Source organism: Alosa alosa, chromosome 11 (assembly GCF_017589495.1).
Source record: "Alosa alosa isolate M-15738 ecotype Scorff River chromosome 11, AALO_Geno_1.1, whole genome shotgun sequence".
NCBI lineage: Eukaryota > Metazoa > Chordata > Actinopteri > Clupeiformes > Clupeidae > Alosa > Alosa alosa.
Window position 1 is genome coordinate 2,225,922 of NC_063199.1, and position 144,179 is coordinate 2,370,100.

The 144,179-nt window shown below is 39.6% G+C and overlaps 4 protein-coding genes and 3 long non-coding RNA genes across 22 annotated transcripts in view; 3 read left to right on the forward strand and 4 right to left on the reverse strand.

Moving 5' to 3' along the window:
• Positions 1-12,154: 12,154 nt before the first annotated feature.
• slc25a18 (solute carrier family 25 member 18) lies at positions 12,155-41,045 on the reverse strand. Of its 9 annotated transcripts, none has more exons than XM_048257614.1 (13): positions 40,844-41,044; positions 40,525-40,709; positions 40,169-40,245; positions 39,839-39,872; positions 39,592-39,740; positions 39,332-39,454; positions 19,522-19,577; positions 19,309-19,399; positions 18,476-18,591; positions 18,126-18,306; positions 17,624-17,796; positions 13,771-13,846; positions 12,155-12,345 (listed from the first exon to the last, which is right to left on the reverse strand). In XM_048257614.1, exons 5-13 carry the CDS (start codon positions 39,609-39,611, stop codon positions 12,204-12,206), a joined length of 978 nt encoding a protein of 325 aa, XP_048113571.1. In that variant the 5' UTR covers positions 39,612-39,740; positions 39,839-39,872; positions 40,169-40,245; positions 40,525-40,709; positions 40,844-41,044; the 3' UTR covers positions 12,155-12,203. The 9 variants fall into 9 exon arrangements, with proteins under 9 accessions (XP_048113571.1, XP_048113573.1, XP_048113570.1 ...); XM_048257616.1 differs by having other exon boundaries at positions 39,839-39,896; XM_048257613.1 differs by having other exon boundaries at positions 39,839-39,899.
• A 1,276-nt stretch (positions 41,046-42,321) lies between these two features.
• On the forward strand, positions 42,322-44,083 carry LOC125303812. Its single transcript, XR_007195113.1, has 2 exons — positions 42,322-42,903; positions 43,441-44,083. It is a non-coding gene; the product is annotated as an uncharacterized LOC125303812 (long non-coding RNA).
• An 11,394-nt stretch (positions 44,084-55,477) lies between these two features.
• On the forward strand, positions 55,478-74,645 carry ndufa9a (NADH:ubiquinone oxidoreductase subunit A9a). 3 transcript variants are annotated; one of them, XM_048257508.1, is made up of 11 exons: positions 55,478-55,582; positions 58,140-58,310; positions 58,596-58,693; positions 61,024-61,115; positions 62,408-62,549; positions 68,397-68,499; positions 71,991-72,061; positions 72,836-72,912; positions 72,994-73,089; positions 74,170-74,236; positions 74,370-74,645. In XM_048257508.1, exons 1-11 carry the CDS (start codon positions 55,549-55,551, stop codon positions 74,538-74,540), a joined length of 1,122 nt encoding a protein of 373 aa, XP_048113465.1. In that variant the 5' UTR covers positions 55,478-55,548; the 3' UTR covers positions 74,541-74,645. The 3 variants fall into 3 exon arrangements, with proteins under 3 accessions (XP_048113465.1, XP_048113466.1, XP_048113464.1); XM_048257509.1 differs by lacking the exon at positions 55,478-55,582 and adding an exon at positions 55,638-55,734; XM_048257507.1 differs by lacking the exon at positions 55,478-55,582 and adding an exon at positions 57,353-57,573.
• A 2,747-nt stretch (positions 74,646-77,392) lies between these two features.
• LOC125303424 lies at positions 77,393-79,366 on the forward strand. Its single transcript, XR_007195055.1, has 4 exons — positions 77,393-77,500; positions 78,027-78,092; positions 78,679-79,104; positions 79,273-79,366. It is a non-coding gene; the product is annotated as an uncharacterized LOC125303424 (long non-coding RNA).
• Positions 79,367-83,753: 4,387 nt separating this feature from the next.
• On the reverse strand, positions 83,754-84,176 carry LOC125303997. Its single transcript, XR_007195154.1, has 2 exons — positions 84,078-84,176; positions 83,754-83,909 (listed from the first exon to the last, which is right to left on the reverse strand). It is a non-coding gene; the product is annotated as an uncharacterized LOC125303997 (long non-coding RNA).
• Positions 84,177-95,868: 11,692 nt separating this feature from the next.
• ada2a (adenosine deaminase 2a) lies at positions 95,869-107,799 on the reverse strand. 2 transcript variants are annotated; one of them, XM_048258080.1, is made up of 11 exons: positions 107,664-107,799; positions 106,995-107,330; positions 106,672-106,891; positions 106,350-106,560; positions 106,129-106,256; positions 104,544-104,634; positions 103,635-103,743; positions 101,680-101,837; positions 101,306-101,508; positions 98,876-98,949; positions 96,039-96,117 (listed from the first exon to the last, which is right to left on the reverse strand). In XM_048258080.1, the coding sequence occupies exons 2-10, from the start codon at positions 107,305-107,307 to the stop codon at positions 98,898-98,900; spliced, it is 1,485 nt and encodes a 494-aa protein (XP_048114037.1). In that variant the 5' UTR covers positions 107,308-107,330; positions 107,664-107,799; the 3' UTR covers positions 96,039-96,117; positions 98,876-98,897. The 2 variants fall into 2 exon arrangements, with proteins under 2 accessions (XP_048114035.1, XP_048114037.1); XM_048258078.1 differs by lacking the exon at positions 98,876-98,949 and having other exon boundaries at positions 95,869-96,117.
• Positions 107,800-117,256: 9,457 nt separating this feature from the next.
• The window catches only part of LOC125303171 (cat eye syndrome critical region protein 2 homolog), a 58,990-nt gene continuing 32,067 nt past the window's right edge, over positions 117,257-144,179 (reverse strand). For 2 of the 5 annotated variants that reach the window (XM_048256727.1, XM_048256731.1), the window contains exons 10-17: positions 139,343-139,472; positions 139,218-139,255; positions 139,037-139,128; positions 138,798-138,924; positions 135,506-135,876; positions 134,886-135,014; positions 127,118-127,883; positions 117,257-121,781 (exon numbers count right to left, since the gene is read on the reverse strand). In XM_048256727.1, coding sequence (XP_048112684.1) covers positions 119,854-121,781; positions 127,118-127,883; positions 134,886-135,014; positions 135,506-135,876; positions 138,798-138,924; positions 139,037-139,128; positions 139,218-139,255; positions 139,343-139,472 — 3,581 coding nt within the window. In that variant the 3' untranslated portion in view covers positions 117,257-119,853. The remainder of the gene's footprint in view (positions 121,782-127,117; positions 127,884-134,885; positions 135,015-135,505; positions 135,877-138,797; positions 138,925-139,036; positions 139,129-139,217; positions 139,256-139,342; positions 139,473-144,179) is intronic. The other 3 variants (XM_048256728.1, XM_048256730.1, XM_048256729.1) reach the window with 3 other exon arrangements.

Below are 144,179 nucleotides of genomic sequence, written 5' to 3' on the forward strand. Positions count from 1 at the left end.
AACCTTGTTACTCTTTGATACAGTGAAATAAACCTATTAAGTGTACCAGTTAATTACTTACATGTACATATGACATGTATGTTATGTCTTCGATGTCTTGGAACAGGTCTACTAATTCACTACATAGTACATATATCAACTGTGTTGGTACACACTTATTGCTCTTTGATACAGTGGCATAAACCCATTAAAATGAAGTGTACCAGTTAAGTACTTACAATTACATATTACATGTATGCTGTGTCATTGGTGTCTAGGAACATGTCTGCCATTACCCTACATACTGTAGTACATGTATCAACTGTGTTGGTACACATTTATTACTCTTTTGATACAGTGGAATAAACCCATTCAAATAAAGTGTACCAGTTAAGTACTTACATCTACATATATACATCCTGTCAATGATGTTATGCATCCTGTAATTGATGTGTTGAAACGTGTCTGCTGTTACACCACACAGTACATGTGAATTAGTAGACCTGTTCCAAGACAAGACCTGTTCCAGTTTATTCCACTGTATCAAAGAGTAACAAGGTTGTAGCAGCACAGCTGTTACATGTACACTGACAATGAGGCCTTGACTGGAGCTAAGCATGCTTTGTATATCCCATCCAGCAGGTCTCAGGTCAGCTCTTTGCCTCTGATGAAAATGTAGGCAAATTGGCAAAGTTTTGTAAAAGCACTCAGTATTACAATGTAACAACTATATGTAGGTACCCACAAATACATTATGCAAGTACAATGATAGTACCTGATAGTACATGTTGTTACACAGGTTGTAACACTGTACCTAATTAGGTAAGTACACTGTAACAGCGACACATTAAAATAAAGTGTTACTGTAATTTGCATGAGTAAGCAATATGTACAGGTTGAATTTAAGTTATAGGCCCCCTAAAGAATTGATTTACATTATAATAACGTTTCCAAAATCATTTTGATGGCACATAAAGTCTTAACAGGCCGAACAGCATTTTTGCCGCGCTCTGAGCAGGTCGCATTGCTTCAAATATAGACTGTGTCTCAAATCGCGTACTTCTGCACTTACAATACCTAATTTGAGTGCATGAGGGTGTTCACACTGAAAATTACAACAACACGAAGGGTGCTGCAAGTCCCCAGATGGTGCACTCATAACGGCAAAAAGCTGAGTGTGGAACGCTGAACACTTTTCGCCCTCAACGGACGCCATCTTGGCCAAATAGCGGAAGGGGAGGGAGCGTGGTAATCGTGGTTGAGAAAGCTGAAGCAGCAGCTGTGGAAAACACACTTTACAGAGGTACAAGCAAGTTATAACATAAACGGTTCATGTTTTGACACAGTATGACCATATCACTGTCGAATTGAGGGCACCAACAAAGTTATTTAAATGTTGTGTTCGTCATTTCCGTGAAGTGCACGGAGTTAGTGTTTGATATGAGACAATACTATCAAAGATCCTTGATTACTCCGCTTTAACCCTCCACTGTTAAAATTTGTGCACTCCGCCAGTAAACACACAGTGCACATAAGGTGCTACACGAAAGTGTACTCACGAAAGTACACCAATTGAGACAGAGTTAGACTTAAGTTGCTGTGCCGGGTTGGCCTGTGCCGATAGCTAGCATGCTAGTTAACCTTCGGGTGCTTGCAAATAGGATGACTGCCAAACCACAACAACTGTGTGATCGTGAACAGTGTTGGGGTCATTACTCAAAAAAAAAATAATGAATTACACATTACTCTCTAGGCTACTGTAAAAAAAAATGTAATCCCTTACATTACTTTACTCTCTATGGAAAGTAACATGTTACATTACTTTTTAATGTATTAATTAAAGAATAAAAATTTTTATTGTTAATATAACCATCAGGGAACATTCCAAAAGGTTCCCTAGTGGCACAAAACTATACCTTTGGGGAACGTTAGTTAAAGGATTAAAAAATGTATCCTTAATATGGGGCGTGCCACGATTAAATGAGTCCAGTTCGACAAAAAAAAAAAAACAAATGGGTTTATTGGATATTCATAATTCACAGACCTTAGGTTTTAATTTGTTCAATTCCGTATAGCCAACCCAGAGATATTGGCCAAAATGTGAAAGCTATCTTTATCTCAAAAAAAAAAACAAGTTTTGAGAAAATCAGCTTTAAAGTTTGTGAAGTGTAAATGTGCATATTATGTATATTTCCTTTCAACCAATCACCACAAGACTATGCATCCTGATGAAGTTCCCTTTGCCTTTGGAATTAAAATAGCCGCAGTGCTGTCGCTGTCAATCTCTGTTGTACATTCTCCAAAGAAATCCGTAGCCAAAGGTCGAATTGATTCAGAATCCGAAAACATCCGAACACACAATCCGAAACTTGTGAGACATTCGTAGTTAACTAACTTGCTTGAATGAAGCCGAGTTCAATGCCTAGCCAGCACCAGTTGTTAAGGTCATGTAAAAAAGATGGGACAGCGCTTCGCATCTTTTTTTTAAACCCAATCCATGTTTATACAGGTCATGTAAAAAAAAGGTGAGATTACTTGACAGCAGCATTTAAGCCCAACCATGTCAACCAATGTTTATAGCTGTATAACGTAACATTATGAAATCTGCATTTACTCAGACATCATATACTTCTAATCAGCACCAGTGACAGAAGTCAAGTCATGTACAGGTCACAGTCATCATAACCTACAATAAGCTAGTCAATTCAATGTCCTGCCACCATCTGTGGAGCTTACAGACAACATTAATTAACATTGGGTTCTGTATGCTATCCCTTTAACTACCTGCTCAACCGTTTGGTAGAGCACACTTTAAGACACCATATCTTACCAAAAAATCCAACTGTTTTGAGTTTAAACATATGGAGCCATATCTACCACTTGAGTACTACATGTTAGGCTCAGTACCTCTGTAATGTCGAAGGCCACACCTTCTCATCATACGCGATTTAAGAAATTAATTTACGCGATTCCGGTCATATTTTGTGGAGTCACATCTACCAAGTTTTTAAAAGTAAAACTTATTTTTCTTCATTATTATGTTAAAATGAAGTGGAATAACACATGTATTAACTTACATTAAAATATATACATATTTTCATGGTCAAATAACATGCTCAACCAAACGGTTGATAAGTCAGTTTAAGGTAAAAGTCAGGGGCCGGTTCCCCAAAACGTTCTTATCGCTAAGTAGTTCTTAACCTATTCCTTAACCTCTCTCTTAACGTTATGGCACGATTCCCGACACGTTCGTATGCTAAGTATATCTTCTGTAAGTCACACGAAGGTTGCTCTGGACCATTCGTAAGCTTCTCTTAGCGTTGTTTGAGCTCAAGACGCTAGTCGTCGCCACTGTGCAGTCTTTAGAAATCAGCGCAGCGCAGTACAAGTCGAACTATGGTAGGCTATGTTGACAATGTTGTGGCTCAACGATGATTTTATGTTATGGAAATTTTAAGACTAATAATAAAATATGTTCACAATGAATATAGGCCTATTTATGAAGTTTACTTTATTTGGTATCAGAACTAATATGGTGGTGATTCATAATGTCATTAAAGCGTTCAAATTGGCAATCACTTTTGATAATTAAAAGCTGGCAAACACTTTGGCTCTAAATGGCTAAGATCTATAAATGGGTAAGCATGGTGGTGTCCAGTAAGCGACCAACTATGGCAGCGATTCAACGTGTTGAATCAAAGACGGCGCCGGCCGGGGAGCAGTTTAGTCCATGTCAATTTTTTTATTTGCCACAACTTCAGCCCTTTTGATATTATGCCTGACGTGGCTATATTAAAAAAATGTCGCCTCCCAAGACAACTCATTATGGAGCAGCTGGACCTTTTCAGACCTGCGCTTGCCAGGCTAACACGGTGGAATTTTGCTTTAAGCCCTGAAGTCCAGCTACTTGCAGCGATAAGGTTTTTTGCTAGGTTTGTTTTTTTTAGGTAGTTTCATCGAGGTTGTGGGAGAGGGCTACGGCCTAAGCAAGACCTCAGTGTGGAGGTGCGTCCACACTGTCACCAACGCCCTTCTGCGCCATGCCGGGGATTACATCCGGCTGCCGGCAACACGTCAGGAAGTCTAGGAGGTGCACCAGGGCTGTCATGCCATTGCTGGCATCCCCAGAGTCTTGGGCCTGGTGGATGGCACACTCATCCCTATCGCCAATCCATCAGTGATTGACCAGGCGTATATATCGCAAAAGGGATACGCGGCCATAAACGTGCAGGTTATAGTGGACCATAGGGGTGTGATCTCCGATGTGGTGGCAAGGTGGCCAAGCAGCACCCACGACAGTTTTGTCTGGGCCAATTCTGCCGTGGGTGAACAAGCAGAAAGAGAGGGATTTGGTCAGAGCCTGTTCCTCGGGGATAGTGGATACCCTCTGAGAACATACCTATTCACACCGCTGAGCAACCCACAGACTCAGGCTGAAAGAGCCTACAATGTTGCACACGTTCGCACACGCAACGTTGTCGAGCGTGCAATTGGCATCTGGAAGCTGCGCTTTCGGTGCCTGCACAAGTCGGCAGGAGGACTGCGCATGAAGCCTCACAGCTGTTGTGCAGTTACGGTGGCAACGGCCATACTCCATAACATGGCTGTGCGCGGTGGCGCACCTATTCCGGAGGAGGAGGAGGTGGAATCGGATGAGGAGGAAGATGGAGAGGTAGAAGTTGAGGTCCTCTATCCTCCACAGAGGGCTGCCCTGCACGCTGCCGGGGCTGAGGCAAGGCAGCTTTTGATTGCAAATGTTTTTGGTTGAGTTACATTTTCTTTTTGGATTAACTTGCTGAGCTATCATTAGCCATCATCCATAATTGAATGGACTTTTTTTTGATTGGTATTATGATGGAATTTTTAGTTTTCTGAAAAATAAACGGGAGTTCCAAACCTTGCATCCATTAAATGTTCTGTGTGTGATTCTAATCCTTTAAACCTTTACTTTATCATGCCATTGTGTCCATTCCATAAGTGCTCTATGCCAGTGGTTTTCAAAGTGGGGGCCGCGAGGGGGTGCCAGAGGGGCCTCAGCAAGTTGGAAGGAAAAATAAAAGGAACAAATAAATACATTTGACATTTTTTAAATATACCTATTACTATGAGGGTTGTTATACAATGCCATTATAATAATGTCTCGCATATCTGATACATTATATATACATTATATTTTCCATGATAATGACTGAGAATAATAGTAGAGTGATAGCTCTCATATAGCAGAAAGCCCCAAATGCAGTTTTTTCACACTGTATGTTCCATTGCGAAGTGCTTGTGGCTAAAATAATTATTAGGATTAGCTTAATGTGTTTTTGCCGTAGTGTTGTCGATGGGTTTAATAACACATCAAGGGGGTCCTTGGCCAGAACCTAGTGGTATTTGGGGGGCCTTGTCATGGAAAAGTTGGGGAACCCCTGCTCTATGCAACGCCAATCATTGACATGCGTCACTTAAGGTTGGCGAAGGAGCCTACACGTTAGAATTTCTGAGTCAAAAGTTGACATATGCCCAAACACATTGCTGATACATCTTCATTCATTTGTTGGCCATTGAACGCAAGTCACATGGTTGTCAGAGGATTCCCTTTCCGCTGCTTTGCCTCACACATAGCCTTATGCGTCGTCAAACACACAGATAATGTCCATCACAAACTAATGTCTTTACGCAGCCTCTTCAAACGAGCCTTTATATTTGAATGTGCACTTAGATTGACACTGCTTAATTTCCTTGTGGATAAATAAGGTATCTCATAGATAGAACAAGATTTTACGGTAGGTTTCCAATGGCAATAGAGAATTAGTTGTTGACTAATTAAGGATGACAGAATGACATACAATCTTGTTGTATTTTTAGAGGCCGTTTACACGACACCGCCGGGTGGATTTTCTCTTACCGCTTTCACACCTTTAACGACTCCGGCAAGAAAAAACCTTGCGTGTACACACAGAGGTGTAACCGGCTAAATGTGCTGTAGTGCATATGCCAGACCAGTCATGGCGCCGCTGTGCAGAAGCTTCACAATAATTTAAAATGTGAATCGCGCGTGAAGAAAACATTGTTAAAACAGTTTGTTAAGCCAGAGAATGTCTAATAAGTGCTCTGGTTAAGCAGTCGCATGAAATAAGGAGACTACAGACAATTCGGTTTTCAATTCAACTGTTAAATTAAAAAAGTTTATTTTCAAGGTATGTGACTGCTATGTGAAATTTCAAATGCTTAGCCTATGCATTGCATTAGGTCTGAGCACCACTGGAGAAAACACTAACATGCAGTAAGCTAATGTTTAACTAAGTTAAGCTAGCGTGTGCTTCTAACTTAGCCACTAAAGGCTGATAGGCTACATTGTGCACATAAATCATGACAGGGGAAAGAAAAACATTTTAATATAATAAATAAATGGTTTGGTTTGTTTTGACAAGCAACATGTCAGGTCGAGTGCCGTGGCTGAGTTGAGAGGTGGGGCTATGTCGTCATAAAGTTGCCGGCTTCGCACCTACAGGCGTCTACACGGCGAAAGTTAGCCGGCGGTTTCAAAAGTTCCCACTTCGGAAGCCGGTTTCAAAAGCTATCGGTTTCAGTCTCCTAAACTCAGTGGTGGAGGAAGTACTGAACCTCAGTACTTAAGTAAAAGTACAAATACACAGAGAAATATTTACTTTAGTAAAAGTAAAAGTACCACAATGACAACCCTACTTAAGTAAAAGTAAAAAGTACCTGCTTTTAAATGTACTTTAAGTATTAAAAGTAAAAGTATTTGCATAATGATTTATTCTCTTAATATCTATATTCTAAAAGGAAAAATCAGTATGGGCTGTGGCATTTTAATTAAGCTAGTTTTAGGTTATACTCGACTAGATAGTTTTAAGTTAATGCAATTGTGCTTACCATCTGTGGCCCAGTTTACATTCTGACCTACAATTCTAGAGACTGTAATTCTGGTTATCTACTAGGGTGATCTGCTGAGTAATATCATTCAGCAAAAACACGAGAGCCTGAAGTTTAACGGGGTAGACAAAGGGAAACGTCGGGTGGATCGTAATGCCAATTATGCTGATTGAACAGAAAAGTTGCTGAGAAAGGTGTCTTTATGATTAAGTTCAGTTTCACTTGCGCAGGCATAGACATTGAATGAGTGCTCACGTTACTACCCCCAATTGTAGGCTATGCATCTTTATTTAATCACACACAATTAAGGAATATTTCCTAATCTGGAAAATGTTACGTTTTTGGTTCATTAATAGTCTACCATTCATTTGTGCCGCAAATGATCAGGCGTGTGACAGAAGCATGGGCATAGCCTGTAACCCGCTGATCCATGGATAGCAATCTCATCGGAGAGGAGGCCCTAACGCTGCAGATAACAGACAGAGAAAGGCACAGAACACAGTTGCATGTACAGTGTAGCCATGGGTCTGGTGAATATAGCCTACCGAATGCAGATGGCTACAAGCTCACGCTTTGCCTGGTCTAGACTAGAAGCTTATGTTTCTAAGAATGCACGTAGCGCTCCAGAATCTTTGGTAGCAACCCCGGTAAAACAAACGTGTTTGTCAGAGAGAAAAAAAAAACTGATCATAAAATGTATCGTAAAAAGGAACGATGGTGTTGTAGAAATGTAGCGGAGTAAAAGTACAGATAATTGCTGTAAAATGTAACGAAGTAAAAGTCAAAAGTATGCACTATAAATTTTACTTAAGTAAAGTACAAATACGTGGAAAATTTACTTAAGTACAGTAACGAAGTATTTGTACTTCGTTACATTCCACCACTGCCTAAACTGCCGGCGTCGTGTACATGCAAGGCGTAACCGTTAACAAAACCTCACCGGTTTCACAAAAACCGACGTCGTGTGCACGGCCCCTTAATGAAGATGCGCATACACACACAGACACGGTCACTGGTGTGATTGTTGCTCAGCATCTATAAAGACAAAGACATACCAAAATCAGATTATGAACTGTGAGGAAAGGAACATCAAAATCTATAAACCAAGAACAACTGGCTTACCTTCAGCTGGCAGCAAGATTGGTACTGAGATTGAGGGCCTGTTGAATTGCGCCTCTGCTAGGCATGCTGCTGCTTGACCAGTTCCAGCTTGGCTCTCTTCAGCTCCAGAGACTGGCGAGCGAGCTCATTTGCTTCGGTCAACTGGCGCTGAATGTCCTGCAACACGACCAACTTCTCCTTTTCAATGTTCACCAACTCTTCACTACACCGACATGGTGAGATTGTGGAGCGACGTCGGGATGTCGTGTAGCTAAGTCCTGGCGAAGACGTGCGTGCGGGAGGTGGCGTAGTGCACCCTTCCGGCTCGGTGCTGGCAGGTGAGGAGAGTGCTGCAGGTGGCTCGGTGTCTGGAGAGCATGGCACATTGGGGGGGTGGCGATGACCTGGAACATGAGGCCTGTTCAGCGTCACCTCATCTTATGTCAATCCCCCCAGGGATTCCATGTGAGACTGTGTCTCCCATGATCGCCTTCTCCTCAAGTGCTGTTAAGGGTTGTACCAAACTGGTCCCCGCACCTGTCCTCGCCCGTTCTCTACGGACAGCAGAACCTCTCACCTTAACCTGGCTTGAAAAATCATTTTTTCCTTACGTCCTGCCAGGACCTTGGTGTGCCTGATCCGGAGGCAGCCATCTTCCGTGCTATGTCGCTCCATAGCTCTTTTTTGTTGCTGTTGCACAAGTTATTCCGAAAAGCTGGAAAACAGTGTCACCTTGTGCAAGCTCACCTCGTCCAGCAAAACTTCAAGTTCCTCTGACGAGAGGCTTGGTGCCCTTTTTTTAGGTTGCTTCCCCACCATATTCTGTATCTAACTCTCTCTCTCTCTCTCTCTCTGTTCATTGTAGATAGGTTGCTTTTTTATTGAAAACATTAACCAATGACAATCAATACCGCATTAACAGAAGTAACTGCAGCTGCTTGCCAATCAATTGTAAAGTGCCTTACCATTAATATAAAAGTGTATTACATAATTTTTAGAAATTGTTAAACCCATTTCAAGAAGCGTCACAAGTGGCACAATGGGATAAGGAGGGTGGATGGTTAGCGAAGGTTACCCGGTTTGTCTACCTGTCACAACATATCGTGTGAACATATTACTGACAATTTGATCATTTAATTAATAGTCTATATTTTACTGATAACTTAAACTATGTTAAAATAAAAGTTACTGGAATAATTTGAGGAATGTTTCATTTGCATAGAACATGTGTCTTTCTTAACGCCGTCATGCACCTTCTCGTGAAGTGGAAAATCGATTCCTGAGCAATCGATGCCAACTAATTCAGCACCTTCACTTGGGACAGCGATGAGTTGGGCTCGAACCAGCAGCCTTCCGGTTGCTGGACGATAGGTGGAACTGTTTTAAAAGAGTGGTATTATAGAACTATAGAATTATAGTGCAGTTTTAGAAAACAGACTGAGATTTGAAAAATGATTTGTTTTATTGTTTGCATTTGCCTAAGAAACACATTTTGCAAATAATTTTATACACAAAACCAACAGTATGAGTTGAATGAGCTGAGCTAGAATTACTGAAAAACATTACAAAATTAGAAATGTCATGGAGATACCTTTCAATGTCTATAGATGTTAGGGTGGCAGTGGTAAGGCTTTAATGCATTATTTTTATTGTGCGCAGTATAACAATTTAACTGACAAACCACAGATTGTACAACAACCCCAGCCACCGAACAACTGGACAACAGAAAGAGAAGGCCATACACTGTAACCCATCTGTCTGCCTAGAAGGAAATCAATCTGAAATTGATGGGATTACAAGCAGATCATACACTGTCAGGTCATGAAGTCTATAGGTGCCTCTCCACTACAGGAACCTTGACATGGTCAAATCATTTTCCTATTTGCAACGTCAATTTCAAGAACGACAAAATAATATTTATTTTGCAGCACCACCAACATTAGACCACTAAAACAGAGAATTCCAGATAATACTACAATTATCCCCACAGTTGAGTCAACAGTTAAGTGCTACACATTTGCTAACACTCAATTACATGGCTTCATTGCACCATAATTACTTGATGAATGAAAATATCAGTTCTACTGTTGAAGTCTATATCAGCATCAGTTGATGCTTTCCTTATGTTCATTCAGTGATAGGATAACCTCAACATGATAACTCCTTAAGCAATCATTCCATTCAAATCTGTTAAAAAATATACTTGATTGTTTTACAAATAGCGCCTGTTTTCCACACACATCACTACAAGTCTCACTTGTTTCAGAGCCACACAGAAGTACCTACCAGTAGGTACTTATTTCTCACCTGAAGATGGCCCTGAAAGGGTTCTGTCCTACAGGCGCAGTTCCTGCAGGGCAGACACAGCTAATGGGATGGAATCTCTATAATGAAAGTTTAAAGCAACACTATGTACTTCCTTTACCTAGAAATAATGGCGTCATATTTAAAAATGGCTTTAAAAATTTAGATGACACAGAGTATAGCAAGAATAGCATCTTTGATATTACTGTTATGCGCCCTGAATGCCTGGTATTGTACAATGTAACCTTGTTGTACCGGACCATGACTTTTTTATATCAGTTTTAAGCACACTGGATACTGCCTTAGTTATATTGGTACTCAGCAAATATCCATTCTTACATCATGTACATTAAATTTGCTTATTACACGGCTCTTCAGAGTGCTGCAGAAAGTTCCATTCACATGAATGGGCCTTCCCAACGTTCAGAGGTCTGTTAAATCTATATAATCACCGACAAAGTATATAATCACCGCTGTCAATGGCAACGGGTTTTGTGCTTCTGATTAACGTCTTTCATATCACTCCGCAGCAATGGAATTTAATTGAAAGTGAAAGTCAGCTAGTAATACGTTGCCACACAACACCTGCAAATGTCAAGTTCTATCTGTGTGGCGAACTATTTATATTGTCAGCGGAAGCCACGAAACAGTAGCAAAATCATTTTTAAAGACCAATTGTGTTAAGTTTATTTTCTCGTTTTGGCAAGTAGCCGTATAATAAGCGGGAAATGTATTGTCCGCCGGTAATTATCAGAAAATAAGTCCCTTCAGGTCGAAGCAAAACCTCTCCGCTGCGCGTTGGGGTTCTGTTCTCCCTGTCGGGACTTATTTTCTGATAATTACTGGCAGACAATACATTATCCCTTACTTATTACATGACTCTTCAGAATGCTAGTAGAACGCTCCATTGACTTGAATGGGATTTCCCAACGTTCTACGGTAAAATATATTTATGTACTGTAATTACCGCTGAAACTTATAATTACCGCTGTCAATGGCAACGGGTTTTGTGCTTCTGATTTACGTCTTTCATATCACTCCGCAAGTAGTCCGGTCACTTCTTGCATTGGAGCTTCATTCAAAAGTGAAAGCAGATGGTTGATCAGCTGTGTTCTAAAGAATGTTTGATTCAAGTTCAGCGTGTGTTGCGAGCTATTTGTTTCTCAGCAAAAGCCACAACAAAACAGTCGGTAACAATTAAATGTAAAGGTCATATCATGTGGAGTTTATTTTTGCGTTTTGGCAAGTAGTCGTGTAATGTGATAATGTGTAAAATGCCGGTCTTTATCAGAAAATAAGTTCTTTCAGGACGAAGCAAGACCCCTCCGCTGGCTCATCGGGGTCCTGTTCGCCCTGTCGAGACTTATTTACCGATAATGACCGGCGTTCTATACATTATCCCTTACATAGTATTTACTGTCTTTGTAATGGCTATATATTTTCAGTATTGATGTTGAGGGCTTATAGTTCTACCAATTTTTTAGTATTTGGCTAGTTCTGTCCGTTCTCCCCATTTGACTGGAAATGAATAGTGAGAGTATCAGCACAACCAGCTGTTCTATCATCCAGGATTAGTGATATTTATATCATTGACCTGCGATATATGTAAAGCGCTTTGAGTGTCAAGAAAAGCACTACAAAAGTGAAGTGTCATTCATTCAGACATTCATTCAGTCTTGTAAATGTATATATTTGCCTTAATATAAAATGCTCCCATCTCAGGCAGGAGGCTATCTGATTGGAGCATTTGAAACATACACAACCCTTACCTATTATCAAAACCTGTTTACAGATTTAAAAAAACCAACAACTACACAATGAGTTTGTTGGTACTGAAAATATGTTAGCATTTAGTTAAAATCCTCTCCATACTTTGCCCCCAAATGCATGAAGAAACTGTATATTTTCATGGTTGGAAAGTGTTCCTCTTGCTATCCCAGTAGGCTGAGCAACTCTTCACCTACACCCAAAAAGTAGACACCTTGTGCAATGCCAAAGAGAGGGGCAATGACCAGTGCACGACACGTAGCTCCCTTCAGGAAAGCTGTAGGCCCTTCTCGAGTCAGGACACGTCTGTAAAGATATAGATGGCAAACTGATACAAATGTGTTGAATTTGTAGTTACTGTCACCTATTTTTGAAATGAAAACTAAATTGAAATATTCAAATTATTAAACATCTACAACATTGTTTTCTCTCTTTTGACCTGGGTTGCAGCAAAAGTACAGTACTTAACAGAGGCCACATATACAGTGCTGCTTGAAAGAGAACCCTCAGACATGGTCAGTTGTTTTTTTTTACCAAAAAATCTAAATATATGTGAGCCCCTGTAGTTCATTTCTTGTGGCACCTCCTTTTGCAACCACTACTTCAACCAAACCTCTTTTGTACCCATTAATCAGTGGCTCACATCTAGTTCTGGGGATTTTTGCCTACTCCTCCTTGCTGAACTAAGCCAGTTAAGAGAGGTTGGAGGGTCAATTGGCATGTACTGTCCACTTCAGATCTAGCCAAAACATTTTCTATTGAATTGAGGTCTGGACTTTGACTAGGCCAATCCAGAGTATGCATTTTCTTCATCTTAAGCCATTCCTTGGTCATGGTTATATGGTCTTTGTCTTGTTGTAAAATCTATTACCAGAGAATGGACTTCCAGAAGGCCTCTGAAAGTTGAATCGGTCAGTTTTGTTCTTTCTTGAGAGCCGAGGCTTCCTTCTAGCAACCCTCCCATGAACATTGTGTCTTTTCCAGTTTCGTCTGATTGTAGATGCATGTAGATTTATTCCAGATGCTGCCATTGTGGTCTGTAACTCTTTAGAGGTGATGTGTGGGTTGGCTCTTACCCAATTTATCATCTTTCTGGTGCATCTTGGTCATACTTTTGATAGGCATCCACTTCTAGGAAATGTTGCTGTGATGTTGAATGCCCTCCATTTGCAAATACATTGGATAAATGGTGCTGGGATCTTTTATAGAGGGTCTTGTAGCTTTCCCCAGACTGATGGGCTGTCACTACTCTCTTCCTTATGTCCTCCTCTCCTCTTGGCATTGTTGATCCCTGTGGGTGCCTTGGCACTACAGTGGTTTTAGTGGGTTTTCCTCTCTCTTTTAATCATGGCTGCTCAAACCCTCTCCACAGGAAGTCTGTTTGATTAGTATGCTTAATTGATTATTTCAGCACCCAATTATGTTTTACATTAATCGATTACCTACTTGACTTTATCAATGCAGCTGGGGGTTCAACTTACATTTTGTACATACATTAATTCCATGATTTTTTGGTTTCTCACGCAAACTGTGTCTAAACATCTAAACAAGTCTATGCATTTGATACCACACCTGACAGTTCATATTTAAAAACTGGTGGTGATAAAATAAGAAAATCATCATGAAACAACAGACAACTCCAAACTGTTCAAGGGGTTCACATACATTCAAGCAGCACTGTATGATTTAGAATGTAAAAATGGGGAAAAAGGAGACAAATGGAAGGCTTACCGTATGCAGTCTAGAATGCCACGGTAAGAGTCCTCTCCTTCACCCTTTTGCAAGGTCTGTAGACGAGTTTTAATAACTGTTGATACAAACAAACTATGCATCAGTAAACCCCTTTCAATGTTCCATGCTCTTCCTTAGAGTCCCTTGAGTTGTCTGAAGGACTTATTGTAAAATCTATACAGAGAGATGTGATTACATCTTTTTTTTCTATCTTCTTCATTGGAATTCTTGTGAATGAAAAAACTTCAGGGATTAATTGTTGTTGTCAAGTAAAATAAAATTAAATATAAAATGAAATTTTTTCCAGGGTTGGGAAGAGCATGAATTTAGACAGCACACTCCATACTCCATGAGACGCTAGTTTGCTTTTTCATCTGATTGCATTTAGTAGCCCACGGCTCTGGGGCCTATGGCTGAGAATGAGGCACAGAGCTTGAATTCAAGTTCTTTCTGGATTAAACAGTGGATCCCTTTGTTTTTGTTTTTTGTTTTGTTTTTTGTTGGAATTTATTAAGGGATCTCATCTTATCTTTTAATATTGAACTGTGGACTAACTAGGAGCTTGGGCTGTCAGACGGAGTGGTGTCAGAGCTTGGGTTGGCTACGTTCAAAGTAAGCTGGTGTCTCCTGGTTCATTCATTCCAACAACATTAACTTCACGGTCCGTATCCATTATTGCAGCACGTAGACGCTTGCAGACGCCTAGACCTCCCTCCCGTCGCCGCTTGTGGGCGTGTATAGGCTAAAGTGTATGGTGTAACGTTTTATTTTATCTAATTACACAATGCCAGCTAACGTAGGCTACTAAAGTGGAGGTAGCCTACTACTGTTAACGTATTTTATTGAAACACTCACAAATATCACTGATATGTTCCTCCAAAGCACCTTCTGTCTTGGTTCAAGTCGCCAAAAAGTTCTTTTTGATAGGGTGCAGTGGCGAACTTGTTCTAAATTTAATGGCTTCGCCACTATATAGCTCAATATATTTTCATGAAACCAACACGATTATCAGGCGGAACAAATATTTCTGGCAGGCTATTGTTCCGGACCGGAAGACTAGAGCAAAGGAGAGAACTTGTTTACTGAAGATGTACTTTCATTGGCTAACTGCCTCGCGTTAACCGCTCTCATTTGCATAAAGTTCAGCAGAGCCCAACTTCTTGACGCGCTGCCTCTGTTCGAATAGCCGCGCTGCAAGGTGCATTGCGGAAGTGTAAACCACACCTTGCCGCTCTCTATAGGAAATCAATGGGCTATGTGCGGCACGGTGGGCTTTGACGCGAAAATGGACACGAGCCGTTACACACACAAACTTTCACTTCTTTCAATACACTACAGGTTTGGGACTCACGGGTTACCCAGAATTCAGATGCAAGTATAGTTTAACTGTGTTGTATTGTGAGCGTTTAACAAAAGGTATGAGAATGTTTATACAAGGGGATTATTACTAATCAATATTGCAAATAATAGGGGATTACAGGGCTGGGTGGTATATTTAAGCAATATGACACGGTGGTAGTGGTGTTGATAAAGGTTATTGCCACGGCTATAATTTGACTGTAGAAAACCGAAGGCTGAATCAGTTATATCAGTATAGTTAAACTTATTACAGTGCATGAAAATGCACTGTTCTTTTCAGAAGTCTTCTTCTTCTTTCTATTACAATGCACGGAAATGCACTGTTCTGTTTTCCGAAATCGTATTATTATTATTATTCTATTAACCAAAATTTCTGCATCCAATTCAACTTCAACCGTTTAACGTAGAAACTTCGTTCAAACTTTGTAACATAGGTCTTGAATTTTTTTTTAAATATTAACAAAAATCAAGCTTATTTTTCCCCATAGACTTTGCATTGGCACTATGACATCACAATGGGCTAATTAAATTGATTTGCACCTGTATCAACTGTCAGCTGCTCAACTAGGCCCCCTCAAAGAGTCAATTAAGCTGACTGCACCTGTATTAACTGCTTTCTGCTCAACTAGACCAACTGTCTCTGTGCCTCTCCATTCTATATATATTCGATATAAGGCATATTCCATCCAACTTTTTATCCATCCATCTTCTTCAAACCATTCACTCATCCACTCATTAAACTATCTATCAACATCCATTAAACAATCTGCCTATCAAAATCCCATGCACTATCTACATTCAACTTTTAAACTATCTACTCTGTCTCAAGCATACAATCTGGCTCTCTTAAGACTACAGATCCTCAACTGTTTCCTCTGCCCACAACAGTTTCAAAATAAAAGTCCTCACTACAATAATTCAGTATTAAATAATTTAACTATTTAAACTACACAACTATTTAACTGTTCAGCCATTCCAACTGTCAGTTCAATTATGACTCCCGCCAACTGTTTCCTCTCCCCACAACTGTTTCAAAATAAAAGTCCTCACTACAATAATTCCCTATTAAGTAATTTAACTATTTAAACTACACAACTATTTAACTGCTCAGCCATTCCAACTGTCAGTTCGATTACGACTCCCGCCAACTGTTTACTCTGCCCACGACTGTTTCAAAATAAAAGTCCTCACTACAATAATTCACTATTACATAATTTAACTATGTTTAAATAATGTTGTAGATGACAACTGACAGTTGGAATGGCTGAACAGTTAAATAGTTGGATAGTTTAAATTATACAACTATCCAACTGTTCAGTGTGTCATCACCTATGACTCCTGCCAACTGTTTCCTCTTTTCCTGCATTTTCATGCACTGGTAATTCCTCGGAATTACATTATCTAGTTTTGTTTGAAATATGTGATCATTTTAATACACATGGACTTGTAATAATCCATTTTAATTCAGTCTTAAGTACTCTTAATTCATTTAGGGGCTTCAATATTTCCAACAATTGGCAGGGTTCAGTATGTTATTGAAAAGCATTCAGAAGCTTATTTTTAATAAGCTATTTGGTTTATGTAGTTTTGAATTACATGCTTTACATTTACATACTTGTCTTTGCATGTTATTTTGATCACAGTTAACCATTTCATAGAAAATACCTGTTTAAATCGCATATCGTCATTTAGCCTACAAATACCAGGATATTAATTTTGGTCCATATTACCCAGCCCTAGGGGAGTATTAGATTAAATATACAATACAGACACTATTGTATCATGTCAGTTGGACAAAAGTACAATTGACCTGTGTGATACTGGACTGAATTACATATGCCATTACACTTTTATTGTAATGGGATAGTTCTCCCAAAAATGAAAATGCTGTCATTTGCTTAACCTTCAATTTGCTATTAGTCACCATTACAAAGTTGGCTATGCTATCCACAATAAAAAAAAACAACAACATTAATCTGTTGATGGACATACAATGTTTGCCAGGTAGCAAATAAATTATAATAGCTCTGTGCATAAAGCATGAAATGGTGGAAAGAAAGAGGAAAGCTTTACCCTACTACATGCCAGAGGGAGATACATCTAGATGATGATGGCAAAATGATATATATTATCTCTATTCTTAAGATTGATGGATAGGGAAGGACTTGACAGACAGAAGGATAGTGATCATGATTTTCATCATGTTCAATGTGGACAGATAGAGCACAATAGCAATATGTAATTTGAAGAGCATTAATATTGCAAAATGAAAGAAGCACTGAAATACTGGCCTACCATATACACATTTGATGGAGTTCTGAAGTAAAAGTGACAGTAAGTGAAAACCTTTCAGGATGGAACAACGATTATTTTCAACTCAAGTTATGGAAACTAAGGAACTGTCAAAGACAATGACAAAAAACATATTCCTATAGTGTTTCCTTCATATTTCTTAGGAAGATTGTTAGCACACATGGCTCTTCTATCCTCCCACCATCTAATGGCGTGACTGCCACAGCTGCGACTGATCCAGCGATGCAGCCTGACATGAAGGAGTGCAGGAAGGGGGCTCGCTTTAGTTCATCTCCCGGGCAACCTGGATCACTTCGGCCCAGCGTATTTAGGTTGGCAAACAGTGGAAAGTAGATCATTGAGAAGGGGACATCCCTAAGAACAGAACGAGAACACAGCAAGATAGGGCCTCAGTGTCCAAACAGAATTATGTTTGTACTATCTGTGCATAATTAGCTGCAAACCAGTTAAAGGAACAGACCAACTTTTTTGGAAAATAAGCTTATTTGCTGTCTACCCCTAAGTTAGATAAGAGGATACATACCCTTCTCTTCTCTGGGCATGCAATAACCCGGTCTAGCTTAGCATAATTCACTGGAAGTAGGTTAGACCAGTTAGCCGACAGCTCAAGTTTACTATGTGTTGAGATACCAGAAGCAATATTATGCTCCTGTAAGAACAATTGTAAAAGTGAGAGACTAAACCTGAGTAGAGTGGCCCCCGCTCCTCTGTAAAGCCCAGCCAAGCCTCGAGTCCTCAGAAGCTCCAGGGTGATGTTAGTGGCAGAGGGCCGTGGCCTAGGGGTAGACTGGGATGCCTGTGGTGCCACTAGTGATGGAGCTGGCTCTGGAGTAGCAGTAGGTGTTGTGGCTGACTTCTGTGCAGCTGACACAAATATAACCATCACTGCTACACACATTCCATGCCGATCTGATCACTACATAAACATTGCCTGCTGGATATTTCAAAGCTGAGTACAGAATATTTCACTATGGGTAATACTGCCACACAAACTATTACGAAAAGCCCATAGCAAAATGCCTTTAAGACTCACCCAACCTGCCTGCATCTTGCAACTGGATCTTCAGCATCTCCATTGGTGTTGTCACCACCACCTGGCAGGTTCCTGCCCCACATCCAGCCAGAATTTCTCCCCAAAGAGGCAGCTTTCTGTAAATCAAACATGGGGAAAATTCTCTAGACTCAATCAGAAAAGTAAGATTTGGAAACTTCACAATCAAGATTAATCCTGGTGTTGTTCATGATCCAGATTGGAATTTTGTGAAAACTGTTAGATGTTTTGTTGTTTTATTCTCTACCTTTCAACAAATGTATAGACATTCATATGTTCTGCTTGTAAAGAAATTGGGTTTTAGCTTTAAAGGTACACTATGCAAGATATAACCTGTGCGAAGCCAATTTGATGGTAAACAAAGTTAAGGGTAATTGTATATCTGGGAATCGTTGAATCGTCGAATGTGTACAGGGAGAACAAGCCACAAGAAATAGGCTATTTACAATGGCAGAGTAAAATATAAATATATCGCAACTCTAAGGGGTGCTCTACAGTTGCCAAAAATACCTGAAACTGCATAGTATACCTTTAAGTGAGGAGTCTAAAAATAGCAGACCAATTTAACCAAACCAAACCAGCGAAATTACAATTTAAAGATGGTGGTAAAACTACTTGCCTATAAAAAATATACCTCAAAAACATAACCAATTGTTGCATAGTGCTTTTTTAATATGAGTACATCGTAATGATGATCATATATTAAACAGCACTATGCAATAATCAACTGTAGAAACATGACTGGAATACTTAATTACTGTAGATTGATTTGTAAAAATGTGTAGGCCTACTGTCAAAACTGTTAGCAAAATTACCCATCTTTAGAAAGCTTCTGCCTGAAGATGTCATTTGCAGCAAGTTTGATGGCCTTCTCTGGAGTTACAAGGGTGAGATTCACTGCTGCACCTAAGAGTATTTTAATATGGAAGTGTGCATTGAAGATACTTAATAAATCTGCATAGTTTTACTGTATGTGTAAATGAAAAGTGTAAATTAAATGATTATATTATTTCATGTCCACAAGTTACCTCGATACATCCCAAAGTAACCCTCTGTTCTAACAGTCTTCACCAAACAGTCCAGCCTAAAAACAGAAAATTTCAGATTTTTATTTTCAAACACTCATTGCTCCCAACTGTTTTCTGATACGTAATATCACTAAAGTAGGTCACTAAAGTACATGCGTACTACTAAGACAGACAGGTAAGGGGGTGGTGGGATGATTCTTTACAGGATAGGAATAGCCTCCCCTGAGTAAATTATATATATATATATATATATATATATATATATATATATATATATATATATATATATATATAGAGGCTATATATATATATATAAATATGTGTGTATATATATGTATATGTATATTTAGCGAAAAAACGTTTTTTTTTTTTTTTTCAAAATTAGTTATTTTCGGTTTTTGCAGAATGTGCAAGTTGAAGTCCTAAAGAAGCAATTCCATGTTTTAGATAACAGCATTGGTTGCTTTAAAAGTGTATATTTTGTTTGAAAATGGTTAAGTTTCAGGAAGTAAACCAGCGTTTGAATTGTGCGTGACTATTAGTGCTCTTTTGTTTTGTCGGCCAATCAGCTGTAGGCTATGCTAGAAGTAACTGGAGTGCGGATCGGGCCGCAAATTTCTGTCCGAACCCGGCCCGCGTCCGACAGAGTTGCGTCCGAACCCGACAGGCATTTTCATTTTTATGTCCGAACCCGACCTGAGCCCGACGCATATGATGCCTCAGTTATTCCTATGCTAGTGATTAAACGTTCACGTTAGCCCATTAAACGGAACACACAACAAATTGTCTACAGAATCAGATTAGCGTGCACGCACGCAGGTCACACACAGCGCACATTAACACAAGAGGTCCAAGCAAGCATAGCCTATTGAAATAGAATTCTTGTCATTGACGAAAAGTCTTGAAATGAACTGCAACAGTCTTTGAAACTACAGTGCCTCTCTATGCAGCATCGTTAATTGGGGCAACTCGAGGAAATCATCATCCAGTTGAACGAGACGACCTTATAGCCTACGTCTTTACCACAGTATGCAACGCAAATAATCTTAAAATCTCCTGATAGGCTAACAACTTTTTTTTAACGTCATACACCCAAGACTGTGCTTATGTGCGAAATGTGCATACACATTTGTGTATGTAGTCGTGACAACGCGTGTGCATTTCAGGCGGCATATGCCTGAAATGCGTTGTCACGATAAACAAATCTTGCACACAGGAAGAAAGCTATTAGTATTTTTTACATTTTTATTCTCAAAAAACAAACGTTTGCATCATGTAAAGCAGACCTGTTGGATACCCAACATAATAAGGACTTTTAAATGTAAAGCTTCCAATGCATATCGCCCCCATGTGTCCGAACCAACCCGAACCGAACCCGACTATAATTTCTAAATATTTGTCCGAACCGCCACTCTAGAAGTAACCTCATGGCTACTTACTGAACCAGCATGCTGTTTGTTTACAATTGGAATGGAGATGGACAAAGCAAAGCGGATTGCAGATGACCTGAATCTGATGATGAAGGCGACTTCATTACATTGGAGAACATCCCTAATCTAGAGCTGACCTTAGCCGAAGATAATTACAGCGAGGAAGAATCTCTCGGTCTGGCGGCCATCGTAAGATAGGCCTATCAGATGCTATTTCCACAGTTAGGCTACATTTGACGGGGATAAAGTTTGTGTGTTAGAAACTTTATCCATTGCTACTAGCTAACGTAGGCTTACTGTCGTTAGCTATTGGCACCATAGGCTACTAGCCAAAACCCATTACAGATAGTTTCGGTGGGCAATTAATTTGAATAATGCGAGAATGTCTTGTTTTGACTGATGACAGGGTGCCTTGCATCATGTGTGCATTCAAATTAACAGGGTTTGCAAACGTTTATTTAGTTCGCGTTTTAGACTATTTTATCCATTGCTAAACCTGCTAAATCCATTGCCAACCTGGTGCCTTGCACTGGGTGTTCATTCAAAATAACATGGTTTGCAAAAGTGATCTCATGTTTGTTTTAGACTACTTTATCCATTGCTACTAGCTGGTTCTGTAACCCATTACAGATAGTTTCGATGGGTCATTAGCACTGCAGGCTGACAGATCAGTGACCGTGACAGGGGAGGGTTGATCTTAATGTCATGTAAATGAGGACCATTGTGTTCCCCTCCCATGGATTGAGGGAGAAAGTAGTCCAATTGAAAAGCCTGATTTCTCTGATTTTCACATTCAGATGTGTATACTTTAAAATGGCTACAACTTATTCAAATATTATCAGATCTCCATGAGTGAGACATCATTGGATAGCTTTGAAACTACACTTTCAGAATATGTGAATAACTCAACATGTCTCTGGGGAGACATGTGCCTGGTCATTGCCTGGTTTATTTTAGCAAGGGTTTCCTCCGTAAAAGAGACCTGCATGTAACATCACAGCATGTAGTTAAAATCCTTAAATTCACGGATGTATCTTGGCTTTATATCCTGGATTTTTTTCCCTCACTATTTCACCTGACAGGAAATCAGTGTTATGTGGCTAAGCAGATGCCTAGTAGGTAAAACACGTTGAAACGGCTATAACCTACATTTAATAACAATTTATGAGGTAGAAACGATGCCACATGTCTTCACACGTCACACTTCGATACTCTTATTTATCTTTTCTTTGAGGAGTCAAAACATACATTTTTTGGCTGGTTGTCAAGCAGAATTCTAGAACTCTCTCTCTTCCTCTCTCTTTCTCTTCATATGGCCAAACTTTTAAGGATATTTTCAAAAGTATCTTATCAAAACTAGTGAAATTCACTGAATATCCTAATTTAATATAGTTACAATTGAATATGCAATCGTTTGTCAAAACATACCCAATAGATGCCAATGGAACTCTCAAAATTTGAGTTAGATGGACATGGTGCGCTGTGTGTATGCTGCTGTAAACTGTAAGGTAAACAAGTGCTGTGCTGTCCCATTCCTCGCTTAGGCTGACCCCCTACCAACTAAAAGAATGAAGGGAGAATCTCTCTCACTCAGAGAAATACACACGCACAACCCAAACCAACCCCCCACACACACACACACATCACCACCACCAAACACACATTCTCTGTCCTTCTCTGTCCATCTAATGAGTTTTTGTTGTTAATACAATTCTTGGCGCATACACAATTTCTATCTGAAACGACATAGTTCTGTGTGTAGTTTGTGATGCTATTAAACAGTTGTGTCACAAATGAACACTCATTAATTTGGTGATTTATCTTGTATTTCATATGTCCTTTAAGAATCTTTAGTCTTTAGGAGGGGAATATTTCATCTAGATAATGTAGATAAATGAATCTAATAATCTAGATTAATTCATTTCAAAATATGAGATTCATTCGTTTGTTTAATAGTTTGACAGCCCTAACCAACATCCATTAAACTATCTGTCTATCAACATCCACCTCTATCCATGTCCACTTGAATTCCTACCTAGCAACCTCCATAGCAACCAACATAATTAGCCTAGCAACCAGCATAGCAAACACTTTATTCAGCCTAGCAATAACCATATCTACCCTAGCATCTCAATTACCCTAGCAACAACCTAGCAACCACAACCATAATGTCAACCTAGCAAATACAATAACAACCAAATGGATGACCCTAGCAATAAGCCTAGCAACCACTTTTTTAGCATAGCAACCACTATATCTACCCTAGCAACACCCCAGCAACCATCTCAATTGCCTATGCAACAACCTAGCAACCAACATGATTACCCTAGCAACCAGCATAGTAACCACTTTATTTAGGTTGCTAACTATGCTAACTAGCATGCTAACTATGCTAACCATGTGACTTAGCTAATCATTTTTAACAGTTTTGCTAAAAATGCTAACAATGCTAGCATCCGGTCCGCAAGGAATTACAACATCGTCAAACTAAAACCTCCGCAATTTCCCCTATTCATTCTCTATGGCGAGTCTTAACAGTGCACATGTAATACTCTTTTTTGTCCACCGGTGGTTGTTTTGGCGCTGTTTTGCGTTTGCCATCGAAAACGGAATGAAACGTAGGCCTATACCTGCAAACAATGTAAGAGGCCTATGCTGACTGCATCAGTGCTCAAAGTATTTTAAACGTTTATCAATTAATTGTTAATAACTAACTAACTTCTATTCAAGTCATATTTCTGGGACTGGGTCTTGGATAATTATTTCTATTTTTTATTCACTCGTTCAAATGTTCATACAAAGAGTTCACAAAGTTCTCATCAGATGACTGAAAGTTAGAATGGTGGTCATTTCAGACCACTTCAGCACTTCATAAAATTCTCATAGTTTGAGAACTTTAAATTACTTGTAGGATATTCACAACTTGAGCTGTGTATGCAAAGACACAGAATTCAGAGTTCACACATTTTTAATAAAATATACTCTTGGGACTCCCTGCTAATACTTTTGGGAATGCAAACGTTTTTTTTTTTTTTATTAGTATTATTTAATTTTACACTGATATGGCATGATGACAATATAAACACAGCCAACAATGGTATTAAATTGCAATAGCCTATGATTAAATGTAATAGAATATTCAACTAAGGTAGACTGCTGTTGTTCACAGCACTAAGCTATTTATGGTTACTGATATAGAACTACTCCGAGTCTCTGGCCCTCTCTTGGACCCAGATAGCAGACTTTCTGGCAGCACTTTGGCATACATCTGGCGATTTTGGGCTTTATTTTGGCAGACCAAAACTTTTGGCTTCAATTTGGCATGATTATGGGCAGCCATAACAGATAAGAAGGCCAGTAGTGTATGGCTGAATTATGGCATATTTCTGGCCAACCGTGAAGTTAGATTAAGAGCGGGACAGCATCTGATGACGATACGGGCTGTTTGGCATGTTTATGGACAGCCAGAAGATGGGCTTAAGAGCGGGACAGAGTTTTGGCATGTTTCTGGCTAACCAAAAGACTCAGCAAAGACCGAATTTTCAAACTTTCTACTCGGACAAGACCCAGCCTAGCCCCCAGTTCGACCAGCGATCGCCAGTTGAGGTATGTATTATGTCTCCATTCATCTTTTTAACTTTTAAATTCAGGAAAATGTATTCAATAACCTTGGTCAAGCAACTGTACAGCCTACTTTTTAAACATGTTAAACACATTTACATGTTATTAATTTACTCGTAGTAACATTGGATTTGCTGTTATTATAGTGAGACAGTTAGAAGCTAACGTTAGCCGTTCCCATGATACTGTTAACGTTAGATGTTCCCACAACGATATTACTGCAGCTCTTGTAGCCTGTTATGGTTAATAAGGATTAGATAATTAGAACAAGAAATAGCAAATACCTGCCTATTACGAAAACAAGATTGTGGTTTAGAGAGGTAATTGAGCCGATAGCCAGGGTTAGCGGGAGCTCCCAGTTAGCTATATTGCCAGTTTTGTGGGCCTCTTACAGACACAAAATGCAATTGAAATTTCGGTGCAACATGAACAACAAGATGCATTTAACGTTGAGCCCCTAGGGATCAATAAAGTATCTATCTATCTATCTATACTGTATATCTATCTATCTATTTTTATCTCATACATTGCTAAAGAAATCGTTTAAATTCAAAGTTTGTACTGTCACCGACCTATGTTCCTATGGTTTCTTCGCAATGTATTCATTGAGTTAAATGTTTCTTCGCAATGTATTCATGAGTTAAAAATGCATCTTGTTGTCACGTAAGGCCCTGTTCATGTTGCACCTCTGTTAAGAAGCACAAAGACACTCCAGATCATGCCCCTAAAACGTCGTTTTTGTACCCCCCTTTCACTGCAGTTAAACTAATCATGGTTTCCGGTTGTTTTCTGTTTTGTTCTTAGTGCAGTCAGCACCCAGCCCCCCAGCTACCCAGCCATCCAGCACCCAGCTACCCAGCCATCCAGCCGCCCAGCACCCAGTTTCACAGCTACCCAGCCATCCAGCACCCCAGCCGCCCAACTGTCCAGCCACAGGCACCAGCCATCCAGCACCCAGATACCTAGCCAGCCACCCAGCTACCCAGCTGTCCAGCCACAGGCACCCAGCCATCCAGCACCCCAGCTACCCAGCCATCCAGCACCAGCTACCCAGCCATCCAGCACCCTACCAAAACATATAATAAAGCATAATGAAATGTATTTAATTTTCCTGTGTTTTTTTAACAGATACATAATGCATATATAATGTACAACATAATTTAAGTATATAGTGAACCTAGACTAACCATTACATTATCAGCAATTAAGTCACAATTACCAGCAATAAAGTCATACAGACAGCTGAATAAATTAAAATAAATAATGCAAATAAATAATAATAAAAAAATAATAATAAATACATAATTTCTATGTAAAAGCAAACATGTGGCACAATTATGGTATCATTTAGGGTCAGTTATGGCTACATTTTGGCTGGATTATGGGATTTAGGATTCTTTTTGGGACATTTAAGGCTATAGTTTGGAAATCCAAAATTGGTTTTGGGTGAGCTTTGGCCTACTTTTGGTTGATTTTGGCATGCCAAATTTGGGCCATTTAGGGCCCATACATCCACCCAGAGCTTTACCAAAATGGCAAGCCAGTTTTGGGCCAAATCTGAGCCATAATAATTTTGCTATCTGGGGAGCCAGGCATAGTGAGCTGGCCCTCGGAAGAAAAAGTTTGGGGACCACTGGGTTAAATTGTTTTACAGTGAAATATTGTAGTGAGGACTTTTATTTTGAAACAGTTTTTGGCAGAGGAAGCAGTTGAACAGGATGTGTAGTCTTAATAGGGCCAGTTTGGCTGTGAGGCTGCAGGTGGCCTGAACACCTGCCATAGGATTCTAATTGCTTAACGGCCGTATTATGATGTCACAATCGGCAATGTTAAGTCTATGGGGATTTTTAAAAAGTTTTTCTTTAATAGTTTAAAAAGTATAAAAGTTGAAAAGACACAGCAGCTTGGTCCGTTTGAAGACCTACGTTACAAAGTTTGAACGAAGTTTCTAAGTTAAACTGTTCAAGAGAAATTGCGTACGGAAAAAGTGGTAAGCGGAATAATAATAAGAAGTTGTTGATGTTGTTGCCTTGGAAGAACAGTACAGTGCATTTTCATGCACTGTAATGATAAAATGCACCACTTCTTTCCCCCCAAAATGTCCCTCACCTTCTGTATGCTATATTGCACAATACTGAATGCTCAGGTAAATAGTAAGTAGTGAACAAACTGTGTAAATCATTACTAATAAATGGCAGAAACAAACCAAATGCATGTAGCGGTAGACTGGCCTTTTGCTGTAGAGATTTTCCATTTACTACATACAGTAGGCACTCTGATTCCATGTATGGGGCACATATATATTATTCAGATGACACACAAACACAAGTAGACAAGACCTGTTTAGTTCAAAAGCTCATTTGCCACGGCAAGGCACAGATCAGGAGTGAGATGACGAGACAAGACAAGAGACAATGTTAGTATTTTTTTTTTTTTTTGTTGTTTTTTGTTGATGTTTTTTTGTTTTTTTTCTTAGCTGACAAAGACACACACATCACAAGGACATGAACACACAAAAAGGAACACATAGTGTTTGTCCTAAATGATCAGGGAAATAGATAGCTAATCAACAGTGTAAAACATTACTAATACTAAAATTAATATTTTTTTTTATGTAGCAGGCCTTTTGCTGTAGAGATAATGACTCCCTATCCCTATCCATACAGGGCCGGCATTACCATCATCTTGTAATAGACTATGCATGACCTAATGGCTCCCCTGCCCCGTGTCACCACCTCCACCATGCGAGCAGCATGGCCAGATCTACCTCGCGCGAGCCGAGTGGAGAGAATTTGCACAGCTCGGATTAGGCCTACTGTCATTCTCATTGCGACTCCCCACACTGCCTCTACGTTCCCCCCTAACTGTCCTATGAGCACTTTGACCTCGTCTAACATACCCAGTGGCATTAGACAAAGGCTCCACCACGTTACTGTCGCCGCGATTGCGGAGAGGCACACGGTCAGAAGACAGAAGCTAGCGCTACATGGACATTACCTCCAGCCTCGTTAAGCCACACCACTAACACCCTGCTAACTTCCCAATGAACACTCCGACCCCGTGAAACATTATTCCCACCACTGACATTGGGCAAACAATTCAACGTTTGTGCTTGGTGTAAGCTAAACTCTCACTTTGTCCAGCTGCATCATTGCAAGGCAGGGACGCATCTGAAGCCTCACTAAACGAATCACCGTCATTTTCTGAAGGCAGATATTCCACTTCAGAATCAGGGTCAGCGAATAGAAGACCCAACACTTCATTTCGGGTAAACTTTTTTTGATGCCATTAGGCGATAATCTAATGCAAATACTGCGCTGACGTTGACAATATCGCTCTCTGATAAACTGGCTCACACACACACTAGCTCGGTATTGCACGCGCACTGATTCAATGCGCTGTAGCTCAAAAGTTTTGTTTAAAGCATGACCTTTTTCGGACTCGGGGATGACGTATGACATGTCTGCCATCTAGTGGAGTGGAGGTCGAACGAAATATGACACCCTATTTGACTAAATAGGCCGTTTTATTCAGTACCGCATCTTGTCGAGTAAACTCGACCGTGGCGCCTAGAGGGTTAAGGCACTTAAATCGGTGCTATACTATGCTATGCAATGCAATGAGTTTTCATCTTATTTTCGACGTTTGGCTTTGTTGCCCATATCAGGCTCGGGCCGTGCAGCGATAAAATGTGACAAATCTGTACAATTTAAGTTAGCTATCGGAACGTCACATAATACTCTCACGTATGTCCAACCTCTAACGTGTATCTGTCACTTAATATTAATTTCTATACAAACCAAGGCGGCGGATTCCTAAAGAAACGCAACCACCCACACCATAAGTTTATCTAAATTAGCTATACCAAAAAATACATTTTACCGTGACTCGAAGAGCTGTAAACAGTGTTGTAAGGCTGCGTGTACAAATCCGCTTGGAGCTCAAGCTCAGATCGGCTGGCGGCACTGTTGCTAAATTACGTTATGAAGTTTGGCACAATACATTCTCACTCAGGATAGGGATCAATAATACTTTCCACTATCCCAAAGATTTAGTATACATCTCTTCTATGATTTATTTCGATTTTATAATGTTGACAATTACATAATCATTGAAAAAAAACATAGATAGTTCTAACATGAAATAAACGTTTTTCCTTCTTTTTTGAATCAACCTTCCGCGCCTCCCCTCAAATTATTTGGCGCGCCTCACAGTTTGGGAACCTCTGACTTACACCATAGTAACTATCTTTGCATTGTCTGCTTTAACTACATATGATATTTAACATTGCATAATTAGCATTTTCATGCACTGGTAATTCTTTGGAATTGCATTTCTAGTCATTATTACCACATGTTTGCCCTGCAGTGCACACATGATAGTTCGATATACCAGGGCCATGTCACTGGAGGAGGGGCCGCTCATTTACTCCCCTAAATTATTTCACTTTGCATAAATTATTAAGTGTGCTTGCAAAGCAGCACACTTATTGTTCTTCTTAAGTTTTATTTGTCCCGTCTCCCTAATTTTTTGTCAGCTCTAGCGCCAAGGCCCTTTGAGACAGAGACACCGTTCCAACTTTAAAACGTCCGATCAGTACCGGTGTAAGTTGGTCGCGAAGATGACATCAGGTGGGCGTGTCGTACGTCCGCCATATCGGATTGAACAGAAAGCGAAACTAAATTTTCACAGGTCACAAATTTGGTCCGAGCATACCAACTGAAACTTGACGTACATTATCCTTGGACCAAGCCTCACAAAAGTTACCAGAAGGATTTTTTGATTTTCGAAAGCGTTTGCCCGTCACAGAAAACGAAATCGGGCGGAAGCTCGAAACAGGAAGTCGATCCATATCTCAGGAACACTGTCACATATCGATACCAAATTTTGTATTTGAACTCGGGACTCCAATGTGAGGGTGCATAAAGAAAACATTCCAAAAGTTTCCAGCATTTGGCAAACCACCCACCCGTATTTGGTAACTATCACCTTCCACATTTGCAGTTGTACTGGTACATCTATCACAATGCCTTCCAAGTATGCACAATGTCTCTGGGCAGCCACAATGTCTCCGGGCAACCTTGCCCAATCATGAAATCCTTGCTCTGCCATGGGATAGTATGGACTTACGAACTGAAATGGTATGGAGAACATTAGCTATTTATTGCTGACGTAGTACAGTTATTTTCACATTGATGGTATTCAAATTAAAATTTTCATTATTGTTAAAAATCATGATGGGAGAGTTTTTATTAAAAATGTTACAAGTATGCAAATGCATATGTTTACGGGCATTTAGGTTTTACTGTGTTGTTTTGTTGTAAAGACATGCAAGGCATTCTGGGCCGTAATGAACAGTGGTCGGCAGCACTCCATAGGCTACGTATTAATATGAATAGGTGTTTCTGTAAACCTAGGGACAATAAACAGCTATCTCTGTTACAAAAACGAGCTCGTAATCGCTCATTGAAGAGGGAACTATGATAAAAAGATTGTTTTCCTAAAAGCATGGAGTTGACGAAAGAATAAGCAAGCAATGTCACGTTAATGTTAAATAGCCTACATCTGAACGCTAGGTGGCAACGTTGTATTACATTTCACTAGTGTACTTGAAATACGTGTGAGCTTCACAAGTAAGGAAGGTGCAAATATTATGTAATTTATCATGGGAAATTATTGGAAATGTTATTTCTTGTTTATTCTAATTGCAAACCACACATTCAGCCATTCGTAATCACACGTACACTTTTAATACCTTGAAAAGACTCTCATTTCGTTTATTTGATGTTGCCTAGCAACACAGCGTTCAGAGCAAAGATTCTAGAACAGAGCTTCAGAGAGACACGTTATGAGTTTGTGGCCAAGTACCTAAAATATCGGTTTCCATGTGTATGTGCTGGATGGTGTGCTTCCTTTATGAAAGTAAGTGTTTTATAGAGTTACAGACATAATGAGTCATGTTGTAGTGGTCCACATAAATGTGCCCCTTCTGTTATTAGAATGCTAAGCAGAGATTTAACATCATTCATTTCTTGTGTGGCTAGAAGCTAGCTAGCTATGTCATAGGGAGGAGATGTTGCTGTAACGTTATGGGATTTATGTTGCTTAGCGTAATGCCATGGTCATTTGATATGAGATGCTTGTACTCGTAACTTCGTCACTCGTAACTATAGGACTCCTATTTTGTTTTACTAAGAGTAATTCAGGAAGCATTTTAGCCCTAAAAGTAGCGCCTGAGTCTGTGACAGCTTAAGCGAGGACTCCTAATAAGACCGATTCACAAACAATGTTTTGTGGTGGCATTTCACGTCACGATGTTTTGAAATGCGTCTAACAATCACAAGGGAACAATTTTGCATTGTAGGCAGGGTAGGAATTTCACGGCGGCTACGACGGCCCTTGCGTTGGCCGTGAGGCCCCTTTGAAAATCAGAGGTTTACAGGCCACGGTGGCCTTGGTGCCCCCTTCTTTCAATATTCTGCTTTGCGTCCTACTAATAGCGTAAGTAGTACCTACTAATAAAATCATTTTTATTTAGCCTGTGGCCTGTCAAAATAATCTTAGCATTCACAGCGCAAATTAATTTAGTCATTTACGCAGTGGAGAAAGTGGCAGCGCAAGAAAGAAAGTGCGTCCAAATTCACCCATTCTCAGTTGAACTACTACTTTCATGAAGTAGCCTATTCATCACACAGACATCACACATATCACATGAAAGAGCTTTTTCTCAGCTTTTAAACGATGTTAGCCGATAATTGCTGTGTTGAACGGTTCGCGAGAAAAGTAAATAATATAATTCAATTTAATCATACATTCTACTGAAGGTTCTATTGCGTCCCATGATCTCCATACCCATTCATTTTGGTGTAATACTTTACGAACCCTTCTTTTAACACATGACAACCCAGATATCAGAATAAACAGGAGACCTTACCGAACACAAAGGTGTAAAGCAGTCCCCTGTACAGTTAGCCGTTCCAGAGTAATCCAGTTTTGAATTTGCAGTAAAGTTCGACATACATGGATGTCTCCAAATTTGGGCTTTAAGTTTTAAATTTGTTTAAATTGTTCCACATGATTTCATAACGGGCCAAATACAAAATAAATGTTACAAATATCGCCTATATATTGGTAAATCAGAGGACAGCTGACTAAGAGTTTGTAAAAGTAGCCTTAATGATCACAAAATGCTAAGCATGCATCTAGACTATTTGAGTTTCTTAAAGCTGAGCTGTGCTTAAATTGTTCAATACATGATTTCATAACAGGCCAAATATAAAATAAATGTTATATATAGCCTAGATATCTGTAAATATTAGATAGTCAGATGATTTACAGTTCTATGTAATATGTCATGTTTTCATTTCATGTTTTTGTAATGTTTCATACAGTGATGCAGGTCTACTGCAGTGAATAGGCTAAATACAACTTTGATAATTTTTATAGCCTACTACTAATAGTTAACTTTGGCCTTGGTGCCCTGACATGTGGCCTTTGTGCCCCCCACCAAATATGCCCAACTGAAGGCCAAGTGGCCTTGCCCCCAGAATGGTGAAATTCCAAGCCTGATTTGTAGGCATAACTAAGGGATGCAGTAACACCACCAACAACAACCAAAACTAGCCTACTCATTCATTGTGAATCAAATTACTTTCCAGTAGGCTTTAATGTCACGCAAAAAGTACAACCAAAGCTGAGCTTGATCAACTAGAACGTCTAAAGAACCAGAACTTGAATGTAGTTTTTTGCTGGGTCCCAGGCCATGTTGGTCTGAGGGGAAATGAGAAAGCGGACAGTGCTGCTAAGCAAGCCCTCAATGAAGAAGTCACAGAATGTCAAATCCCTGCCCCAGACCTTAAACCTATACTGAACTCTTACATCTCAGATAAGTGGCAATCTGGGATTAATGTACCAACAACAAGCAAGGAATGTGAATTTTGGCACATTTTCATGATCCACTGGGTTGTTATGGGCCACACAAAATACAGTGTTGCTAAAATTACTCCTATTGTGGCTATTAGAGACATGCGTTCATGAGTATCCAGCTACATTCAATGAGTTAAGTAAAATACATTCACACACACAAAAAAACCATCACTAATGTTGTGGATACATCAATAGGCTCTCAAAACAATCCCAAACAGACATAAGGTTATTTGTCAAATAAACCAGTAAAACAGAATTAGGGGATGGAATATATAACATTCACACTCATAGCTCATATTTTTAAAATAAATCAGTGATTTTGTGAATGCTACTTATATTTAGTTCATATTTGAGAGTGAGGGGCTGCAACCACATAGCCCAGGCTGCCGATGTGTTGCGAAGGTGCAGCAAATGAACTTCAAAAACAATATGCTACAAATAAGGAAATTTCAGACATGGCTGAACTGCATCTGTGTCCACCCCTCGCAGGCCAGGCACAAGCAGCTGACCATGAATGAACAATGTTGGAGAGTGCTGCATGTCCTTTTGGCACTCCCTGAACTCAGCGAGCACCCTGGGATGGGTGACCCCTCAGGAAGATGGTTTCCACAGACGCCTCATGGATGGAATGCTGTGTTCAAGGGTCACACAGGATCAGTGATCTGTTATCACTCCATGGCATTTATTTGCCTAGTGCGCAGAACATTGGTTCAGACTTAGTGCGAGGCCACCTATGCCAGTCGGAGTGGGGGTTGATTTTGTGTTCAGTAAACCATATTTGGTTTGATCTGGACGTTTGTTTTTGTTCATTGACCTGATGAATGATCCAATCGTGACCATCAGTGTCTTGGCAGAGATTGACAGATTTCTTTTGAAAATGTTCATGTTTTTCTTGATGTTCATGATACCATACACCTTAATTAGATGCCCAAGGCCTTTGGGAATAAAAGCAGCCCCACAATAGCACAGCCCCTCCTCCATAATTCTCATTAGGTATGGGGTTCTTTGCAGTATAGTCATTCTTCTATACACCAAACAAACCTAAAGTGTTTCTGGCCAAAGAGCACAATTTTCACTTCATCTGAAGATTTTTTGGGGGACTTTGTCATCCCAAGATGATACTTTTGTCTGTAACTCTCCAATAGTGGTTCTTAAGGATATTTTGCTATCTTACCATCCTCCATACTGTACGTGGGGGCAAGATAACCATGGGTCTTTGTCCAGTATAAGTATGAGTACTCTTTTGATCCTGTGAGGGAAATTTGGTCTCTGCATTTATCCCAATCCGTGAATTAGTGAAACACACTCAGCACACAGTGAGCACGCAGTGAGCTGCCTGCAACAACAGCGGCGCTCGGGAGCAGTGAGGGGTTAGGTACCTTGCTGTCCAAAGCACTAACCAGTAGGCCACGGCTGCCCCCTCCAAGCATGTTTGTCACATTTCCAGACGATTAGAACCTTTTAATAATTGTTTGAACTGTATATAGGCATTTTAACAAAGTACATAGTTGTCATAGACATTCTCTGACTTACAAATGTCAAAACACTTTCTTTTCATTTAAATGTAATGTAGTTCTCTTGTCTTTCCGATGTTGAAATGACTAGAGGATGTAGCCTCTGTGACTTTATTTTCATACCATAGTGAAAAAGAAAGTCATGAACTACTTTTGAAAGTTCACAGACACTCTGATTAACTTAAAGGTTGTATCAGCGACTGCAGGCCCCAAAAAGGCCCAAATATAAATGATCACATTCATCTAATCTAAACGATCCCCTAGCTGTCTGCCCCATAAGCAGGCCGTCAAAAAATGCGTCTCTGTAGGCAGCCTAGGCTCCGAGATCAGTACACAAAAACAATTGCTACCAACAAGGTTTGGCAACCCACTCAAAGGCAAAATAAAATGTTTCAACCAATAACCGACGAGATGCGCGTTTAAGAGAGTTTTAATTGCACAGGAGGAAGGTGGAGTACTAATGGGTGGAGATGTTGTATGTCCAATGTTCATTTTCTCGTGAACCGTTTATCACAGCACCTTCCCTCTTTCTTGTGACAGCTGTGTGATTTATTTGAGATAAGTATTCCATGAGCAACTCAACAGAGAATAATGAATGTGAATCTAGATGCATATTATTACTATACTGTATATTTTTAGGGGGGCTTTTGATCATCTCAAAATAGGCCTAAAAACGTCCCTGCTAGAGCAGTTTTTTGAAGCTAACGGAATTGATGACGGAGAGAAGCAGAGAGCTATACTCATCAGCATGGTGGGAGCAGCCACATACAAGCTCATAAGGAACCTGGTGAGTCCAGATAAGCCCAGCTCGAAAACATACAGTCAATTAAAAACTTTAATGAAAGAGCACTTCAACCCGAAATCGTACAAAGATATAAATTTGACTCGCACTCCCACGAGCCTACGGAGACCGTCAGTGCATACGTAGCAGAATTGAGATGATTAGCACATGATTGTAACTACGGTACTACACTGGAACATATGTTAAGAGCCCGACTTGTGTGCGGTATTAATGAGTCAGATTTGACTTTTGAGAAAGCGTTCAAAATTGCAGTAGCTGCAGAAGCTGCTAGCAAAAATGTTCAAGACACAGTTAGCATAAGGCACCGTTAGCATGCAACAGCATGAAGACGGAGGGAACACTGAAAAAGGAGGGAGAATGGAAAAAGAGAGATAAAGAATGCTAGCCGAGTGCAAATGTAAGGAGGCAAAGTGTCACTGTTGCGGGAAAGTATAGCTAAGGCTCGCCAAAATAGAAATAAAGAAGGTGCATGGCCCAGTGAAAAAAAAGCATACAGAGCAGAGCGGCGTTCACGTCTACATCGATCACATAATGTAGACTGTGAAAGGCAGGATGGTGATAGATCTGAAGAGGAAGCATTCACATTAGCCTGCACGAAAATGGAGACATCAATTCAGAGAATAAAACTGTTTGAAGTGACTATGGAAGTGAATAAGAAGACAGTACATTTTGAAATTGATACAGGATGTAGTGTAAGCATAATGAATGAGATGAAGTTCAAGGAGATGTGAAATGAAAAGCAATGCCCTCAAATAAAACAAACTAAATTTTTACTTAAGTCATACACAGGGGAGAAATAGTAGTGGGGGTAGCCAAAGTGGAAGTCAACTATGAGCGGCAGGTGAAGACATTGCCCCTAGTGGTGGTTAAAGGCACAGGACCTAGGGGGGCGCTGTGGCACAACAGGCTACAGCGTTCCAACCATATACGGGTCCAAGTGCTCACTGGGACCCAGGTTCGAATCCGACCTGCGATCTTGTCCCGGTCCCACCCCATCTCTCTCTCCCACTAACTTCCTGTCTCACTCTTCACTGTCCTATACAAATAAAGGCAAAAAGCCCAAAAATATACTTAAAAAAAAAAGGTACAGGACCTAGCTTGTTAAGAAGAGGATGGCTAGAGGCTCTAAAGCTGAAGTGGGAAGAAATAAAAAATGTGAGAACAGAGGTACAGAGTCTACAGAAAATGCTCATGAGAAATGAGGATGTTTTCAAGCAGGAGTTAGGCATGTTGAAAGGCATGAAAGCAACCATTCGAGTGTCTGCTGAAGCACATCCTAAATTCTATTGGCCCCACTCAGTTCCTTAAGCCATGAGGGCAAAAGTAGAAGAGGAGATAGATAGGCTGCTGAAGGAGGACATTATGGCTCCCGTTAAATATGCTGAGTGGGCCGCACCCATAGTTCCTGTCTTAAAGCCAAATGGTTCGATCAGAATATGCTGAGATTACAAACTAACAGTTAACAGTGCCTCGTCACTAGAGCAATACCCTTTTCCCCGTGTCAAAGACCTGTTTAATACTCTGTCAGGAGGGAAACAGTTTTCCAAGCTCAATTTAAGCCACGCCTATCAACAGATTGTAATGGATGATGCTTCAAAGAAATACCTAACAATAAACACACACCGAGGTCTGTTCACCTACAATAGCCTACCTCGGAGTTTCATCAGCTCCCGCCATTTTCCTGAGAACGATGGAAAACCCATTACAAGGCCTTCCAAGAGTAGCTGTGTACTTAGACGACATTATTCTGACTGGGAGAGATGAAGCCGAACATCTGAGCACGCTGGATGAGGTACTTAGGCGACTGAAAGACACTGGTCTGCGACTTAACAGAAGCAAATGCGCATTTCTGCAAAATGAGGTTGAATACCTAGGTCATGAAGTGCATACCGCATATCTGGGTCTGTTGAATTACTATAAGTTCCTCCCTAGTCTCGCTTAGCCCCGTTACACAAGCTCCTGAGGAAAGATGTTTCTTGGGCCTGAAACAATGAGAAGGAAGAAGCTTTTCAGAACTCAAAACAGTTGCTGAAGTCAGCTAAAGCCTTTAGGCTTCATGTCATGCATGCTAGCACCAGCAGAGAAGCGCTACTCACAGCTCAATAAGGATGGGTTAGCTATCATTTTCGGGATCAAAAGTATTCACAAATACATCTACCGATGAACATTCACAATCAGCACTGACCACAAACCACTGATATCACTCTTTCACAAGAAAAAGCCAGTGCCACAGATGGGGTCACCGAGAGTGCTGAGGTGGGCAACACTCTTGAGAGCTTATGAGTACAAAATCATATACAAATCTAGGAAGGAACATGCAAATGCAGACGCACTGAGCAGGTTGCCACTGCCACAAACAGGGGAAGAGGACGACACAGACCAGGTCCTCATGTTGGAGGTCATGGAGGACCCGCCAATCACGACAACACAGGTTAGACAGTGGACAGCTAAGGACAAAACACTCTCCCAAGTGCAAGTCTAGGTGTCTGAAAGGATAGCCAAGAGAGGTGGATACAATGTACAAACCCTACAGTCAGAGAAGACTGGAGCTGAGTGTGAAAGATGGGTGTGTGCTCTGGGGGGCGAGAGTGGTCATTCCGCAGAGGGGTAGGAAAGCCATTTTAAAACAGTTACACCACACACACCCAGGTATATCTAGAATGAAGGGCTTAGCACGTTCATACGTTTAGTGGTCAGGGATGGACTCCGAAATTGAGAAGGAAGTACAGTCCTGCCATACATGTCAGGAAAGCAGAAATCCTCCAGCAGGAGCGCCGCTACACCCATGGGAGTGGCCGGAGACACCCTGGAGCAGACTGCAGGAGCGGAGCCTACCAGTCTTCAGGTTCCAGAACCAGTATTGGAGGCCCTGGCTGCAGACTCTGCCGTCACTACTTCGGTCAGAGAGAGAATGGCTGCTCCTGAGACAGCCCAAGCACACCCTTCAGCCGTTGAACAGCCAGATGCAGGAGTAGATCCACTACCTGTGCTGCGCCGTTTACCTGAAAGACTACCTCAAGTCAGAGCAAGAATGCGCTCTGGGACTCACTGGAAGGATTGCAGTCTACCCACCTTCCTAGTTAGTTTTTTTTAACTCTGTTCAAGGAGTAAAATTAAAAATAGAAAAAAAAGAGAAACATGTGAGAGTTGCCAGAATGTGTATGTGTTGACTGTTCAACACTGAGATCAGACAGTCTAGGAATGTTTACTGTTGATTTAGTTTTTTTTCTGTGTTAACAGGATTAAATACAATGTCACCCTTACAGTACAATTGAGAGTAGTTTGGGAAACACATGATGTTTAATCACTGGAGTAGTTTTTATCTTAACTCATTGAATGCCAAGCTGTTTTCGGAAGCTTTGTCCTAGAGTGCCAGCAATCTAGACCATTGTTGATGATTTTTGTACAGCCACAGCATATTCTGTGTTATAGCTATGAACACATACAATAGCTCTCAGTGGGTGCAAACTGTGTATTTCTACACGCCTCTGTTCCTGAGAAATTCCAAGCTAAACTTTGGCTAGTTTTCATCAAAATTGCTGTCTTTTTCTAGAAATGGAGATGTAACGTCTTTCATGAAATATGAAGTGTTGCCTGTAAACTTTCCGGGAAGTGATCAGCGAGACCTGGCGAGACTGCCACCTAGTGATAGACCCACGAAAATGGCCTGGTTTTGACCTGACGTGCATGCGTCACTGATTCGACCCAAAGCGGCAACTGAGTTATGATAAAATGTCCAGATTGTGCGTTTTCATGAGTTTTCGATCGTCATATATTTCATTTCCATTCATCACAGAGTTCCCAAAATCACATATAAGGTGTGTTAGAGTGTCTAGTTTCGTAATTTAAAAAAAGGCTAAAAACGTAATATTACATTTTTGGCACTAAATGAGTTAAGGGGGGTGGGATGTGGTATCCTGATATTTATGTTAAACTTACCTGCAGTACCACCCCACACCACAAGATGTGCAGTTGACCTTCAGGGTCATTTGGTATAATGAGTTAACGAAAACACTAGATAGAGAAAGTGATAACCTGCTGTATGGATGCTCTGTTACGTCCGTAATGAAATAAATAACAAGTAAGATTATTGTGAGTGATTCAGTCCCCTCCCCCACACACACACACACCTGTCACCTTCAGAGACGTGTTAGTGACAGATGCTGGCACCAATGAGTTTTAGCCTCCTTGCTAGCACGCCTGCCTCCCAGTCCAAGGTGCAATAAGTTGACGGATTCAAGCCCAGGTAAGTTACTATGAGCACTCTTTATAGCCCTTCTGTCAATCTGCAAGTTTCATTTTTGTGTTATCACTGTGCCTGAACCTATCTTTGTGAAGTATACAATTACAACTTTTCATCAGGTCTCCAACCTCAAGGTTCACTAACACACAGACTCTAGCAACTGGCTACTAATAGCCAAATAAACTACATACACAAATTGAAACTCAACATGGCAGAAATCCCTCATTTGTCTCTCCTCCATCAAAGAGGAATATGCAGTGGAAGTGATACTCACATCCCACTATAGATACGGGCCCCCTGCTGGTTTTGGAGGCGAGTCTTGGCAAGATCAATAGGAAAAACACAGGTCACGCCCACTAGACCTGCCACTCCCCCATTAATCAGCTTAGCAGGAAGGCTGAAAGACACAGCAAACACAAGCACATGGACACGCACATCCAGTCATTTAATGGGTCACACCAACATATATGCAAGCATGCACAAGTGGATGTATTCACAGATACAACAATAAAACATTGATGCAAGGAGAGTTACCTGACTTTATGGTCAGTCATTTTCACAAAGAGTATCCAGTGGTCTCTTCTTTTGCTTTTGGATTCACAATTGCAATTTTCTCAACCCAGTATTCCTCACACAGACGTTTAATTCAAAGTGTCACCACCTAGGCCCACTTGCCCCTAGAACTGGCAAAATAACAACAAAACTTAATAACCAGACCCAAAAGGTACACTTTGTCAAAATCAACCAGCTACCTCTTTGATGACAGTCAAACAGCACAAACCTGGAGCATTGTCTGGTCTGTGTGCTGCATTATACTGTAAATTAGAGTAAAGGTCATACTGCTATGGATAAGAAAATTAAAAGTCACACACAAGGAATGGTCTCTCATCTGTGGGTCCCATATTTTAAAATATACTATATTATGTTAATGCATGATAAAAATGTATGTACATGTATAAAATCACATAATTGACTAAGAAATAAAATTCAGAACTGTTTGTTTCCCCTTAAGTGTTGTTGGAAGTGTGATTTGTCTCTAACAGAGAGGACATCTCAACCTTTAAAGACTCTCTAATCTGGTAGCTAAAAGGGTTAAGACCTCTTCAATTACCTTGAAGGAGCAAGCTGAAAGATGAGGGGCTTATCAGCTCCCATTCACTGCCTTTGACATCCACCATCAAAACATGTCTGTAAAAGTATTCCATTATTTGTTAAATAATTAATAACACATACAATGGTTTACAATAATTTATCATCTAGTATTTCTGAAAGTTTTAATGTTATTTGATGGAAGTATATCTTACAGTCAACACTATCTGCTTTGAGTTGAGTGTTTATTATGTTGCTTTTGAATTTCCTTTTGATTATCTTCTCCACTTTTCTCAATTTCTAAGCACTCAGCCTATATTTACCATCTGTCTATTTTTATCTCTGGTAAACCATTGCAATCATTTTGATATTGCTCACCATTTTCTTGTCTTAATGTATGTACCTCAACCTCTTTTCCTCTTCTGCATCCTCTTCTATTTCGCTAATCCTCTCTCCACTCCTCTCACTCTTTCTTTCTGGTGCCCAGTCACATTCTGCACATGCCTTTCACTGAGCCTCTCTTTGAAATCTTCTTTCAGCTCTGCTCCATTCACAGCCATCCACTGCCAAAACACAGACAATGCTGTCTATCCTACTCCATCTACTAATTTGTAACTTCTCAAATTACATGAGAGGATTCATGTAGCATAGTTCACATGCTAACAATGTCAATGTAAAAAGCACATCATCTACTTACCCTTTTGTATAGCTCACAAAATGGATGTAGCTGTCCACTTTCCCTTCATTTCAACAATGTGTGCAGCAACCGTAGTCAAGCGAAAGCAATCTGCGAGAGCCAGCCGCCACTCAGGGGCCATTGCATAAACACCAGTATTGTCCTTCTGCTAAGTCCCTCCCTCTTGTGGTGACTCCTAGTGACACAGCTACAGCAACAGAGCTTTACACTAACCAAACGTTATATCCACACACTGCCCACATTATTGTCGTTTGCTGCTCTTATGAAAAACATACAAAATGTATTGTGTGTTATCAGTAGCATGTGGAAGGAAAGTTTCTTCAAAACTCCAGAACCAGAAGAGATCTCAACTAATTCAAAGTATATGCAAAACAGGATGAAATGTGTGATGCAAAGAATAAGATGTACAAACATTTCATCCTAAACTTTTGCATACACTTTCTTGGCTACTGTTTTATGACACAAACTACTTTGTATTAAAATGTTGAAGATGCTTTGTTGGAAGTTTTGTCCAAAGCGACACACAATAATAGCAATAAACATTTACATTGAAAATTAACAGTTAAAAGTAGTCACAGAGCTTACAAAAATACTACTAATAGTAATAGTAAAAGTTTTTTGTACCTTAAAATAATGTTTCCAAAATTGTTTCCGTGGTTCATCAACTCGTAACAGGGTGAACGGCACTTCTGCATTCGCTTTGCGGCCCTCTATCGGCTATAACTGCACTATGTAAGTTTGCCAGATCGGGTAGCGGATCTGTAGTTCGATGGAATGAAACATAAGAAACTACAAATTTGACTTGCATGATGTCGCAATACATGCAATTTCATAAAATCTTGCAACATATTCTACCTTGTCTATGGACATTGTTATTTGCAAAGCCGTTGCAGGATAAACAAATAGCGTGCGTGCGACAGAGGAAAAGTTCTTTGGTGTTGCTTTAATAGAATAATAAGAATAGCAAATCATCATAATAACCATAAACATATACAATCCATGACTCTGTAATCTATAATAATATTAATAAACATAATAATAATAACTAGAAATGCAATTCCAAGGAATTACCAGTGCATGAAAATGCAAAAGTTGTGATATAAAATATCATGTATAGTTAAAATAGATGGTTACTACGGTGATGCTAGGATAGACATGGTGGTTGCATAGCTTAATAAAAGTTGATAGTTTAAAAGTAGACCGTTTAAAAGTTGAATGTAGATAGTTTAAAAGTTGTTGATAGACAGCTAGTTTAATAGATAAATGGTTTAATGGTAGTTTAAAAGTAGACTGTTTAAAAGTTGAATGTATAGTTTAAAAGTTGTTGATAGACAGCTAGTTTAATAGATAGATAGTTTAATGATAGTTTACAAGTAGACCGTTTAAAAGTTGATTGTAGATAGTTTAAGAGTAGACTGTTTAAAAGTTGAATGTAAATAGTTTAAAAGTTGTTGACAGACTGAAAGTTTAATGAATGTTGATATTCAAATAGTTTAAAGGCACAATGTGTCTTTTTTGTGAACTTTTGAAGTGTAATGCATTCAAAAATCAACTATACATATCAATAGAATGTGAAGAAATAACACTACTGACATTTTCGAATCGAAGAATATGTATAGCATTGCAGAGATCTCCTCCAGAATTAGCGTGCTAACCGACTAGCCCCGGGTCGTCCAGTCTTGCAATACCAGTTCATGTCTGAGGTGGCGACAGGGAGTAACATACCGGCCAAACCGTCTTCAGTGCAGCCCAGAGCAGTCGAGAAAGAGACAACGCAATTACGCACGCTCTGCTCCCACCCCCTCCTGCTCCTCCCCTCCCCCACGGAGTTCAAGTTCTACAGTGAAGTGTACTGCAAGAATGGCCGAAAGTTCTAGGAAGAGACCGAAGAGACCTCCATCACCTCCAGCTAAAAAAAACTCAAACTGAGGCGAAAAGAATATCAGATGGGAAGCAAGCAAATACACGTTAATCTAGGGAGTGCTTTCCACCGATGGAGACAGCTTGGATAGCAAGGAGATGCAGTTCAATTCTGAACTTGCGACATTTCTTCTTGACTAGTAAGTAAACATCTGTTAAACATAATTCATAATTTTGATTAAGCAAAGGTGATATTGTAGAATTAGCTCTCGAGCCACTAGGTAATGTTTGTCAGCTGTAGATCGCGGTAAATTGACTTCGTTCGACCGCCATTGCTAACGTTACCAACCTAGCGATAGCGTCCTTGCTGCATATGCTAAGCAGTTTGCCAAATACTATTATTTGTACGTGACCAAGTTTTGTGTCCTACACAATACATAGAGTGTAATGTTCCAATATGCAATAAATACATTTTGATATTGGTAAATTTTCACTGGCTTGTGGTCTCGCTAACGAATTATGTTGGCAGCATAAGATACTAAAATTACAACTAATGCTAGCTCTACACGATTAGGATAACTTTCGGCTACGTTAGAATACTATCCTCTATCTCCGGTAACGTTATAAGTTGCTTAGATTGTGTCGGGCCTGTTGCAAAATAGCATCACCATTTTCCTTTGAAGCTCTTAAAACATGTCACAATATACCCATGTGTGTGTTTGTATCTGTTTTCACAGGATCAGAATTCCAGTCCAGTCCTCCCCTATGAAGGTGTAACGATTACAATGTAATATCATCTAATTTCAGTAATGTGGCAAAATGCTTAGCTAATGCCCAGGTAGTAATTTGTTTCCTGCTGCAGAAGTTCCTAAAAAGTTGGTCAAGCAAACCCTGCTCCCCAGACAGATACCAGTGTTGCTGTTTCATAAGCTGTTTGTAATATTTAGAGGAATCTAGTCTTTGTAAGTAGGCTTTAAAAAACAGTAGAAACAGTGACTAGTGACAGAGTAGCTTTATGTTTAAGAACTAATTCCAGCAGTTTTCACAATCACAATGGGGTCCCAACCCCCAGATTAAGAGGTCCTGTCCTGCTCTGATTTGTTCATGTTCTTTCATTCAGATTGGTGTGTCAACAGGTTGAATTTCCTGCTGCAGATCACCTCTTCATTTCCTGTGGCTCATCAACATGAAGCCTGACTCGTTAGCCCAACTTCTTGCTGTTGAAGACTACTAAGGACTGTCCATGTGCCCAGCTGCTTCCCTCCTGTCTCATATAGTCCAAAAGTTACATTTCTATTCATGTTGTTGCACTTGGTAGATGTAAAGTTTATTCCTGTCTTGTAGTTTTATAATAAATACCAAGAATCAGGATTGGTGAAACATTGGTTGTGCCTGAAAGTGTTTTTTGATCAAGATTGGTATACTAACATCATGCTTTTCTCTCCTGTTCCTGACTTCTTAGAATCTATTTGTTGTTAAAGAGTTGTTTAAACTAATATGTAATTTCAAGTGGTAGCTTTGGCTCTTGACATTTGTCCCATAGTTTTAAATATGAACTCATAGCCTAAAGGTGCAAAGGAAAAGATGAACATACCATTTTAGTAATTAATTCAGATATTCTTTATGTTACATGAAATGTAGCCACTGTGCTCTTAGAATGGGAAGTTTTATTGTTAGTTGTAGAGGATGATTGTGTAAGGAATAACGTTCTGTAAGGCAGTCATTATCGTGGCATATCTCCCGACAGTGATGCAGCGCTGGCCGTGGCCTGCCGAGTTTCACTTTCCTTGACATTCTCTGGTTATACTTAGCAACGGTCCGGTTTTAAAAATTATCAGACCGTAGGACATGGGAAGTCGGAGTGAATGGAGCATTCTACAGCATTATAAAGAGCCGTGTAATAAATGGTAATAATGATGACCTCTAATAGTAAACAGAACTAACCACTGACTACATGGAGCATTTTAGTTACTGGCTACGTAGCAAGAACACCTGTGTTGCTGCCAGACTCTCACGGTGACTGTTCTCCAAACGCCTCTGCTGGTCAGCGCACTCTCTGGCTGCTCTGACAGCTCGAGCCGTCCCTGTAGCCTACTGTTCTCTCCAGGTCTGGGACTGACACTAGACACCCAGGCCTTTTCTTCTTTGCCTGGCCCTTACGTTTGCCCACTCTTGTCTGACTCGATGCAGGGGGGATGTAATCTTCGTCGTCAGTCTCCACCCGAAAAAATACCTTATTACTATTTTCAGTTTTATCCATCCATACAATCGCTACTACACGCAGGCTAGGCCTAGCCTTTGCTAAGACTCGCTTGCCAAATGCCGCTAGCAAATTTGTATTTATTTCTCAAATGTCTCATTACCAACAATACCAGTGTGAAAAGCAAAACGTTAATAAAAACTGTTATATGTAGTGATCGGGTAAGGGAAAGCCGCTTGAAGAAGACATTTTCCGAATTTAGGAGTTTTTTTTTTCTTAGGCGGCGACCATAGACACAGAGACATTCTCTGATAGACACATAGGGATAGACAGTAGCGAAAACGGAGACGGGGGAGGGAGGAGGAGACATGGGCAATGTGCGTTTCGTCGTTTCTACGACTAGCAAATCATTGTTTTCCTACATGCTGCCCCCAACTGGATTGGCGTGTGGAGTGTGAATAAAATAAATCGACATCCTGAAGGATTGTGCCTTTAATGGCTGTGTATAGGTAGATATTTGACGATAACTAAAAGTTGGAATGGCTCTAATGTTTGCTATTGTTATGCTAACAATTTTAACTATGGTAACAATGTTAACCATATTAATTAGCTAATGTTTTCTATAAGTTTTGCTAACTATGCTAACGTGCTAACCATGCTACTTAGATAACTTAGCTAATGTTTTCTATGAGTTTTATTAAAAATGCTAACTATGTTAGCAATGCTTACATGCTAACTATGCTAACATGTTACTTAGCTAATGTTTTCTAGCAGTTTTGCTAAAAATGCTAACTATGCTAATATGCTAACAATGCTAACTAGCTACAGTGGGTAGGAGTCATAGTTGATGACAAGTGTTGACATAGTTGATGACAAGTTAAAAGTTGTTGATAGACAGCTAGTTTAATAGATAGATAGTTTAATGATAGTTTAAAAGTAGACTGTTTAAAAGTTGAATGTATATAGTTTAAAAGTTGAATGTAGATAGTTTAAAAGTTGTTGATAGACAGCTAGTTTAATAGATAGCTAGTTTAATGATAGTTTAAAAGTAGACCGTTTAAAAGTTGAATGTAAAAAGTTCAGTAGTTTAATGGGTTAAATTGTTTAACAGTGGATTATTGTAGTGAGGACTTGTATTTTGAAACAGTTTTGGGCAGAGGAAACAGTTGAATAGAATGTGTAGTCTTAACTGACCCAGATTGTATGCTTAAAGCCTGAGGCTGCAGGTGGCCTGAACACCTGGCATAGGATTCTAATTGCTTAATGGCCGTATTATGATGTCACAATCGGCAATGTTAAGTCTATGGGGATTTTTAAAAAGTTTTTCTTTACTAGTTTAAAAAGTATAAAAGTTGAAAAGACATAGCAACCTGATCTGTTTGAAGCCCTACGTTACAAAGTTTGAATGAAGTTTCCTTATTTTTTTTAAAAACAATTTTCACAGAAAACACAACAACAAGAACACAAATGTGTGCACAAGCTCCATGCGCTTTTTAGTGTAGAACAGTTGGGGGAAGGAGAAATTATGCCAGGGTTAGGTTTTCTGCACAGCTAATGAATACAGACCATGTTTTATCAAATCTTTTATATGAACCACCCAGATCCGATCTTAACTTCTCTATTTGAAGGGCCATCATAACATCATGTACCCACTGCACAAATGAGGATGAGTAGCCCTCCATCTAAAAAGAATTAGCCTGCGGGCTAGAAGTGAGGAGAATGCAATAGCATTTGATTGGTATTTGTTAAGCTTATATTCTTCTGGAGTAACTCCAAATATTGCTATGTATGCCAATTGTTTTTTGCCAGATTTCTGTATATACCTCAAATATCGATGTCCAAAAGTTGTTTAGTGAGTTACATGACCAGAACATATGCCCCATAGTTGCTGGGGACTGATGACATCTACTGCAGCTAGAATCAGATGTGTGAAATATTTTTGCTGAATGAAGTTTCTAAGTTAAACTATTCAAGAGAAATTGCGTACGGAAAAAGTGGTAAGCGGAATAATAATAAGAAGAAGTTGCCTAGGAAGAACAGTACAGTGCATTTTCATGCACTGTAATAAGTTGTTACCTAGGAAGAACAGTACAGTGCATTTTCATGCACTGTAATAATAAACATAATAATAACAATAAATATAGCTGCAAGCAGCAATGAGGGGGCCAAGCAGATAGGCCGGAGTAACCATGGCAACGAAATGCTGCAATCAGACGTATGGCCATAAGCTGTCAAAGCAAGTTTCATGTCTAGCATTTCAAAAGTTACAAGGCAAAATGCATTTTTGCTAATTGCAGTGACCCTAGAGGTCAAAGGTCACAAAATTTATTCGGCATTCAACTGATGGGGTCATGAGTCCATGTACCAAGTTTGGTTTTGATACATGCAACGATTGCTGAGATATGAGCTCACTTCCTGTTTGGCGGCTTCGCCACAAATTTCGATTGGATGTGACGGGCGAACGCTTCTATCAATTGTTACAGAAATAAATGAAGTGACAAGGCATGGTCTGAAGATGGTCTGTGCCAATTTTGGTGAAGATCAGATGAAATTTGTGACCTGTCTTGAATTGTTGGTGTTTTGATCAAATCAAATATGGTAGGCTGAATAAATTATATTGATGTGACAAGTTGCCCTCAGTTGACCTAAGGACCTTTCACAGTATTACCAGACACCACTAGTACAATTTAATTCTAAGCACAGCAGCAGCTACAGGCCAAAAGGCATGTTTGTGAATTACAGCGCCCCCTAAAGGTCAAAGGTGAAATTTCTTGAGGGTCCTCCTGATGGGGTCATGAGTCAATGTACCAAGTTTGGTTTTGATATATGCAAGGGTTGCTGAGATATGAGCTCACTTCTTGTTTGGCGGCTTCGCCGCAAATTTTGATTGGCTTTTACGGGCGAACGGTAATACTTCCGAAGACAAAAAGTGATAACTTTTGTGAGGCTTGGTCTGAAGATGATCTGTGTCAAATGACGTCATAGGGTGCGTTGAACTCGGCTTGGTCCAAGGATTCCAACAAAACCTGACTTTTGAAAATCGGACCAACAGGTCAAAAGTTACGTGCATGAACGCACGTCCAACTTTGGCCTGTTGGTGGCGCTAGAGGGTTCGAGTTGCCGACATGAAACTTGGTGACATGAATCATGGGACCGTCCCCAACCAGTGTGCCAAATTTCCTAACTTTTTACCATACGGTTCTATGGTAACTCCCATTGCATATAATAATAATAATATTAAGCTGCTTAATATAGAAGCTTCGCTGCTTGGCCCACAATAATAGGAAAACGTAGAAACACAATGAGGTCCTCGCAGCTTCGCTGCTTGGCCCCCAACAAGTGGTGATTATCGGGGTCCAAACACATTGTAAAAAGTGCCCTGAAATGAAAATTTTCTCAATAAAACTTTTGTTGGGGAAGTAAATGTACTTAGTTACTGTCAACCCCTGTATTTTTACAATTACTCGCACATATGCAACTTGAAAATTTGCCAACTTTTTTTTTTTTTTTTTTTATCAAAGAGGGAGCAAAGGGTCCGGGAGTGATTAGTCCAGCGTTTCTCAACCAGAAAGCCTTAAAGTTTAGTAGCATAACTCTTTACCGCTGGTTTTCATGTGCCACCACTATGCTTATTTCAGTCTTGCACGGCAGACAGCGAAAATATAAACCTATTGAGATTTGTAGATCTGTGGTAAATCAACGCAGTCTTATAGCCTCATGTGAAGCTCTCTGTTTAATTTTATTTAACTAACACATGCAAGTAAGTAACTGCAGTAGGGGTTAAGTCTTTCAGAGGTGAGAGACGAACAAGAGATGAGTTCAGGAAGTGATGTCAAATGCATCATACCGGAAGTGCTCAATCTGTCGGCATGGGAATACTTTTGCTGTCTATGAGGATTACAGTTTTATGGAAAAAAACTACTCATTAGGTATCACCTTTTCAGCATAACTGTCAACATTGAGCATTGAAAATAAGGGAGATTTCCTGGGTTTCTCACCCAAAATACGGGAAAACATTTGTTTTTTGCTTCTATCCCTCTGCTGACAGAGGGATTCAGACTTAGACAAAATGTGACACTAACTAAACGAGGTGTGAGGCTAGGTCTAATGTAACTTTCTAATGTTACATTTGCTGACAGGGCTAGTCTAGCAACTCTCCGTTGGCTTGTGAGCTCGAAAAATTAAACTTCTATCAGGCCAATCAAATCGTGTATAGAGTCGTTAGGCGGGCTTAACATAATGATTGATGGCAGAGTTGCAACGGTTTGGCTTGAATTCCCTGCTACTTGAAAACAAAGAAGATGGATGTTGCTGTTGGCCAACAGTGTGACACGAGTTAAGCTTGTTTTAAATTGGCAAAAGTTTGAACTAGTCAACTAGCTCCGCTGGTGGGAAAACGCATGGGACTCAGCGCTGTCCTATTGCGTGCAGAGGGAATTTGAAAGACAACCGATTATCCCTTCCCTCGGACTGAGCAATGCAAACAGTGAGTGCCCAGACCCTACATTTTAATGTGGGTCTGGCTCGTCAGGCTAGGGGAATACCTAATTAGTTTACTCCTCCTACCTTTTAACACGAAACTCCCACTTTCCCCTGACCCTCCTCTGAATGCATATGCATGACACAGGAAAACTTAATTTGCCATTTTCAGCTCCTGCAACAGGCTGTTTTACCAAGTTTGGCCTGTTTGTAAATAGCTCGCATCGGTTAAGTCAGGCTTTTGCGAACAATTAACGCCTGGAAACAGGCGCAAACGGCTTGATAAATCTAGCCCTCAGTGTCAGAGTGAAGATGTAAGGAGCAGAATATTATCATCATTTTGCTAATTTAAAAAAAGCTTAACTCAAGTCGCGATTCAGAGACCGCTGTTCGCCCGCAGCAGTATCCATCTTCCTTGTTTTCAAGTAGCAGGAAATTCAGGCGGAAATTCACCGTCGCCGACTCTATACACGATGTGATTGTCCGGATAGAAGTTTCATTTTTCCAGCTCGCAAGCCAACGGAGAGGTGCTAGACTACCCTGGCTGCAAATTACATTTGCTGCCATTAGGGTGCGTCTAGATTTCTAGGCTAGGAAACTTGTCGTTCTCTGTGTAACTCCCTCTCCTCTCCAAGCCTGCTTACTGTCATAGACAGTAAAAGAAATGGACACAGCGACCCCATAGACTTCGACAGACAAGTGAAGTCAATTAGAACCACTTTTCCAGTGATGGTTTATTATACTCTGCAGCCTCAAACTGAGTTTAACGACGTAGATGGGACGTGAGCAACTAGCTGTCTGAAAATTGCAACTCTTCTGGTAGCTACGCCGAGAGAAATCTGAATCAAGCGCAGATCTGTAAATAAACTAGAAAATGTAATTCCGAGGAATTACCAGTGCATGAAAATGCAAAACATATTAACATAAAATGGAAAACCTCGAGCTCTCCCGGATACAGCGTGTGACGTCATCCACACCACAATCGCAAGGCTTCAAACCCAACACACTGACGCCTTTTTTGTGATCTCTGGCGACTTCAATCACATAACACTGGATTCCACACTCACAAATTTTTACCAGTATGTTGACTGCCCTACAAGGAAAAACAGGACAATAGACCTCATGTATGCAAACGTGAGGGATGCATACAGTGCAAACCCCCTCCCTCCACTGAGAAAGTCAGACCACAACCTCATTCATCTCCAGCCAATGTACAAGCCCAAAGTACAGAGGCTACCAGTTGCCACACGCACCTTCAGGAAGTGGACACCCGAAGTGGATGAGGCTCTGAGAGACTGCTTCGAGTGTACTGACTGGAGTGTGTTACAGAATGGAGAGGACTTAGAGGAGGTCACACAGTGCACAACTGACTACCTGAACTTCTGCATGGACATTGTTGTTCCCACCAGAACTGTACGCTGCTTTCCCAACAACAAGCCTTGGATAACCAGCAATGTCAAGACCCTTCTTAACAGGAAAAAAGATGGCGCTCAGAGAGGGGACATGGCAGAGCTGAGGCGCAAGGGGAACTCAAATTCAAGCTGAAGGAAGCTAAGGAGGATTACAGAAAGAAGGTGGAACAGAAGCTGCAGGAAAACAACTTGAAGGAGACATGGGACTGCATGAAGGTTATCACTGGCCTGAAGAAGAACAGCAGCTCTGTGGAGGGGGACCTGGACAGGGCGAACCAGTTGAACCACTTCTACAACAGGTTTGACTGCCCTGCTCCAGCTCCAATGGCGGTGGTCTGTCCACCATACTGTTGTTGCCAGCGTCCTCTTCTATGCAGTAGTATGTTGGGGAGGAAGCACAAGGAAGAAGGATGTGGGGTGAATTGACAGGCTGGTAAGGAAAGCTGGCTCTGTAGTTGGAGCTGAACTGGAGTGCATCACTTCACTATCTGACAAAAGGACCCTGAACAAACTGATCAACATCTTGGACAATGAGTGTCACCCACTCCACAGCACTATTGTTAAGCAGAAGAGCCTGATCAGCTGGAGACTTCGCTCACTGCCTTGCACAACTGACAGACTGAGAAAGTCATTTGTCCCCAGGGCCATTGAACTGTTCAATGCCTCACTTAAGGGAAGAGGAGAGATAGACTTCTCTGCATAGTCTGTCTGCCTCTTTCACCCCTCCATGTTTGGATACTGTCTGTCCACTAGCCACTTTTACCACTGTCTTTATGCCTCACTGTTTTGGCGTTATATATTAGCACATTAGCACATATGCATAACTCCCCTCTCCATGCCACAAGCCGGACTGTGGCCACACTTATACATTTTCTTTAAATAGTTAAATATATAGATAAATAGACTTTACTTTACTTTTATTTCTGCATTGTTGCACTGTTGGACTTACTCATTTGCACTATCACCATGACCACTATCACCATTGCACTACCACCACTCATTCACACAGAGCACCTTAGAGCACCTTTACCATACCTTACTATGCACAGAGAATCACAGGCTCAGTCCCTGCCTCAGTCATTGCAAGCGCTCTGATTGATTAATCACCACTATGTGGATACTGTTTTAGAATTGATTTAGATTAAGTGTTAGTTAGTATAATTTGTATTTTAGTATATTTAGCATATTCTTTATCTTCTACTGTCCTTATTGCTTAGTTGTGTTTTTATATTATATACTTTAATTACTCTTTCTGCTGTTAAAGAATGTGTTTGTGTTGTCTGTATGCTGCTGAGACCTTGAATTTCCCCTGGGGATCAATAAAGTATCTATCTATCTATCTATCTATCTATCTAAAACAAACTTTTATTTGGAAATAGTTGTGGGCAGAGGAAACAGTTGGCAGGAGTCAAAGTTGATGACAACTGACAGTTGGAATGGCTGAACAGTTAAATAGTTGAATAGTTTAAATAGTTAAATTATTTAAAAGGGAATTATTGTAGTGAGGACTTTTATTTTGAAAAGGTGTGGGGAAGAGGAAACAGTTGACGGGAGTCACAGTTGATGACAACTGACAGTTGGAATGGGTGAACAGTTAAATAGTTTAAATAGTGAGGACTTTTATTTTGTAATTTTTATTTTGTTAATTTGTATTTTGTTATTTTTATTAACTTCTTTAGAAATAAAGAGTTTTTAAACGCTTCAGATGTAGGGTTATTTGCTGTCAAAGTGACGCTAAAATGAATGGGGGTCAACGGATAGCTGCAGGTGAAGGCTTATTAGCCTCAGAGCTTCCCATAGGGGGTACGCTTTCCTGGTTTTCACTTACCCCTGTCAGTATGCGTGAGGCAGCCGTGGCCCACGGGTTAGCACTCTGGACTTGTAACCGGAGGGTTGCCGGTTCGAGCCCCGACCAGTGGGACGCAGCTGAAGTGCCCTTGAGCAAGGCACTAAACCCCTCACTGCTCCCCGAGCGCCGCCGTTGAAGCAGGCAGCTCACTGCGCCACGATTAGTGTGTGCTTCACGTCACTGTGTGTTCACTGTGTGTTCACTGTGTGCTATTTGTGTTTCACTAATTCACTGATTGGGATAAATGCAGAGACCAAATTTCCCTCATGGGATCAAAAAAGTATATATACTTATGCAATATGTGCTGCCTGCACGATCCGATATGTGCATGCGCATATTTATGTAGTAGAAAACGTGATGGTTTCTCTACTTTATTTTTATCAAGCATGCGTTGAAACATTTGATGGCCAGGCAGCACAACTTGTTGTAGGCTTCATTGTATGTTATTCATTTCACGGCTGGTCTGTTTTATAAAGATGTTTAAATTAAGTTTATTGTCACTGATCCAAAACCACATATTGACGTCTGTGTACTACGCCTTGGCGACATTGTTATTTTTGTGACATGTAGTGTGGGGATGTTGTGATGTTTTTTTTTGTGACATGTAGTGTGGGGATGTTTTTAAATGTAGCTTACGCTATGCATTATGAGGTGTTTATGTGGTTGCCAATCCAAAATAATAAAGGAGTTGTTACATGTTACATGAACATACACCATATTGGTTACATGTGGAATGAAGTCTGAGTCTTTCTGTCACTGCAACTGCAGCTGCACTGCAACACCTCTATGAAAACTCTTCGAAACAAACACTGTCGGTACCAGAGCGCTGTCAATGAATGAAACTTCAGTGGTGCAAAGGTGTGTAAGCGTGGAACAGATTGTGCTGTATCGTAATCATAGTAAAAAAGGATTATTATTTGTGCATGCGCGAACATCTTGTGCATGCGCATGTCGGATCGTGCAGGCAGCACAAATCGTGTACCCACAACCCCCTCTCTTATTGCTGGTGTCCCTGTTATGACACTTCCTGGACTTGTCTCTCATCTCTGAAAGACTTAACTCCCTCTCTCGTGGTGAGCAACTTCACAAACTGACTTCAAGTGCATTGCTCCTGCGAGATATTAAGGTCGTTTGACATGATGACACGGTGGTCGGGCAGCATTTTTAACCAGCATGCATTGTGTTCAACCCAGTATGCATCACGTCAAGTGGGGCAGCCGTGGCCTACTGGTTACTGCTTCGGATTTGTAACCGGAGGGTTCAAACCCCGACCAGTAGGAACCAAGGAGCACTCTAGAATCTTTGGTAGGAATGGCTGAAGTGCCCTTGAGCAAAGCACCTAACCTCACTGCTCCCCGAGCGCCGCTGTAGCAGGCAGCTCACTGCGTTGGGATTGGTTCACTGTGTGCTGAGTGTGTTTCACTAATTCACGGATTGGGATAAATGCAGAGACCAAATTTCCCTCTTGGGATCAAAAGAGTATATATACTTATACTATATATAAGTCAGATCAGTGCAGAAATTCTCTGGCAGCGCTGATGATCAAGTGAAATGAGCCTAATGGGAGTGTGTCACTTAGGTCTTTTCCATTGACAGAAAACCGGCTCTGGTCCGGTTCACGAACCAACATTTGAACCGGTCGGAGCATTTCGACCAAACAAAACACGGTTCGGAGCGTGGCACTTTGTTTTGGAGCTTGAACCAGAAAAAAGTTGTTTTTTCCTGCGAACCGAAGTGGGCGTGTCACTTTACCGTTCAGATGGGAAAAGGCTAAAAGCATGAATTTTCCGTCCATATAAACTGTTGCCATGAGTAAACAAAACTAGTCAACTAGCATTACACTGCAGACGTTAACTAGCATTTTAAACAGCTAATTTCTGCCGTTTTTACGGGACAACTGTTCATATCATTCTCCCGTTTTTGTTTTGCATGCAACACCCATTGTTGATGACGCATCCATGGTTCGGTTCTAAACTGGTGGAAATGTGGGCTGGTTCACTATAGCACCAAGGTTCAAAGAACGGAACGGTTCAATATATCAATTTATACCATGGTCTAGGTTGAAAAGGGTGTCATTTAAAAAGTATTATACTACACCTATGAGTAGATCTGGTAAAAAAAAAGTTTAATCGCGCGTTCCATATCAATGCTTATAAATGGTAACTATAACAACGATAGGACGACGGTTGAGCCTGGAAGCAGGCTTCGCAACAATGGAATCATCTATAAACAGCTGACAAAACGTAACGATTTTAGCTCTAAAACTCATTTAGTATATAATTGATTTCATATTTATTTATTTCTTAAGTGACCATAGTATAAACGGGATAATGCCCTTCGATGCGTCCATTATCAGAAATAAACGGACTTTGCAGAAGCAACCGTTCTCCACTTCGCGTCTGACGGTTCACGCCTCCGCGTTGTCCATTTATTTCTGATAATGGACACCTCGTCGGGCATTATCCCTTACATATATATATGGCACCAAGGTTCATAGAATTCTGAACAGAACCGGTTCAAGAACGGGTTCTCTGTCGGTCGAAAAACGCCTACTGAAAACCATACGGTCATATCGCTGGTCTGATTTAACTTAACACTGTAGAAATAATGATAATGTATGAGGTTTGGTGTGATGTTTCTTTTTTTAAAAAAAAAAAAAAAAAATTTAAAATCACCATTTTATGTATTCTATGGGGCACTAGATTGTAAATAGGCATAGATATATATACTGACTAGATGTCGCCTTCGGCTTCTCAGCATGCGTCAACACCGCCGCCATTTTGTAGCGGGGATCTGAAGCTCTAAACTAGTTCTCCCTTATTGTCAGTGTTACCTATTTAGCGACGTTTCCCCAGCGACAGAAAACCTTTTTAGCGATTAGCGACAAATTTGGGAACTTCTCACAATGATGGCAAACTCGGTTTCGTTGTTGTTGAAATGTAAGAAAATCACTTTTCTCATGGCTTTGTCATTTGTGTCTCGTTTGCCCATAGCATTAGCCCATGATTAAAAAAGTAACGACTGGCGTATGAAGTAGCAGACCACGTTAAAGCACGGAAGTAAATGTTCTACAGATCTACAGCAACTTCTGGTAAGATTACACCTTATACGAGTAAACGAGACGAGAGGTATGTGGCCTCAACCAGAGCCTGTCTACGGAGAGCCTGTTTACTTTCATTGTATCGAACCTGGTTGCAGTTCACTCATTGTTCCTCTAGGGGCCGTCGCTAGCTAGTGCAGAATGAATGGGAGTCTATGGGGCTAGACGGGTAAAATGTATCTTTATTATCGTCAAAAGCTTAGTTTTCTCCAGACTCGACCATAAATACATGCCTGTCAATTGGAGCAACCCAAAAAACTAGATAATTGCTGGAGATTTTGACGATTTATGGGGATTTTATTGCTCAGATTGACGTTAATGCATGGAGTGGATCACCGCGGCAAGATGGCGTCTCGATTGACGCATTCGTTCCAATGAACAGCAGTAGTCAAGGCGACATCAGAGAATGTCTAATAAGGGGAGAACTGCCACTCTCGGAAAACTTCCGGTTTCTGAACTGGTTGCAGTTCCTTCTGTGGTTCCACATGAGGGCGCTCGTCCACGAGTGCAGAATGCATGGAGGTCTATGGAGCTGTACCCCTCAAAATCCACTTTTCTTGGGATATAATTTTTTTCCAAGTAATTTGAGTATTGTATTCGAAAGGGGAGGCAAAGAAAATACACTTGGTTTAGTATTATATTTTTTAAAGTCACTTAATTGTTCTTAAAAGCCTTTCAAATGTGTCAATGACGTCATTCATTAGCACAATGCTAGCGTGTTATGTGCAACAACGAATCCAACCTGTAAGAAATCAAAAGGACATAAGTACTCGTTCATTCAACTTTTGACCTATAACCCATGTTGAAGTTATACAAACTACAATCAAATCTAAGATTTGTCAAACGACAATCAGGTGAAAGAGACAATTTTAGCCGTCTAGCTCCATTGACTCCCATTCATTCTGCACTCATGGCGATCGCCCCCAGTGGAACTCTGGTGGAACTGCATCCAAAATTCGGTACAATGGGACTTAATACGGAGTGGCAAGGCTCTCCGTAGACGGGCTCTGCCGACATCTAGTCAGTATATACAGAGAATGGCTAATAAGGGGAGAACTGCCACTCTCGGAAAACTTCCGGTTTCTGAACTGGTTGCAGTTCCTTTTGTGGTTCCACATGAGGGCGCTCGTCCACGAGTGCAGAATGCATGGAGGTCTATGGAGCTGTACCCCTCAAAATCCACTTTTCTCGGGATATAATTTTTTTTCAAGTAATTTGAATATTGTATTCGAAAGGGGAGGCAAAGAAAATACACTTGGTGGAGTATTATATTTTTAAAGTCACTTAATTGTTCTAAAAAGCCTTTCAAATGTGTCAATGATGTCGCTCATTAGCACAATGCTAGCGTGTTTTGGGCAACAATGACCCAAACTGTAAGAAATCAAAAGGACATAAGTACTCGTTCATTCAACTTTTGACCTATAACCCATGTTGAAGTTATACAAACTACAATCAAATCTGAGATTTGTCAACGACAATCAGGTGAAAGACACAAATTTAGCCGTCTAGCTCCATTGACTCCCATTCATTCTGCACTCATGGCAATCGCCCCCAGTGGAAATCTGGTGGAACTGCAACCAAAATTCGGTACAATGGGACTAAATACGGAGTGGCCAGGCTCTCCGTAGACGGGCTCTGGTATATATATCTATGGTAAATAGGGGGCAACCTTTTGATCCAGACTCCAGTTCATATGGTGGCGGTATTGCACCATAAAAGCTAGCAACCACCATAAAGCAAGAGGCTCAAGTAGGACTGGGTTGACATTCTACAAAAACATGGCGGCCTTCGTAGTTGCAAGCCGTCCGAGTGTCCTTCCGAGGATATCTGGTAAGGATATGCGAATGTCTATTTAATTGACCTAATTGTTGTTACTAAATATAAATACACGCACTCTTGACATATGATATAAACGAAAAATGTTCTTCTTTTAGTGACCTCTTGTTTACCCGAAGATCAAATTGCTGTGCTAACTATTAACTAGCTAACATTAGCGAAGTAACCTGAGCTTCCAGTGTCGACCAATTCTTTAGCTGACTAGCCAGTATGATCCGTCGAAAGCTGTTCTGTTGTCGTGAGAAACGTTAACGTTATGTATGTAAATAGTCAAGGTGGAGGTATTCAATCAATGTTTCGTTACTCGTTGCCTTAGGTGAATTTGGGATGAGAGTCTGGCTGCTAACCAGTGTGTGTTGAGTTAGGTGCCTCCAATGATTAGGCTAACGTTACCTTCAAATTACGTTACGTGTCCATTCAAAATGTATACATTTATACAGCAGGGGTAGTAGTAAACACAGTTGCAATGCAATAATCCATATGCAATTTTGACCAAACAAGTATCGTCTTCCGAAATGCATATAGATTATGAAAAACAATTGTCTGTGTCTCTTTGACAGCCACTTACTCCTCTGTGGTGCTACCGGCTATACCTGTAACCGTGCAAAACCGAAAGATTCATCATGCTGTCATTCCCCGGGGAAAAGGAGGTCGCTCTTCTTCAAGTGGCATTGCTGCTACTGTGTTTGGAGCTACTGGATTCCTTGGCCGATATGTCGTGAATAGACTTGGTGGGTTTAGTTGCTGGCATCATAATCACAGCCTCTACTTATTGTCATCGTTATTATCTGTGTCTCAAAGCTGTGGCATGTACCATGTTTAATTCCATGTGGTACGGTAAAATGAAACAACAAAAAAAGTAACATCAGTTATTGTCAGGTAGGTTTGTTGGTACTGATGTCCTGTTCTGGAACATTTTAATTTGGTAATGGTATGTTACCAAGTTGATGGGGTGTAAAGTTTTTTTGCTGTGTTGCTTTGTCAGTGTGAACTGGAATTTTTTTCTCTCTTTAAAGGACGCATGGGTTCACAGATAGTGGTTCCTCATCGCTGTGACCAGTATGACCTGATGTATCTGAGGCCTATGGGTGACCTTGGTCAAATCATCTTCATGGTAAACAAAGGATGCATTCAACTATAGAAAATAAGCAATTGTCAACACTGAATATACACACAAATAGCTGGGGTGAACTCAGACCGAACCTGTTTGATGAACCCAGACAAAATTTGAATCTGCCCTACAGGTCTGTGTAGAAAGGATCCCATTGACACCCATTTACAAACTTCCCTTTTTTACTACTTCCAGTGGGGTAACCAGCAGTGAAATTTAAATTGGTGCATTAAACTCCTACCAAATCATTTCAGAAGTCCAGCAAACACCTCTTTCTTTTAAACTAAGGTTTTAAATGCAGTTGTTTACTCAATTCAAAAGAAAATGGGGTTTTTGGTGGTTCGGAAAGACGTCAATAGGACCCTTTTCAGACGAACCTGCAGAGCAAATTTAAATGTACTAACAGGTTAATCTGAGCTCACCCAGGCTAATATACATGTGAAGTCCCATCTTTATTCATATTTAAGAGACAAGTGTGACTTAAGGACAATCCCATTTATTGTTCTTACCCCTTCACCTACTCCTACCCCTTGCCCCTTGAGTGGAAAAGGGTATGGGTGAACATATTCCTTTTGAATAGACACCACTACTATACCATTACTAGGATTGTCAAAATAACTGATTAATTTCTATTAATTAATTTGAGAAAAAATAACTGATTAAAAAAAATTAGTGCAGATTAATCGATTCCGTATGATCTTTGACCCCGAGCCGTTCTAGTCAGTAAAAATTAGACAGTAAAATGAAGGAGAGAGAAGAAAACGTGCTGCCTGGATCATTGATTGGAACATTTTCTTTTAAAAAACGGCCTGATGGTGTTGATAAAAATAAAGCGTTGAAAATTCCTCTGCAATGTCTGCAGCAAGGAATTTGCATATCGCCGGAGTTCATCAACTCTATAGTCGCACATCAATGCAAAGAAATAAGTGTTGACATTGATGGGAGTGTTAATTTATTTTCATTGTGTCCCCTAGATTATATCTGTGGCCTGAAATGCCTTGTATGTGAAAAAAAAAATTCTTCCCAAAGCACTTTTGAATTATTTCCTCAGCATATTAGGTCATATCATAGATTATTATGGCCATTATTTGAACAGTGAAAATAATAATAAAAGAGTTTTTGAACTTTAATGTCAATAATGCTGATTATTCAATGATTCATTTGAATATATGAGATATATATGAGTATATTTAAAATACTTTCACAGCAAAAATTATATTTGCGATTAATTTTAGATTAATTAATCACAGAGTATGTAATTAATTAGATACATTTTTTTAATCGATTGACAGCCCTAACCATTACACGTCATCAGAGTTGTCGCTAGCTGTAGTAGATGTGTCGAGTTTGTCTACGGCTAGGCGTGTTTGGGAAACTGGTCTCTAAAAGTTTGACCGAGGTGGTGGAGGTTGAAGGCTAATTGTAGGTTGAAAACATGGATATGATGGAAAGAAATCTGGGCTGCCATTAGTGTCTCAGGCAACATCAGTTGTATTTTACAGTTGCTTAGTTGAGGTAAATAAACCCTGTTGTCTTAATGTAAGCACTCAGAGACTTGAGCTGGCTGTTTGTTTAACCATTAATGTTAACCAGAGGACTTGTTACTGAGCCACTTGTTGATATGAGGATGGCCATTCTTTCGTAAATGTAATTCAGTACTCAAAATGGATTCAGGGTCTAGTTCAAAGAGCCTCTCACTGATTTGATCAGTGATAGAAACACTTCTATGTTTCACTACATTGACTTTAGTGCTTCTTGTGGTAGAAAGTGGTACTTAAAGTGGCAAATTCAATGAAAAGATATCCAAAATTCCCTCTGCAAATGCATTTGAATTCTATTAATTATTTCTTTTTGTTGATTTTTCTATCAACCAAAAGAAACAATATTTTGAGCCTGACTTAATTTAGTGCTGAGATGTCTTTACTGATTATGTACATATTTCAACATAAAACAATATTGGGACTTGCTATACAAATTATTATTGTTGAAAGTGATCACACTTGGTAAACAAAGTATTTCTAATCAGCACCCCAAAATTATGGGAAATTGCCTGATTATCGACTTCTCCTTGAATTTGCCCCTGAACTTTTTAGTTTAATACACTACTGGTCAAAATGTATACATACAGTATATGCAGCAACCCCAGATCATAGCACTGCCCCCCCACAGGGTGGCTCTTACATATTTGCTTTGTTTTGGCCAGGCACATACATATACTTTATATACACACATTTATATAGAGTTTTATAGTTCTGAGACAAAGCTTCCTTGTTTAAATTAAATTATTTTTAAGGTCAAAAATTGCTCTTCAGTGACCCCTTGTTACTTTTCAGGAATGGGATTCCCGCAACAAGGAGTCTATCAAACGGGCAATCGCTCATTCAAATGTGGTGATTAACCTAGTGGGAAGAGAGTGGGAGACAAGGTTTGTGCTAGCTTCCACCATTGTCATAAAAGCTTGGAAGTTTGATTGCTTCTTTCATAGATATAGAATGGTGGAGGAGAAAACACATTTCATCCAATCTTGCCACTTTTCATAAATGGCCCTAACTTGTGGCGTACAGTAAGCAATTTAGTACTTGTAGGCTGTGAAAAGTCATAGAAATTTCAATCAAGGTCATGTAAGTCATGCAAAGGTTTTGAAATTTTGCTAGTGAAAATGGGTGGGAACCTAGAAGTGATTTCCCTTGTGGAATCCATGGTATTATTGTTATTGTCAGTGTTATAGCGTTCTGTCTTAACTCATTGAGTCCCATGCGTTGAGTGCCAAAAACGTAATATTAAATTTTTAGCTTTTTTTAAAAATCACGAAACTAGACACTCTAACACACCTTATATGTAATTTTGGGAACTCTGTGATGAATGGAAATGAAACTCATGAAAACGCACAATCTGGACATTTTATCATAACTCGGTTGCCGCTTTGGGTCGAATCAGTGACGCATGCACGTCAGGTCAAAACCAGGCCATTTTTGTGGGTCTATCACTAGGTGGCAGTCTCGCCAGGTCTCGCTGATCACTTCCCGGAAAGTTTACACAAGTAAGTAACAGGCAACACTTCATATTTCATGAAAGACGTTATATCTCCATTTCTAGAAAAAAACAGCGATTTTAATGAAAACTAGCCACTGTTTAGCTTGGGATTTCTCAGGAACAGAGGCGTGTAGAAATACACGGTTTGCACCGACCGAGAGCTTAAAGTATCGCCTTTTAATCGAGCTATTGTATGTGTTCATAGCTATAACACAGAATATGCTGTGGCTGTACAAAAATCATCAACAATGGTCTAGATTGCTGGCACTCTAGGACAAAGCTCCCGAAAACAGCTTGGCATTCAATGAGTTAATACTGGACCAATTTAAATCATTTTTGTTCATAATTCTTGACCTAACAAGAAAAACATCCTAATTTTCCTTTTGGAGTTTTTTTGTTTTGTTTGAGCCATGGATATATTTTGATCCAGCTAACCTGAACCTATTCGTTGAGCTGTTTCCTTTTATCAACATCACTATTATCTGTCTGGCTATCCTGGAGATTAACATAGTTAATATTTGCAAATCACAACTGGTGAGTCTAGTTTTGTGTCCAAAAATGGTCATGCAGTCTGGAGCCCTGCTTTTGAAATTATTTAACTTAAAACTCTCTGCTTTCTGTCATTATATCACGAAGATGTCATTGGAAGGAATGCTAAATTATGTTTTGTGTTTTTCTTTAAAGAAATTACAAGTTTGAAGATGTCTTTGTGACAATCCCACAGCAGATTGCTAAAGCCACCCGTGAAGCTGGAATCACTAAACTAATCCACGTGTCTCACCTAAATGCAGATATCCGTAGCCCATCCAAATACCTCAGGAATAAGGTAAGTGTTAAGTTGTTTTTGTTTGTTTGTTTGTTTTAAGGGCCCGAGCACAGACGTTGCGAAGCCTTATTGTTTTTGTAAGGGTTATTATTATTATTATTATTATTATTATTATTATTTTTTATTTTTTTTTACTTTGCCTTTGTTGAGGTGTTTCCCATGGTCGAAAGCTCATGAAATTTGGTACACACGTCAGTCGTTGTGTCCGCTACTCAGGGACAAAGGCTTGGCCCCGGGCGTGGCCCAGGGACTCCATAGCACCCCCATATGTCACTGTGACCTGTGGTTGGCATATATACACACACCACATTTGGTAAGTGTATACCTCCCCAAGACAAACAACTTTTGTATATACATGGCATTAGACACGGCCACAGGAAGTGAGGTAATTTAGATTTTGTGTGTTTTGCACATGATCAAATTGTACACACTTTTCCTAGACGATTCATCCGATTCATGTCAAAATTGGTATATGATGCCAAGATACTGTTGATTCTAAAAAGAGATGTTTTTTTTTTATATGTTGTAATTTGACGAAATGGCTAAACTGTGATCTTTAATCCTTCCACATAAACAGTAAATGTGCATTCACCATGCATTGCTTGTAGGGTTGGGCACCGAAACACGGTTCTAATATGGCACCGGTGCCAACGCAAACGGTAGTAACTGCATCGAATAACAACGTGGATTTCGGTGCTTAAAGGTGCCATGTGTAATGTCCGGCAAAAAATCAATTCATACTCCATATTCCATAAAAGATGGGGGCAGTATACTTCCAGAAAGTGAGTTTGTCTACCCTAGAGTAACAACCGAGACACATGTATTGCAGTTTGGCTGGTGGTTATGTGCAGTTTGGCTGGTGGTTATGTTGCCCGCATACCGCCTCCCATGGCCGAAACTGGTATTATGACACCTGTCGGGCTGTGGCTAGTAATTTAGCATGCTAATTCAGGTTGATATCTCTGCAGCACTATACCTTGTCATTTTTTTAATGACATCATTGCCCTTATTATGACCGCCACGAAGCGAAGGTCTAGTCAGATTTTTTTGCATGTCCAAATTTCCGTCAAGGATTCCCGGGACACTGAAAGACCGGGGTAGACGAAACTTGGTGGGCATGTAACCCCACATGGATAGCATGGAACCATCGTTTTTCGTTTTAATCTGTAGCCCCCCCGCTGGACTGCACCCCCCGAAAGGAGGGTAGGGCAGACACAGTTTTCTGTGAATATCTCGAGAACCGTAAGGTTTAGGAGGACCATTTTTTTTTTTTTATGTTGATCTCAAGGGGCCATGTCAACCCATTCCATAACCACTCATTTCATGTATAGTGCCATCTAGTTAAACACAAAAAAGTAAAAATGAGGTGTTGTAATCGCAGGTATCTGTGACCTAACATAGTCAAAACTGCACGAAATTGGAAGTGTAGGATCATTATGACACCCTCTGAATGCACGCCAAGTTTCGTGGAATTCCGTTCATCAAGAAATAAATTAATTTATGTTACTATACACCAACTGGCCTGTAGGTGGCCGGAGACAGTTTTCTGTCAGTTAACTGTCAGTTAACTGACAGTTTTTCAGTTTTTTTAATTAAAAATTAAAAAGCAAAAAATTAGGTGTTTTCATCACAATATCTCTGGCTGACATGGTCAAAACTGCACAAACTTGAAAGTGTAGGATCATTATGACACCCTCCGAATGCATGCCAAGTTTTGTGAACTTTTCGTTCATGGGGGCCTTACAATAAAATAATTTATGTGTACATTTAGTGACCGTACACCAACAAGGATTCCCGGGACACTGAAAGACCGGGGTACATGAAACTTGGTGGGCATGTAACCCCACATGGATAGCATGGAACCATCGTTTTTCGTTTTGATCTGTAGCATTTTTCCGAGGCATTACTGCATGTCATGTGCCATCTCTAACATCTTGCTCTGATAGCAACACATCCAGATACAGTTAGTTAACATGATAAACACTGGATGTATAAACCAGAGGGGTGCACCACATAGGCGAGTGGACAGTGTTTGACAGCTTGCGTAGCTTACTTTAAAGCGATATCGCGAGCTCCTGTCAAAATCTAGCAGTGGGCCTAACTACACACAAGCAAAAGGCTATAAAACATCAACAGTAGGCTAGCCTATACGTTACACAATATCGTTGTAACTTTAAAAAAAACTTTATTTCACGGTGTGTTAAACAACATAATAGCATATTAATCTTTCATGTGCATGAGGCCCATATAGCATCACAATGAATATGAAGATTATGTTAAAAGTAAGCTGGCAAAAACATAAATATGTAGGTATATGTAGGCTAATTAAAATCAGCTGACTGGTGTTAGCGCATAGCCATAGTTGCAGTTAAAATGTCTACTAGGCTAGCGCTGGGAATCTAAACACTTCAACACCGACATGTAACCTAACATGTTCAAAACTACTGCGTGGTATGGGTTAAGACATTAAATTTCTTGAAGCATTTGGGAACACACTGAATTAACTGGAAAGCAGAGTCCCTGTTAGATTTGCTTGCTTGCAAATGCTGTTGTCCATGACCTGGCAGTTTTATGACAAGCGGTTTTAACATACCTTATGGCAAACTGCCTACACTGGGTAAACTTGAAAGCAGAGTGTGCATGCATGGCAAGCTGTTTTAACATTTAAATGTATTATTTGTAGGAGCAATGACATATTGATAGTAAATTGAATATAACAGTTCAATTTCATGTTCAAATTTGTTTTATCAATAAAAAAAAAAAGCAATTCATGCTTTAGACCATTTTAATTTAAAACATTTTTAAAACAAAGTACTGGTTCAGGCACCGTTTCGGCACCGGCACCGTTTTAAAAGTATCAATTTAGCACCGGTATCGGATAAAACCTAAACGATACCCAACCCTAATTGCTTGAAATGTTTACATTTCACAGGTCATTGAATACCATAGGTATGATATTCACATGCCCATAATGCATATTTGGCATAGCGCCACCACCTGGGAACAGAAAGAATGGCAATTACACTGATGTCACATGATCAATTTGAACATACCCCTCTTAGACAGTTTGTCAGATTCATGTGAAATTTGGCAAACATAATGCCAAGATGTTGCTGATGTTAAATTGTGAAGAGATTTTTTGATGTGTTGTAATGTTATGATTTTAATATCTCGCCACATAAACAGGAAATGTGTCACAGTGCATTGAATGAACGGTCTGAAACTTATAATAAATTAATAATTTATTATTAATTAATATTATGGACAATATTGTGCGGCTGCCCTAATTCTGAAGCAGTGGACTCCACAACAAAATGAAGAGGAAACACTGCAGAAGAAAGTCAATGTTTTTACAATAAACTAAGCTACATCAACACGTGTGGAGTGAAACCGGTCCACTTATTAGAGTGCATGAAAGTGCACTCTACTGTTATCCAATTTCTTCTTATTAGAGTGCATGAAAATGCACTCTACTGTTATCCGATTTATTCTTATTATATGTTATTATTATTCCGCTGACGCTTTTTGTGCGTTTAATGCGGCTTCAACCGTTTAACATAGAAACTTCATTCAAACTGCGTTGCGTAGGTCTTACTTAGGTGACTTCAGCTATGTATTTTTCAACTTTAACTTTTATACTTTTTAAACTATTAATTAAAAACTACAAAAATGTCCCCATAGACTTAACATTGGCAATTATGACATCACAGTAGGGAACTTAGAATCCTATGCCAAGTGTTCCGATCACCTCCAGCAACTGTCTGTCTCAGGCTTTAAGTATACAATATGGCTCTATTAAAACTACAGATCCTGTTCAACAGCTTCCTCTGCCCACAACTGTTTCAAAATAAAAGTCCTCACTACAATAATTCTATATTAAACAATTTAACCATTTAAACTATTTAACTGTTCAACTATTCCAACTGTCAGTTATCATCAACTAAGCCTCTAGCCTACTATATTAAACCACCACCTACCTAGCAACCAATTTAGCAACCATTGAAATTAAGCATCCGTCAGTTTCCATAGCAACCAAGATGATTATACTAGCAAACCACTGTAATAACTCCTTTATTTCTGATAGTAGCCACCATGGACACCCTAGCAACAACCTAGCAACGACTTCAAGTACCCTAGTATCAGCCTAGCAACCACATTCACAGTTATAATCTAGCAAATTCAGCATAGCAACCACCAGCAACAGTCAGTTGTCATCAACTTTGACTCCCGTCAACTGTTTCCTCTGCCCACAGCTGTTTCAAAATAAAACTATGACTCCTGCCAACTGTTTCCTCTGCCCACGACTGTTTCAAAATAAGTCATCACTACAATAATTCTATATTAAAAAATTTAACCATTTTAACCATCGAACTATTTAACTGTTCAGCCTTTCAAACTGTCAGTTGTCATCAACCACCAACTGTTACCTCTGCCCACAACTGTTTCAAAATAAAAGTACTCACTACAATAATTCCCTATTAAATAACCTAATCATTTTCACTATCCAACTATTTAACTGTTCAGCCATTCCAACTGTCAGTCGTCATCAACTACAACTCCCGCCAACTGTTTCCTCTATCAATAATTCGCTATAAAATAATGTAACTATTTAAACTACTCAACTATTTAACTGTTTGGTCATTCCAACTGTCAGTTGTCTTCAACTGTGACTCCCCGCCAGCTTTTTTCTCTATCTGACCTCCATCTTTTTACTTGGATTATATTTTAGACAATATTCAACAATATTTCATTCAGAAGCCATTTTTGCATTTTCATGCACTCGTAATTCCCTGGAATTACATTCTCTAGTTGTTAAATTGCAATGTGAGCAGCGGCCACCGGGGCAGGATCATTTAAAAAGCAACCGGTCTGTGACTATACATTGTGCGTCCAGTACCAATTCTGATACTGTGGCGGCATTCATTTTGCAGTAGCATGCCACCACTCCAAAATCAATGTAGAGAAAACACTGTATACATTGCAAACATGGGAAAAATCTGTGCGCGCGCACACAAACATGCATGCACATGTGCACACACATATACACACACACATACAATAACACTGACCTGCCTGTACATTGCAAACATAGGAAAGCTGTGTATACACACACATGCATGCACACTCACTCACACATGCATGCATGCGCAAACACACACACACACACTCAGATACACAGGCTGACACATACTCACTTAGTGACCATCATCACATTGTAAAACGTCACACCCAACTGGAAGTGAGTAAGTGTTTCCAATGTATAAAACTTGCAAAAACAAAGCGCACACACATCAGATATGTGCATTGACACTCGCACCATGTGAGTGCATTGTTGGTTTCTGAAATGGCAGGGGTCGCGGTGCCACACGTGCTCGGGTTGTCATGGCCGCTTGCGGCTATATTTTTACTAATGGATTTGCCTTCCAGTTAGTATATCCCAGCAGGACATCTCATTTTCTTTCTACTTGTACAGTTATATACCCCAGTGGAGACCCCAGTGGAAATTACATGTTATTAATAATATTCATTTTAGTGACTGTACACTACGCTTGCACACACACACATTAACACAAACACATAAACACAAACAAAAGTGGCTGCAGTTGGTCAGTAAAGAACGACTCTGCACTGGATTTTTTTTTTTTGTAATTTTACCATATCTTAGGTCGTGAACTGTTGTTTTTAAGAAATTTAAGATTAACTGACTTCAAACTGAAGAATCAATCATAGTTAATCATTGAAAATACCTTGAAATTAGGTGGTTACCAGGGAATATTCTCAGAGCAGTCATTTCCCCATTTCTGATGTTATTTTGTCACCATTTCTGATTGATTTTTTTACCTGCAGGCAGTTGGAGAGATAGCCGTGAGGGATGAGTTCCCCGATGCTATCATTATGAAGCCATCTGAGCAGTTTGGAAGAGAAGATCGTTTCTTCAATCATTTTGCTAGTATGTTCATACTCTTTCAGCAAGGCTGTATATTATTTCTTAGTTACTGGTTACAAGTTAATGTAAACTGAGGATTTTGTTATTTCAGTGAACTGTGGGTCAAAATTCAGGAGTCTTGGTAACGCATTGGAATAACATGTGCTTATTAGGGATTAACAGTGCATTATAAGCAGTTAACAATTTATTACTAACAGTTAGTTAACGGTTGTTATCCTTTAATAACATTAACTGTTAACATGCAGCTTGTAAGTGTTAACAAGCAGCCTTTTAAGTTACTTACAAGCATATTTGTTAACAGTTGTAAGTGTTAACAAGCAGCTTGTTAATGCTTGTTAATGGTGTATAAGACAAAGAAGTGGATAACTAATACGCTTAATATGACCTTTCTTACCTATTTGTAGTAAATTTTGCAGCCCCCCAATCTAAAGCGAGGACCACATAGCCTATAGCTCCACAAGCCCGACCTTCTATCTCTATATATCTACTGTATCTATCTATCTATCTAGCTTGATTTAGCTGTGAGAAATGCACCTTCAAAATTGATTGCAGCGAGCAGGAATCGAACCCCGGTCTCCTGTGTCACAGAGTGACCTGTTACTGACTGAACTACATTCCTATCTGTGTTTTTGAAGAAAATGTTTGTATTGATTCTATATTCCGATAATGTTCTATATCAGGGATGTCAAACTCAGGCCCGCGGGTTTGAGTTTTAGACTGCTGACAAACTGACAAACTGTTTTATGCGTTCACTGAACAAAGATTATGGAAATTAAACACAACTTTTCCATCAGAGACAAATTTTGTAAAAAGCATAGATGGTATGATCTAGAACATTGTCGTAATATAGAATCAATATGAACATTTTCTGCCAAAAAAACATAGGAATGTAGCTCAGTCAGTAACAGGTCACTCTGTGACGCAGGAGACCGGGGTTCGATTCCTGCTTGCTGCATCAGTTTTGAAGGTGCATTTCTCACAGCTAACTCAAGCTAGATAGCAAGATAGAAGGTCAGGCTTGTGGAGCTCTAGGCTACATGGTCAAGCACATGCTATTCTAAAGCGTTACCAGAGTCTTTGTACAGGAATTACAGTTCTCAGTCGTACAATGGATTTCCATCAATTTGGTTTTAGAAATGCCATATTTGAGATCAATGCAGATCCGATGAGGAAAAAATAATGGATGGGGGGGTGGTAATGTGAATTTTGTGATGTTAAATATTTATATACCTAAAACTGTTGTTTATGTACACGCTTGTCATTTAGCCCGATCCGTTTACTTAAAAAAAAACAAACAAAAAAAAAAAAAAATTTATGGAGGAGTAAAGAACGTTCTAAAATTCTTTTTGGATTATAGTGACACAATCGAGACGGCTGATAAAGTTGGCCAATCCGTTGAACTTTTTTGGATATGATCCATTGTGAGCTCTATGTGCGAGGGAGATAAGAAGTGTAGGCTAGGGAGGTTATTCATATGGGTGCCACCTACAGTATGCCTTGAACAGATAGGCTACATCGGGTGGCATAGCAAGCTATGTTAATGTTAGTTTTTAATCAATGCAACTAACGTTTTGTGTAAAGTGACGCACTATAAACCGTAGCCTACCGAATGCATTATTATCCTGTCTGTTATGACATGTCCACAATCTTTCACAATTTGTGACAGAAGGTTTTGACTGAGCGTGTTAACATAACATAATAATAATAATAATAATACAATCATGCAATAGACTAATTGAAATTATCGCGAACCGTTGTGTAAGGGGGTCAATCGTGTTGTGCTATAACGCACAGACAGCCTTGTAGCCTATTTTGGTTACACTTTTAACGACAGTAGGTTATCACTGTATGTTAACATAAAATAACCATGCAATTAAAACTTTGCTATAAAACATTAATGTGTTGCATAAAACCATAGAACCTCACATATTAGCGTCATGACTTGTGTGCATCTAATGTTAACCATTATTTTGCAAGGCCACTAGCAGTCATGGATGCGTTGTTGCTAAAGGAAGGCACAAGGTGTCTGAGATAGACAAAACAGTTAAAAAATAAATGGAGATGGGCTTGGCTGTTGGAAATGGGGGAGAACCGCAAGCCATACAGTTTATGGTGTAAAGAAATGAAAGTGCCAGGGGTTTTCTGCAAGAAAACTGCTTATGGAGGAAATTTGGAAAAAGGTTTTAGTACGTCACCAATCTGAAGACCTTAGTACGTCATCTGCTCTTCAGGACACATCTTCCCTACCTGGTGCAACTGCCACCATGACAGAGATGGGCTACATGGCTGACGGTGTTTGCGCTCAGAAAGTACACGTCTGCTCGACCTGTCCCTCACCATATCGCAACCTCTTGTCAACCTTACAATCTGTTGCTGAAGACAAGAGCGCCCTCTCCAGATTGTCGTTATCGAATGCACAAACCTCCTGATTTCATTAAAGGTTGTATCAGCGATTTCAGGCCCAAAAAAGCCCCAAACATAAATGATCACATTCATACGATCCGCTAGTTGCCTGCCCCATAAGTAGGCCGTCAAAACGCGTCTCTGTAGACAGCCTAGGCTCCGAGATCTGTACACAAAAACAATTGCTACCAACAAGGGTTAGCAACCACTCAAAGGCAAAAGAAAGTGTTTCAACCAATAACCGACGAGATGCGAATTTTAATTGCACCGGAGGGAGGGGGACGGAGTAGCGAGCTAGCTCTCTGTTTTGTTTGAACATCAACAGAAGTGACGTATCCCCGCTATTGCTGATACAACCTTTAAATACTGATGAGGTAACAAATAGAAATATGGACAAGATCTTGAATGTTCTGCAAACGTCTTGCAAACTTGATTTTATATATTTGACTTGGTGTTGAATTGCATATTAACAAGAAAAAAAATCTCCCCTTTAAACACTTTTGGCCTGAAGTAATTAAATAAGAGTGTTAAAGCCTTTCTACAATATGATTATTGCAGTAGAAAAGGTCAGCAATGGTCAGGGATGGTGCTGAAATATTGTTTTGTTCATCAAAGACAACACTCGCAATTCGCCTTACTCACGTGGCGGCCATTGACGGCCAAAACGAGGCAGAGGATATACAAACCATAGGATTGTTATGTTCTATGCAGTTGCCAGTGGGTGGCATTAATTATATAGTAAGTGTACCCTGTAGCCTCATTTTGGTTTAAATAATGGTCGCTGTGTGAATAAGGTGAATACTCCCTTTACTTTGCTGTTTGCATTTTTTTGTACAGTAAAAACCAACAGGGTGCAACTGCAATAAGGGTGCTATCTCTATAGGTAGATATGAACAGCCCATGACTTGAAAAAAAGTTCATTCAAAGGATTTTTTTTAACTTTAATCCCCTGCATTGTACAGGCTTGTCTGAATTGTTTAAATCAAATTCCTTGTTCAGACCATTTCATTTTATTTGTCCTTTTTCCTGTTTAAAGGTTGAAAATGTTATGTTTATTTGCATTATCATTTATTTATGTATTTAATTTTAAGACATGCGCTGGTTTGGGAAAGCTGTGCCCCTTATTGCCATGGGAAAGAAGACCGTGAAGCAGCCTGTTCATGTGAGTATTTTGGGAGATGGGGAGAGATAATCTTTCCATTTGCAGCTAGGGCTGTAACCAAAAATAATTCCATGGAAATGGCATGGATTCCAGTTGCTGCTACTGGAAGCAACTGGAATCCATGCATTTCCACGGAATTATTTTCGTGATCTGATCCCTTATCATACCTGTTCATTTGTACTCGTCGCTCGACTTATCGTGACTAAAACTTCCTGAAGGTTCTGTCTGTATAAATCATCTTGTAAATAAACTTCCAGTACTTTTTCAAAGTTCTCAATGTCTCGTTTTAAATGTCAGGGCCCTCGGAAGTCTACTAATGATGTGTGGAGCTACTTTGAGCCTCGTAAATGGTGTAAAACAGTGATTTATTTGCTTGGCTAGCCGATGCCCGAGGCACCCCTATTGAAAACCTGTTGGTAGCATCGGCTAGCTAGTGCCAGATTTCGGAGTACAGGGGACAAGCCAAGATGAGCTATGAAACAAGTTTACACTCGGTATCATGTTTCAACACACTTTAGGTCAACATCACACCGAACTACTTCTTTAAAATAATTACTGAACGGTTTTGTTTAGAGCTGAACATACAACTCTATTTGACAGAGGATAGATGTAGGTTGCTAGTGACAAAATATTAACTTTCAGTGTGGCACTATCTCTTTGTAAATTACATTTAATTAAAAAGTGTTTACATTGTCCCGGCTCTTGATTGACTTGATGGGCACTTGACTTGAGCCTGTTTAGTACATAGTCTTATTTTTCTCCCTATTTCTGAAGGTGGTGGATGTTGCCAAGGCTATAGTGAATGCCATCAAAGACCCAGACGCCAATGGGAAAACATATGCCCTAGTTGGGTAAGACAAATAACAATAATGTTTTGCTTGTTCTTTTGACTGTAGCTGCCCCTTGGGCAATTAATAATTTTCTTTTTGCAGACCCAACAGGTATCTGCTGCATGATCTGGTCGAATACGCTTATGCAGTTGCCCATCGCCCTTTTGTTGCGTACCCCATGCCTCGTCCGCTCTATCAGTGAGTATCAAGATGAATTAATTACCTCTGCCAAGGATTATGGCCAGGCTATATGCCAAGGGTTATGTTTTTGATGCGGTTTTTCTGGTTGTGCACAGGATTACACAAAATTTAAACTGAAACCTGAAACTTAGTGAAAATGTGTAGCATAGGCCAAGGAAGAATCAATTAATATTGGTTCACAGCCATTCTAAAATATGTTTAATGACCTCTCCCACTTAGATTGAGGTGGTGTAGCAGAATATCACTAACAACTCGCAATTTGCATCTATTGTCAGCTTTCACAATTGCCCTATCAACATAGTCAAGTGGCTAACTGAACCTGTTCACTTATTCATATTCCAGTGCAAAACTAACTAAACTAACATCCAGTGCATATGTCTTTATTGTATTCATTTATTTATTTATTGTTAAATATTTTAAAGAAGGATAGAGACCTGCACACTGTTGTGGAAACTCCCAGGCAACTTTTTATTATCGCTACGCTTCGACCCAGCCAATCAAAATCCCACCAAACAGGAAATGAGCTTGTACATGTATCTCTGCAACACTTTACTGCATCAGAACCAAAGTTGGTATGGGGTACATATAATTTCTCTATTTGTCCATCATCACTTTTAAGAGATGTCAATTACTGATGATGCGGCGAAGAATCACCTCTTGGGCTAGAATAAACAGATCATAGTTACATACTAATAGGACCCGAGCACCGACATAGTTTCAGCTACACACACCAAATTTGGTAGGTGTGTGGGGCTCCCAAAGATGAAAAACTTTTCTATGTACATTGCATTAGAGCATTGAGAACATTGTTTGTGTATACATAGTTTACTAAAAAGAAAGGTTTTGGACAACTCACTCCTTGACTGGCAAGATGGCGGGGAGCAGAAGTGAGTTCAAAACCTTTCTTTTGTGGCTACACGAATGATGAATGTGCTATGTAACCTTTATGAAGGTCTGTGCTCTTCTTGTAGTTATTATGCATGTTGCTAAATTGTTTTGTTTATAAAAATAATTGATATTTAACTTGATATTACTTGTCGTTAATTGATCATTTATTTATTTATTTTTGTATTTAAGTTTCATTGCCAGCTTCTTTGAGAGAACCCCATTCGAACCTTGGACAACTCGTGACAAAATCGACAGGGTATGTGCAAAATTACTAGTATTTTTATAATGATCAAAAATAATTTGAACAGGAGTGGTCATCCTTATGGGCCATAGGCTTTTGTGTAGGGTCTGGTGTCGGAAAGCTAAATGTGTTGTATTTCCCTCATCAGTTCCACACAACGGACATGAAGTTCCCAGGACTACCTGGCCTGGAAGATCTTGGTATCACACCCTCAACTGTAGAGCAGAAGGCCATTGAGATCCTGCGTCGTCATCGTCGCTTTCGCTATCTGGAAGCTGAACTGGGTGAAACTAAACCAGCCAAAACTGTTAACATCTAGCATCTTCGATATGACAACATTTAACTGTCTGTGTTGCTGATGTGGTATCTTATATTTTAAAAAAAATCCCTTCTGTACATAAATAATAAAATATTCACACAATTATACCTGACTATATGTGTGTTTAAGTATGAATATATTTGCAATGTACTGTATTTTGAAGGTGCATGAAATGGCTGTCACAGCATACCTAGGTTTTGATATAGTTGGAGCTGGACAGTAGTTTCAAGTTACAAGTTTTAGTGTCACATGTACTTTGCAGTATAGCAAAATTCTTGTGCCACAGTTGCAGTAGTGCAAGGAGGGGTAAATAAACACAGGGGGGCAGTAGCAGGGACCTTAAATAAAGGGAGTTGAAGAAGGACTGTACAGTACCAAACAGCCAAACTATCCATACATGCACACATTATACAGCCATAATGTAGTATATGTATACACCGACACACACACAACCACTATACTTGCATGCAAAGCATAAATAATCATGGACATGTACATTTAGGATTCTGACACCTTGTAGGAAAAAACTGTCTCTGAATTGTGTGGTGTGGGTGGTAATGCTTCAGAAGCGCTTGCCAGAGGGAAGCAAAGAGAAGAGAGAGTGAGCTGAATGGCTGGCATCCTTGATGATCGACTCAGCCCTCCTCTGACAGTGCGTTGAGTAGATCATTTGAAGCTGAGGGAGGTCAGCCCCAATGATTTTGGATGCAATAAATCAATTGATGTACCCTACTTAAGTGTGTTGACATTTTTGCATGCACACCTTTCCCTATAGAAACTTTCATAGTAGGCTATTGGCAAGAATTCAAAACTACTTTCACCCTTGCTTTTACATGCAAATTTAAAATAGAAACCACTTGTGAATAACCAAGAATGTTTTAACTCATTGAGTGCCAAAAACATAATATTACGTTTTTAGCTTTTTTTTTAAATTCCGAAACTAGACACGAACACACCTTATATGTGATTTTGGGAACTCTGTGATGAATGGAAATTAAATATATGACGATCGAAAACTCATGAAAATGCACAATCTGGACATTTTATCATAACTCGGTTGTAGTGTTAATTTCGTCAGACGAGACTAGAGAAAAAATGTTCGTCAACAACCTTTTTTTCCATGACTAAGACGAGACGATGACAAGACTGCACTAATGTCCTGAAACACTGACTAAGACTATCTTAAGATGCATTATTGTTGACGAAAAAAGACGAGACTAAAATGTTTTGCATGAAATAAAAACTAAGATAAAATCTCTCTTCATTTTCGTCTAAAAAATGAGAAGCCAGAATAGCTGTTACGTTTTCAAAATATTCCGAATGAGTTCAGGTTCATGCGCAGCAGCTTTCCTGTAGGCTAGTCTACGTGCTGTTGCTGCAACTAGACATTCTCTGCTGCAACCCTGTACGAAACTACATGGAACAAGAACACCGGAGATTTCTGCCAGAGTTAGCAAGCTAACTACCTAGGCATTAGGCCACAATGCTACATACCCAGAAGTTGAAGCTTCTCTCATACATATACAGATTAACATCCCCCAGAATGTCCATATGAAAATTTTCAGCAAGTAATGTCAACTATTTAACTAGTTACACTGATGATGCAAAGTTTGCTAGCAAGTAAGCTAATATGGAAAGTTAAGCTAGCAAGTTAGCTAAGATAGAGAGTTTGTGTTGCGTTTGGGGAGCATATTGCCATCTAAGCGTGGACGGAGTAAACATTCATACTTGAGTCTAAGACAGTGTTTCTCAAACTTTTTCAGATGAAGGACCACTTAACTAATCAATAAAAAAGAAACGCACGGACTACCTAGCTAAAAAACAATTAAAAATAGACCTAGCAGTATATTAGCCTACACAATACTCACTGAACCACCTTGCTTATTGTCTTTGCACTTTGCTTAATTGTGTCAGAGGATTCATATGATTTAAACTGGCATATCTGACATAGACAGTGTTGTAGAACTGTTTGAATTTACATACAAGTTGGTTCAATATTGCAAACAACTCATCTATATTATATTTTACCAGGTCTGCTCGTGGACCACTTTGGATAAGCTTGCGGACCACCAGTGGTCCCCGGACCACACTTTGTGAAACACTGGTCTACGAAGATCATGACAGTGGTCCAGTCAAATCTTTTACTGTCTATGGTCAAATCCCAGCCGAGCTATAACTGTAGCTCGACTTACCTGTGCATGTAAACATACTGACTGACTGAAATAATTTGTTATAAAAAAAGACTGAAATGTTTTGACTAAAACTGACTAAGATAGCTTTAGTTTTCTTTTGACTAAAACTAGACTAAAATTACGAGACTTTTAGTTGACTAAAACTTGACTAACAAAAATGATATTTGAATGACTAAATATGACAAAGACTAAAAAGGACATTTCGTCACAAGACTAAGACTAAGACTAAATTAAAAATAGGTGACAAAATTAACACTACTCGGTTGCCGCTTTGGGTCGAATCAGTGACGCATGCACGTCAGGTCAAAACCAGGCCATTTTCGTGGGTCTATCACTAGGTGGCAGTCTCGCCAGGTCTCGCTGATCACTTCCCGGAAAGTTTACACAAGTAAGTAACAGGCAACACCAAAGATTGTTAAGGCGGAGCAAGATACTTCGTTGTAGCAGAGAATGTCTAATAAGGAGGTATGTTTGGAGTCGAAATCGACTAACCGGCCCCGTTAGAGGGCCCCAGTGAGATTGGTGGGCTGCAGTCACATGGTATACGCAACCGTCTCGTCTGATGATGATGCACGTAATCGACGTCCGAACAGGAAACGTTTCGTGGAATGTTTTTAAAAACAGAAGGAACGTGTTGTACCCTTTCTTTTACTGTCTATGGTTGTACCTTTTAACAAACAATATTTTGTTAGCTTTGATGATCGGTCCTGTGTCGTGACTTTTGCTTTGCTAAGACAACGGTCCAAACCAGCGATGGATTATTGAAATGTACATGGACAAAGCTAACAAACTATAGTAACATCACTTTAACAAACGTGGTATGGTAGCTCCGATTTCCAATCGATGTGTCAGTATACTGCCCTCAAATTTTATTTGTGGTTTCATTACAATCTTTGTGCAAACTCTAATGTTAAGCTGATGGGTTTACAATCCTGCTGCACGGTTACCTCCCTTACGAAAAAAGTACTAACGTTATAGGAATCTTATAGGAATACTATAGTATTTTAGGACATACTAGGTCTAAGTACTATAAGACTACTATAGAAATACTATAGCGTCTATAGAATATTATAGAGGTATTACAACATCATAGAATTATGTTATGTTCCGCTTGGGCTGTCTATTGTTGTTGTTGTTCTGTGGAGTATGTGTTGTGTGTGCAATTGTTGTTGTGTGTTGTTTTGGTGGGCTGATGGTTGTTGTTGACTGTTATTGAAAAAAGAACACTAACTGTAGGCATAGTAATTGCTCTTGGATGGGGATTTAAAGCAAGGTTCCTATTGATCTCCTTCAGATAATGTGGCCTCTTCATTTTCAACTGGGAAGGACCTGCATGGACTTGAGAATACAGAGCCAATCGGTATACAGTATTAGACACACACTCACACACACACACACACTCTCGGAGGAATCAACGCTGTTACACCTATCCTGTAGATGTCAATTAATATGAATTAAGACATGTCACACCTTCTTATCATATGGCGTACATAGGCCCATATTCTAACCAATTGTACAGCTGATACAATTGTACATCTCATAACAGCTTCGGTGTGTCGTCATCGTCTTGCTGTCCCCCATCCGTTCTGTGATTGGTTTCTTCGTTGAGGTGACAATTAGGTCCATGGAATCCAGGCTGCCTAGCAGCGTGAATAAAATCTAGGCTAGGCAAATCCGGCTAGGCAAGGCCATTGAGTAAAATTTGATGGTTTTACCTTTCAGATTGATACCATAACATCAGTGTTGGGTAAGCTACTTGGAAATTGTAGTGAATGTCCAGACACAATGCTTTGCGTTACAGCTAGAGAGATGGAACTTTGCACGCTCCATGTGGGTCATGTGCAGAAGGTCTGACTTGAATTTCAGCCTCGTAGCTCCATGCTACCACCCAAAACTCCACCTCTGAAGTGGGAGTGGTCAACTTTTTTTTTGTTTTTCCTTCACAGTTTTTTTTGTGAGTGTCTCAGAGATCCCACCTTTGGAGCAGTTGTCAGGAGCCTCAAGGCGGTGCCGTTCGTCTTGGTCCCATCCCTCTAGCACCTAGCGTTACCGCTCCAGAAGAGAGAAACCTTGTACGTTTCGAACAGTTTATCTCCTTCCGGGAATAATCCACAGACTCCAAACTGAGCCTGGCTTGTTTGCGATGTCCTGTTGTTCAACATATTCTGATTTCATACTTATCGGACCAACATAAGTGAGTTTTTTTGGCTAAAAATCGCTAAACGTTAGCAATTCCACTGCTTTGTTATTTTACTATGTGGTGGTGGAGATAATCACGTACAAGAGGTTTCGGTGGGCATGGCTGTCGTTCCTTAAATTGGTGGACATCGGGTTGAGGGCTTTTGTTGTCCTCAATGCGGGCCTAATCCAAGGTTGGATTATCATCACCATGATCATCATCATCATCATCATCATCACTATTGCTATTATTATTATTATTATTAGTAGTAGTAGTAGTAGTAGTAGTAGTAGTTATACTAGTAGCAGCATTACAATTGAACACAACTGAACATATAACAACAGGTATGTGCTCCTTGCAGGGCTGTGGTGTTGGATGGCACCACACTTGGTTATTATCGCTGGTTTGACAAGCAGCCCCAGACTACACCGCCCACTCAGGACCAAGGGAAAGAAGGAAGATAAGTATTTTTTAACATTGTATTTGTGTGCAATCCTTCAACTTTTTTGATATGTATTTACAAATGAACATCAGTCATAGTATGACATATGTCAAGATTATATTATACAAATATAATTATACAAAATAAATGACAGGTATCAATTTTGCTTTTCATTCCAATAGTCATAGTGATCGAATTCTGATCAAGTCCCCACACCTCAGGGAGGCCCTGAAGAGGTATGGGGAAGGTCTAACTGGGCAAGATGAATGGGCTCAACTTCTGGTGGTTGCAGAGAAGGAGGCCCCATTTATTTTGCCCCTTTTGAGGAATATGGCTGAGGAGGGCCACATCATCAAGCCTGATGAACCCTACAGGGCTCTTTTCAAAGAGCTGGCTAAGGCCACGCCAGCTTGTGCTCTGTGTCATTTGGGGCCTGAGATGGACAGCATTATTAAGTGCCTCATGACATCCTGGCTTGGCCCCCCACTTAAGGCCTCCGCTGGAAGAGGTGTTGAGGGTGGCAAAGGCTCCATTCCAGCAAGTGGCTGAAGAGGAGGACATTATGGAGCCTAATGCTGGTGATGTGGATGATGCCGTTTTCCCCTTCCTCCCCATCCTGAGAGCCAGGGGTGTGTATGAGGCGGATATAAGGAGGAAAAAGACACCACCAGCAGCACGAGCAGCAGCGGTAACAGGAGCAGCAGCAGGAGCAGCCGGAGCGGCACCACCAACACCAGCAGGAGCACCAGCAGCAGTAGCAGGAGCGGCACCACCAGCACAAACCATCACAGCAATTATGCTCAGTTTCATGATTATGACATTTATCCATGTCAACAAATCAACATCACATCTGGCCCACGCCTTAGCGCTTCAGCAGGTGATTTTCTCTGGTGGATCAAAGCACCGGCTGGTCGATCAAAGCTGGGCTGCAACTAATGATTAATTTCATTGTTAATTTATGATCAATTGATTCATCAATTGTCACAGCTCTACATAGTGGGAGGCGTAGTGGTAGTAATCAAGAGATCAAACAGTGGCTGACAAAACAAACACAAAAATTTAGCACACTAAATAGTTGCTATAATATCATTATTGATTATGTTAAAGCAAGATATGGTAGTCATCACAATATGAAGATAGAGCTCATACAAGATTTTTTTTTTTATAGTAAAAAGTAAAATTTATGACACCATTGCTCAGACCAGTACAAACACCTATACCCCTTGACAAAGAAGGTACAGAGAGAAGTACATACATAGTTCCCCAGAAGTGGTTGTGCCTTACCAAATTAAACTGACAAATTCACTGTAATTAATCTGTAATTAATGTTCTGTGTTGCCTTCTTGTGTATAATAAAGTGTATTTTTCCCACCTGCCATCTTTTCTTTGACTTTACACAAAAATATCTATTATATGCTGTAAAAGAAATATAATAATAAGCAGCAGTAGCACCACCACCAGCAGCTGCACTACCAATAGTTAGAATTCTATTGTCACACTTTGCTCATATATATATATATATATATATTTACCAGGGATAACACGGGGCAAACGGTTCAAACGTGACAGCCCTGCAAAGTACCATTCGGCTGCATTTTCTGACAGTTTTGGATGCACAAAAGTTCATGAATCAAACCAAGCACCTCATAACATCTATATTGTGCTTTTATCTGATATATGCAAGTGTTTTGATATGAAATAAACATGATTTGCATGACACCACCCTGCTGGTCAGTTTTGACCTACGCGACAGCCCTGCAAAGTACCATCCACACAGCCAGTCGGCTGCATTTTCTGACAGTTTTGGATGCACAAAAGTTCATGAATCAAACCAAGCACCTCATAACATCTATATTGTGCTTTTATCTGATATATGCAAGTGTTTTGATATGAAATAAACATGATTTGCATGACATCACCCTGCTGGTCAGTTTTGACCTACGCGACAGCCCTGCAAAGTACCATCCACACAGCCATTCGGCTGCATTTTCTGACGGTTTTGGATGCACAAAAGTTCATGGATCAAACCAAGCACCTCATAACATCTACATTGTGCTTTTATCTGATATATGCAAGTGTTTTGATATGAAATAAACACGATTTGCATGACATCACCCTGCTGGTCAGTTTTGACCTACGCGACAGCCCTGCAAAGTACCATCCACACAGCCATTCGGCTGCATTTTCTGACAGTTTTGGATGCACAAAAGTACATGGATCAAACCAAGCACCTCATAACATCTACATTGTGCTTTTATCTGATATATGCAAGTGTTTTGATATGAAATAAACACGATTTGCATGACATCACCCTGCTGGTCAGTTTTGACCTACGCGACAGCCCTGCAAAGTACCATCCACACAGCCATTCGGCTGCATTTTCTGACAGTTTTGGATGCACAAAAGTTCATGGATCAAACCAAGCACCTCCTAACATCTATATTGTGCTTTTATCTGATATATGCAAGTGTTTTGATATGAAATAAACATGATTTGCATGACATCACCCTGCTGGTCAGTTTTGACCTATACGCGACAGCCCTGCAAAGTACCATCTATTCGGCTGCATTTTCTGACAGTTTTGGATGCACACCAAGTTGGGTTGATGATGCCATCCCAAACCCTCAAAAGCTTCCTCTGCCTTTAAGTCCATGTGAAATGTTTTTTTGCCAAAGTTGAAACTATTGCTTTACGTTCTCATCATGTCATGCTCATCCAAATGTAAGCTACGCATGGTCATATTTTGCCCAGTTGAGGAAAAATTAAAATATTCAGAGGGTGAAATAAAATAGCATATGTTGTTCATCCGGATGCAAGGAAGCATCTCCAAGAATTTTTAATGCCCAGGTACCCGGTTACCTCAGTAAGCCCCCTCAAAGGTGTAAAAATGTAATATTTTGAGTTGCCAGAATTGTGGAACCACTGGTCAGATTTGTCTGAAATTTGGTATGCTTATTACTTAAGATATGTGTTATAAATAATGTTTCTGTCATTTGTGTACCTCATGTGCAAAAATGGGAAAATTACATTTATTTTAAAATATTACAAATGTTGCAAGCTTTTGACTTTATAGTCAAGCAGGTGATACATCTTAATAATTCAAGCATGTTTCTCATGTTATGTATAAAAATATTTTTGTAATTTGGAAATTATAGCTATTTCTGTAATTAGACTACATGCCCCATGACGTGTAGCGTTCATTTCAACGCTGCTTTATAACAATGGCGCCGAATTTGTAGTTCATTAAAACGGTTTTGTATTAAAACATAAACAAAATATTGTTAGGATGCAAAACACTGGCACAGACGACTTTTGCTGGGTATAATATGTATATAAATAGTTAAAGCAAGTTGGTACATGACTCACGACATTGGCATTCAATGAAAATGAGTATAATTCCACAAAATATCGAAAAACGTGTACTTCTGACCCTTGTTGCTAGGCAACGCCCCGTAGGCCTACCTGCTTGGCTGAAGAATAAGGAGGCTCGTTATCCTAATCTTTGCTGTTCAAAGCAACATAAATAGATAATAATAACACTTAAATTGAACAGGTAACAAATGAAGATGTTGGTCAGACTGTAATTAGGACAATAGCAATATTAAGTGTTAGTATAATTTGTATTTTAGTAAATTTAGCATATTCTTTATCTCTACTGTCCTACTGCTTAGTTGTGTTTTTATATTATATACTTTAATTACTCTTTCTGCTGTTAAAGAATGTGTTTGTGTTGTATGTATGCTGCTGAGACCTTGAATTTCCCCTGGGGATCAATAAAGTATCTATCTATCTATCTCTATCTATCTAGCAATAGGCTAATAAACAAATACCCATTCAATCAATGATATAATAACAAGTTATAGTGCTTTACTGCTTAATGGACTAAGTGCATGTTGAACAAATGTGCCTTTAGACGCCTTTTAAAAACACTGTAAACTATCACAGGAACAGAGAGCACTGTGCAACTTATTGCACCCACATGGAACCACTGAGGAAGTCTTGAATTTAGCGTTCATGAGTAGGCCTAGACAGAACAAATGGTAATCAGAAGACAGCATGGCGGTTGGGGAAGTACATTTTGATCATTGAATTGAAATAACAAGCAGATCCAGTCAGTGTCCCATAGGCCAAAGTGAGAGATTTAAATGTAATGCTGGCTACTAGGCTACAGGGGGAGTGTAGGAGAATAGGCCTAGGAGTGGATATGCATGCCCAATATCCATACCCCATCTTCTTTCTTGCTGGAACAGTTGGCTACATATAATGTATTTTCACTGTAGGCCTATTGACACATTATCTATGTATCTATCTAATTTTAATTATGGTAGCCATACTGTAGTACATGTGAGATTACAACAATAATAATGAATGTAGTAATACAAACTAAAATGACTAATGAGTAAATGAATGAATGCCTTTATTGTTATTGCATTGGGTGTTTGTGGTGCTGATGGTGTTTGTGCTGCTGTTGGTGCTGCTCCTGCCACTGACACAGCTGCAGCTGGTACTGCTACTGTTGCTGGTGGTGCCTCAACAAACTGCTGCACATTCTCTGACTAAGGGAAAAGCGCATCATTGTTAGATATGTATGTACAAATGTCTTTAAACACAATGGTTGCACTTGAAATCATTTATCCTTCTCTTTTTAAGTATTTTCTGTGTTTTTAAGGAATGAAGCAAAACTACAGCAATTTAGACAGCTTGATACAATTGTACATATATACCTGGAGATTGAAATCTGCATTAAAGGCTGGTAGTGGTGATGCTGCTGCTGGTAGTGATGCTGCTGCTGGTGCCCAGCGTCCTTGCCCTATTGGGGGGAGAGGCGCTGTGCCCCAGCGTCCTTACCTCATGGGGTGGGGTGGGGTGGGGTGGGGGTTGGAGGGGGTGAGGGGGTGAGAGGCGCAGCAGGTGTTTCTGCTGCTGCTGGTGTTGCTGGTGATGGGGGTGATGGTGGTGCCTCAACAGACTGCTGCAGCTCAACAGATTAAAGGAAAAGCGCATTATTGTTAGATATGTATGTACAAATCTGTTTTAGTCTGTAAAACACACTGGTATGCAAAAGGTTTTAGACAGGTTCATACAATTGTATATATACCTGGAGATTGTAATACGATTGTATGAGCCGCACCACCTGCCTCAGCTTTTCAGCAGTGAAAGCTTTACGCCCTTCACCTTTTCCTTTAATGCATCAAAGTGTATCAAAATGACCATAGTGAGGAACAAAGTTAAAGTCAAATCATGTTGCAACAGCTGTGTGCATGCAGTTGAAACAGTAATAGCTGGTTATTCAATATTAACGTACCGTCACTGACTGAGGCAAAGGGCCACCAAAGCGCCTGTGTTGTTGTGGCAGATATTCAGGCGAGACAAACCCTGACTCAGTGCTGAGATAGAAGGGTGTTAAAGTGTAATCAGATTCAGTAGTCTGCATAATTTTGATCTTTAAATAAGGAAATTGAAAACAGAATGCCAGTCATACCATGTTCTTTTATCAGACGACCAATTGCCAGCCGGCAATATGTGCCACTGATATCAGGGTCAACGTATGGCCTCTCACCCCCAAAGCATCTGTAAGACAGTACGCTCAGTGTCATTAAAACAAATGTTAAGGTTCCTTTTCTGAACTTCAAGAAAGGATTGACACAAAAACAAACCTAACACCACTTTCATTTATACATACCACTTGACACACCCCTATTAGTGTACATGTTCAGACTTTCAATGGCACTACAGAGTGGGCTGATCTCAGTGCAGAAAAGCTACACGTTTATTGGACAAGCGCCACAAAATCGTCATTTCCAGGGAAGCCCGGCGTCTCTGGGAGTGAATGGGACAGTGGGATGGCCCGGACGCCGAGCTTCTGTGTGATGATTGGAGGAACCGTCATAGAGGCTGGACAACGTTAGGTAGCGTGCTATGTAACGGTGTAGGCTACATTATGCCATGTCTGCCATGCCAACTCTAGCCTACTGTTTGGCCTATTCTGGGTTTTGGGATAATTTTTGCCCTCAAAGAACAATATAGCACCTTAATAATATTAATTTAATAATTGACCATTTTTATCAGAGCTTCCCCTGTTCCAAATAGCAGCAATCGCCACTGATCTAATCATTGAAATGTTGTTGAATAAATATTACATATACCTGTGAAATTGAAGGTGGGTGACTCACTGCTGAAGTCAACCCATACGGCAAAAGCCAGGGGTGCTCCAGCCTCACCACTGCACCGATTCTTCATCTGAAAACAATATAAAAAAGATTATACTTTCCCTCTCTTTTAAAAGCAGCCTCCCTCCCTTTCTTTCTTCACTGTACCCAATATTAGCGGGTGCACATCTTTACCGTCTAGCAAAGTCACCAACTTTAACATTACAGCTACACTGTCAGGCTAAAAAATACCCTGCCACTGATTGAACTCCACGAGGCCCGGCTGGCCCTCCTTCTCTTTTGCACCACCGTCCTCTGTCTCTTCAAACCTTTAATTATGAAGAAAATTATGAACATTTAACATGAATTGAGACATGTCCCACTGTATATATTCTGAAAGCCTGACCTACTTTCCTGCAGACTTTTGCATATCATACGATCAGTTGTAGGTGTGATTTAACATACATTAGGACATGTCCCACTTTCCTGCAAACTTTGGAGGACATAAATCTATACATGGCTCTATTTTACATAATGGCGAACGAGGTACACATATGATACGTTTCGAGCTCCAACTCAAAGGCAAAGCAGTTTCAGCCATGCAAACCATATCCATAACCATACCTACCACGCCTTTTGAACGCCTGTGGTGTGGAGATATGATTTAAGCTATAATAAGTTATATTCCTCCCTTCTGTGTGATTAATAAAACTATATGCCAGGATGACACCACTGTTCAGAGTGACGTGACGAGCGCAGGTAGTTTTTAGTGCTTAATAAAACCATATGCCAGAATGAGATTAAGCAAACATAAGGGTGGAATATACAGTAGGTTAGACATGTCTTACCTTGACGAGGCAAAGGAGCAGCACTGCATACGAGAGATCCCTCTTGAACTTCTGCAGGATGTAAAGGTAAAACTGTTAAGAAAATATATGCTGGTGGTGTTGCTAGGGTAGATATGGTGGTTGCTATGCAAAATAACACGGTTGCTATGGTGGTTGTTAGGGTAAGCATGTTGGTTGCTATGGTGGTTGCTAGCTTGACATTATTCAAGTGGTTGCTAGGGTAATTAAGATGGTTGCTAGGGTATTGCTAGGGTAATTAAGGTGGTTGCTTGGGTGTTGCTAGGGTACATATGGTGGTTGCTATGCTAAATACTGTGGTTGCTATGGTGGTTGCTATGGTCATATTATGGTGGTTGCTAGGGTAATTTGAATGGTTGCTATGGTGTTGCTAGGGTAGATATGGTGGTTGCTATGCAAAATAACATGGTTGCTATGGTGGTTGTTAAGGTAAGCATGTTGGTTGCTATGGTGGTTGCTAGCTTGACATTATTCAAGTGGTTGCTAGGGTAATTAAGATGGTTGCTAGGGGCTAGGGTGTTGCTAGGGTAATTAAGGTGGTTGCTTGGGTGGCGCTAGGGTACATTTGGTGGTTGCTATGCAAAATAACATGGTTGCTATGGTGGTTGTTAGGGTAAGCATGTTGGTTGCTATGGTGGTTGCTAGCTTGACATTATTCAAGTGGTTGCTAGGGTAATTAAGATGGTTGCTAGGGTGTTGCTAGGGTAATTAAGGTGGTTGCTTGGGTGTTGCTAGGGTACATATGGTGGTTGCTATGCAAAATAACAAAGCAGTGGAATTGCTAACGTTTAGCCATTTTTTCATTTTTAGCCAAAAAAACTCACTTATGTTGGTCCGATAAGTATGAAATCAGAATATGTTGAACAACGGGACATCACAAACAAGCCAGGATCAGTTTGGAGTCGGTGGATTATTCCTGGAAGGAGATAAACTGTTCGAAACGTACAAGGTTTCTCTCTTCTGGCGCGGTAACGCTAGGTGCTAGAGGGATGGGACCAAGACGAACGGCACCGCCTTGAGGCTCCTGACAACTGCTCCAAAGGTGGGATCTCTGAGACACTCACAAAAAAAACTGTGAAGGAAAAACATAAAAAAAGTTGACCACTCCCACTTCAGAGGTGGAGTTTTGGGTGGTAGCATGGAGCTACGAGGCTGAAATTCAAGTCAGACCTTCTGCACATGACCCACATGGAGCGTGCAAAGTTCCATCTCTCTAGCTGTAACGCAAAGCATTGTGCTGGCAAAAACTACTTTTTTGGCGATTTAACATTTAGCCATTTTTACATTTTTAGCCAAAAAATGTACTTATGTTGGTCCGATAAGTATGAAATCAGAATATGTTGAACAACGGGACATCACAAACAAGCCAGGATCAGTTTGGAGTCGGTGGATTATTCCCGGAAGGAGATAAACGGTTTGAAACGTACAAGGTTTACCTCTTCTGGCGCGGTAACGCTAGGTGCTAGAGGGATGGGACCAAGAGGCAAGACACAGCCTTGAGGCCCCTGACAACTGTTCCAAAGCTGGGATCTCTGAGACACCCACAAAAAAAAACTGTGAAGGAAAAACATAAAAAAAGTTGACCACTCCCACTTCAGAGGTGGAGTTTTGGGTGGTAGCATGGAGCTACGAGGCTGAAATTCAAGTCAGACCTTCTGCACATGACCCACATGGAGTGTGCAAAGTTTCATCCCTCTAGCTGTAACGCAAAGCATTGTGTCTGGACATTCACTACAATTTCCAAGTAGCTTTACCAACACTGATGTTATGGTATCAATCTGAAAGGTAAAACCATCAAATTTTACTCAATGGCCTTGCCTAGCCGGATTTGCCTAGCCTAGATTTTATTCATGCTGCTAGGCAGCCTGGATTCCATGGACCCAATTGTCACCTCAACGAAGGAACCAATCACAGAACGGATGGGGGACAGCAAGACGATGACGACACACCGAAGCTGTTATGAGATATACAATTGTATCAGCTGTACAATTGGTTAGAATATGGGCCTATGTACGCCATATGATAAGAAGGTGTGACATGTCTTAATTCATATTAATTGACATCTACAGGATAGGTGTAACAGCGTTGATTCCTCCGAGAGTGTGTGTGTGTGTGTGTGAGTGTGTGTCTAATACTGTACATACCGATTGGCTCTGTATTCTCAAGTCCATGCAGGTCCTTCCCAGTTGAAAATGAAGAGGCCACATTATCTGAAGGAGATCAATAAGAACCTTGCTTTAAATCCCCATCCAAGAGCAATTACTATGCCTACAGTTAGTGTTCTTTTTTCAATAACAACCATCAGCCCACCAAAACAACACACAACAACAATTGCACACACAACACATTCTCCACAGAACAACAACAACAACAATAGACAGCCACAGCAGGACAACACAAGCGGAACATAACATAATTCTATGATGTTGTAATACCTCTATAATATTCTATAGACGCTATAGTATTTCTATAGTAGTCTTATAGTACTTAGACCTAGTATGTCCTAAAATACTATAGTATTCCTATAAGATTCCTATAACGTTAGTACTTTTTTCGTGAGGGAGGTAACCGTGCAGCAGGATTGTAAACCCATCAGCTTAACATTAGAGTTTGCACAAAGATTGTAATGAAACCACAAATAAAATGTGAGGGCAGTATACCGACACATCGATTGGAAATCGGAGCTACCACGTTTGTTAAAGTGATGTTACTATAGTTTGTTAGCTTTGTCCATGTACATTTCAATAATCCATCGCTGGTTTGGACCGTTGTCTTAGCAAAGCAAAAGTCACGACACAGGACCGATCATCAAAGCTAACATAATAATTTTGTTAAAAGGTACAACACGTTCCTTCTGTTTTTAAAAACATTCCGCGAAACGTTTCCTGTTCGGACGTCGATTACGTGCATCATCATCAGACGAGACGGTTGCGTATACCATGTGACTGCAGCCCACCAATCTCACTGGGGCCCTCTAACGGGGCCGGTTAGTCGATTTCGACTCCAAACATACCTCCTAATAAGGGGAGAACCGCCACTCTCGGGAAGCTTCCGGTTTCTGAACTGGTTGCAGTTCCAATTCTGGTTCCACATGAGGGCGCTCACGAATAAGTGCAGAATGAATGGAGGGCTATGGAGCTGTACCCCTCAAATCCACTTTTCTCGGGATTTAATTTTTTGGACAGAAATTTGAATGTTGCATGCGAAAGAGAGGGCAGAGAAAATACACACCGCTGAGTATTATATTTTTTGAGTCACATATTTGTTCTAAAAAGCCTTTCAAATTTGTCAATGACGTCATTCATTAGCAGAAAGCTAGTGAGTTGTGGGTAACGACCCAACCTGTAAGAAATCGAAAGGACGTAAGTACTCGTTCATTCAACTTTTGACCTATAATCCATATTGATCTTGCAGAAACCACAATCCAATCTTCGATTTTTCAAGGACAACCACCCTTTCGTGCCCATGCCGAACATTCCATTTTTGGTGCTGGATGACCTCCTCACACAAAAAACCTTATTTCTTGAGTATAATACATACCATCAATGGGATATACATATTGTAATCAGAAGGATCAGTTCTATGAAATGATGTAAAATACATATGGTAATGTTGATAAAGTAATGAACAGTATTTGAAAATCCTCTCCAAATGTATATCCGGAATTTGTCAAAATCTAATTTCACTCACATAAAAATTAATTTTCATCATATTTCTCTACAAGGTAGAGAACAATATAGAGTGTATGAAATGTTCAGCAAGTTGTGGGCTATTTAACAAAAAAGACTGTATTGGAATATCATTAACCTTTCAAAAGTTATGATAATTTTAGTGATCAGTGTAAAAAAAGGCAGGAAACGGGATATGCAGGAAGAGACATAAAATACATTTGATTCAACAACTTCCTTATATATCAACTTCCTTATATAAATCAGTATAATATGAAAATTATATACATATATAAAATGTATTATTATTCATTAAAAACTAGGAATACAATCAACATCACTCAAAACTCAATGTGTTCTAAACATTTGAAAGTGGATTACATACTTAGAACAAGCCTGTGAAGAATAAACACATATACACACAAACTCATACCCACACACACACACAATTACAGAGGAGGATAGGGAAAGGTGGGGTGGGGAACCTGAAGGTTGTACACAGAAGAGCTATGACTCATTACTAAACGCATCCCCTTTTGCAGAATGCCAAATCTGACAGCAATTTGTTTATCAATAAAACAAATTTGCTTACCGTTACACTCCAGGGCCATACAAGCTACTTTAGTTTTATTATACGTTTTTTATAACAAGCTCCTGCTGTACAGGAATATGTACTTGATGGAAAGACGACAGAGTAGTAGTTGGAGCAGCTGAAGGTGAGGCTGAAATTTCAACGGAAATGCCTACCAGCTGTTGTGATAGATTTCCTCCAAATTCTTTCTGGTTGTAGCTACCAAACCTAGGTTCAACACCAGATTCTGCATTGCCAAACTTGAAATAACAAGAAGCTACTGACAACGGCAATGTCAATGGAGAAAAAAGTGCTTTCTGGTATTCTGGCGTTTTTGGAGTACACAATATGTATTCATCATTTGGTCAATGTCCCCTGATCCCTGCCAAGACTTGGTTCCCCAGTAGCAATGGATATTAGGGAGGGAAGTGAACCCCATGTAAATGATCAATCCCAGAAACCTGTGAAACTCTTCTGGGGTCTTTGTCCCATGCCCCTGCACTGTTTGCATACGATGGCCTACTAAGCACAAGCTCCCATTCCTTCCAGTTGGTAAAACCACATATGCCTGGGACAACAATGTGAGTAAAAAAAGAACATAAGTCTATTTCACACAGTTTTTTATTCTGCACCATCCTACGCACGGCACATAAATCTATACCTTCTTCCTCCATCCCCTCATGGTCTTCAGCATTGTGAGCGCAAGCTCATGAGCAGTCAGCTACCTCTTCAGGCTTGCGAGAAGGTCTGTGTAGGTCTTGTCATCCTCCATCTGAAACAAGAGCGAAATCATACAAATACCTTTATTAATGTAAAAAATAAAATCACAAAACTACAGATTTGTGCATGTATGCACACAAAATTGAATTTCAGGAAATTCAGCTTCTTGAATTTCCCCTTGAGGATCAATAAAGTATCTATCTATCTATCTATCTATCTATCTATCTATCTAAAAGAAGAGGTATCCTAAACTATTGAAGCATCCTCAGAATATACTCGAAATATTTACATTTCACCTAGTAACAAACTGCTAAAATGCAATAATGACATTTCTGACAGAATATGTGATTTCACATCATGTTTTCTATAACTAAATATTGAGGAGTTGTGCTTCATCTATTTCAAGTCATGCCATCTTAGAAAATGTTGAGACAAGCACGTCTGATGTTTGTCATTTAGAAGTTAGCAAGCTAAAATAGTTCACTACAGACTGCACTATAGATAACAACCGGAGGAAAGACAATAAGTTAATTACATTTATTTTTTTTTATTTATTTTTTTTTATTTGCAAACATCATTGACATTACAGAAAATGCAACACTACGACATGCACATGAATACTACATAATTACAAACAGGCGTACATTACATAAACACATACTGTAACTTAACAAGACATCACATTGACTTGGCTTCCACAAACATAACACAACATAACATTAATAACAGAAAGGCTAAGGATGATTTGCGTCCAGGATGATTACAGATATGATTATCAGGGATGAAATTGATGACCGGAATGAAAAAGAAGGGGGATGGGGGGTCGCGGATGGTAGCTCTAAGAGTGTGAATGAGGTGGTGTTGGGATGGGGGTGAGGGGTAGTGAGTATGTGAGGATGTATGTGTGTGTGTGTGTGTGTGTGTGTGTGCATATGTATAAGGCTGGTTTGCTGTTGGGCCAGGAGGAGAGAAGCTGGAACATAGAGAGGGGAGAGAGGGAGGGTTTCAGGAGAGGAGTTGTAATTATTCTATTAATGATAAGTATAATAATAGGAATAACTGATTGCCTGGTTGATTGCCTGACTGATTGCCAACCTGGGCACCCATTAATGGCCACAGTTCCACCCAGCCCCTGCAGTTATACTGCGACGAGCTGACAGAGGGGAGGACCTGCGTGCCACCCATGCGCCTCAGGCCCCAGCATATGCACACATCCCCACTACCACGACCAACCACACCTCCACCCCCAGACCTTCACCCAACACGCCACTCTTGACCTAAATATGTACAGTATGTGAATGGCTAGGTTGAGGGGTCTATCTAGAATGTAGCATTAAAAGAAGTGGGCATGCATGGTGAATATCTGTCAGGATTTCCCCATGCACACCACACTTACCCTGTGTAAGATGTATGCCTCAACAATGTGTGCATTAAAATAAGTGAGGCATGCAGATAGACACCTGATGAGGCATCTACCTGCACTCCACTCTTACCCTAGCCTGTTTTGTAGTTTTTTTGTTTATGTATGTCACCTAACATGTAGTGCGATTAAAAGAGAGTAAAGCGTGCTGTGTGCTTCCAGGACAAGGCGTGTGCATGAGCTGCATGAGGAGGGTGCACACCGGGGGCCCAGGGCCAATAGATAACCCACAGGACCCAACCAATGCCAAAACCACACAGCGACCCGCCAGGACCGAGTCTCCCAAGCCATCCAATGGGGCCCCGGCAGAATAACGATGGGAGAGGCAGAGAGAAAGAGTGAAATTAGTAAAGTTATCAGAGAATGTAAATAAAAGGGGGAGGGAAAGAAGGGGATGCTATTTATATTACTACTACTACTACTAATAATAATAATAATAATAATAATAATAATAACAATAATAGTTCCAGCTACCCTCCCCTGCCTAGTGTTCGATGATATGTGTATCTGTTGATGAAGTGTGTTATGATCGTGTGGAGATGGAACTCAGTTAATTACATTTCTGACAGAATATGTGATTTCACATCTTATTTTCTACCAGGAGTAAAAATATCGCTCAACTTATTTCATGTAAGAGAATGCAACTTAGAAACGCGACGCCCATTGATTTATTCAGCTTTGGTTTGCTGTAATACTGTCTTGCCAATATAATGCTTACCTAACAAGCAAATTGGTACTAGAAAACAAACTTACCTACAGGTTATATACTAACAGGTTTTTAAATGAAACTGTCAAATGAAAATAACTGACATCAAAAGCAAACGATAATATTGCAAGCAGTTCACAATTTTACAGTTAGCTAAAGTTGCGTGACGATGCACTAGCCCCCTGCCATAATGTTGACGCTGATGAGAAAGCATATTACTGTCAAATAAAATGATTTAAGGACTTCAAATTAAGATAAACCATAACTAGAACCGATGTAAAAAAAAATATTACCTCAGTTTATCCAGCTGTGTGGTTTCCAGTCGAGGAAAACTCCAACTTAAGTGCAGGTGGCATCCGGCTGTCCACGTCAAATGCACTGACTCAAGTGAAAATATTTTTTCAAGACATTTCTTCAAGTATCCAAAACATTTCGCGCCATAAACCCCTTAACCAATCATATCAAATTGAAGCATCATTGGACAGCTGAGATATTAGACGATTGGCCATCGTTACTTTTGTAACGAAATTAGAACGGTCGGGGTCGTACGGGTTAAAGAGACACATTTAGCCGTCTAGCTCCATAGTCCCCCATTGTTTTTGCACTTATTCGTGATCGCCCCTAGCGGAACTGCAGCAGATTGCAGGTATAATGGAGTTAATAGGGAGTGATCCGGCTCTCCGTAAATGGGCTCTGGTTGTAGTTCATGTCTATGGGCGCAAAATGGTGATCGAATCCTGTCTGCATAAAGAGGCGTGTCGATGACGTATTGATGAGCGTACGTTGCAACCAAAGATTCTAGAACAGAGCTCTGTTCTAGAATCTTTGGTTGCAACCGGCCAACAGCAGCGGCATAAATAACCGGCGCACACCTGACATAAAGTCAATTTTCTCCAGACTGGAATGCTCAGAAATGCTAAAAATGTACCTGAAATGTTCAGAAGGGTTTGAGGATCATGAAAACGTGCCCAAAATTCACATTCTTAACTCTATAGAACCTTAGCATATGTGGTAAAATTCTGAGCTATGCCCATAGACTTCAATGGAGCAGTCGCTGCCTCTGCTCTGCATAAAGGGGGATTTTGACCCCCACTCGTGCGATCCGGGTTCCCGATGTGGCTCCTGATGAAATATCTTGCTCCGCCTTAACAATCTTTGGCAACACTTCATATTTCATGAAAGACGTTATATCTCCATTTCTAGAAAAAACAGCGATTTTGATGAAAACTAGTCACTGTTTAGCTTGGGATTTCTCAGGAACAGAGGCGTGTAGAAATACACGGTTTGCACCCACCTAGAGCTTAAAGTCTCACCTTTTAATCGAGCCATTGCATGTGTTCATAGATATAACACAGAATATGCTGTGGCTGTACAAAAATCATCAACAATGGTCTAAATTGCTGGCACTCTAGGACAAAGCTCCCGAAAACAGCTTGGCATTCAATGAGTTAATTTGGATATCATTTGCAGGGATTGGACTGGTATGATTTATCCTAGCCTACTGCATCATACTGGCATGATTTAAAACATCACAAGGTGAAAGTGAGAATTAATTAAGTCCTTTTGATAAAATATCGAGATATATATTGTATATCGTGAAATAGACTAAAATGATTTTTTAGCCATATCGCCCATCCCCATAAAATAAACTGTGCCTTTGTGCCTCCTAACAGACTCAAAATGTCACCCAAGTTCAAAATAAGTTTGAAAATGTGCTCCTAAATTTATGTTACTGTAACCTCTTCCAGCTGTGGCACCCATTTTGTCACACATTTGAGTGTCATTCGGTCAAATGTCAAAAAAGTGGTGACAGCTTTAATTTTGAAAAATAATAACTTGACACTGACGATCAAGGTCAGTGTTAGTAATAAGGGAAAAGTACAATAGTATGAAGTTTGGAAATTTTGTAACTGACCATAGATACATTATAGACTAACAATTACATTTGTATACTTTTATGAGTGTATCATTAACATTGTTTTTGATAAAATATGGAAATAACTCTGTTTTGCCAAATTACATTTTCAAAGACTGAATACAGTTACATGCAATACAATACAGTAAATCATGGGGCACCTGCTAAATTGAACACTACATAAGTACATTTACACAAAAAAATTTGAAATTGATTTGTTTTCACTGACCCAATAACAAAATGCAAGCATTTATAATGTTAAATCTGGACTATGCCCTCCCAGAATTGTCACACATCGCTGCCAAGGAGGCCTATAACAGTTTCGCTTTTTATATTTTTCCTCCTTTTACTTTCTGACCCCCTCAATTTTAAGTATCATGGTTTTTGGTGGATGCAATTGAAGAACTGTCAAACTTTTCAGATCAAAAATGACTATCACAAGAAGATACAACTTATATGGAATCGTATTGCATCACTTAATGGAAACACCGACCATTCACAATTGTGCTTTGTCGAATTTTGACAAATATTACTTTTATTTTGCACAAAATTTTAATGGAAACATTGCTAATGTCAAGCTTACTTCCCTGTCCTGTCGAAAAAGGGGGAAAGCGGAAAAAATGCATTCAATCACCCAGCCGGTTATAGAAAAAAAAACTTATGGTAAATTCTCCACCACAAATTTGTCCCACTTTTTTTGCCATATGGACAATGCTTCCTCTTTTTGCTGAGGGGATAAGGAACTGTACCTGAAAGAGAAAATGTTGGGTTTATTCAGTAGCATTCATGAAATGTTCTCCTTGTGCATTTTTTTTTTAAAAGTATTTTCATTATAAATTGTAAGCAGAGAAACACTAATAACACAAAAGCACATGGCTTTCAAAAGTAAAAAAATAAATATAAATAACAACTTTAAAGAAACAGTATGTAAGAAATGTATTTCAATTAATCATAAAATGGCCTTGATGTCACTAGACATTTAGAAATCATGTTCATTTCAAATACTTATATCACTAACAACAGTAGTACGGCCAGGATATTGTCATTTAAAAAGTGAAGTTGCAGCCCTCAACTGATGTTGATGTTGTCAAGTTGTGTTTTGGCCTGATGCGCCACCCTCCACCTATCTACTAATCACAAAGTCAGTACATATGGTTCCTTTACACATTGTCCACGAGATTACTTTAGTAAACTCATAAAAATACTATTATATAGCCTCTTCATTTTACATCATGTAAAAAACAAGTGCATTTTCATGCACTCTAATAAATCGGATAACAGTAGAGTGCATTTTCATGCACTCTAATAATAATAATAATAATAATAAGAAGAAGAAGACTTCGGATAACAGAACAGTGCATTTTCATGCACTGTAATAAGAGAGAGACAAGCCTGCTCAAAATAAATGTATTACCTGACGGACGGTATTTGTAAAGCAATTTACAAATATAAAATACACCGTGTTCCAAATTATTATACAAATTGGATTTAAGTGGATTGGATTTAAGATCTCTCTACTGCTGAAAAGCGTGAAATTGTGCACTACCTTGGACAAAGTATGAAAACATTGGATATTTCCCAAAAACGTATGCGTGATCATCGTACTGTGAAGAAATTTGTCGCTGATTCAGAGCACAGGCGGGTTCGTGCAGACAAAGGCATAATAAGGTAGGTTTCTGCCAGATAAATTCATAGTATTAAGAGAGCAGCTGCTAAAATGCAAAGCAGCAAACAGGTATTTGAAGCCGCTGGTGTCTCTGGAGTCCCGAGAATCTCAAGGTGTAGGATCCTCAAGAAGTTTGCAAGTGTGCATAAACCTACTATTCGGCCACCCCAAAACAATGCTCACAAGCAGAAATGGTTGCAGTGGACTCAGGAATACATGAAGATTAATTTTCAAACAGTTTTGTTTACGGATGGGTGCCATACAACCCTAGATGGTCCAGATGGATGGAGTAATGGATGGTTGGTGAATGGCCACTATGTCCCAACAAAGCTGAGACATCAGCAAGGAGGTGGCGGAGTCATATTTTGGGCTGGAATCATGGAGAGAGAGCTGGTAGGCCTGTAGGTAACTTGGCCTGTTAAGATGTTTTTGATTGAAATAACGTTTGATTTAATTTATATGACCTCCTAATGCTGCAAATTCAACAAATGACCATTTTTTATTCTTTACAACCTATAAAATGTCTTGAAACTCTGTTGTGCATAATAATTTGGAACAGTGCATTTTGAGTTTTTTATTTAAAAAAAAATACTGTTATCATTTCGAGGTTTGTTCAATAAAATTCAAATTATACTTTATAATATGTTATATACGTTACATTATACGTTATAATTAACGGTTGATGACTTGAAAATTATACTGACTGTCATTTGCATCAACTATTTAGAAAAATCTGAGAAAAATGTAATTTGCATAATAATTTGGAAGACCCCAGCAATAATTTGAGGATTTACGTTAGTCTGTCTCCTAAACATTCCTCACCCGTTATCCAGATATGCATGAAAACATTTAAAAAACTCAGCCATAGGTTATTTTGAAAATGATGACTTTCTCTTCAGCATTGTCCTAACTGTTAAAACAAGGCATAGCAACAATGTTTACAGAGATACACTGTAAGGTTGGCTGCAGACTGTTACGATTTACTGACATTCACGCACATACATTATCGAAATCATACACCGGACGCTTTACGCTATAGTCTTTCTACATGGGTACTGTTACTTTAATAGTGGTTGGTGTAAACCGGGACATTTTAGCATTCCGACAGGCTTTTGTCGGGACTCGGGACACTTAACTCAAAATAAAAGAAAGAGAAATAAAAGAAATAAAGGCCTGCCTCGAAATACAAGCCTGCCCCACATAAATGTATTACCCGACGGTATTTATAAAGCAATTTACAAATACAAAATAAAACACCCCGGCAATAATTTGAGAATTTACAATAAGATAAGAGAAGATAAGATAATCCTTTAATTATCTCCCAAAGGAGAAATTTGCATTGTTACAGCGTCCAAGACATAGCCTGACGAGCCAGACCCACATTAAAATGTAGGGTCTGGACACTCACCGTTCGCAGTGCTCAGTCCGAGGGCGGATAATCAGTTGTCTTTCAAATTCCCTCTGCACTAAATAGGACAGCGGCAGCTATGAGTCCCATGCGTTTCCCACCAGCGGAGCTAGTTGGCTAGTTCAAACGTTTGCCAACTTAATAAAAGCTTAACTCGCGTGTCACACTGTTCGCCAGCAGCAACATCCATCTTATTTGTTTTCAAGTAGCAGGGAATTCAAGCCAAACCGCTGGTAACTCTGCCATCAATCATTATGTTAAGCCCACCTAACGACTCTATACACGATTTCATTGGCCTGATTAAGTTTCGATTTCTGGAGCTCACAAGCCAACGGAGAGTTGCTAGACTAGCCCTGGCAGCAAATTTAATTTGCCGCTAGGGGCGCGTCTAGATTTCTAGGCTATCCAAGACAGTGAAGGAAAAGAGACTTACCCTTACCCCCCTTACATCTTCATTAAGACATGCAACAAATACACATTCCTTGGGCATGCTTCCCTGCACCATACCTGTTCGAGCCCATGTGGGAAAAGCACAACCACTGTGTACAGCCATTTATCACAGTAATAGACAGTCTTATCATCCTAGTATGCACTAATGCTAAATATATAAAATAAATAATACAACAACAAGGATAACCTATTCTATTAGTCTGTCTCCTAAACATTCCTCACCCGTTATCCAGACATGCATGAAAACATTTGAAAACAAAACTCAGCCATGAGTTATTTTGAGAATGATGACTTTCTCTTCAGCATTGTCCTAACTGTTAAAACGAGGCAGATATGACGAGGCATTGCAACAACGTTTACAGAGATACACTGTAAGGTTGGCTGCAGACTGTTACGATTGACTGACACTCTCGCGCGCACACACACACACACATTATCGAAATCAGACGCATTAGGCTATAGTCTTTCTACATGGGTTTAGTTAATGATTGAGCTTTAATAAGACCACACTTAATAGTGGTTGGTGTAAACCGGGACAATTTAGGGTTCCGACAGGCTTTTGTCGAGACTTGGGACACTCAACTGAAAATGTTATTTTAAACGCGCATCTTTTTTTCCTCTCGCGCTCTCTCAGAGGTAGCCTGCTGAGCATTTGCTCTTCTGCCGGCTTGTCCCTCCACATTGCCCAAAATGCTTGATTGCGTTGCATTCTCCACATTTTTAGATACATTTTCATGTACCACACCAGCATTTTTGTTCAGTGAATCTTTTGTTAATTGCTTTACAATTACCGTCGCCCAGTTCGCCTCAGCTTGCTATTCACTCCTTCGTCTTCATTAAGATTCCCGGTACAATTTAATTGAATAAAATTAGGGCTGTCAATCGATTACATTTTTTTATCTATTTAATTACATACTCTGTGATTAATTAATAGCCTAGAAATCTAGACGCACCCTAGCGGCAGCAAATTACATTTGCTTCCAGGGCTAGTCTAGCAACTCTCCGTTGGCTTGTGAGCTCGAAAAATGAAACTTCTATCAGGCCAATCAAATCATGTATAGAGTCGTTAGGCGGGCTTAACATAATGATTGATGGCAGAGTTGCAACGGTTTGGCTTGAATTCTGCTACTTGAAAACAAATAAGATAATGTTGCTGTTGGCGAACAGTGTGACACGAGTTAAGCTTTTATTAAGTTGGCAAAAGTTTGAACTAGCCAACTAGCTCCGCTGGTGGGAAACGCAGCGGACTCATAGCGCTGTCCTATTGCGTGCAGAGGGAATTTAACCGATTCAACCGATTATCCCGCCCCTCGGACTGCAATGCGAATGGTGAGTGCCCAGACCCTACATTTTAATGTGGGTCTGGCTCGTCAGGCTAATTAATTAATCTGAATTAATCGCATATATGATTTTTGCTGTGAAAGTATTTTAAATATTTAAATTCAAATTAATCATTGAATATTCAGCATTAGTGACATTAAAGTTCAAAAACTCTTTTATTATTATTTTAATAATGGCCATAATAATCTATGATATGACCTAATATGCTGAGGAAATAAATTCAAAAGTGCTTCGGGAAGAAGTTTTTTTTATCACATACATTGCAGAGGACTTTATTTTAATCAACACCATGAAGCGGTTTTTGAAAAGTAAATGTTACAATCAATGATCTAGGCAGCATTTTCTTCTCTCTCCTTCATTTTACAGTCTAATGGTTACTGACTACAACGGCTCAGTCAACGGTCATACAGAATCGATTAATCTGCGTTATTTTTTTTAATCAGTTATTTTTTCTCAAATGAATTAATCGAAATTAATCAGTTATTTTGACAGCCCTAAATAAAATATAATCTTTTTGGCCTCTATGTTTCCAGTTACATAGTCTGTCTGTTCTTGGTCTTGGATTTTGTGAAATAAATTTCTAAATAAATGTGACTTATATATGTTTTTTTCCTCTTCATGAGGCATTTTTTGACTGATGCGACTTATAGTCCGGAAAATAATAAAAATAACCGTTTTTTACGGTACTTACAGCTAATTTGTCCAAATTCTAGGGCCCTTTCGAAAGTCAAATGACATTTAGTACAGACTTTAAATGCTTTACACATGGTTATTATGAGTTGGTCTTCCATCCTAGAAAATTTGGGGAGGCTAGGGAAAATATTTGTCAGGATATTAATGCCCAAACATGTCATGGGTTTTTCAAGCTGTAAGAATTTCAAGGTCTGAAAAAGATATGAAGACAGAAGATTTGCACGGAAATATTTTACAGGCCTTGGTTTTAAGACCCATTGATGATATAGACAAGGTTTGAACAAAATCTGAGATGGTGCAGCAACAACTTTATCTGATTTGACACGAAATGACCCATAAACCCTGCAGGACAAGATTCAGAACTATACTGTAGTCTTACCTGATTGAGTTTATTGCAAGTTCTTTCAGTGTGCCTGCACCAGATGTCAGTCCAGCAATGCCCACAAATGCCTCATAAAAATCATATGAGAGACCACTTGCCCCAAATATGGCTGGGTCATCTGAGCTAATCACAAGGGGGTGACCCTCAGACATCAAAACTGCAGCAGGATGGTCACGCAAGTCTGACACAAGTTTCAGTACCTACAAAAGAGAATGAGTAATATGGCTCATAAAACCTAAAGGGCTTCTGCATGTCTGACAGTGGTTTGGGAATATTAATAATGTTTGATGTTTTTAAAGTCTGTAGTTTAAATGGTTTACATTTTATGTGACTATCATATCTGTCATGTAAAAGCACTATGAAATGCTTACTTGGTTGGATATGGGACACACCTCCACTGCTACCCCCATTTTCCGAGAAAGGGCCTTGGTAGTTGGATGGCGCACCAAAGCAAATCCATGTCCAATGCGTGAGGTATTAAATAGGAGAGCATCTAGTATGTTCTGATCCACATCTGTCCCTTGAGTATCTATATCACAAGAGAACTAAAGCAATTATTCAAAAGAAGGCCCCTTATGCTTACCTTTGCCACTTTACAACAAAGCAGTATAATGTTTTGTCACTTTAATTTACAAATTGATAAATTGTTCCAATACCAACCGAAGTCTGGTATCCACATACACTATATGGACAAAGGTATTGAGACACTTAAACCACTTAATCATTGAATTCAAGTGTTTCATTCAGACACATTGCCACAGATGTATACAATCAAGCATCTAGTCATCCAGTCTGCATTCACAAACATTTGTGAAAGAATGGGTCATTCTGAAGAGCTCCAAGCCAGGTCCATAAAGATATGGTTTGGATGGAAGAATTCTTCCTTCGTATTCCAGTAGCTTCAAATCAGTGAGTTTGACTTCTTGCATGCTGAGCATTATCGCATATCTGGCTGAACGTGATTCATGTTAACAATGCAAACAAGCATTGTCTAAAAGCGAGGCTTTATCAAAGACTGTTCTCATCCCAACCACAGACTGTAACCCCCCCACACACACACACACACACACACACATTTTCTTAGCTGTATACTACTGTCTACATTGCACTATATGTCTTATACTGCACCACCTGTCTATACTGTGCATATCACATTGCACTTTTCTGCTTTTTGCACTTTTGGTTAGACGCAAAATGCATTTCGTTGTCTCTGTATGTGTACTCTGTACGTGCACAATGAAAATAAAGTTGAATCTAATCTAATCTAATCTAATCTAATAAATGCATCACGTTCAGCCAGATCTACGCAACGCTCCAAGAAGCCAAATGCGCCCACTGATTTGAAGTCCTTATGATAACGTCCTGTACACTTTAAAAGTTTAAAATACTTTTTTTTTTTATTTGATGAGGCAGCCATGCCCTACTGGTTAGCGCTTCGGACTTGTAACCAGAGGGTTGCCGGTTCGAACCCCAACCAGTAGGCACGGCTGAAGTGCCCTTGAGCAAGGCACCTAACCCCTCACTGCTCCCCGAGCGCCGCTGTTGTTGCAGGCAGCTCACTGCGCCGGGAGTGTGTGCTTCACCTCACTGTGTGCTGAGTGTGTTTCACTAATTCACGGATTGGGATAAATGCAGAGACCAAATTTCCCTCACAGGATCAAAAGAGTATATATACTTATACTTATTTGTCAGTCCTTTGTTTACACCAAACCATTCCTTTAAGGCTGATGACACATTAGTCACAAATGATAGAGATTCCACTTACTTGACCTTAACATATCACATCTGGGTACAAGCTATACATACAGTAGTTATACTATACATGATTACAGTAGCTTAGGCAGGTTGTGAAACAACAGAGGCAGTCTAAAGTCTAAAGAGAAGTTCATTACAATTCATTTTTAAGTAAAAAAAGTTCCCAGAAGACTGTCAAGTGAGGGATGCCACCCTAGTCCATCTCCCTGGAATTCAGTGACTGAAACTTGAGTGCAGCGTACACAGAGTCCACAATCTAAAATTGGTCTGTATCAGAGGGTAATATTATAAAGGTTGTTTAAGATATGAGAAAATGTTTTTATGGTCATATGACTCCAAAATAGAGCTTTTCTACTAACCATCATCTGAATCATGGAAAATGGCAATGGTAACATCAGGCTGACGAGATACTTATTGTCTACAGTAGGAACTGAGAAACTTTTTAGAATTGAATGGAACAATACCATTCATCTATCCAAAATGTTGCAATTAAAATATCATTACATTTCACCATTATAGGTGAATCACTGATATATTCTATACATCAGAACTTGATTGAGAATGACATTACCAGTCTCTCCAGCATGAAAGAAGTAAGGCAGAGAGACTCCCAGTTGTTCTGGTAAGGACAAGGGTTCCTTGAAGTACCAAAGGGGCCTCCCAGTGTCCTCTCGCCCCACCTACATAAGACACGCCACCTTGCAGTGTTAATATTTTCACCTAAATTACAGATTATCACTGACTGAGGCTACATCCACACTAGGTCGGGTAGGTTAATACAGATTTTAGGAACATTAACATTAAAGCACTACACTCTTGTAACATGTAAAAGCAGAGCCTTTTATTGGTAGAGATCACCATTGCAATGGAAATGTTAATGCCTTAATTCCCGCCACTGCATGTTTGTTTACTCGCTGGAATCAGGCTGGATACCGATAGCCTGACGAGCCAGACCCACATTAAAATGTAGGGTCTGGGGACTCACCATTCCCATTGCTCAGTCCGAGGGGCGGGATAATCGGTTGTCTTTCAAATTCAGAGGGTGTCATAATGATCCTACACCTCCAATTTCGTGCAGTTTTTAACATGTCAGCAAGAGATACCTGTGATTACAACACCTGATTTTTGCTTTTTCATTTGTAACTAGGTGGCGCTATACATCAAATGAGTGGTTATGAGATGGGTTGGCATGGCGGCGGTCATAATTCGTCCTCAACATTGGGATATTAGAAGCGAATTAGGTTGATAATGTACATAGTTTTGGTATGAGTAGGTTACATACACATATTTCTTCATATTGTGTTAGTAGAAGGATTGAATGTCCTGTGAAATAATAACTAGATGTAACGTGAGACTGCTAGCCGTCTTTCCCATTGGAATTATCTGACCTACTGTGGATGCAGCCTAAGTGTAAACTGAATGTTTGAAACAATGAGCACTGTTACCAAATGATGAAAGGAGATATGCCACACATACTTACTAAGTCAAACCCAGCCATAATCTCAGGAAACTCTCTCTGTAGTTTAACTGCCTCCTCAATTACTTCTTTCAACTGTGATGCATTTATTCCTCTGTAAGAAAGAAAGACTACATTTCATTTCAAAATACTACCTGGCCAAAACAATATATATATATATATTTCATAGAAATTACACTGTGTAAAGTCATGTTCAGCAAATCCCAAAGACTTTCAATGTGTGTCGGAGCTCTGTGGTGACCAATTCATCTGTGAAAATGATTCATCAATTCATCATCCTTCCTGACAACTCTTTAATAATCATTGTAATCATTTAGGAAATGAGACTGACGAATCCTGGAATTGTGGTCCTGGAATATGCCCATGCCATCAGGGAAGAAAAGATTGAAACACACCCAGATCATACCACTGCATCCAGAGGCTTGTACAGTGGGTACTATGCAAGATGGATGTGTTTCAACACACAGTGCAACAACAACTCAACGCTGGAACTCATCAGCTGTGAAAACCATTTGTTAATAAGGGTAATTGGAAAGCAGGCTTTAATTAGCTAGGGAGCATAAAGATTGGACTCTGGAAAAAGCAGTCCCTCCAGGATTTCGCGGGGCTTTTTTGTTGCGACTTAAAATGCCTGATTTCGCGGCATCTTTTCTAAAAAGTTGCGAAGAAAGTTGTGCCGTTTTTAGGCGTTTGTTATGAAGAAATTGCGGGAGGAAGTGAAAATTGCAAAAACTAGTTGCGATTTATTTCTGGGCACCTAAGACCAAATTCACACTGACCACCATCTTGATATGCTTATTAAAAAGGATAAGCAAAGGTAAAAGTAAATAGTACGGATTACAAAAAATCTAAGTACTTTATTTGTAGCTAAATGAAGAAATGCCGTGGCCGGGGTAATTCATAAAGCAGTGTAACCTTTTTCTAGAACTGTCCAAAAAAAGACAACCACCTCCTTAAAAAATGGCATCATGTCATTTGTTTCAATACATTCATATCTTTTTAATAATTAATATTCTGTGACCAACATAATTACTAATAGCCAACTAAGTAGCATATTTAGTCATTTCAATATTTCATATTGATTTTTGAACTATTAGGCTACACTTCTCTTTAATGTCATGACATTGTATTGGTGGTGTGTAAGTCTAATTGAGTGCCTGTCACTAGACGTAAGAGTAGCCTAATTACATTTCTGAGTGGATTGGAAGGCTTGCTTCTCACCGTTTTCGGCTATGAGCGGAAATAACTTTTTGTGTAGTGCATTAGGATATGTTCAGGATGTTTTCTATGGTATAGTATAGTATTTCGATAAAACTGCAACTATGAGAGGATTAACCAAAAGTTATTTGTAGGCTAACTTTACCTTCAACTTCATTATCAAATCACATTTGAAGCACATTTGAGAAATTGGCTCATGTGTAAAATTTTGGGCTTCAAAGTCAAGAACAGAAAACTTTGCACATTAAATAATCCTGAGTTACCATACTTCAGCAAATCCTTCTGTCTGAATATCTGTCCTGGTTCCACAAATATTGAGATTAATATTACTGAGTATTTTTACAAGATAATTGTTCTATTTCACGCTTACCTATTGGCTGTGAAAATCACCCGGGCTCCAAAAAAGTCTGAATGTTCAGCTACAAACTGTGTTAATACTTCTTGATAGGCTCTCAGTGTCCAGAATCGGTCATTTATGGTTCCATTCAGCTCATATGTCTGTACATTAACAAGGTCACAAAAACATAGCAAGTTATTGCACATGTGCCTTGATATTGCCATTTGTGGAGTGGCTATTCTGTACTTATATACCTGTGGTAGCAATGCCCTCAGCTCCAAATACATGACATTATCAGCATTGAATCGTTTCAGGCCCTCAAAGAAGTAATCCTTGAAGACAGGAGCATATGTGACCAGTCCCCATGCCGCAAGGAAGGTTTCCTCAAACCTCTTCCACACAACATCTTGATTAGGATATGCAGCCTCTGGGTTATCAGTGTAAAGTGTTAGGTTGCTTATGAGGCTATAAATGAAAGAAAAAGAAAAATAATTAAAAAAAAATATTAGAGGATACTAACATTAATGAGTTCACTTCATTTTAGCCAGTGACAAAATAGTAGGATTTATCTCAAACCCGTTGTCCAAATCTGTAGTGTTGTCAATCTTGGCCCTCACAGTTTCAAGCAGTATCCATTCAGAGCAATGAGGAATAGGTTTTGGTTGATGAGAAGAAAAAATAAATCTCACTGACTGATCATCAGTAAAACAAACATAGCAATGTTGCCTGTATGTTACATTCTTCACCAGCCATTCCACATCCACCAATGCAAAATCATGGACATGAAGAGCTCCACCTGTGACAAAATGGAATATATCTTGATACTGTATATCCTTCAGGAACAAGTGTATAGTTAAACAATTTTGGTAGCCTACTGAAGGCAGTCTATATGACAACACCTTTAGGCATCTTCCGTAGTAAATTGAAGAGGGAGCTGTGATTTATCAGGGGTTTAGCCTTAAAGAAATGCATGGCTGGAGGAAATTCTGAACTCTCCATTTCTTCCTGCTTCATTTTCTGCAACACCTCACTAAGTTGCTCCTCAGCATTTGTGAGAAGCACTCTGCCACCCGTTTGCTGTGATTTCTCTGTCTTAATCAAGTATTCTCTGTAATTTGGGTCCGGCATGGCACTGCCCAGTGCTGCCCAGCATGACAGCACCAGTAACAGCTTTGTGGCCATAGAGGTTCCTTCTACTGGACTCACTGGCATTGTGATATAATCAGTGTTTCTTTCTGAAAAAGAAAAAAAAAGGTAGGCTGCATTGAATATTTGGGGCAGATAAACAGTGGTACATAGCCTAAGTGCAGAACTGAGATAACTTATTAATAGGTTATCTTAGCAAGTGTAAATTCTCTCCACACTGGACGGCTGTTGAAAGAGTCAGTGCTTCAACAGTTCCATTTAGCATGGAGACCTCAGTAAACAGACGAGCCAAGACAAGTATGATCCTCATTGCGGGCACGACGCAAATAATAGGTGCAACTTAGGTTAGGCTGATGCTGCACAGCACAAGATATCCATACACTGTAAATACGCACTATCAAAATACAAATCTGCCCTCTTACTTTCAAGACTATTGTCCAGTCCAGCTTTCAAAACAGTAGCAGTAGCCTACGCTATATGCTGACATCACATCCGTAAAAAAGATAAACAAAGACAGTGAACGTAGCGCAAATACAACTACTTGAATGTCACTACGGCTCTGACCCATAGACCATACAAGGGGGGAGGCGAATTCCCGGAAGTAGAAGCATCGATGTAGCGGTGGTTATCAACTCTCTGCTAACCCCATAGAACGGCCATTCATTTCGGATTTTTTTGAACTCCCATAACTTCATATAACATATATCATGTGCCGATATTTTAGCTTCTGTGTTATCTACATAAACAATAAAAGGCAAAACAAGACTCGACTACCTCGTACGTAACGTTAGGTTCCCGTAAGAACAATGTTTAGCATGTCCGGTTGAAGGGAAGCTAACGCACGGAAGGGAGATAACCGTATTGTTTGGATAAGAAGCGTAGTCCAGCCAGCACGGAAACTCGTGAACAAAGCAATGTAGCCTACAATAGCATTGTATGTTAAGGTAAAGCATAGAGGCAAGTAAACCTAATGAAAAACATTAGTTTTACCGTTAGGTCTAACGATAATCATTTCAGAGGTTTTCGATGGATTGACCGTAGGTCAGAAAAGTGGAAAGAAGATTAGCTTCAAGGCTATAACTTTTTTGTTCTGTTTTTGAAGATGATCATGTGTGGTAGTTTCAACATTAACACGACTTGATATCACTTGTGAGGATGATATTAATAATAATACATAAATAAATGTTTAACTTTGATGACTTTGAAGGCGAAGGAAGTGTGAGAAGAATTTCTGTGTATCTATCATATGAGTTACAAGATTCAGTTCGATGGCTAACGTCACGAAGTTAAGTGCGAGTCTGCGCAGTACTGGGGGGACCAACTGAAAAATGACTCAGTGCCCTCCCATTGAGAACGACGGAGTCTGTTCGTCCATAGTAGACGGGCTCTGACCGGCTCTGACCTAGCGAAAATAGAATGTTCGTACCGGATGTTGCTAGCAAAGGCGGCTAAAAGTTTTTAGTCAAAATAAAAGTCCCGCTAACCACATTGGGTTTAATCAGAGACTTTCTAATGTGGAGACACAGCACTCAAAAAATACTCCATAGAAATGCATGGGTCTAGTTTGTCACGCCAATATGGCCGTTGTCTACACATATCCCACCCCTTCCTCGGCAAAACGTCGACTTGTGAATACTTTGAGCCAATCATGTGGTGTGATGTGAATACATTGAGCCAATCATATGGTGTGTTGTGAAGACATCGTGCCAATCATGTGTTGTGATCTCGCCGCTGGAGCAAGATCTGCCGAAATGGATGCCCTACGAGTGCCCAAAAAGCGTTGTCAAATGGCCACCGAGTGGAGGGACTTGCCTAAAAGGACTTTGGTTTAATGGAGATCGTTCAGAATTAATGAAACAAACTTTTGATTTGACTAACCCTTTAACATAAACCTATGTGAAATAAATAATGCGTGATAATTAGCCAAATAAATCATTGTTCATGACACGTTATGGTTAATTATCGAAATGAGTGCGATGGTGATACAATTCTGCTTTTCAATTAGTTGATGGTGTTTGACATTAAATTATAAGCAGGTCAGTTTCACGTAATAAGCTGTTTCTTTGGGTCTGAGTAATTCATGTGATAAAAATGCTGTTATAGGCTATACCGTTTTTCTGGAAAACAAAGCAGTACAACAACATTTCTATCTCCAAAATAGTGCATTTCTGCAGTGTAGGCTACTATAGTGCAACGCAGCTTTTAATGTCCAAAGTTGCCCATACTGTTTTTTCCTGCATACGAACTACAAATACTCCTCCAAAACTACAGTGTTGACACTTGAAGTTGTGGAGTTATATTATTGTAGCCTATTCTAGTATAGAATAAATACCCACAACAGGTTTACCCTTGTCTCACCTATGTCTATGAATTGCAGTAGTGATCAAATGAAAAAGGAAAGAAAGGTGTCCTGATGTGTTGTTTAGGGATGGTCCTGCAATGTTTTCTCGACATATCTCTATGTCTTTTTTTTCTCCCCTCTACCCTCTACTTATGTTTTCACAGATCCTTGCTCCTGATATCCTGAAGTATGGGTTGCATTTTATTAGATGACTCCAACAGAACACTCACAGAAAGGAGAGTGTGTCAAACTACAAGACAGCCGTAAACAATGCCTTTACTGTGGTTTTGCTATGGTAGATATGGTTATTGCTGTACTAGACACAGCTGAATTTACCACCTAAACCATATATTTTCTGAAAGTCTACAGCCTCTAGATGTCAATTTATATAAATTAAGACATGTTCCACCTTCCTACTGACATTTATATCGGTGTACAGGCCCATATTGTAGATGAGAAGCCGACTGTAAAACTCACAAATGTTGGCCTATACTATTAAGGGACAGCTTAATTGACCACCTAAACCATATATTTTCTGAAAGCCTCTAGATGTCAATTAATATCAATTAAGACATGTCCCATCTTCCTACTTACTCTGGTATATCATAAGGCATCGAGGTAGATCGAGAAACAAAATGTTCAGCTGATACATTTTGGCCTACACTATTAAAGGAATTATCCGGAGTAAAATGCACTTTAGATCGATTTACGGATGATTGGGAGTACATACGTTGAGTTGACATCCAAATCATGTCATTCGGATGTGTTTTGAGAAAGTTCGATGTTACCGTTTTTAATCAAAGCTCGTTAGCGTGGAAGTGAGAAGGGCATATTATTTCGCCGCTACAAAACGCTTTTTTTTATACCTCTTCTACAGTTCCAAACAACATTGCACTTACGTGGTAGTGAGTAGAGGGTCCCTAAAGCCAAACCGAAGTATCCCGAGGTCTTTATGTGGTCGGATAGAGTCCAGAATGAATTTCATCAAGCCAGTACGTTTCCGGAAATGTTGCCATCTTTGCTGCCATCTTTAGGGGGAAGTCCGTAGGAGTCGATTGCCAAGTGTGCTCTGGAAATTCACAATTTTGTCGCCGTTTAAAAAAAAAAAAAAAAACATAGTCCAGTCCATACAACTTCATTTCAATTTCAAAAGAAATACTGGACTATGTTTTGTTTTGTTTTTAACGGCGACGAAATTGTGAATTTCCAGAGCACACATTAACATCGAACTTTCTCAAAACACATCCGAATGACATGATTTGGATGTCAACTCAACGTATGTACTCCCAATCATCCGTAAATCGATCTAAAGTGCATTTTACTCCGGATAATTCCTTTAAGGGACAGCTGATTCAACCACCTAAACCAAACCATTAACATTAATTAGGACTTGTTCCACCCTCCTGAAATACTTTGGCGCACTATATTAAAGGCATAGACCTGTGTTGTATAGGTGAACTTTAGTCATCAGTATGTTTGAACATGTCTTTCTTTGTACACTTTTATTTCTAATTTCCAGGTTGTCAGCTGTTATCAGGCTCATCACCAGAGCAGAAAGACATAGTGAGACCAGACATGCCAGGAAGGAGCAAGGCACATGCCAGGAAGAAGCAAGGCAAAGCCCAGGATTTTTTCTTTAGCTGTTCCTGCCAGTTATAGAAGGACTGCTCCTGAGAATAGATGGGTGTATACATCGTTTTACAAAATGGGTCTTCTACACATGATGCTTGTCAAGCACTGCTCCTTGACTGGCCAGGGGTCCTCTGTATTGTGACCACTGGTCAAAGGCGCCACATGACTGTCTCAGAGTCCTCTAGTCTACATCATTCTGGTGACAGGACCTAGTCTGACAGGATGGGTCTTGTGTTACTGTGACCAGACGGCTCAACAATGCATCATTTTCATCCATGCCCTCATCACCTCAAGACTGGACTACTGCAACAGCATATGGTCTTGAAAATGATTGTCTTCATTATTACTATTATTATTATTATTACAGGTCTCTCTGCACCAGAACCAGCAGGTTCAGAGGAAGCTTCTTTCCTGCGGCTGTCACCTTACTGGACTCTAGCTCTGCATCCCGGTGACAATCAATCAACTAAGCACAATACCCTATCCCACCCATAGCGTTCTATTTATTTACAAATGCACATACTGTAATTACAGTTATACATAACCATATTCTACTGCTCTTCATATCCATCCTGCACATACACTTATTCTTACTACTCTTAATGTTACTGTTTCTGCACTATAATGGTACTGTTAATGGTTCTGTTTCTGACCTGTGAGCTGCCATGCAAACTGCCTGGAGTCTGGATTGAGCAGACTAACGTTAACGTTAACGTTGAAGAACTCTGCATTAGCCTACGGACCAACAAACTGTCGCTGTTATAGCAGCTAAGTCCACCGAGTTGCTGATCCACAAGATCGCCCACGACTTTCGGACTGGTATGCTTCCAGTGATCTCCAGACCAGCGTTCACGTTATCTCCAGACTGCCAGTGAGTGTTTTAACTTTGTTGGCGTTGCATCGGTTGTGGAGACACAGCTGTGCGCAGTTTCACGCGAGTCATCATTGCCCTTGGACATTTTCAGCCGGTTGGAAATTGGACTAATTTTATTTTTATTTTTTATTTATTAATTTGTTTGTTGTCTGTCTTGTATGTCTTGGTGTCACGGGTACGCTGACGACTACGCCGCTCCGTCCGCTATTGTCTTTGTTAGTCTATGTGTCAATGACAATGTCTTATATGTGGAGCGCTTTGGGTTGCACTCTGTGCATGTTAAATGCGCTATACAAATAAAACTGACTTGACTTGACTTGACTTACCACACTGCACATAGCTGTACATACTGTACATATCTGTTCATACTAAATATCCATATTTATTCTGTTTTTCTTGTTCTGTTAATACACTGCATATATCTATATTATTCTTACTACCAAAATATTGTTAATGTTACTACATTGCACATATCAGTACATGTTGTTCATATTACATGGGTATATTTATTCTACTCCTATAAGGTAACTGCTAATACACTGCACATATTTATATCTAATTTATATTACTCTAAACCACTTTCTGTAAACCAACTGCATATTACTTTTCTGGAATATCATGGAATTTTAAGAAGTCTATTCCAGACATGGAAAGTCAGGGAATTGTATCATTTTTGGGGCAAAGTCATGGAAAATCTACTAGCCAAAATTCAATAATACAAGCATATTTACACACTGCATATTCCACAAGCATATTTCCAACTGTTTATTCAATGTGCCTATTTATTCATCTTGTTCTAAAAAAGTAAAAGACTCTTGACTGCTATGGATGCTCTGAAATCATTGGTCGGTATATTGTACTACTCAGTTATTATAGCCTATAGTAAGTCATGGAAATTCATTTTTTTTGTCAGGGAAAAGTCATAGAATTTTACATTTGACTTAAAGTGGGAACCCCGTTTGTACTTGTACTCTGCACAATGACAATAAAGTTGAATCTAATCTAATCTTATTATTATTGCCTGTACTGCTTTGTATTTGCACCTTTGCTGTATGTTTTATGTGTATTGGACAACCCCCTGTTTAAAGCAATCACAAACATATATTTTGATTGATTACAATGGGATGATTACAATGGGAAACATAATACTGTACATCTCGACTGTACATCTCGTGATAAGTAGTTATTCACCATCATTTGCAAATTGGTAATGACGGTTAAAAGTGATTGGGGGAGAGGCGAGAGACACGTATGGAGCACAGCTGAAGACGCACTGTCACGACATATAAGCAACTCTTCTGCAGGATAAATGTTTTTAATTCAGTCATTTGAGCAATATACTGTAGGGTAAGTGTTGCTTTTTCCAGCCTATGTTTATGATGGTAACCCATTGTCAGTCAATTAGTGAAAGTAACTGCATATAACTGTCTTGTCGTTGACTGACACGGTGAAGTTAGTTTCACTTTGCCAATGAGTTCAAATAATAGAGGAGTTTTAAATGCGTGAAGGCTATGCTAGGTTTTAGTAAAGCATGGTTTAGTGGAATGACTATTCCATACGGTATCGCAGGCAGCCCCCTTCAAATGCGCCGTTGATTGTCAAAATACTGATGCATTTATTTGACATTGCGCTTTACGCGTTAAAGGGAATGACAGATGTCATTCTCATTGAGTTAAATGATGTTATACGCCCCAAACACACCCATGACTGATTAAAAAACCTAGGAACACCTTGTTGCGCCATGCGCTCGACGTTTGATAACGAAAACCCTCCCAATGTGGACTGGACATCCTTCTAAAATAAGCTTTTGACGAGTGACGATAGGGCCCTTAATCTTCAGAAACATGCCGTTTAGAGAGCATATTTTGACATATGTTGTTAAACAAAAGTTGCATAAACCATGCACAAACCATTAAAACACCCATATTTTGATTGATTATGATACACAGAGGTATACTGTGCTGAAATAAACCCAATTTCACTTATAGGTGCTGTGGGAATTTTGGTGCACAAGAAATCTTCAGAAATGACCGTTCAGAGAGCATATTTTTGACAGATGTTGTTAAACAAAAGTTCTTAAATCATACACAAACAGTTAAAACATCCATATTTTGATTGATTATGATACACAGAGGTATACTGTGCTGAAATAAACCCAATTTCACTTATAGGTGCTGTGGGAATTTTGGTGCACAAGAAATCTTCAGAAATGACCGTTCAGAGAGCATATTTTTGACAGATGTTGTTAAACAAAAGTTCTTAAATCATACACAAACAGTTAAAACATCCATATTTTGATTGATTATGATACACAGAGGTGTCGTGTGCTGTACTGAAATAAACCCAATTTCACTGACCTTGCCTGCCTTGGCAAGTTTGATGTAGGCTACTGGACATACTCAAAAATTACAATTCAGACACCCTTATTGGCCAGACAGGCCTAGGTAAGTGTCACACTCATTATTTCATGAAATGTTGGCATGTGGCACATATTTTGATACAGGGAATGATAACAAACTTGTTTGTCAAATTTGAGACCTCCAGCTGCTTGTATGTTGGCAGGATTGGAAAATCTAGATTTCTAGGGGGCGCTATAGAGCCTGTGAATATGTGAGGTGTGATTTTACTTTGCTCATATATTTTGTCCTACATAGACATTACATGCCAAATTTAGTCTGTCTATGAGGTATGCAAGTTAGAAATGCTAACCCTAGGTTTAGATGGTCATAATTTGCATAGGTCAGACAGGCCTTGGTAGGATTACACCAGTTAATTCAAGATAGTGCTAGCATCTGACACATATTTTGATACAGGGGTTGATAACAGACTAGTTTGTCAAATTTCAGACATCTAGTGGCTTGTGTGTTGCCAGGAGGCGGAGCCAAATACAGGAAATATTGTATTTCTAGGGGGTGCTATAGAGTCTGTGATGTGATGTGTGATTTTACACACTCATATTTTGTGTCATATACGGATGTCACTCAGCAAATTGAATCAGTCTAGGGGGTTACAAACGCTAACCCTAGGTTTAGATGTCCTTGATTTGCATATGTTAGAAAGGCCTTCATAAGGTTACACCAGTTATTATCAACTAATACCAACATGTGGCACATTTATTGATAAGGGTGTAAAAACAAAATAGTTTGTGAGATTTGAGACCTCTAGCTGCTTCTGTGTTGCCAGGAGGCGGAGCCAAAGATTAGGGAAAAAAAGAATTTGTAGGGGGTACTAGAGTCTGTGAATATGTGAGGGTTGATTCCATTTCACACACATATTTTGTGCCATCCAAGGATGTTACAAGCCAAATTTAATCAGTATATCATAGTTAGAAATGTCAACTCAGTTTATACATACATGAATTGCAAAGGTCAGATAAGGTTATACCAGTAATTTTCAACATGCGGCACAAATTGATAGGGGATAGAAAAAAAAATGGTTTGCTGTATTTGAGACCTAAATCTGATTGTGTTGCTGTAGCTTCCTGGATGTGTAAGGTCATTTCACTCCGATCCCATATTTAAAAAACCTAGGTTAACATTAACAAACTCACCTTGCTGTCGTCGCCTGTCGTCTTTTCAGGCTCTTTGTTTCACTCCATAGCTGCTTGGATGACTATGAAAGTATAGGCTGGGGCCAGGTAGGCCTACATGCCTGTCGTTCTCCATGGCCAAACGGCATACAATGATACGAAATAGCATAAAATGCTTAACATGGCACACCAAATACATGTAGAACTCCTACACATACAGCTATGCAGTCACCCCCCAATCCCTCGCCGCTTTGTACCCCCAGTCTGACAAGTGGGTCTGTGTCCAGCGCAGACATGGCTGCAGGACCGGATGGCTGCTTGCCTGCGCTGGGTTACCATCCACCCCACCACTCCCCTCCCCTGTTGCAAGTCGTGTGTTTTTCATGTTGTGAAGTGTACTGACTATGTGCTTATGTTGCTGAGGTGTTTTTTGTTGTTCCCACACTGTACTCCCCACAGGAGCATAGTCTGGCGGTTGCTTTTTCTCCTCCCCTCTCCTCAGGTTATGCTGTATTCTTCCTCAATGCCCTGTCTTCTTGTCCTGTCTACCCCCTTGTCATATTGTTTGGGTAATGTATGGTTGATGGCTAATTTCACTGGTACTTGTGACAATAAAGGCACTAAAATGGTAATAAAACCATATGCCAGGATGAGATCACTGTTCAGAGTGACGCATTATTTTAAGCGCGGGTACTTTTTATGATATTATAGAAGGATAGATCCATGAAGGTAGCCTAAATGATATATTTTCGGAATGCTTGTAGTGTGTAGGTGTGATTTAAGCTATAATAATATATTAAATAATATAATATATTAAATAATATATTAAATCATATTCCACCCTGCTGTGTGTTTAATAAAACCATATGCCAGGATGAGATCACTGTTCAAAGGTGACGCAGTATTTTGAGCGCGGGTACTTTTTAGGGTATTATAGAAGGATTGGAAATGCATTGATTCCAGTTGCGGCTACTGGAAGCAACCGGAATCCATGCATTTCCACAGAATTATTTTTGGAATCTGGTCCCTTATCATAACTGTTCATTCGTACTCGTCGCTCGACTTATTGTGACTAAATTCATGATGGCGGCGAACGGTAAACTTCATGAAGGTACTGTCTGTATTAAATCGTCTAAACTACCAGTGCTTTTTGAAAGTTCTCAAAAGACTCGTTTTAAATGTCAAGGCCCTCGGAAGTCTACCAATGAAGTATGGAGCTACTTTGAGCCTCGTAAATGGTGTAAAACAGTGATTTATTTGCATGGCTAGGCCGATGCCCGAGGCACCCCCATCGAAAAACTGTTGGTAGAATCGGCTAACTAGCGCCAGATTTCTAAGTGCAGGGGACAAGCCGAGATGAGCTATGAGACCTACGTTCACACTCGGTATCATGTTTCAACACACTTTAGGTCAATATCACACCGGAATTCTCCTTTAAGATGATTAGAGATCTTCTCAGGTTGACATTTCTGTTTTATGAACTTTTTATCCTAATTCCTATCCTAATTTTTTCATGAGCTGTAAGCCATAGTCATCCAAAATAAGACAAAATAATTTAAATAGTTTACTTTATATGTAATGAAAATAAGTAGAGAAAATGTTTTTTTTTTCAATAAAATTAGGGAGAAAATTTCCTTTTTCACAATATTCCATTTTTTTTGAGACCCACCTCACAAATGACTTCATATTAAGGAAAGGTTATTTATTCTAAGAAAGTACACAACATAACAGAATATACTTCATCTGATTTACAAAAGACTGTCAGTGAACTAAAGACTTGTAAACATCAAAGTAAAATGAACAACAAAAAATAAACAGGTTTCTTTAGATGCACCTTGACTTTGCTCTACAAAAGTAAAAATAGGTGTTAATGGGCAAAACCTGATAGATATAAAAGTCAAATGTACAAAAGAGAAAATAAATATGTTTCACATTAAAAATCTAGTTTTTTTACTAGTGCAGCAGAGAAATTGAACTGATATGCACTCATACACACACACAACACAATTTCTAGTGTGCCAAACATACAAGTACAATTAAAACATTGGAAAGAGAATCCATCACACCCTCAAACAGAACAGTAATATAAACAGTATTTCATAACAGCAGAAATGAACACAGTATTCTGAAGCATGTTGTACCTAAAGCAATAATTGGGGAAATTGTTTATATTTCCACATTTCTACCCAGTTTTCCTTATAAGAAAATAAAAGCAATAAATGTGTACTAAATACTAGAATTTGTAATAGTCAGGGAGACACATTTCCCAATATAATGGACATCTGCAATCTGTGGAATCTAGAGAGCAAGCTAAAATAAAGACAAATTGATGGAGCAAAAGTGTACTCATAACAATGGTTTCCCCTTATTATTCAGTGACCAAGGTGAGAAGAAAATTCACAAGCTTTCATCCTATATTTGGGAAATAACCACTAGTAGAGTCCCCTTCTTTATATATTCTCTATTGGCCAAAAGGTTAACTTTAGCCAACCTGGCACTATGCTAATGCCAAACGATAGGCCTGTGAAGAATCTGATTCAGTGTAAGGCATAATGTAAAATTGGCCAAGATACAACTGTGCAGTGGAAAAACTACATAGTCCGGTTTGTTAGTGTGAGGTAGATTTGCTACTCGTGTAGATATGCTACTTGCGCAAATGGCCAAACAGACCAAAAGGGTTAAAACTTTATGGGCCACACCAGTCATGAATTTGTTACTTGACGGAGGAAAAGGTTACAGTGGAAACCTGAATTAAAAAGTGTTCTTTCACAGGCTCATAAGGTGAGGTTACCATAATAAAATCACAGTTTCAGTCATCAGATTTAGAAAATAATGTAAAAAAAATACCCGTATTCAAAATGACACCCTGAGAACTTCAGTACATTGAATTGAAAAAAAAAAAAAAAAAAATTAAAGTAATGAGCAATATTATTTACACCATCAAACTATAGTTAGTACACACACTAATTTCTCATGATACACGTTTCATCAGTATTCCCAAAACATAGCCCATAATTCACATTTGAAAGGGCATTACTGAATAGCAATCCAGAATATATATCAACAGTACAGATTTACTAATCAAACTATCCAGGTCACTGTGATGACATTATTAAGACAAACCTTGCCAGACACAATTTGATGCAGTCTCCTTTTGTCTTGGAAACATTGATTGGGCGCATATAGTAAACAGACATGAAAGAGCCTTACAGTTTGATAAACATTTCAAGGAGCCCTTTGCTTTAATATTTACACCAAGATCACAACCATTAACATCAAGGCTACCAGAAAGTAAAACCTCTTCATTTAATGTAACATGATATTCAAAAGCATAGAATTGAAAACAAAACAGTTAAAATGAAGGCAGCAATTATCAATGCATAGTAAGAAAGCAACACTAAACACAGATAAAAAAAAAAATTCCTGTTACACAGGTGTTTTCCGTTTTCCCTCTTTCCACATATGCCCATGGTGGCACACATTTAACATCTAATAATTCATAAATACATTCAGAATGGCGGCAAACACATGCCCTGCACACACTCAAAGATCCAGAGGGATGATCCAATGCTTGTCTAAAATAATCCTTTCAGTTATCCTTAGTTTGTTACACCTGAGTTTACTATTGATTATAAAAAAATAACCATGCAATTTTCCATAAGCATTCAGTGTTTGCTGGTGAATTATCAATCATTTCCAGTTAAAAGTGATAAAATACTTAAGGCTAGGGAATCAATCACATGACAATCATGAAAAAGAACTGCTCTGCCACCTGGCTAATCAAAAGCCTTCTGTTAAGAGACGAAAAAAATCCTCTAAACCCCAAACAGCTATTGGAAATGAAAAGGTTTAGCTGCATTTACATCATGATTATTATAACAGCAAAACTCCCATTTTTGATTAGATGGTTTCAGTCACGATACAAAAATTGTGTATTTATAGACAGTTTAAAAATGATCTGACGGCATATCGTTTTAGTTGATGTTATCTTTAGCTGTACAATCAAGAAAACAAACCAGAATTAAGAAGCTTACACTTAAAAGAATGGATTAGTTTCCATACTGTGCAGTTTAATTCTAAACTTCCTGTTTAGTGTTTAGAGCACTGAAGAATGCAGCAGTGAACATCTACTGCCTGTAGGGTATAAAAGACAAATGCAAAAGCCCTCTGTTTCTTATCCATCATGAATACAGACCAACAATTGTTGATTTAAATCTATAAATCCAATTAGTCCCCTCACCTGGGATGAAAGAAATTTTCAGATGGCAGGCGACTCTGTAGTGGCATTCTCCCTTGGAAATGGGGAACTAAATGGCTACGTCTAGAGACAGAGATGTGCGTTTGGCCAAGTGGGAATGGAAGCCGCTGGGGATGCTGCAAAGCCTCCATGAAATGACAGTTTGGTTGTTGGGGGCTATAGTGTGCTCTGGCATAATTTTGAGAGGGAAACGTGACTCTGTTCATCATGTGTAGTGGATGAGCACGCCCATCTTGCTGTATCCCACTTTGCACTGTCTGAGTATCATACATGAGGTTGGCTGAATGCTGTGGGTAAGTGGGATGACTGTGTGGCGCAAGTCTGTGGCTGTCCAAATCTAAAATTTCTTTCGGGCTCTCAGCTCGATCAAGGCTTTCTTCAAGCTGAGCAGGCTTCACTGAACTGACTGCCTCCTTAGCCTCTACAGGGCCACCATCAGGCCTGCTGGAAAGAGGACTTGGGGAAATCAAGCTGCCACCTGTACCGTCTGAGCTCACCTGAGAAATGCTGCTCTCTTTGAGATGGCCATTTACACTAGCAGGTGGGTATGCATTACCAGGGCCAGAGTAGTGGCGTCTGTGCCATTCTTCAGTCAGAAAGCTACTTCTGTTGCTTTGTTGCTGAGGATAGTAGTGCTGTTGCTGATACTGTGGAAATACATCCGAGCGTCCCTCAGGAGGCTTACCGGCTATGTGATATGAATACGGGACATGATGCTGATATGACGGGTAGCGAGCATCACTGGGGTGGATATTAACATTTTGGGATGTGTTCTGACTTGGAGGTTGGCCATTTGGAGACTGCACAGATTTCTCAATGTGCTGCATGTAGAGCTGATTTATTTGACTGCTATGGTTGTAATGGGCTGAGGTGTCATTCTTTTGGCCATGGTGAGACGGAGGTATAACTTGGCTATGAGCAGCACCTGCCACCTGAAAGACTCCAAGAGACTGGTCTTCCACTTGTAATTGTGATTTTGCACTTGGCTTAAGAGGACCATTAGCAGACCTAATCATGTCTGAGTTACTGTTATCTTGAGATTCCGAGATCTCCACTGAGACTTTCTGTTTTTGGGTCTCACTGTGTGTATGATCTCCATTGTCTGCTGCAGTACTCTGGGTATCAATCTGGGGCACAGTGGAACTGACAGGTAAAGAAGTAAATGGAATGGTCTTTGGAGCACCTGGCGGCTCAGATTTTAGATTGCTCTGTTTGTCCTGTATGTGCACTTTTACATCACGTGGAATGTTTACTGCAGAGCTCTGAGTGATTTGAGAGGGACTATGGGGAGCACAAAGAGGTGTTTTTTGAAAGCTGTCAAAGTGGGAATTCTGAGTCATAAACAGAGGCATTTTCTGCTCTTCTGATATCTTTAGTGCACTGGAGACTTGTTGAGGCACCGCCTGGGGAACTTGTTGTCCTTCCTGTGAGGTGTGTGGAGAGAACTTCTGTGGCTTAAGTGAAGAAACATTCTGGGGAGACTGTGAGGACCCATCAAGTGAACTCTGTTGTGATGTAGTGGAAGATGCATTGTAGGGAGCATGCTGAGGACCATTTGAAGAATTCTGTAAGGTTGGGTTATGATGAACTGTATTCTGAGAATTCTGTGGCAGATGAGTTTGGGATAGTTGACTAGGTTCACCCAGAACTGTTTGTTGGGGAGAATTCTGAGATACTTGACCATGATATTGTGGGACACAGTGGTTTCTCTCCTGTTTGCACAGATCAATGACAGGTACATGACTCCCTTTCTCTGAGACTGAGCCTTGGTCATAAGGTTTCTCATAAGAAATTCCCGATTTAGTTTTCACTGGACCTCTTGCTTGAGCACTTGTGCACTCTAAGGAGTTGGAAAGAGTTGCAGACTTTGGCTTAGCTGACAAGAGTCTTTTTGATGGTGACAAACCTGTGAAGACAAAAACTTCCTTTAAGATGGCATGATGGAGAATTCTATGAATCACATCATTACAGGTGGTCTTCTGAACTTAACAAACATTAAAATAAATGCAAAATAACCTTGGTTGCAGGAAATCACATATCAGTCTCAGAAACTAAAACAGGGTAACATCAGATAGTCGTCAGATTAATGCAATGCCGTTTCCCGAATGCATTTACTCAGGAGAGCTCAATGTTGTTTGATTTTAAATTCACTAAAGTAATAAATAACATCTGATTTCAGACAAAAAGTAAATGTTATACCCTGAATCAACTCCTGCTAGATTTGCTTTTTTTTAACAAGGTGGCTCCCAAATCCCGATGCAGTGAGAAGCAATGCGTGGCCATCCAATGAAAACTGTTTTTCTCCCCTTCAAAGTTGAAATTTGCTCGATGTAAACGGTAGGAAGTTAGTCATCTTGTTGTCTAACATTCAAAAGAAAAACACGACCGAAGCCCCTCTTGCTACTGTGAAGTCACCGGTGTTGAAGTATTTTGTCGTTCATTTACTTCAATTAACACTAACTTAGCCTACTTAACTTAGCAAGTGAAAAGATGTAGTTACAGTCCAAAATTACTTTAAGGCTTAAAATGCACATTGATAAGTACATATTCCATTAACACTGACCTTGGGTCTCATCGGAGTGTGCTGAAACAATCAAATTATCATTCTGTGTTGTTTCATTTCACCATGTTCATGTCTCTGTTCGTTCGGTTTACAACCTCCCAGTTGGAATGTTTTAAAAAAAAAAAAAGTGGTTTCAAAAGAAAAGCCCCCGAAACAGAATAGGAAAATGCCAAAAAAATAAATTACATACAAGGAATGCATTAATAGTAATATTAAAAAAAGGTCGAGAATAGAATCGTGACACCCCTAATATACTGTAGTCTTTGCCTCTTTTAAATTTTCTGTAATTTTTTTCTGCTCGAAATAACCGGTCCAACCGGGACCCCCCAAACCATTCTACAGGGCCCCCCTGACCCCGTTTAGAGACACCTCCACCATATCTAAGTGGTTTTATACTGTATGTAATAGCGTCTACTACTACTATAGGGCATGGTGGTGCACTGACTCCTCAGTTTTCCCACAATTCTGCTATCTCAATTCTACTCTTCCTCAGTTTTTTCCCCACATTTTGACAATCTCAATGCCCAAATTCCCTGTCCCTATACTCTAAAACTTCTTGGACTCCGCTCAGTGTTGCTACTATAGCCTATTATAGCCTATTAATAGTAGTAGAAGTCCGTTATTATTATCATTATTATTGCCATCCTTCTGTAAGCTACTTACAGAAGCTGCCCCTTGTGTCACTTAAATTACCAGCAGACACAAGCCAGAACTTTTGGAAGAGTACATACATCAACGTTTGGAAGAATACATCAACGTTGTTCCTGTGGCTTATCTTTAAAAGCCCCAACGGTAGGTTTCCACACAGTGAAACACCTCGCGGATTTTGGCCAGCAAATTTTGCCTCGGGGCGTGGACATCCAAAGCGCTAACCGTTTGACTACCGTGTCTAGCCAGTGGTGGCAAGCGAGCTAATTCGGCTATCAGCTAGTTCAAAAGTTTAAGAACTTCATGAAGACATACAGGGGTCTTTATGCCTCAGTTAAGTTGATGTTGATAAACAACAACTCATGTTCATAGAAACAACAAGGTCACTAAGACATAATATATCTCATACCTGTGTTGCAGCATGTAGCCTAGCTTCTGTGCTAGGCTTACAATGAAATGCAATGTCCGGAAATGCTCTTTGGTCTGATTATGTCCTTCCCGGTTTTCTGACCTTAGCTTTTCTAGTTTGGCTAGTATTTTGCATTCTGGGCTAGCACTATCGTTACCAGCATTTTGATTTAATTTCAAATTATCATTCTTCTTTTTCGAAGCATCTTGTTTAATCGCAGGTCTATTTCTTGAAGATGTTGCCATTGTCAATTTGTGATGAAATGCCGAGTTTTAAGAAATTTGTTAGGTTATTTAGTATTTGGTTGGACGGAGCTCAACCTCTAGGTTGCTGCTTAAAGCATGTCATCACGCATGTCGGAACATTTATCTCGTTTTGTAGTGTCATTTTGAAGTATATGTTTGCCAGCAAAAGCTTTTCAACAAGCATAAGGCCATCCTTAAAAATATTCTTGTTTGCAGTTACAGCCAAAAAAAATTAAAAATGAGTCGGTAGGTAGGTCATTTTTATTTTTTTCAAGATTCAAAGTAAAAAAATAAAATAAAATTTTGGTCATGGTGATCACGTAGGAATGAATTTACACAAATGTGCATATCGTGACGTAACTGACTGGGTCTTGCGGACCCATATTTTGAGAAATGCTGAATAGACCACAACCAATTTCAGTACCTCGACACGGTCACCGTTAGACTAGCGGGGAGAAGGGATGGGAAAAGATCTGGGCACAGTTCTTCCAGAACTTCGTGCCAAGTAAAAGCGTTATCAGTTTGTGTGAATGAAACGAAGCGTAGGGCCATAGTGTGACATGCGTAAAACCAATGGTGTAGAGATGACACCACAGGGTTTTATTTAGGTGAGCTACGTTTGCATATAGGCAATTTATATTCACAATACTTAGGCCTACTATAATAAATATTATTTTATTGCATTTGTATTGGTTGTTTAGAGTAAAAAAAAAAAAACAATCGGTCGGTATTAACGCAAGTTTACAACCGGCAAGTCGGTCGGACTAAAAGGGTCGGTTCTAAATTGACAGGGTCGGTCGGGTTACGGCAAACGAAAGTGAAAGTGGCTACCACTCGGTTTCTTTTCTATACCAGCTATCCTGGGAAACCTTTTGAAATTGCAAAGGGAAAGCACTAGAGATGCACCAATAGATCGGCTGGTGACTGGAATCGGCCGATTTTCACGTGATCGGCCATGACCGGCGACCGGCCGGTCAGTCTGAGACATGCCGATTTTATCCCGGTCAAATGCACTTGTGCGCCACAATTGTAACAACACCCAGCTGAGTTTGCAAAGTTTGAAGAAGCTAGCAACCAGGCCAACACTCAGGGCTGGATGTAGGGCTACAAAGAAAGCGCTAATAGGCTACTGAGTTTTTCTATGCAGCAAACGCTGTGCTTTGCCATTAGCCTACTGCGTGGAATTTACTAAGCTGTCACTTCATTAGGCTACGTAAACATCGCTCATCACCGCCTGTCACTGCCGCTAATTGCGTGCCCACAGCTGAACCACAAGCGCTGCTGAACGGAGATAACCGATTGCAATGCGACATTAAAAATAATCAGTTTAGCGATCATAGGCTACATAATAAGATGTCAACAAGCAGCAACATTCAGTAGCCCTAGTAGTTCTACTCCACTTAAAAAAAATATACTCGGAACTATTTACTGCACCTAGACTAGGGCTATGCCTTAAAATACCCTAGTAGATTGAGAAGTGGATGTTGTTAAAGTGAACAAATGATAGCCTATTAGAAATGCAAACAAACGTTAAAGTTGCTTTTGACATAGTAGCCTACAATGAAGAAAACTGATGCTCTGAATACTGAATCAGCCGTCTCTGAAAGTTTCTAGGCCTATAGCCTAATTGATGCATTTAACCGGAATTTGGATTTAATTTTTTCACCGCAAAACAGACGTGCACTGTTTTCATATATGGTGGAGCACCTAATCGCCATTAGCACTTCTCCTCCCCTGTGTTTGGTGATAGCCTAGGCTACAACCACTTTTCACTCGCCATCCCATAAATTCATCAATGCATATGAAAATATGTTACATGGTAGCATGTTCAAATGTATCATGACAATTTTTCTTATATCTTTAGTTGGATATTGGATGTGAGAAGAATAAAATGGGTGTTCCATAACTTAACTTAATCCATAATTTGATACTGCAACTAAAGTTAGACTTGAAGAAGAATCTGTCTGCTCACCAGTTCCATTTTTTTAACAGCCATTTCATTATTGATAAGTTGATTACATGTCTATATTAACATGTTCTATCAAAGAAAAGATAGAAAATAACTATTTGTGTGTGTGCTGTAAAATGGTTAGAAGAAATGAAATTGGAATCGGCTAAAATCGGTATCGGCAGGTCAAACTCTATGAAAAATCGGAAATCGGTATCGGCCCAGAAAATTGCAATCGGTGCATCTCTAGAAAGCACGCATTGTTATATTGAATCATGTATAGCCTACTCTGTTATTTAGTAACCTACTAGCCAACATGGGCAAATCCGTTTCATGTCCACTCTGTCTCTGGCAGTAGGCTAGTTTACGCAAGCAACTCCTCAAGGCACTAGTAGTATGTAGGCGGTTATGAAATAGGCTCCCTCCTTGGTGACCAGGGTATCAAATTAAACTAGAAGTTCTCATACACATGTTAGTGGCATTCCTCCCTAGAATGAATTTAAGGCGAAAAAAACTGTACTTCTCCAAAGCTCAACTCTCCTCTTTTCCATAAGCTTTCTGCCTCTCAACCAGCAACCCACTTAAAAGAACATGTAACTTCTTTGGGAAATTAGCTTAGGTTAGTGGTCTATACATTTTTTGACTCCTTAATAAAGTACATCTCCTTATATTTTTACAAAAATAATCTGAAACATGCTGCATACCTTTGCAAATCCCTTTCTGATTCAAAGCCTACTAGCCCACTGCTACAGAATTATGATAGTCAGCTCAGGTTGCATTTATAGGCTATAATTAAACTGTTTATCTGGTTTGACATCTTGTTATCTTGTCTGTGTGTAAATCATGATATTGAATTCTGGTACAGTGAAAAGATGTCATGTAAAGACAGAATAATGAAGCAGAAAAAGGAGCCATGTGCACAGCCCTGGAGATTGGGCACAAATATGGCAGCGCTCTCCAGTCTCGTTAAAGTGACGTAGTTGGCATCTGCTAAATGGGCCGTTTTATTCCCCAGTCTAATTACAGTTGTAAATGAGCTTGTAAAACAACATCCGAGCATTTTTTTGACAGACCAAAGTTGCATACTTTCTATGTTAACAACCAAGAGAAAACTAGCTAAAAAAAAAAACTCTGCTCACCCATGCTATGAACCCTTAATTACTAGTGGACATACACTACTCACAAAAAGTTAGGGATATCTGGCTTTCGGGTGAAATTTAATGTTTCAGCACAGAAAGTACTGAAACATTGAACTGTTGGACATGCCTAGTTAAGGTTTAGAGAAGATCACATTAAGTTCACCTGTAAAGGTTATAGTGGATTTTAGGTTCATCCTAAAATTTCACCCGAAAGCCAAATATCCCTGATTTTTTGTGAGTAGTGTATAACCGAATAAACTAAAATCACCGATTGTTAACATTTTACTTACTTAACTTACAGTTCTCACCCATTTCTTTGTTGTGGATGCTGTGGCTGTCAGTGACAGGACATAGAGGCTGGACATCTGGTGGGGCCTTCTGAGAAAAGTATAGTGGACCACTGCCCTGAGGAAACACCGGAAAGGTGGCGACTGGTCGGCTAGAAGAAGCTTGAGAAGAGGCAGTCAACTGCTGCAAGGCGAGCATCTCTGGACTCTCAAGCATAGAAGCCAAGTGAGGCTTAGAGTTTGAAGGCATCATTGGCCGCTGAGAGATGGGAGGAAGGGAGCCAACAACACCTGGAATCTTGTTCTGATTGTTGTGTGGAGTGCAATCCACTGGTTGCTCTGGCCAAGATTTTGGTGGTAAGGGATGAACCACACCTAGGTTAAATGGGTGTCTCTGTTTGCGATTTTGCTCCAACATCATGGGTCCACTCTGTCTGGGCTGAAAATGATTGTTCATCCCTGACCAGATGTTAGGTGGCTGACCAGGAGGACATGAACTATGTTGAGGGGGAACATCCAGGCCTGAGTGTCTGCTGACACCTCGGTAGAACATCTGACCCCCATCAGGACGCTGGTTAGATGGGTACATGCTGCCCTCTGATGGTGGTGTACACAGGCCTCCAGACTGTAGGGCTACTGGTCTGGGACCCAAGGAAGGGCCATGCATAGGACCCATGTAGGCATGTTGCTTCTGGTGATGCGGTGGAAAAGGTCTAGTCTCAGTCATTGGGTACCTTGGGCCTGCATAGTGTCCCTCTCCATAAGTAGCCTGTAATGAAGAGACAATTATGGTTATACAACCATTCTATATGATTCCTTAGATTGCTTAAAGGTGAGGGGTTTATCATTAAAAACACACTTTGTAAAGGACACACAAAGATCAAGTATAACACTTTTTTTTGTTGTTTACACAGCACATTAGCTGGTTACAAATAACCAGGGTGCAATGAGAAAAAATAACATTGAAACATTTTATAAAAATTACTGCTCTGGTGACCTCCCACTTCCAATGCACCATTGTCGCTTGAGTGCAACTCTAAACATTCAGATCCTTTTTTTCCTTACCACACTGTAATAATCTGTAATAAGTTTTCTGAAAATAATTTACAAACCAGAACATGTGCCATACAGTTGACCATGAAGGCTCAATTTCTTGCAGCTGTTAAAACATGAGCTAGGTAGGTAATATACAGCGGGGGAAATAAGTATTGAAAAAATTGAAACATTTTTTTCAGTAAGTATACTTCCAGTGAGGCTATTTGCATGAAGTTTCCACCAGACGTTAGCATTAACTCAGGTAATCCCCCATATTAACATTAAAGTTCATAAGTAGTTATGTGTAATAAAGTTGAATGACAGGAAAAGCCTTTATTTGTAATGGCAGCTTCAAGACAATTTCCTGTATGACGAAACTAATCAGATGCAGTATTCAAATGTGATAGCAGTCTAGATAATCTTGAAGATTCCAGGGGTTCCTATTGTGAATCCTGATCTTTAGTTAACCTCATGAACTGTTCAGTTGGATTTACAGGAAGTCAGACTCCATTCATCATTCTTTCAACTGTATGAAGTCTGCCGGTACCATGAGATGAAAAACAGACCCACACCATGATGACTCCACCTCCAAACCTCACTGTTGGTATGGTATTTTTAGGGTAATGTACAGTGCCATTTCTCCTCCAAACATGGTGTAGTATGACATCCAAAAAATTCAATTTTGCTCTAGCCTGACCAGAATACATTCTCTCAGTATTTCATAGGATTGTGAAATTGTTAGCAAACTTAGTGTAGCAAACTTTTAATGGGCTTCGACATGTTTTTCTTCAGTAAGAGGAGCATAGAGGCCATGGCGGTGGAGTGCATTACCTATTATTTTCTCTGAAATAATTGTACCTGCTGCCTCCAAGTCTTTCTGGAGCTTTCTCTGAGTGGTCCTTGGCTCTTGGGCTACTCTTCTGACTATCTTTCTGACTCCCTGGTCAGAAATCTTGCGAGGAGATCCTGTGCATGATGCAGCGATGTTCCTTCCACTTGCAGAAAATGGCCCCAATGCTGCTTACTGGAAGATTCTTAAGTTTTGAAATGCATCTGTAACCAGTTCCATTGATGTTTTGTGCAACAATAAGGTTGTGAAGGTCTTGGGAGGGCAAAAACCTTTTTTACCCCCCCCCCCCCCAAAAAGCCTTTCTTTGCCTTGGTGTACTGCTTTCTCTTAGTGTGTTCAATACTTCTTTCCTGTGTCATTCCACTTTATTGCATATAACTCTACTTAAGGAGTGTAATGTTTGGATTTTTATATATATTTACCTGAGTTAATACTAATGTCTGGTGAAAATGTAATGCAAATAGCCTCACTGGAAGTATACTTACTACTTACTGAAAAAAATGTTGACGTGTTCAATACGTATTTCCCCCACTGTACTGTATAACCAACACCATGAAGGGATTTTTATCTACATCAAGCTTGTGGTGTAAATACACTGTAAGAGTAAAAAAAAAAAAAAAAACTTTTGTTTTTTCTCAAAATAAAATTGGCTTCCCGTTAAGTTTGGACAAGTATGCAATGCAAGTGTATTCATCTATGAATGAAATGAACATGGGCACTTCATACACAGAATGAGAAACTGAGCTATTCCCACACTGATTTTCATGCCGTATAAACTTTTAATGGCCATACTGTCAACATGTTTGTCTTCCATCCTACAAAGTTTGGGAAAGCTAAGAATAAGCAAAATCTGGAACTGTGCGGCAACCATTTTCCTGGATTCTGTCTGATTTAGATACGGAAGGATGTTTGGATACGGAATGACCCAAATACTAATACCCAATGACTAAAGAATTTTAAGTGCTCATGTAACTTCAGTGCCGCTTCTGAAGGGGAAAACTCTCATTTGATTATGTTGGTGGGAAATTTTTTTGTAGTTTGCTACTTATACTGTGTGAAAAATATCTACCGACATTATAGAAATGTGTTGATCATTATTATTAAGATTAAGACTGAGAGTCTTGAATTTGGCATTCAAGTCTATGAGAATCAGGGAGTGTTTCCATGCACACCATATTCCAGTTTTATTCGGAGTAATGAGAATATTCCAATTGTGTGGTAGTCATGTAAACGCCTTATTCCAGCTGCCATAACCCAATTAAGCTCGTATTCCGTTTACTAAAAACCTGAACTAAATGTACAAAATATGTCCACCACTCAGTCCTGTATATTCTCTACGCAAAAATAAATCATTCTGGTCAATTTGTCTCCATCTCCTACTCTTGCAACTTTTGTGTATGACGAATCAAAACGATAAACAATGGCTCCGTGTCAATCTTGTGCTGCTACATGCCCACCAAGTTTCGTGCACCCCGGTCTTTCAGTGTCCCGGGAATCATTGACACAAAATTGTTTAAGAAAAAAAAAACCTGGGGGAAAAACTGACTATTTCATTCCATCTGCGCCTGTTTTTTTGATATTCTGGTAGCTTGTTTTGATCTGCTAACAATTGGCAAATAAAGCAAAAAAAGGGTTGAAACAAGTTTGCAATTCTAGAGGTCAATTTATGTATTAAAACTAGGGGTGTCAAGATTCAAATCCTCGATTCGATTTCATTTTCGATTTTAAAGTCAAGATTCGATTCAATTTTTGACCCTTTTTAAAATATTACTATTAATGCATTCCTGGTATGTTATTTACTTTTTTTTGGCCTTTTCCTTTTCTGTTTCGGGGGGCTTTTATTTTGAAACCGCTTTTTATTTTGAAACTGTTCCAACCGCGAGATTGTAATGTAAACAGAACAAACATTAGGCTAAACAGAGACGTGAACATAGTGAAATGAAACAACACAGAATGATAATTGGATTGTTTCAGCACACTCTGAAGAGACCCAAGGTTAGTGTTCATGGAATATGTACTTATCAATGTGCATTTTAAGCCTTAAAGTAACTTTAGACTGTAACTAGATCATCGTTTCACTTGCGAAGTTGAGTAGGCTAAGTTAGTGTTAATTTGTGCAAGAGGGGCTTCGATTTCAGTAGGTTGATGTGTATATTTTAACTGGCTGCAGCTTAAAACTAGACTGCATTTCCGGCGGGAACTGCGAAAGTGTGCTTGCCCTGGTCCGGTCAGCAACGTGAGCAGACAGTGGCATACGCTATGCTGAACCAGGCTTGATCCAGGCATTGTACCAGTGCCTTTCAGTGTTGGAGCAGAGGCAATATCTCAAAAGCTCTAGGAGAGGGCTATTCAACTATTGGCTTGCGGGTTGAATGTGATTCGTTGGATTTTACCTTTGGCCTGCCTTCAAATTTAGCTTCTATGACTGAGATCAAATCAATAAAATAAAATGACAGCAGTGATTGGCTGCAAAAATAAATAATGTCACGCGTCTTGCGCCTCTCAAACTAGGCTATCAGGTAACCTACAGAGGAATTGAAATTATGAAATATGACCAAGGCATTAAAAAGCTGCTTGTTTGTCAGGATACTTTTTCACTGATTTATTTTAAAAAAATATGAGCTATGAGTGTGAATGTTATATATTCCATCCCACAAATTATGTTTTACTGGTTTATTTGACAAATAATCTATATGGATTTGCTCTTTAAAAGACCTTATGTCTGTTTGGGATTGTTTTGTGAGCCTGGGGTTGTTTTGAGAGCCTACTGATGTAGCCCATCTCAGAATAAAGGAATACTTCATATTACTCTAAACCACCGTCTGTAAATCAACTGTATACTACTGTCTACATTGCACTATATTTCTTGACCTGTCTCTGTATGTTTCATCACCTTTCTATATGTTAATTGCTATGAAGGCCAGTCGTTCTAAATGGATGGTTCTATCTCTGCCGTTGTCAAGCGGGCATATCATAGAATTCTGATTAACCTTATCTTATTTAAAACATCTCTATTTTACTTATCCCACTTCCATACAGTGGGTCCCATTAAGAAGTGGCCACTTCATTCAAGGCCACCGTGATTCACACAGCAGCATTATTAAATTAATCTGTCACCATATGCCTATGCTTACGTTTGCAAAGAAAACATTTTAATTTGATTCACATGAAACGTTACATTTCATGTACATGTTGACAATGAGTAGGCTAGTTTTGGTTGTTGGTGGTGTTATTGCATCCCTTAGTTATGCCTACAATGCAAGTTCCCTCGCGATTGGAAGCTCCTGTAGACAATAGTAGACGCATTTCAAAACATCGCGTTAGGAGTCCTTGCCACTTCTTTTAAGCTGGTGCTAGTTTTAGGGCTAAAGTGCTTCGTGAATTACTGTTAGTAAAAAAAATAGCAGTCCTAAAGTTACAAGTGACGAAGTTACGAGTGCAAGCATCTCATATCAAATGACCATGGCATTACGCTAAACAACATAAATCCCAATTAGCAACATACATCTCCTCCCTATAGCTAGCCACACAAGAAATTAATGATACTAAATCTCTGCTTAGCATCTCTGCTTCACCCATAGCTTCTCCGCTTAGCATTCTAATAACAGAAGGGGCACATTTATGTTGACCAGTACAACATGACTCATTATGTCTGTAACTTAACTGTATAAAACATTACATAAAGGACGAAACCATATACAGCACAAACACAGGGAAACCGATAACAGGTTCTTGGCCACAAACTCAAAACGCTCTCTGAAGCCCTGTTCTAGAATCTTTGCTCTGAATGCTGTGTTGCTAGGCAACATCAAATAAACGAAATCGGAGCCATATAAAGGTTACCTTTATATGGCTCTGAACGAAATGATAGTCTTTCAGTATTAAATGTGTACGTGTGCTTCCGAATGGATGTGTGTGGTTTACAATTAGAATAAACAAGAAATAACATTTCCAATAATTTCTCATGATAAATTACATAATATTTGCACCTTCCTTACTTGTGAATCTCACATCATATTTCAAGTAGGCTACACTAGTGAAATGTAATACAACGTTGCCACCTAGCGTCCAGATGTAGGCTATTTAACATTAACGTGACATTGCTTGTTTATTCTTTCGTCAACTCCATGCTTTTAGGAAAACAATCTTTTTATCATAGTTCTCTCTTCAATGAGCGATTACCAGCTCGTTTTTGTAACAGAGATAGCTGTTTGTTGTCCCTAGGTTTACAGAAACACCTATTCATATTAATACGTAGCCTATGGAGTGCTGCCGACCACTGTTCATTACATGGCCCAGAATGCCTTGCATGTCTTTACAACAAAACAACACAGTAAAACCTAAATGCCCGTAAACATATGCATTTGCATACTTGTAACATTTTTAATACTACTCTCCCATCATGATATTTAACAATAATGAAAAATTTTATTTGAATACCGTCAATGTGAAAACAACTCTTATGTAAGCTATATATAGCTACTGTTCTCCTTGCTATTTCAGTTCGTAAGTCCATACTATCCCATGGCAGAACAAGGATTTCATGATTGGGCAAGGTTGTCCAGAGACATTGTGGCTGCCCAGAGGCATTGAGCATACTTGGAAGGCATTGTGATAGAAGGTGAATGGTCGCGAGGGGTGAATGGTGAGTTACCAAATACCTGTGGGTGGTTTTAAGTAAATAATGGAAACTTTTGGAATATTTCTTTTAGCTTATGCACCCTCACATTTGAGTCCCCAGTTCATATACAAAATTTGGTATCGATATGTGACAGTGTTCCTGAGATATGGATCGACTTCCTGTTTGAGCTTACCCGCCCGATTTCGTTTTGGCTGTGACGGGCAAACGCTTTTGAAATCAAAATCCTTCCGTAACTTTTGTGAGGCTTGGTCCAAGGATAATGTACGTCAAGTTTAAATTGGCGTTCGGATCAAATTGTGACCTGTGAAAATTTAGTTTAAACTTTCTGTTCAATCCAATATGGCGGACGAACGGCACGCCCACCTGACGTCATCTTCGCGACCAACTTACACCGGTACTGACCGGACGTTTTAAAGTTGGAACGGTGTCTCTGTCTCAAAGGGCCTAGGCGCTAGGGCTGACAAAAAATTAGGGAGACAGGAAAAATAATAATAATAATAATAATAATAATAATAATAATAAAACTTAAGAAGAACAATAAGTGTGCTGCTTTGGAAGCACACTTAATTAGAGGAGTGTTGACCCTGAGTTCAACACATGCCTGTGCGTTTGTGCGTCGTGGCATACATGCTGGACGTGACATTGGGGGTGTGGCTGCATCGTCGATTCTACTTTTGGAGTTCAAAGTTCGAGATTGAGATGTAATTTCGATCGATTTCGATATAAAATCGAAAATCTTGACACCCCTAATTAAAACCTAAAAGTTTAAATGTTGTGACGGAAATTTTCGATGGGTGAAAGCATCATAATGCTCAAAGCAGGTTTTTCGCACACTGCTGAAAGATGAAGAATCGGTGGAAACCCGTCAAAGCGGCCTATTATAAGGATAAAATGCAAAATAGCGGCTCTGATCTGGGCAAATTCACCTATTTTGAATGAATGAAATTCAGGGACAGAAACCGCTGAGACGTCATGACGCAGACACCAGTTCTACTGCATGTTGCTGGTTTATTCAGAATATGCCGATAAACATGTAAATGGGAACATTCCCATTTCTGCTGGACATGGAAATATTTTGTTTTGAATATTTTCAGAATATGATCAGAGTATGATCCTTAATCAGAATATGGTGTGCATGGAAACATGTGATGTGGTGTGCATGTGTGATGTGATGGTACAGGGAAATTAACTTTATTTGAAGTTGTTGAAATTTTAAGGGAATTTTGTTGCATTGCGCATCTCACCTGTATGTTGTAATTATGTGGTATACACTGTGAACGCGATTCCATAGACATCACTGGATTTTGCCCGTGGACTAACATCAGCTGAGTTAACATTCGGGGCCCAGATGGATCTGTTGGATGATGGAGCTGCTAAGAGTCAAGACATGAGAAGTTTTTTTTTTAGTGTTGAAGCAATGGCAGCTCTACTTTACAGAGATAAAAAAGTATATTGTTAAACATTCACATTAGTGACCACTGAATGTAAACATTAAGTGTTCACTAATATGGATTTGATCAAAATAGCAAATAAAATGTATCTGTGTATAGAAGTCTTTTACTTGAGTTGAGTATACAAATAAATGCATCAAAGTTCATCATGACACAATTAACCTATTTAACCACACAAGTTTTTTCATGGTTTGTAAAAGGCACACTAAAAGGCAATTAGAAATAATTAAGATTTAAGGATTAATTTCTATAAGCAACACTAATGTCTGGTCATCATTTTCAATCAATGCATGCACTGTGTAAATGTTAATTAAAAGAAATAGTGACACGTTGAATACCATCCTCAGATATGCTATGCAGATTATAATCTTGATTATGTACATGAATACATTTCCCAAAAAAATCCAATTTACCTGTTTTGTTGGAAGGTAAAGATTAGGTTGAATATCAGTGCTAGGCTTCATTTGATTTAGGACAGCATTTGGTGAAGTCGTTGTTTCACTTTTCATTAGTGAAGGTGGCGGGACTGCTGTTTTGCATCTTTTCTCATTACTTGTACTCTTGCCACTGGGGAATGCTTTACGTCTATGGGCCAGTTCAGTGGCTCTGATCAGGCCCTCTGGGCCTGCCTGCCGTTGTCCCTTGCTTCGCTTTCTTTCCTTTCGATCTTTGTCTTCAGCGCTCACATGAAATTCTTCATCCGTATCACAATCCTCAGGAGGGCAGTGCTTCTGCAGTGCTCTACTGAAACAACGGTCCAGGGACTCAGCCATGATTGTATATTCTGAAAATATATAAAGAATGCCATATGATACCAATACTACCATCAATCTATTTACTCCACAACATCTCCATACAACTCCCTGCTTTGTTAAAAAAAAGTAGTTTCAAGGCTTGGATAGGCAAGGAAGAAATTGAAGCAACAGAAATTTAATATAGTATTTATAAATATGTGTTGATTAGTGAGTAATTACCTTAACCGACAAATCAAGACATTCTCATAACCTTAGAATGAGTCCTTCAAATTTGCATAGCGCGGGGATGCCGGACTCAGAGTTAAGCATGTTGCGGCATCATTTTGAAAGTGGCCAAAAACTGACATACTCCACAGCCTTTTGCATATTTTCACATTTAAGTGGCAGCATGGTTAGAATACAAAAACAACAAGCAGCCTTGTAGCTTGGTTTAGTGGGCTATTCATGGTGGTTTCTGGTTTATGCAAACAAGTTTGAGAAGAGATTTTGTGAAATGAAAGATTGTAATGTTGCATGTAAAAGGGAAGGGATCATGAATCTTTGTTGATATTGCAAAGTTATGCATATGAAGAGGCAAGAGAGCATGAATCTGTTGCCACGGGAGACAAAATTGTGACCGCAGAAAACAAGGATAACTTGCACTTAGGGCTGCCCAATTTGGGCAAAATGTCTAATTGCAATTTGTCTGATATATTGCAATTTGATGTCAAGGTTCAGTTCAATATCCCTAATTTAGTATTAAGTTGGGCCACTTCTGATTGGTGAGCATGTCCATGAGAAGTAGGGCTGCACTGATATATCTGCCAACATCGGTATTTGCCAACATCGGCCTTGTTTACTGATATCAGCTATTGGCAAATTTATATGACATTTAACGATGGCAGTAGCTGATGTTCATCAGTTAGGCCATCCTTCTTGTTTGCAGTTACTGCCAATTTTCGGTAGGTAGGTCAAATTTTTTTTTTTCAAGATTCAAAGTAAAAAAAAAAAAAAAAATTTTGGTCATGGTGATCACGTAGGAATGAATTTACACAAATGTGCATATCGTGACGTAACTGACTGGGTCTTCAACCCGTGCTTTCAGGCGCATCATTGCAAACCTCATTCTGATGCAGATTATATAGACCAGCCTTTCTCAAACTTCTTTGACCCGAGGCCCGGTCATGGCAGACTTTGGGGTCATAGGGCTCATCTACATGTACCCAGAAAGAAGGCTACAATAGCTTTTGGCCACGTTATATTGAAATTTGACTATACAATACTCAATGCTATACAGTGTATTATACAGTCTCTGCTCTGTTTCTATGGAAGTTCCAAAAAACAACGTTGTTCTATTAAGTTTCGTTAAATAAATAAATAGCCTTCCAACAGGTTGAAGCGGAGCTTTGATACCAACATTATCGATTAGTTTCAGTTTCTTCTCTCGCGAGCGCCAAGCCCATTGAATGAATGCTCATACCACCACTTAGTTGTAGAGCTCCATGTTTAATGACATCGATAGCAGAAACGTTTGTTTTCTTTTTTCGTCGGTCCGCGGTTTCTTGATCAACTGCGCAACAAATTATCAGATGAAGCACCGGGCCTAATTTCACTCCACGGACCAGCAGTCTCCACGTTGCGGACCCATATTTTGAGAAATGCTGAATAGACCACAACCAATTTCAATACCTCGACACGGTCACCGTTAGACTAGCGGGGAGAAGGGATGGGAAAAGATCTGGGCACAGTTCTTCCAGAACTTCGTGCCAAGTAAAAGCGTTATCAGTTTGTGTGAATGAAACAAAGCGTAGGGCCATAGTGTGACATGCGTAAAACCAATGGTGTAGAGATGACGCCACAGGGTTTTATTTAGGTGAGCTACGTTTGCATGTAGGCAATTTATATTCACAATACTTAGGCCTACTTTAATAAATATTATTTTATTGCATTTGTATTGGTTGTTTAGAGTAAAAAAAAAAAACAATCGGTCGGTATTAACGCAAGTTTACAACCGGCAAGTCGGTCGGACTAAAAGGTGGAAAAAATAAATATTTGGGTCGGTTCTAAATTGACGGGGTCGGTCGGGTTACGGCAAACGAAAATTTTTAAGGATGGCCTTATGTTGAAACAATTCTGCACTAGGTAAATGTGCTATGATGTGTATATTTATGAATTAGTGAATAGTTTTGTTTCCACTCTACCAACATGTTCAATTAACAACAAAAACAAAGAAACAAAATACTGGCATTGGTGAACGGCCAAATTTTATTTTATGCATCCGTATCGATATCGGCTCAAAATTTCATATGAGAAGCACAGCGCTTCTGTTAAGTGAGCTTCACGGTCCATCACACATTGAGAATAACATGAATATAAAAATCATAGATGTAACCAAATTAACCATTAGGATATGTTCCAAGCGATGTGTTTGTGCAAGCGATGTAACTTTTGCACAGTGGTAAAATCAACTGCTGTAGCCTACATCGGCACAGCTTCGATTGATTATTTGAATAAAGCTGTAAACTCTATTCACTGCCAAAAATGTAGTATGACAGGGAAAATCACAATCATGTTCAATAATGATTCATGAAAACTATATTGACTTTACAGCCGGCTCTCCCAACTTGCTAGTTCAAATTTTATGTAAAATGTTGCCCTTCAAATTTGTTGATGAAGAAACACTTTCAGTGAAACAGGTTTACTTGGTAATGACATGATTTTAGTATGTGACTAATTTACTTTGTAAACATGTATATATTAATGTTTTCCCTACATCATGGCATATCAGGCTATAGGTTGTACTACGCACTTGGAAAGCTGGGGGTGATAGGAGTATTTAGGGAGCACAAAATGTGTCGACAAACGTGCAGCAACATGGCTTTCCCCAAAGGGATGGTGGTTGCGTGGACCGTTGGAACATGAACATACAGTACTGCTTAGTCTGAATCCTCTCATATTACTGCTTACTTACCACTATCCTCTCCATTGTATTCAAGGCAGTTCTCAAACATGAGCTTTACATCTTTCACAAACTCCTCCTTGATTACATATTCACCATCATTCAACTTCCTCTCAATTGTTGACAAGTCCATTGGCATCTTTGAGGATAGACAAAAGCATAACATACATTATGATTAACAGCAACATGTAAAATCCAAGCCTTTACATTTATTCATATTCATATCATATTCAAGAGCCTATTACATGTACCTTGATGATCTGATGATAGTTTGGAGCATAGGACTCATCAACAGGTTCCAGGAATGGCCATGCATCTTTATGAGCTTTAAGCACATCCAAGACTAGCAATACAAAGACCATGATATAGCATGTAATTGAGCATTTAGAATCATGAAATAATTATTGACTTAACAAATGGAAATTACATTACCTGTGTACAGTGCCGTGTAATCATCATCAATTTCATAGCTGTAAGACAAACAAATGTTGAACAAAACATTCTAGCAGTCTTATGAGTTAACTCAGAGCTTAGGCTGATTAGTTTAGAATTCTTACAACTCTTTGGTCTTGTTATTGTGATGGATCGGTGAATGTGGCTCAAGGTTCACCAGTTCAGGGGGTAGGGGCTTCCCTTGGGAAAGCAGCCAGGCCTTCTCCTCCCGAAGCTTCCTTCGGCGTGCACGTTCTGATAAAAAAATATGGGTGAACATGGCTAGTCAATGAAGCGGGACACAGAGAATAAAGGAATGTCTAATTCCAATCAGTTGTGTGCAGTTGCAGCACTCATTTGGAGCTTCCATGTAGTTAGTCATTCATATCGGAGTCCTGCACAGGTCCATTTCTGCAGACCCGCCCCCGCCCGTAACCGCAAAGTTTAGCACCAGATCCGACCAGTCACCCGTGATATCAAAATTAAATCTGCACCCAGACCCGTTACCCGACCCCGTGATAAATCACACACAAGCCAAAATCATTCCAATTGTATGTGCTTTATTTTTATCTCGCACCTCTCAACATCACAATATAGGCTCTCTATGGGCTAATGAAACAGCCTAAGGGTGCTTTCTTTCGCGCTATTGGAACAAGTACAAGTACAAAAATAGCCTTATAAACATTTAACTGGCCCGTCAACTTTCACAAGTAGCCTACCATCGGCACCTTTTCTTTAACATTTTGCATTAGGACTAAATCTTACATTAACGAACCATAGCCCAAAGCCTGCTGCATCAGAGCATTACACAAATAGTAAATGTTACAAGAAAAAAACTATTACAAGAAAATACAACCTGAGCCTGTTGATCACAAACAATAGGTAGTCTATGTAGGCCTATGCCTATGCTGGCAACGCTCCAACTACGAAATGCATCGAAGGCATTTCGCAGTAGTGACATGATGGTCAAAGGTCGTAGCCTATGTTGACTAAAACACATATTTGCGATGTGGTAATGGTATTTTAGACATACAAATATTGCACATATTTTTCATTTGTTTTATTTCAGCAAACTAAAATACTGTTTTGGTTCTCATCCGTACAGAGCCCGGGAGGTGACATGAAAAAAAAAAGGTATGTACTGGGGACAAACACTGACTAGGTTTGTGAAATCTTGAGTTTGTTTTTGCGAGATATTGCGTTTGTTTTGCGAGATCTCGAGTATCATTTGCGAGATCTTGATTTTCTTTTGCGAGATCTCGAGTTTCTTTTGCGAGATATTGACTTTCTTTTGCGAGATATTGACTTTCTTTTGCAAGATATTGACTTTCTTTTGCGAGATCTCGCAAATCCATCAATGCATATGAGAACCACTAGAAATGTTCTGTAGAGATTTAGCCACTGAAATTAGGTTGCAGTTCCTTATTTTGCCATCTGCGTTGGTCTGAGGTTCCACACTGACTGACAAGCCAACCTAGTCAGGGTGCGATTTGTGAAAAAATCTGAGGGGGGATGAGTCAGTCATCGCTCCTACACATCACTCCATCCTAAGCCTCGATTTCAATAGTCAATTTGATTTTAGAGGCTCTAAAAATATGAAGTTTCGTTTCCTTTTCTTTAACTTGTTTAGCTGGACAATGACTGCATTCTGCAGTGAGTCAAGACCAGAAATTAACGTTACCACACCTGCACAGTGATATAGTCTTTAGATTTTACGCATTTCATGCAGCACAGGTGAGCACAGGCTACCAGGAGAAACATGAACCAAATCAGATCAATTAGTTAAAGGGAAACTTGGCAGGATTTCCCCCTCTGCTGGAGAAATTGTGCATTATGCTATTTCAAACTGTGGGAAAAGGCAACGATAAAGCACATGGATTTGTTTACAAGCTAGCGAACGGTTAGTTTGGCAGAACTATGTGGATGTTACAAGGTAAGAAACACGATTTAAAACGAGTTTCTTGTTTCTCACTTCTCTTTCCGGGACGGTAGTCTCAATGTTGCAAGGTTGGATTTCCGCCTGGGGACACTAGGCACACCGGTGAAAGTAACTATTTTCACCGGAACAGGTAATTTAACCATCCAAATGATTTCTAAACGGGTTTATTACGTTGAAATAATTGTATTTGTATTTTCGATCCTGTTTATGTTCTTTTTTTCTAGCTACCAAATTTGTTTACAGACATTTTTCCACTAGTTTAGCCTACCAAGCATACACGTAGCCACGACGGGGCATTAGAGGGCTTTCCTTCGTTTACGTTCACCATCTAAAAAAGACGCGCAAATCAACATTGCGCTGAGAGCTCAAGAATCAGTCAAATCGCCAACAACCGGCAGCTCCGTAATTGTCAGGTGTGATGAAATGTGTTCATATTCCACTTTTTATGTCAAACGTTGCATGCCTATGGAAAGGCTTTGCAGTAGGATTGTCCGATGGTCAAGCTGTTGCTTCAATTTGTGTTTTAATTTATGTGACGCACCGATGCTGGGTTCATGGAGTTTAAAATGTTTAGCCGACTGCGTAATTTGTCCTTTTTGTTCAATAAGTTCCACTTTTCATGTCATGAATGTAACATGCCTATGATAAGGCTCTGAAGTTGTCCAAAGGTCAATCTATTGTCTCAATTGTGTTTCATGTGACGTGCCGAAGCTACATTCATCCATTGTTTTGCTCCAGTTGAAAATGTTTCTGCGTAATTTGTCAGCTGTAATCAAATGCGTTCAATAAATTCCACTTTTATGTAATAAATATAACATGCCTATGATTAACGTTTGTATGGCCACCCATTTGAACATTTCTGCTTTCGCTACTGCTACCAAGAACAGAATCTCTTGATCTCACGTCTTGACACTTGCAGTCAGATGGGCTAACGTAGCCTACTACTCTCCACGGGGGAGGGGGAACTTTGATACATTTTTAAAAATAAATCGTTATCAGCCAATAGGAAAACTGCCAGAAACAACAAGCAACAACGCTTTAAGCTGGTAAGTGAGACACATCAATGAATGCACTTAATGCAGAATCACCACAGAAAGTGTTTATTTGATTATTTATCTTTCTAATGTAATGAAGTAGTAGTTGTACGATGGAGGATGGCATAATTATTGTTACATCAAGTCGCAAAAATTGGAGCACTGAATTTCTTCACAAGGTCACAATTAAAAACCCGACCATACGTTCAAATTAGAGATGTACCGATTGCAATTTTCTGGGCCGATACAGATTTTAGCCGATTCCGATTTCTAACCACTTTGCAGCACACACAAAGATTTATTTTCTATCTTTTCTTTAGTAGGACTAGGGTTGGGTATCGTTTGGGTTTTATCCGATACCGGTGCTAAATCGATACTTTTAAAACGGTGCCGGTGCCGAAACGGTGCCTGAACAGGTACTTTGTTTTTAAAATGTTTTAAAATAAAATGGTCTAAAGCATGAATTGCTTTTTTTTTTTATTGATAAGACAAATTTGAACATGAAATTGAACTGTTATATTCAATTTACTATAAATATCTCATTGCTCCTACGAATAATACATTTAAATGTTAAAACAGCTTGCCATGCATGCACACACAATGGTGAGCTCTGCTTTCAAGTTTACCCAGTGTAGGCGGTTTGCCATAATGTATGTTAAAACCGCTTGCCATAAAACTGCCAGGTCATGGACAACTGCATTTGCAAGCAAGCTAATCTAACAGGGACTCTATTTTCCAGTTAATTCAGTGTGTTCCCAAATGCTTCAAGAAATGTCATGTCTTAACCCATAACACGCAGTAGTTTTGAACATGTTAGGCTACATGTGTTGAAGTGTTTAGATTCCCAGTGCTAGCCTAGGCATTCTAAGAGCAACTATGGCTATGCGCTAACACCAGTCAGCGGAGTTTAATTAGCGATAACGAACGGAGATGGTTTTGTAGCCTCTTTGACAGCTCAGTGACATCAGGTATGTAACCTACATATTTATGTTTTTGCCAGCTAACTTTTAACATGATCTTCATATTCATTGTGATGCTATATGGGCCTCATACACATGAAAGATTAATATCATGCCATTATGTTGTTTAACACACCATGAAATAAAGTTTTCACCTTACAACTTTGCTGATAACATTTCAAATAAATGTCAGTTAGCGCATTAGCAAGGATATTGTGTAATGTATAGGCTAGCCTACTGTTGATGTTGTTTCATAGCCTTTTGCTTGTGTGTTTTTTTGACAGGAGCTCGCGATATTGCTTTAAAGTAAGCTACTTCGGCTCACGCAAGCTGTCAAACACTGTCCACTCGCCTATGTGGTGCACCCCTCTGGTTTATACATCCAGTGTTTATCATATGTTAGCTAACTGTATCTGGATGTGTTGCCATCAGAGCAAGACGTTAGAGATGGCGCATGACATGCAGTGATGCCTCGTAGAAAAAAAAATAATAAAAAAAACAATGCTATTTAAGCACCGAAATGAGGCACCGAAATCCACGTTGTTATTCGATGCAGTTACTACCGTTTGTGTCGGCACCGGTGCCATATTAGAACCGTGTTTCGGTGCCCAACCCTAAGTAGGACATTAACATAGAAATGTAATCAACTTTTCAATAATGGAATGGCTGTTAAAAAAATGGAACAGGTGAACAGAGATTCTATTTCAAGTCTAACTTCAGCTGCAGGAGCAATGCTTCCCAGAGTAGGACATTCACAGACCACTAAATGCACCGTGTTGTGGAACAAAATTTTTCTTGTTCTCACATCCAATATCCAACTAAAAATACAAAAACAATTTTCATGATTCATTTGAACATGCTGCCATGGAACATATTTTCATTTGTATTGATGCATATGCAAACAAAGGGGAGGAGGTATGCCATATGTATGCGGTGAAAAACTTATATCTAAAAAGCAGGAGTAATCCAAATTCCGGTTAAATGCATCAATTAAAGAAACTTTCAGAGACAGCTTCAGAGCATCAGTTTT

Excerpts from the sequence above, each read along its gene's own strand:
- slc25a18 (XM_048257612.1), bottom strand. The coding sequence starts at position 39,611 with ATGACTGACCATAAAGTCAG. Across the intron at positions 39,455-39,591 it reads ATGACTGACCATAAAGTCAG|CCTTCCTGCTAAGCTGATTA; the intron begins GTAACTCTCCTT and ends TGTGTCTTTCAG. Across the intron at positions 13,847-17,623 it reads GGCAGTCACGCCATTAGATG|TTATTAAAACTCGTCTACAG; the intron begins GTGGGAGGATAG and ends TTGTATCAACAG.
- ndufa9a (XM_048257507.1), top strand. The coding sequence starts at position 57,522 with ATGGCGGCCTTCGTAGTTGCAAGCCGTCCGAGTGTCCTTCCGAGGATA. Across the intron at positions 62,550-68,396 it reads CCAAATACCTCAGGAATAAG|GCAGTTGGAGAGATAGCCGT; the intron begins GTAAGTGTTAAG and ends TTTTACCTGCAG. Across the intron at positions 72,913-72,993 it reads AAAACATATGCCCTAGTTGG|ACCCAACAGGTATCTGCTGC; the intron begins GTAAGACAAATA and ends TTCTTTTTGCAG.
- ada2a (XM_048258078.1), bottom strand. The coding sequence starts at position 107,307 with ATGCCAGTGAGTCCAGTAGAAGGAACCTCTATGGCCACAAAGCTGTTA. Across the intron at positions 106,257-106,349 it reads TGAGGGCATTGCTACCACAG|ACATATGAGCTGAATGGAAC; the intron begins GTATATAAGTAC and ends GTTAATGTACAG. Across the intron at positions 96,118-101,305 it reads CTTGCAATAAACTCAATCAG|GTACAGTTCCTTATCCCCTC; the intron begins GTAAGACTACAG and ends TTTCTCTTTCAG.